General features: G+C 36.5%; 11 protein-coding genes across 20 annotated transcripts; 7 read left to right on the top strand and 4 right to left on the bottom strand.

The window, feature by feature from the left end:
- On the top strand, positions 1,599-6,963 carry LOC109709008 (telomere repeat-binding protein 2-like). 8 transcript variants are annotated; one of them, XM_020231026.1, is made up of 12 exons: positions 1,599-1,915; positions 2,094-2,252; positions 3,035-3,185; positions 3,293-4,034; positions 4,163-4,366; positions 4,465-4,527; positions 4,627-4,706; positions 4,811-4,948; positions 5,071-5,312; positions 5,497-5,805; positions 5,882-5,945; positions 6,379-6,963. In XM_020231026.1, the coding sequence occupies exons 3-12, from the start codon at positions 3,108-3,110 to the stop codon at positions 6,571-6,573; spliced, it is 2,115 nt and encodes a 704-aa protein (XP_020086615.1). In that variant the 5' UTR covers positions 1,599-1,915; positions 2,094-2,252; positions 3,035-3,107; the 3' UTR covers positions 6,574-6,963. The 8 variants fall into 8 exon arrangements, with proteins under 8 accessions (XP_020086615.1, XP_020086619.1, XP_020086618.1 ...); XM_020231030.1 differs by lacking the exon at positions 2,094-2,252 and having other exon boundaries at positions 4,922-4,927; XM_020231029.1 differs by lacking the exon at positions 2,094-2,252 and having other exon boundaries at positions 4,922-4,927; positions 5,068-5,312.
- On the bottom strand, positions 11,723-16,298 carry LOC109708408 (kinetochore protein spc25). Of its 2 annotated transcripts, none has more exons than XM_020230133.1 (8): positions 16,051-16,298; positions 15,385-15,450; positions 14,632-14,778; positions 13,843-13,956; positions 13,676-13,765; positions 13,455-13,577; positions 12,674-12,891; positions 11,723-12,325 (listed from the first exon to the last, which is right to left on the bottom strand). In XM_020230133.1, exons 1-8 carry the CDS (start codon positions 16,220-16,222, stop codon positions 12,308-12,310), a joined length of 948 nt encoding a protein of 315 aa, XP_020085722.1. In that variant the 5' UTR covers positions 16,223-16,298; the 3' UTR covers positions 11,723-12,307. The 2 variants fall into 2 exon arrangements, with proteins under 2 accessions (XP_020085722.1, XP_020085723.1); XM_020230134.1 differs by lacking the exon at positions 16,051-16,298 and adding an exon at positions 15,604-15,658 and having other exon boundaries at positions 15,385-15,460.
- Positions 18,154-22,653, top strand: LOC109709526 (RHOMBOID-like protein 2). Its single transcript, XM_020231802.1, has 6 exons — positions 18,154-18,581; positions 20,509-20,672; positions 20,853-21,016; positions 21,114-21,373; positions 21,714-21,840; positions 22,119-22,653. Exons 1-6 carry the CDS (start codon positions 18,268-18,270, stop codon positions 22,248-22,250), a joined length of 1,161 nt encoding a protein of 386 aa, XP_020087391.1. The 5' UTR covers positions 18,154-18,267; the 3' UTR covers positions 22,251-22,653.
- Positions 27,214-30,464, top strand: LOC109709527 (expansin-A4-like). Its single transcript, XM_020231803.1, has 3 exons — positions 27,214-27,495; positions 28,231-28,549; positions 29,372-30,464. Exons 1-3 carry the CDS (start codon positions 27,345-27,347, stop codon positions 29,679-29,681), a joined length of 780 nt encoding a protein of 259 aa, XP_020087392.1. The 5' UTR covers positions 27,214-27,344; the 3' UTR covers positions 29,682-30,464.
- LOC109708935 (factor of DNA methylation 1-like) lies at positions 34,934-43,536 on the bottom strand. The gene is made up of 7 exons (XM_020230888.1): positions 42,352-43,536; positions 41,196-41,380; positions 40,319-40,408; positions 39,961-40,239; positions 39,598-39,810; positions 39,334-39,374; positions 34,934-35,377 (listed from the first exon to the last, which is right to left on the bottom strand). The coding sequence occupies exons 1-7, from the start codon at positions 43,325-43,327 to the stop codon at positions 35,191-35,193; spliced, it is 1,971 nt and encodes a 656-aa protein (XP_020086477.1). The 5' UTR covers positions 43,328-43,536; the 3' UTR covers positions 34,934-35,190.
- Positions 44,306-53,213, top strand: LOC109709169 (AP3-complex subunit beta-A). The gene is made up of 11 exons (XM_020231256.1): positions 44,306-44,657; positions 44,751-44,827; positions 45,197-45,443; positions 45,863-46,465; positions 46,699-46,872; positions 47,278-47,404; positions 47,487-47,596; positions 50,369-50,569; positions 50,779-51,746; positions 52,153-52,419; positions 52,704-53,213. Exons 1-11 carry the CDS (start codon positions 44,442-44,444, stop codon positions 53,047-53,049), a joined length of 3,336 nt encoding a protein of 1,111 aa, XP_020086845.1. The 5' UTR covers positions 44,306-44,441; the 3' UTR covers positions 53,050-53,213.
- LOC109709671 (probable dual-specificity RNA methyltransferase RlmN) lies at positions 53,546-56,629 on the bottom strand. The gene is made up of 10 exons (XM_020231996.1): positions 56,351-56,629; positions 56,172-56,247; positions 55,949-56,046; positions 55,734-55,835; positions 55,574-55,660; positions 55,362-55,478; positions 55,108-55,211; positions 54,718-54,857; positions 54,477-54,613; positions 53,546-54,126 (listed from the first exon to the last, which is right to left on the bottom strand). Exons 1-10 carry the CDS (start codon positions 56,525-56,527, stop codon positions 53,959-53,961), a joined length of 1,206 nt encoding a protein of 401 aa, XP_020087585.1. The 5' UTR covers positions 56,528-56,629; the 3' UTR covers positions 53,546-53,958.
- On the bottom strand, positions 57,615-61,271 carry LOC109709243 (probable serine/threonine-protein kinase PBL10). Its single transcript, XM_020231370.1, has 6 exons — positions 60,789-61,271; positions 59,800-60,125; positions 59,538-59,673; positions 59,287-59,429; positions 59,055-59,178; positions 57,615-58,313 (listed from the first exon to the last, which is right to left on the bottom strand). The coding sequence occupies exons 1-6, from the start codon at positions 60,850-60,852 to the stop codon at positions 57,847-57,849; spliced, it is 1,260 nt and encodes a 419-aa protein (XP_020086959.1). The 5' UTR covers positions 60,853-61,271; the 3' UTR covers positions 57,615-57,846.
- On the top strand, positions 67,404-71,486 carry LOC109709489 (DNA replication complex GINS protein PSF2). The gene is made up of 8 exons (XM_020231747.1): positions 67,404-67,623; positions 67,743-67,817; positions 67,959-68,073; positions 68,919-69,018; positions 69,104-69,134; positions 69,214-69,306; positions 70,315-70,467; positions 71,229-71,486. Exons 1-8 carry the CDS (start codon positions 67,576-67,578, stop codon positions 71,247-71,249), a joined length of 636 nt encoding a protein of 211 aa, XP_020087336.1. The 5' UTR covers positions 67,404-67,575; the 3' UTR covers positions 71,250-71,486.
- LOC109709490 lies at positions 78,921-82,422 on the top strand. Its single transcript, XM_020231748.1, has 3 exons — positions 78,921-79,516; positions 80,786-81,002; positions 81,478-82,422. Exons 1-3 carry the CDS (start codon positions 79,193-79,195, stop codon positions 81,960-81,962), a joined length of 1,026 nt encoding a protein of 341 aa, XP_020087337.1. The 5' UTR covers positions 78,921-79,192; the 3' UTR covers positions 81,963-82,422.
- On the top strand, positions 87,195-100,089 carry LOC109709151 (E3 ubiquitin-protein ligase PRT6). Of its 2 annotated transcripts, XM_020231223.1 has the most exons (19): positions 87,195-87,356; positions 87,742-87,914; positions 88,255-89,361; positions 89,784-90,775; positions 90,869-91,009; positions 91,664-91,907; positions 92,376-93,146; positions 93,742-93,933; positions 94,240-94,934; positions 95,090-95,141; positions 95,239-95,887; positions 96,473-96,681; positions 96,784-97,307; positions 97,412-97,516; positions 97,768-97,834; positions 97,937-98,014; positions 98,470-98,538; positions 98,730-98,861; positions 99,707-100,089. In XM_020231223.1, the coding sequence occupies exons 2-18, from the start codon at positions 87,840-87,842 to the stop codon at positions 98,802-98,804; spliced, it is 6,045 nt and encodes a 2,014-aa protein (XP_020086812.1). In that variant the 5' UTR covers positions 87,195-87,356; positions 87,742-87,839; the 3' UTR covers positions 98,805-98,861; positions 99,707-100,089. The 2 variants fall into 2 exon arrangements, with proteins under 2 accessions (XP_020086812.1, XP_020086813.1); XM_020231224.1 differs by lacking the exons at positions 97,412-97,516; positions 97,768-97,834; positions 97,937-98,014; ... (1 more) ...; positions 98,730-98,861; positions 99,707-100,089 and having other exon boundaries at positions 96,473-96,587; positions 96,784-96,927.

The raw sequence follows: 101,571 nt of genomic DNA, 5'->3' as shown, positions 1-101,571 counted from the left end.
TTTTGTAAGTTCTTTCAAATTTGAGGCGAATTATTAGATCTTCATATAATAGATTGGATCTGAGAAACAAACTCATCCCCGTAACCTGCGAATTAAATTTTAAAAAAAAACAATCAAGAAAAAATTCCAAATTAAGAAATTTAAAACAGGAACTCGCGAGTTCAAATGATCGATACCACGGAATACGCAGCGTAGGTTCTGTAGTTTATATATATATATCTCTCTTTATATATATATATCTCTCTCTCTTTTTCTCTACCTACCAAAACCAACGTGCGTGCAATGGACGGTCCAGATCAACTTACCCTTGCAGTTCGGACACGCGTCGGTAGATGGTGACCATCGGACCAAAAACTGGGTGGGCCGCTTTTTCCGGGGCCCACCGCGCGCGTCGGGAGCGACAAAACCCTTTGACGGAGGAGATAACGGTCGCCGTTAATTCGACGCTCCGCAGTAAAACCCGCTTGGGTGGCGAAGGTGGGCCCCACACTCCCCCCGACCACACGGTTACAACCCCCGCCCCTTATCTCCGAGACTAACGCCGTTATGCTTCGCGGCCCTAAAACGCGCCACGTGGACGACCGTGACGGCTGAGGATGCGTCTCATCGCCATTCTCACGGGCTCTCACACCTCCAAAAAATAATAATAATAATAATAATGTTTTTTTTAAAAAAAAAATAGATAGTTTGGTTGAAAATTAATAGTACTTTTCGCAACCAATGGGATTGTGTTATTTTGCAACGTGACATCCTCTTTTATCCGAGGTGGCATTGGGCCTTAACGGGGAGGAATTCTACGCTGTCACACTTGCATCACATCATCAATAATAAAACAATTATATGAGACATATATTTCTAAAAGGAGTCATTTGATTCGTTTATTACACCACGTCACCAATATACCCATTGCATTCTAAAATTTTTTCTTAACGAGAAGCCAATAAACACGATGGGTTGCCTCCTTGGATAGCATGATCGATTGAGGAACGTGTATTACTCGTCACATGAACGTTGGGCTATTTATGTTAATAAAAATTAAGAAGTGTCTCTAAAATTTTATACTTTGCATTGGTTAGTAGATAATAAATTAAATTAACGAAAATTTCAATGTTTAATAGTGGCTTTTATAGGCACATAAATAAATAAATTCAATTTACAAAAATATATTGTGGTTTCATTTTTTTTTGTCTATTTACATCTTATTAACTGAATTCATTTTTTTTATGATATATATATATATATATACAATATTATTGTAGACAAAAAAAATGGCAACTAAAATTTTAGTTAATTAGGAAAAAAAGGGGAAATTTTCCTTTTAAAAAAGAGAAAGATTAAAAAACTCTCTTTTACAAGGGGCGAAAAAATGTAACGGCCGTACATTTTGCAAAGTGGACACGTGGCAAGACGCGAAGGGTGGCAGGGGACGAGTTACGGATCACGCGAGGGGAGGAAACGGTCCGGGGGTGGTTTGAAACAAGAGATAACGGCGTTAACCGGTAGCACGGGTAGGGGTTTACCGGATGAGCCGGTGGAGAGGGGAGGGGTCAAAGGTATAAGAGGTGGGGTTTAAGCGAAAGGGGTGGTTTTGAGGGGTTTTTGCGATCTCACAAGGAAGGGTAGAGAAATAGAGAGAGAAAAGAGGAAGAGGGGGAGAGAGGAGGAGGGTAAGGATTAAAATAATAAATACGTCTGAAAAATTCGATTAATTCGGGGGGAAATTTAGGAGCAAAATGGCTTGATTCCGATGCGAATTATATGCGTAGGATGGGGATTTGGATGTCGAAATTATCCGATCTGTTTTCTTTTGGGGCAATTTCTCGTGATTTTGTGATGATCTCGCCCAAATTCGCGATCTAATTGTGATTTTGGAGTCGCCGATGCTTTTTGCTCTTCGCGGATCGATCTGATCGAGGTGAGGGTTTCATTTCGTGGTCTGAGCATCTTTGGATGTTCTTTGGGCTCCGAATTTGGTTCTATTTTCCTCGAATTTTGTTAAATTAATTGAATTGTGGTTGGATTTGTTTGTTTGTTTTCCAGATATATATTTTTCAAATTCTGATTGTTTCTTCTGATCTCCGTTTCAATGTAAGGTGGAGATCTTTGGATCCGAGTCTATCTTGTTGTCTTTGAGATGGCGAATTGTTTTTTTTCTGGAATTTAATGGGATTATCGCGCTGAATCGGTTCAGATGTTTGCTCTTCTACGGTTCAGAGTAGTTCTATTGGATTGTCTTTGAGGTGATTTGGGAGGTAAAACCATTAATTCATAGGTCGCACGATCGCGTGCGTGGGATTATTGCTTCGATTCTAAAACAGGGGGGCTTCCGATTGTTTAGATGTTCTTTGCCTTAAAGACGCACGTAATGTTAATTCCATCATATATGCCCTAAGGAATATAAGGGAGGCACCTGCAGGATTCTTCAATTGATTATGAGCATCTGCAGAGATTAGGTTTAAGGTTTGATCATTGATGGGGATCCTTTCCTGTGTTTTTATCTTGTGATGGTTTACCAAAGGTTTTGTGTGCTTTAGGTTTAAGGATCCTACTTTGTTCGATCTGTGGGTGTTTGCATCTTAACAGTAGTGTCGGATGCTCCTTATCATGAGGAGTTATGGTTTCTCTTCCTTCTATTTATTGTCTTCCTTCATGAAATATATATAGGAGTAGAAAGAATTGAACAGAAATGGTATTGAGTAATTATCTCCTTTGATTTGTTACATTCAACATAAATGGAGTTTTTCTTAGATTTAAGCCTATAAATCTTAGTTTTGCTTGCTCGTCCTTTTTTGGGGTTAAGATATAGGGCACTTAGGTTCCATTGCCTGATTTGTGATCTTTGAGATTTTGCATCATGAACAGAAAAAAAAAAAAACCTTTTTTCTGTATGATTCATTGCTATCGACAAGAAAAACCCAGTTTTATTATATACCCAAGTTCTGTTGGTTTGATCCACTATTAGATCATTAGCACCCTGCATAGTTTTCACAACTACAATTAAGAACTTACTATCATATTTTTATTTTGAATACAGAAAATGGATAGAATGATCTTGATCCTCAATCATTGCTGAGCGCCTTGTAGTCATTACCAGTATTTGAGATATTATGTTGCAGAAGAGGTTGGATTATGGATCTTGTGGCCACCATATCCCTGCAATGCCACATTTTCCAAAAGCAGCTAAGGTATATATTGATGTGCTTTTTTTCATTTGCTGCTTGGTTTTTTTTTTTAATTTCTTTTTTTCATGGGTGTTACTGGAACCTCATGTGACCTGTAATTGATCTGCTAGGGTAAACGGTCAATTAGAAGGAAATTTGAGGACAATCAGATGTGTGCAATTGAATTGCTCGCCACAGTTGCAGGAAAGTTGTTAACGGAGGGAGAAAATTCCTCCAGCCTGGCTGACATAACTCGATCATCTAATCCTACTGTTGTAAAGGATTTCGTTAAACAGGAGCAAATTGATGAACCAACACCCATCAAATCCGAATTTTTGGATCAGGATAATTGTGATGAGAGTACATTGGGTCCAAAAGAAGCAGACCTACCTCCTGATTCTGGATTTAAAAAGCCCAATGTTTTTGATAAGGAATCAATAATCAATAGTACCAGAGGTGAATTTGGATGTTTACCTGTAAGTGAGTCAGTGGAATATAAAGAAGATCGGTCAAAATCACCTCTCCAATCCAGGCTAAAATCCCCTAAAGGTGAAATAATCGAGAATTGTCCAGATGTGTATAGTTTAGTGGACCAAATGGACTTGGATGTGAAACCTTCTGCATTAGTTAGCTCTGGCAGCATTGCTGAAGCGCCTTTGTACAGAAACCATTTTCCTTCTTGTAGTTCCTCTCCAAAGTGTAGGGATGGAACAAAACCTATTGTAGATAGAGATGATGACGAAAACTTTTCTGGGTGCGCTCGTCCTAGCACCATAACTAGTAAGGTCTATAGGCCACATTGTATAGGGGATCGTAGGGTAAGGAAGCTGTTGGCACCAAAGTTTCGCCACAAAGGAGAGCTTTCTAACACTGGTATGAATACTAGGATATCTATCCTGTAATTGACTCTCTTCCTCAAATTGTGAACTTTTGGTTGATTTTTAAGTAACAATGATTAGCTTTAATAAGATTTTTGAGTTGGTTTATGACACTGGATATAGAAACAAAGCCTGCCTTCCGAATCAAGAAAATGTGTTATACACGACAGAGGACGCAGAGGACTCTGTTTAAGAGGCGGAGATTGTTTGATCATTGTTCCATCTCGTCGTCTGGTGAAGAGATCTTTCGTGAAGGTATATCTAATTCACATTTGAAGGGAAATCCCAAAAAGGAAGCAAGTGCGTCACATGCAACCTCACATGGAGGTTTGTTTCACTTAACCTCTCTATGCTTTTTGAATTGCATTCTTTTTTTGTCCTCTTTGGAATTTTGTCTTGAAAGAAAATATACTTTCTTTTTGCAGCAAACAGGGCATCATCCTCCAGGACAGATCAAAAGCCATCATTCGAATCAGCAGACTACCATGGTATAATGAGCTAACTAATGATGATAACTAAATTAAGGACTTATATATCCTTTTCTTTTGATACTTAAATGATGAGGTTCGCAATGTCTCGCTTTCCAGTGAAGCTAAGAATCAAGTCTTTCAGAGTACCGGAGCTCTTCATTGAGATTCCTGAAACTGCAACCATTGGTTCATTAAAGGTACTGTGGTCTTACATGTTTGATTTTAATTTCTTGCATTGTTATTGTTGCATAATACTTTGGGTAATTAAGCTTCCTTGTTTTTTCTCCATGCATGGCTTTAGAGAAATTTAGTTATTACTCTAGGTGAATATACACATTTCTTATTGTCTTGGGTTCTCAATACCACTGGAACGTCAGCCATAGTCCCAACTGACAGGTCATGCAGCTTGCAGTTAAAGGTTCCCTATTTTATCTTATCAGTATTATTCTAAGCTCTTTCCTTGTTCAATCAATTGGGAGATCTTTTTTCTTCCTTGTATAGTTGTTATAATATCTGTCTCAAGAGAGCTACAGAATAACTTTATGTTTTGTTGTGCAGAAGACGGTAATGGAGGCCGTGACTGCTATACTCAGCGGTGGACTGCATGTCGGTGTTCTTCTTCAGGGAAAGAAAGTCAGAGATGATAACAAAACGCTAAGACAAGCTGGCTTATCTGACGATGATAAGCTAGAGAACTTGGGATTTACTTTAGAGCCAAATTCTGCACAAGCTCCACAGCAACTCACGGTAGCTGAAGATAGGCATTTACTGGATGCCTGTGATGTGACACAACCACTAGCTAGGTAATTTTTTTAACTTTAGTTTAATTATTAGTAAAATATAGTACTAGTTGATGTGGTCAATAATGACAATTAAATTAGTTGGTATGATAAAGCCAGATCATGATAAACCCATTATGGTATTGCTTTACTTAACAAATACAACTGTTTGCAGCCTCTTTATCTTTTCTCTTCTTTCTCTCAATAGGATTCCACCTCCAGATCATGGGGAGTCTGATAACACCCTGCGTCCCATACTAACCTCCATTACAAACAGCCCCGAGAGTGATCTCGACTCTGATCACTCTCCTACTAATAATATGTCAGCTCCAGATAAAATAACTGGTAGCTCTCGAGCTATCGTGGTTGTGCCGCCAATGAATGTTGAAGCACTTGCTGTTGTTCCACTGCGGAAACCAAAACGTTCGGAGCTCGCGCAGCGCCGCATTCGGAGGCCTTTCTCTGTTGCTGAAGTGGAAGCGCTTGTCCAGGCAGTCGAAAAGCTTGGGACTGGAAGGTTCGTTTCAACTGTTTCTGTTCCAATTGGCTTATGAGAATTGCTTTTTATATGGGTCTTGGATCTGTTTCTTTAGGTGGCGTGATGTGAAACTCAGGGCTTTCGATGATGCAAAGCACCGAACTTACGTTGACCTAAAGGTAATATTTTTCATTTTTAAAAAAAAAAAAAAAAAAAAAAAACCTAACTCATACATGCTTATATATGCCCAATGAGTTATATAATTAGGTTACCTCCCTTGCTTTTTCTGACAAGTGGATTAATCATCTTCTGAGATCATTCTAGTTTTGTTTGTTAGCATATGAGATCTCTCATTGTTTCCCTATTTAGAAAGCGCCGTCACGGCATCTCCACACAAGGTCAAGGGATTATATTCATACCATGTAGACCATAAATGCTACTTATTCTTATATGACGATGACGATGATGACTTTTAGGTTTGACTAGTTCTATATTTCCTTATCAGTATAAAACCTTATAGCGAAAATTAGAAACAATGAATCTCCGATGCGTCCTCTTGGCATGTGTTCTTTAGGATTCGGTAATCAACTCGGAATTGTTTGTGTGGTCCAGGACAAGTGGAAGACATTGGTGCACACGGCGAGGATCTCCCCTCAACAGAGGAGGGGTGAGCCGGTTCCGCAGGAGCTCCTAGACCGGGTCCTCTCGGCCCACGCCTACTGGACCCAGCAGCAGGCCAAGCTTCAGCCCAAACCACCTGTGCCGATGGCGGAGTCCGCTCATGTTGACTTCCCCTTCTTACTCTAAAAACCAGAGCTGGTGACACCTGAAGACAACTGTTGTTTGTAAAACAAGGAGGAAAAGAAAAAAGAAAAAAAAAAAAAAAAGAAAAGAAAAGAAGGAAAATGAAAAAAGACTGATCTGTGAAGTGTTTTCTTCTTACCATTATTTTCTTTTTTACTTTATTTTCTAAGCCAGGGTTCTCTCTCTTTTGTGAATTATTAAAAAGGGTAGGGCTCCTCTCTTTGGCTCCTGTGTACATGATGATGATGATGATGATGATGATTGTAGATGATCTGGGGTAACCTTGTTAATTTAGACTTCGGTCTCGCTAATAGGAGTCACCTAACTCTTTCACATTTATCAAATGTTGATTAAGAAAAAGGAAAAAATAAAAAATTTCTTGCGTCACTTTAATTCATGTTTTGTTGGCGGATTCTGTTACACTAGGAAGTGGATGGGGAATGCATATGAATAATGAATCGTACGCTCGGTTTCTACTCATTGATGATTATGTTCAGTTTTAATTAAGAATAATAATATGGTGATTTAGAGTTAAAAAAGGATGTGAAAATAGATTGTGTCTACGTACTTTTGCACAATCTGGCAAATGTTGATTAGCTGGGTATCGCTTTTTCTAAATTCTCCTCTATTATATTCCCGACAAGGGATTATCCCATTAGTTGATGATGCCCTTCCTCAGAAGCCCTCCTCTAAACATTTTTAGCCAAAGAAAGGGAAGGAAAAAAAAAAAAAAAGAAAGAGAAAATAATAATGATTGTTAAACCGACATGTGGATGTGGGGCCCGCATAGTAGGCGTACACTAATCTTTCAATAATAATGCTTTAAAAAAAGTGAACCCGTTGGGCAGGTGCCATATGGGCCGAATGAAGCAACGGGCCCAATACCGGCCCAACATCCCAGCGATACGCTCACCGCAGAGTACGCGTAATCCCGTCGTCTTGTGAGCAACAATGGACGAAAAAATATATTTTGAAACAAATGAGACGATTACTGCAGGAGGGTGACCTCACCGCAGGTGACCGGACTCCGAAAGCTGTAAGAAAAATACAGCCCGGCCCAATAAGCTCAATTGGCCGGTGAATTAATGTGGCCGAACATCGGACCACTTCTAGGTGCCATATGGGCCGAACTAATTTACAGGCCCAATAGATCGATGGGCCTTCTTAGGAGCCCAAACTTGCTCTTTTTGATAACACGTTTATACTTATAGAGGGGCTCAATGGCTATGCATGTTAATTATGCACAAAATCTTATATCATCATTATTATTCTTTTGTTGGAGTTGCATGCGAAGATATTTTACTTCCAAGTGCCTTCTGTCACGAACAAAATATTTTCCGCTGAATTCTCCTTGACAGTGGCCCAAATCTGCTTAGTGAATTCGGGTTGAATCGGGTTGTCACGGAAACCCAAACCCAACCCGTTGTGGAAAACTCAAGGATTATGAAACTCATAGGAGTTATGGATGACTCTTGAGCTTTTGGCAATTATGAGGGCTCATTATGAGGGCTCATTATGTAGGCAATAGTGGGTGAGTTATGTGGCTAGTGGGTGAGTTGAAAAGGCTCATTAGGCCTATAAGTAGTGGGGTTTGGTTAAGGTCAAAATACACAAGAGAGAGTGTGTGTATGTGTGGGTTGTAATCTCTTTTCTAAATAGTGTAGCACTTAGCTTTTTGAGAGAACTTCTGCCTCTTTCTCTTTGTCATTCCCTTTACATACTTAGTCGTAGGGCGCGAAGGTTCAGGCTAGCAATAAGAACGAAGGCTTACCCATCTTCGAGCAGGAAGGCTGGCACCGCACGGGCTTTGCGAACAGAAACGCTAAGGCTGTGACACTTCTCTTCGCTTTCTGTATGTGGCTTTAATTTGATTTGAAATATCAAATTCACTTGATTAGCAAAGTCGACAATCTCGATGGAATGGAATTTCTATTTTATCCGACGAAAGCAAGTCAATGCACTCAAAAAAAAAAAAAGAAAAAAAAAGAAAAAAAAAAGAAAAGTTCTGGTGCTTTGTAACTATCAACAGCCTATCCTATTTTATAATAGGATAGGCTGTTGATAGTTAAAGAAGTCAATTCTTTCATCATCTGGAAAAACATATAAAATAGTTGGGCCAACTCGATTTAGGCTTCGTAACTCGTTCGTATAAGACAGCGTTTTACTTTATTAAGGAGTGCAGATATTACACATGAAGTTTATTCAAAATAGAAAAAAAAAATTTAAAATTTAAAATTTAAAATCGTTTACTAGTAGAAATTTTTTTAGGAAAATTATAAGATAAACGGCTGATGTAAATTGGCATACTATTTTAATAGTGTTATTTTTTTTTTTTTTTCAAAATTCAAATGATTGTTTTGGATCACATGCATTTATCTTTCAGTTATTTGTATTCGCTTGAACCCAGCCACGGTGCGATACGCTCACCGCCCCTTATGCATAAGCGCGGCGTTTTGAGAGCAAAAATCCACGAAAAAAGTAATTTTGAGGCAAACAAGGCGATTGGTGTGGGAGGGTGAGCTCACAGGAGATGAGTGGACTCGCATAGCCGCATCAGTATATATAGCCCGGCCCGGCCCAATAAGAAAGTCATTTGTTGTCTAGCGCCAGAATCAATGCGGCCCAATTTCCCAGCGATACGCTCACCGCATTAGGCATACCCCCGACGCTCTGCAAGCACCAGTCCACCGAAAAAATATTTTGAAGCAATCGAGGCGATTACTGCGTGGGGGGTGAGCGCACTGGCCGGTGACCAGACTCGGAAAGCCCTATGGCCCCTATCTATCCGTATACAGGCCGGTCCAATAGGTCGATTGGCTGGTGGTGAATTAACTAACGTGGCCCAACATCAGACCAATTGTCGGTATCATATGGGCCGAATTAAATTGACAGGCCCAATAGATCGAATGGGCCTTAGATCGCTAAAGCGACAGCGCAAAGGGTCCAGGCCCAACAAAACGGGCCCTTCTTTAGAGCCCAAACTAGGTCATTTTGATAACACGTCTAAACCTATATAGGGCCTCGAAGGATTTGCATTAATTATGTACATAATTTTATTTATTTATTATTTATTTTTGTATTGGAGTTGCATAAGGAGATGTCAACCTGGTGCAGGATGTCTCGATTCCATGATTCTTGCAGTTCTCTAAATTAATACATTATTATTTTACTTCCAAGTGCTAAAATCCAATGTTCTCTCTCTCTCTCTCTCTNTAGGGCCTCGAAGGATTTGCATTAATTATGTACATAATTTTATTTATTATTATTTATTTTTGTATTGGAGTTGCATAAGGAGATGTCAACCTGGTGCAGGATGTCTCGATTCCATGATTCTTGCAGTTCTCTAAATTAATACATTATTATTTTACTTCCAAGTGCTAAAATCCAATGTTCTCTCTCTCTCTCTCTCTCTCTCTCTCTCTTTTCTGTATGTAGTTTTAATTTGATTTGAAATATATCAAATTCACTCGATAGCTAAGTTATGGTATTTTAAAATTCAGGGCTCTCTGAGAATAGACTGTCAATAATCAAAAAAGTCAATTGTTTCATCATTTCGAGAAACATACAAAACAGTCGAGCCAACTCGATTCAGACTTTGTAACTCGGTTGTATGAGGTAGCGTTTTACTTTAGCAAGAAGCGGAGATATTACACAGAAAGTTTATTCAAAATAAAAAAAAAAAAATTATCATATTTAAAATCATGTACCAGTATAAATTTTAAAAATTATTAGATAAAATGGCTGATTTAAATTACGATGCAATTTTAACATTGGTGATTAAAAAAAAAAAAAAAAATAGAACGACTAATTTGGATGACCCGCATCAATCTCTCAATTTATTTGTACTCACTGGAGCCGCAACGTGTCATTTTATTGCCTTCGGTCCCTGCGATACGCTCACCGCCGCTACGCATTACCGTGGCGTTTTGGAAGCAAGAATCCGCGAAAAAATTAATTTTGAAGCAAAACGAGACGATTAGTGTGGGAGGGTGAGTTCATGGGAGGTGACCGGACTCGGAAAGCCGCATCAGGATAAATAGCCCGGCCCAATAAGTCAATTGAGTCGCGACCCAATTGTGGCCCAAATCCCAGCGGTACGGTCACCGCCCCGTGCGCATAACCTCGACTTTTTGTAAGCAACGACCCACCAAAAAAATTAATTTGTACCAAACGAGACTATTGGTGCCGGGGGGGTGAGCACACCGGGGGTGACCGGACTCGGAAGGCCGCTTCAAAATATAGCCCGGCCCAATAACTCAATAATCTAGTGAATCAATGCGGCCCATATATATATATATATGTTATTTGGATTTTTTATTTTTATTTTTATTTTTTAGCAACCCAAGTGTAAAGAGATCTATGACAATGTAGGCTCGGCTTAACTCACAGTCCGACGGCGGAGATTGCTTCTGGTGTTGCGAAATATTTTGACGAGGCTAATATTACATTTAATTATTTTAATTTAAATTATATATTCTAATTACTTGAATTAACAATCTTGCTAAAATTAGAGGTGAAATCAACACTTTATTCAGCTAAAAATTTGATTAAACCACTAATTTTAATGAAAAATGAAGACCAAATTTAGTGAAATTTCCCAATTATCCAATGCAAATAAGTTAAATCAAACCGCAAGCTGTTTTAGAATGGCCTGTAGATTGGAGGGCCCCCGTGCAGTTAGTATCTTTTTTCAATTATATAAGTAGTACCAGGCCTGAATCTTAATAGCTTTCAGAAAAACAAAAACAGTGCAGTTCTTCAGATCTCAGATTAGATGATGAAACTCGTCGCACGTTGACACCTCGCAGTCGCTACCAACGAAAGGAATGAAGCTGTAATCGCAGTTTATTTGATTTGGAGAGCAAGTCATACGACAGCGTGCTAGAAGAAACACATGAAACAAACATTCAGGGAAAGCAAGGGACGTAAACATAATTGCAATTTGGAAAGCTATTTAAGAAGCTCTTCGGCGTATTTGCAGCGATTTATTGGATTATTGACTTTAACCCCCTAAAATCTATTGAAGAACACGTTTTCATTGACCAACTCTAGACGGTGTCTATCTCAACAAAACAAGCAGCTCCAAGACATGCATTCACACCGAGTTAAAGAAACCGAAAACATCAGAAAAGTTGAACCAAGTCAAGAAAAATCCACGATCGAGAAGAGTCCACATATTATAAAAACAATCAAGCCGCAGAGTCTACATGAAGCATAGACAGCAACGTTTAACTGTTCATAGCATTTCAAGTACACCTTTTTGAGTCCAAATGGCGAGAAATTGGAAAAGACTAAGAAGCCAAAGTCAGATCTAAGGGTGACATGCCAAATGTAAAATGCAACAAATATTTACCATTCATAAGACAAGAAAAGCTTTTGGTATTGATACAAAAGAGCTTGTGGTCGGAGTGAAATGCAGATTGAAAAGCTTTATGGCATTACGGCAAAAACTGAATCCAACGACTAGAAGAATTCCCGGATATAAAAGATACATGGCCAGTCATCTACTTCAGTAATCAAGGCAGAAGCAGAAAGGGTCAGCTACACCCAGTTCCTTTACAGATGCATTACCATCACTTACATTGAGCATGGGAGAGTGTCGCAGCTAGAGCAAACCCGCGATGCGTCGTCATTCGTCAAGACAGATGTTTTCTGGTTGATATTCACAGATGATAGGCCCACAAAGAGTTTGAATGAAGGGCGGAAATGTACATCAGAAAGTTTGTTTCATAAAAGCTCAAGGAAACCTTTTTGTCTGCAGAGCACCAATACGTATTATGATTTAAATGGTGAATAGCCGTTCCATGCTATTGTATTCAACAAATTATTAGCCAGCCTGAACTTTGAAAGCACAGAAGTATATCTTATTTATCAAGGAAGCTTGAAAGACAACAAAGGTTAGATCTGCCAATATAGGATAATGGAAAATATTTTAGCTGAAGTGTCTATTTTTGGCTTTGTTATTTATACTTTCAATTTAATACGGTAGCATCAGTCCAACCAACTAAGAGAAGCACGCAGTTTTAATACCATCTTTCAGTCACCAAGGCAATTATCAGCTAGAGGATAATGGAAAAACATGGTGGTGTAAATAAATAGTTACCATCAAACGCGGGGACCGACGTACTGGTGCTCCATGTGGAGATAATGCAGGGTGCTGAGATCTTAGTTTCTTAGGAAGATCACACTTATCTTTTGCTTGAATATCTAGGTATTGGTCAACAGATTTTTCGCTCCTAGTGTCCACCGAGGTAGGAGGTGGAGATGATATCGTGACTGAAGAAGAGACTGGACAAAACGCTGATGCTGTTGGATGAGTTCCTGTAAAACAAATTAGTGAATGATAACTCGCGTATACAACTGGTGGTAGAGTTAATCAGGTAAGTACACAAACTAGGAAAAATCATTTCTTGGCCAAGAAAAAAAGAATCACAAATGGCTAAACAGGAAACCATATATAGTTTTTAAAGCGTAACAAATGGCTAAACAGGGTTGAGGACTGCAACAACGGGAAGACAGTAACTTCAAACTTGAAGTCGAATAACTAATCTAAAGAGAGAAAAGGAAATACAAATTCCAGTAGGAAAAACTTATTTCTCAGTTTAATGTAACAGTATGAAAATAGTAACATGATCAAATTTCCAACAAATTCCAAAGTATATCCATATTGTGCTTTAGTTTGTACAGAAAGATAAGTGCTTCAACAAAAGGTATCAGCTTTCAGTGGATAAAACGAAAAGACAAAAAATTAAGAAATCTAAGCTTATGTGGAACCAAGACAAACACATAGACCATGCAATATTAGTCAACAATAAGGAAAAAAGAAAGTAAAATCTCACTAAAGGTATTGTGCAGCCACATAAGAAATTAAATGAAATTTTTACCATTTAGTGCCGTAGTCTGGAATTTTTCTCTCATTATTCTGACAAATTTGAACAAGTCATTAGTTCTATTCAAGTCGTTGACCAATTCATTGATCTCTTCCATGTATGGATCACAATGCAATACTGGAATCACAAGATAGTGTGCTTAAAATTATATGCTAGAAACAATGATAGTATACATAAAAATAAATAAAGATAAAAGAACATAAAAATCAACTTACAATAGTACTTATCATTGTCAAGCCTTATTGTAAACGAATATTCCTCATCCAGATTGCTCGCGTCAATTTTGTTGAAAATGAATTTGACTCCTTGAGAGAACAAACGGTCGTCAAAGAGATGAGGTTGATCACAGAGGATTTAGTTAATAATTGATTTTCAAACTTACCTTCTCCTCCTAAACTGCGGAAACCAAGAACCTTGTAGTACCACAAAATAGCTTCCTCTATATTTTCTTTTCCAACTACATCTTGACCACTAGTTGTTTCAAGAGCTTCAATAGCTACGAAGTCGCAAAAGGATCAATGACCGGAACAATTGAAAAGAATGCTTTGCAGCTAAGAACAGATTGAAAAATACTAACAAAATACAGCCTCCACAAGGTCCCAGAAACAAAAAAAATCTAAAACAAAGCATAGAAAATGAATATCAAATGAAGCACCTACAAATAGGTTAGTGTAGAAAAGGACAAAAAGGGAACCATAAAACCAGAACAAACTATCAGTGCTGATCCGTTAGGTTCATATTTATACAATAAGAGTAAACACGGTTAGGTTATTATTCAGCGTTCATTTTCTTGTTTTATTTGATTATTGTCAAATCTCATTTTACATGTAATCTTCAACAAGCTATACAACATATTTTAATGAATTTAATGTACAAAAGCTTAAAAAGTAACGGCAGCGAGTACAAAAACAATATAAGCTCCTACGCTGAATGGCAGTTGTATAAAGTTCATTTCTGTAGAAAAGAGATTTCCAGTCATAAGTATAAATCAATTAACATTACGAAGTTTCCCTCTAAATGCGCACTACATCACTAGCTTCAAATAGAATCACCAGTACAGAATAAATCTAAGTTATCCAGTAACAGTGCAAGACTACTAAAGAATGCTTCATAACTATGCCCAAACTCATCCAATATAGTGGTATGGCAAGCTTAAACAAGAAAATGTTACCTACTAACTCTTTTGAAAGTAATGCAGCATATCCATCCCTCTTAGCCCTTTGATCCGTAAGGATCTTCCTGAGTTGCTCTGTTCTTGCTATGGTGGTCGAAAGAGATTCACCAGTGGTTGTATATTTTGACTCTTTGCGGGTTTTCACTGGAATTTATAAGGAAGAACATAAAAACACATTACTAATAGTCTAGTTGCTATTGTAAGATCAGTGATGAGACGCAAAACCAAAATGGAAGTAGAAAGACAGTACTTGAAAAGCAGCAAACTTAAAGGAGTATATAACATGTGGTGAATCAGACTTTTCAAGTAGCCTATCAAAGCGAACAGATTGACACAGTAATGTCCTTATGTAATTATTATTATTGGTACTCTACCACAATAACACCACTCAGGCCTATGTCAAAAACCAAGGCTGTTAACGACATACCACTATGACGTAAACTTCAATCTTTAAAGTGCTCGTGCATGATACTTGGATAATGATAATAATGATGCTAGCGCCTGGTTGCAAATAGGTGAAAATACTAACCAAACCAGATAAGAATTCAGAAGTGTACCAATTGACTAGTCGGAGGTGATAACCAATGAATAGCGAGTGAAAGTTGCGACAAAGAAGCACAGACAAAAGTGCCATAAGGTGAAATAAGTAATGCTTTATTCTGATATAATTTAGCTATTCTACACATAATTGTTTGTTCTCATAGTAAAAGGAACACTGCCATAACAACTAAGACTTAAATACAAGCTTACCTGCTAGAGATTCTCCAAGATCAGCTTCTAATTCCTTCAGGTGATCTTTCAGTTCACTGAGTTTTTCTGCATGCAAATGAAGGAAAAAATATTTAAAAAAATATCCAAATACACACATTAATTGTGGAACCAAACAAAACCAACGCAGAAGATCAGGTACAATTAAATACAGCAAGTAATTTATAAAATGCCCTAGAACTTTACCAATTGGTAACCTACCATTAGAAAACTAAATTTTCATTCTTTTCTTAATAAAGGGCAATCAATATCTTTATGAATCTGATAACCTAAGCTGCAAAGGACTAACATTATCCGCAGACACTGTAACCCTGTAAGCCCTCGGATCAGACACACGAACAAATCCTTGCAATACAACAAAAAATTAAGTGCGAAAATCCCCAACTCTTTTCTCTGCAGAACAGAATCGAAGTTATACAGCGTAATAAATACAATCGTAACCAAAATAGCTTGATCAAGATCAATAATCTTCTGCAAAAGAGATTAAAAAAGAAAAAAAAAAAAACCGAAAAAAAGGAAATTGGGCGCCAATTCTCGATGCGAGATTAACACCTCCAACTCGCAGGTACCAACGCAAACCCTAGAAGACACAAAACAAACACCGACGAAATCAGAGGAAGAGGAAGAGGAGAGAGAGAGGGGAGCAACCTCGATCGGCTAGGGTTTCGTGGGCGAGGGAGCGGAGGGAGTGGAGGGAGCGGCCGAGGGAGGCTGCGGCGAGGGTCGCCCTGTCGCGCTGCGACCGGATCTCGCGCTCGCACGCGAGGCGCAGCTCCGCCATGCGCCGCCGCACCAGGGACTCCTCGGCGAACCCCTGCATCTATTTGTAGCGATCGAGTCGAGGAGAGTGAGAGCGCTCGCACTCTCACACTACGCTTCGAGGCGAATTTGGGGGGTTTCGCTCTCTCCCTCTCGAAACGTTTTTAGGCGTTTTGAATTGCTAGTGTGAGCGGAAACGGGTTCGGGTCGAGTTATTATCGGGTCGGTAAAATTATCCGAATCGAACCCGGTCCAAAATGAATGGCCCGGATTCAATAATAAGGGCCCATTTGAAGTTGAGGGCCGCGGAACACTATTGGACCGAATAGAATTGGGGGAAAGCATATAAATAATATAATATGCTTTTATTTTCGTTCATCTTAGTCAAATGGCCTTCTTGCATATTTGATTTTTAATTTTTGCAAATCTAGTTCACTTTTTAGAATTTTGCAGATCCAGTATTATTTTTTAAAAAGATGATCAAACTAACTTTTTTTCAAAATGCATAAAAAATATATATATTAAAGATCTTAAAAAACTACAACCGATCAATCACTATTATAGTTACCTTGTTCTTAAGAAACAATATTTTTATTTAATATATAAATAAAAAATTTTAAATAATAAGAAAAGAAGATAGAATGCAATATTCTTTCAAAATACATCAAAAGGTCGTCTAGTTGCACTTATATACATACACATTAAAATGTCAACACATCAAAAACTCCAAAAAGAAACGGTTAAAAGCATAACACAAAATAAAAGGGGGTCTAAGAACAGTTCTCTACAAAACTTTTCTCACGCCGGCTCAACGAAGCTATGTAACTTTTATGTCCCATTATATATATATATATATATATATATATATATAGAGTGAGGCTACTATGCTATCGGAAGCACGGAGCCTTCCAGCTCATTTTCGATGTTGCGATTTTCGAATCGTCGATCGGCTCCGTTAAACTTGATCTAGAGTATTTGGAGTACCTAGAAAATAAATTTTATTATTTTTCAATATTATTTGCCTAGTGATCGAATGAGCTCAAAATCAACAAATTTTAATGGCCGTAGTGAGCCGTTTGCAAGTTTAACGGTGTAGAAATATACAAATCACGTGAAATTTTGATAGAAAATTCTTTATACNTTCGAGCCCATTCGATCACTAGGCAAATGATATCGAAAAATAATAAAATTTATTTTCTAGGTACTCCAAATACTCTAGATCAACTTTAACGGAGCTGATCGGCGATTCGAAAGTCGCAACATCGAAAACGAGCTGGAAGCACGGAAGGCTCCGTGCTCCTAAGCCGTTTTCGATGATGAAATTTTCGAATCAATGATCGGCTCCGTTAGACTTGATTTAGGATATTTGAAGTTTCTAGAAAATAATTTTTGCGATTTTTTAATATCATTTACCTAGTGATCGAAAGAATTCAAAATCAATAATTTTTAATAGTTAATATCTGCCGTTTTCAAGTTTAACGGTGTAGAAGTATTCAAATCAGATGAAAAATTGATACAAAATTCTTTATACTATCTACAACAATATTAATATTTCTGATCGAAAATTTTAGTGCTATATCATCACTTTTTATAGAATTTTTATTTTCAGCCGTTAAAAATTATTGATTTTGAATCCTTTCGATGTTAGGTAAATAATATCGAAAAATCGCAAAAATTATTTTCTAGAAACTTCAATTACGCTAGATCAAGTCTAACGGAGCTGATCATCAATTCGAAAATTCTATCATCGAAAACGGTTCAGGAGCACGGAGGCCTCCGTGCTCCCGAGAGCACGGCAGTCTTGCTCTCTCTCTCTCTCTCTCTATATATAGTGTTATCGGGTTATTGGTTACCGGATCTATGATAACCGATTTGCGAAAACAAGTAGCCAAAAAGTAGACACGTTCCCAACGACTCTCTTAAAAATAATAAAAACAGCTCCAAGTTAAATAAATAAATAAAATAAATTCCCTCCCCCTTCTAAATTTGGTCTCCCCCTTCCTCTCCTCTCCCCCAATTAACCAAAAAAAAGTTTTCTCTTTTTTTTTTCTCCTCCTTGATAGTAGTAATAGTAATAATAATAATATTCTCCTCTGTTTCGGAGAGATGGGGAAGGAGACGAACCAGAGAGGGAGAGGGGACAGCAACTCCATCTACCCGTTGGAGATGAATCCAACGGCCAACAGGGCTCCTCCTCCTTCGGCGCCGAGTAAGGGCGACTACAAGCCATTTCGGCAATGGTTTCCGTGGCTGGTGCCGACTTTCATTGTGGCCAACGTCGCCCTCTTTATTATCACAATGTTCGTGAACGATTGCCCCGGTAATGTCGGCGCCGACTCCTGCGTCCTCCGCCGCCTCCTCGGCCGCTTCGCGTTCCAGCCCCTCAGGGAAAACCCCCTCCTCGGCCCCTCCTCCACCACGTCAGTTCCTCCTTTTTTTTTTCATTTTTTTATAATAATTATAATTATTTTCTCATGCATAACATGCTGAATAAACGTTTCTCTTTTTTATTTTTCCCTAAAAAGTTAAGATTATGTGGAACCTCGTTTTGTTGGAGGTGAATGTTTTGATAGATATGATCTGATAATGTTATATTCAACGTATTGGAAAGTTACTCCTTTTCTGTTAGATTGTGTTTATAATACGGGGAATTTGTGAGTTCTAGGTGCATCTGTGAATTGGGTTTTTTTCTTGTTTCAAACAATAGTTTTGGTTTTTTTTTCCAGAAAAAAAAAATTTAGTTATTAATCATGTTGTGGAAATGGAAAGAGAGATTCTATCAACTACAAGCCAATTTTTTTTTTTTTTTTCTTGATTGGAGTTGCTTCCGTCAGATGTGGTGTAGATTTTGTTTAATTTAAACAGCTTTCATTTAGCTGTCAGCCATTAAGTATTAACAGAATGGGCAATCTGACAGCTGAAAAGATGACAGAGTCATTAAATTTGACAAAAATTCTGTTACCTGTAATCAAATCGCCGATTTGACAAATTAAAAAAACTTCAATGAAAACAAACAAACAATCTGAAATTTCGCTAAGTGAATTAGAAATGGATTATTTAGAAAGCTTATTGAGTTAACATGCTTGTTGGTGTCGCATTAAGGCTCTATTTGGGATAGCGTTATGTGAGAAAGCATGATGGAAAAATGTCTTGTTTGTTTCAGTACATAATACGACATTCTACATGTCGCAATGAATCAGTTACGGCATATTTTTTGCTGTTCGATCAAAAAACGCAGAAGCATATTTTATCCATTAGCATTATTTGGACTTCAATACACGGTATCGATTTTTAATGCCAATTTTGGTGATGTCTATATTGGTTGCCTAAGTCAAAAATCAAATAAGTAGTTGGAGACCGCGGCCTTATCCGCCTGTCTTGCAGTGATCCTGATTATAATATATTGTTTCCTCACTAATGCATTAATTAGGTCTCTACCCTGGGTAGTTGACTTTTTTTTTTTTTTGGTTTCCAATCATGATGTGTTTGATATGCAATGCATTTGATGAAGTGCCAACGAAGTTTCAATTATTAATCAGCATGCCGGTTCGTGTATTACGTGTGAATTTTGCAGTAAAATGTGCTCTGACGTTTCGGCTTTGGGAGACTATAGGAATTAGTTATTTTAGTTCCTTAAAGTTTTACCAGTTATTTTCCTGTGCTTCTCAGTAGCACTTTGGAATATGCCATTCTTCTTTGGCCCCTGTTGACTCAAACTTATGTAAGAGATGAACGTTTATATGAATCCTGTGGACTTTCATAATTCTTTTACTCACTTGTAGATTTTTAGGATTTGGAGATTCAAAAATTATCGAAATCTACAAAGAGTCATCGCTAGTCGTCGATTGTTTACATAGAGTTTACTTAGATCTCCATGTATTTTAGTCAGTTATGTAAGGATCTTGCCTTAACTTCTTCTTCTTTTTTTTCCTAATAAAATGGGGGTCAGAGAGTGAAAAAAAATTATTAAAAAAAAAACAAAGTATGAAGAATTAACTGTTAACAGATTTGAGCTGTGACAGAGGATAGACTTCCCGAAGTGACACCGCAAGATCATTTTCTGACACTGTTTTTGTACCAAACTAATTGTTGCTGCTAAGAAGAAAATAGATTTTGTTACTTTACATGATTGTGCTTCAATTTCTTTCAACCTATGACAATGTATTCTATTGTACCTGGAAAATCTGGGAATTCTTGTTATGATATATTTTCATCCGCAGATAACATATGCTTGTTCATTATATTTCTTTGTTATAATTCAAGTGGAGAAACACTTAATCCTGTTCTGTGATGATAAGCACTAGTAATGGTAGAGAATAAACATGTCATTTTACATCTCTCTCTCAGGCTGCTGAAGATGGGGGCTCTGGAAGTGAATAGAGTAGTTCGTGACCACCAGCGTTGGCGCCTCATTACATGCATTTGGTTACACGCAGGCGTTGTTCATATACTCGCCAATATGTTGAGCCTTTTGTTAATTGGAATAAAACTCGAAAAAGAATTTGGATTTGGTAAGAAATGAAGCTTAGCTTGAAGTTATTAGTCACATCAGCTGCATTTTGTAATTTACTCCTTGTATTGTGTTATCATGTCACTTTGAATCAACAAGTTCTAAGGCCTTTTTTGAAGTTACGAATATATTGACTTGGAAATACTGTTATTCTCTTTTCTTTCCTTTTTTTTTAATATAGTGAGAATCGGCCTACTATATGTCATCTCTGGGATCGGTGGGAGCTTGTTATCTGCTCTTTTTATGCAATCAAGTATCTCTGTTGGTGCGTCGGGTGCTCTTTTTGGATTGCTAGGGTCCATGCTTTCAGAGCTTATTACAAATTGGACAATTTATGCGAACAAGGTAATCTATGAAATTTGGCATTAGTAGGAGGCTTTCGATGGATTTTTATTTTTATTTTTTTAAGAAACAATTATCTGATGTTTTCATTTGAATCTAGTTTGCAGCATTGTTGACCCTTGTCTTCATTATTGCTATAAACTTAGCTGTCGGGATCCTTCCGCACGTCGACAATTTTGCTCATATTGGAGGGTTTATTACGGGATTTTTCCTTGGATTTGTGATTTTGATTCGCCCCCAATTTAAATGGATTAGCCAAAAGAGTGCTCCTCTTGGATATCACAGCAGTCCGGTCAAACACAAGCACAAGATGTATCAATACGTATTATGGGTGATTGCAGCTATAGTACTAATTGTTGGGTAAGCTGAGAATTTTGAACACTTTTATCGTTAAGATTATAGAGAATTGATGGTTGTTTACTCTATTACTTTATGTGCTTTTTTAGTCAAAACTTCTACTTAATGCCCTTGTAGCTTTCATGGCAAATTCCTTTTATTATGGCTGATTTGGAAATACTCGCACCAATTTCTAAGGTTTGATGTCAAACTCAATGGCGGTTGTAAGGTTGAGTCGACGTTTTGTTTGGAAAAGGAAGAAGATAATGATGACTGAGCCTGAAAACTGCAATGTAGCTTCTAGCTATATTTTATTGCATTTGTAGGAGAATTGTTTATCCTAATCGAGAGTTCATTAATGCAGGTTCATTCTTGGCCTAGTGATGCTTTTCAGAGGCGTCAATATGAACGAACACTGTTCCTGGTGCCATTATTTGAGCTGTGTCCCTACTTCAAAATGGAGCTGCAAATCACAAACTCAGTCCTGCTTGGTGAGATCCCTATTTTATTATCAACTTTCTAATACTCACTACTAATCTGTTTGGCCTGGTTGCCATTTTTGCAAAAAATTACTACTTAAGTAGAGTTGTTTAAAGAAACAGTAATTGCTTTTTCATTAAAATGCCGTCATCATCTTTCTACTAAGTAGAATCAAAAGCTCCTCTCATGTGCTTGCCTAATAAGAAAGCTTGACTTATCATTCATTGATTGCCCGACTAGTTTTATACACGTTGTCATACGACTAATCATATTTTCGTGCCGTTTGCAGAGTTCACTCAGTGGGAACCAGTTGAATTTGACATGCCAAGGAAGCGGGAAGACCCAAACGTACTGGCTTGACGATTCAAAATCAAATTCGACAAATTTGATTTATCAGATGTGCGTCGAGTTTTGCAGTTGACAACGGGTGTACCATGTTTTTGTACCAATACTTGCATCATACTTAACATATATTGTATTCAAGAAAGTTAAGCTTACTTTGTTTGCAAAATCTCCTGGTATCGCCTTCTGCATTCACGCTTGGTGTTGAATTGCGTCGACTTCCTCTGATGACAGCTTTTCTACTCTGATAAAAAAGTTTGTAGCTTTTTGTTGCAGTAAGAAGCTTTCGGTAGGCATTATATAAAACCACTTGGAGCGGCGAAAGCTATACGAATATATGACCAATTTGAACAAATTCTTCTACTCAGCAGTACTGTTTGATGGGCGAGTGCACTTGTAATGTTTAATCCATGTGCATGTTGTTTGGATAAGAAAAGTTGTCTGCGTTTTCAGCTACTATGGTCCTCCAATTAACACTTTTAGACTTTTTGCACATTCTCTAGAAGATATGATGATGTCTCTTTCTATTATCATTTTGCTTTCTTTGAAACCGTTTAGCTGTCACACTGAAAAAAAAAAAGTTGTTCTCGAGTTATAACCAATTCATGCAATTCACAAGCAAAGCTTTAAATTTGAGTTTGATTTTACTATTGTAGAAAAGCCATCTCTTAGTGGCGAGTTTTAGCTCTAAGATGTAATTAAATTTGGAGTTACAGATCTATGATCTTTTGCTTTCTTAATGAAAAATATGTCTAAAATCAGTTTAAAAGATAAGGTTTAATCACTGCCTCATCTCACTGCATCAGACCCTGTCTCTCCAGGGCACAGCAATGGCCAACACCACCTTCTCAGAAGATAATTGACAGAGCCAGAGAAATGCTACTGCTTTCCACTGCTGTACACTCGAATGTTATTTGGATCTATTCAAATTTAAATTTAAATTTTGATATTTTAAAGAGAATTTAATTTATCAGACTTTTGAAGCGCACATTTTCCAGCAATATGCTTCAAATCGCTCAATTATTTGAAGGATCCCTTATTATTGGGATACCAGTAGTTTATCATGTGAGCATTTGGCTTGAGCAGATCAATCGCTAAAAGAATCATGCTAACATTTGAAGATATTGGATCCAAAGGCTTCTGCCGATTCAGCGAGTCGAATATAAAAAAAAAAATCAAAAAGAAGAAGAAAAAGAAAACACTTTTCTGAGCCAAAATGAGTATAACAGATATCTCTTTAGTATTTTGAAAAGAATATATTTTACATATATATATATATATTTTTTTAAAAAAACCTACAAATTAGTATTGCAAAAAGCTTGGAACCGGATCAATTTGAACAGGCTCTCTAGTACAGCAAACATTATATATAGGAGACGCTAATTGGTGCGCAAATTGCGGTGCGTGGGCCCCACAAGTAGGCTAGGGTCGTTCACATTGGGCTACAAAATCTGAGACATGGCTCGTGTCCGAACCTAACCCACGACGTCGCACCCCAGGATCCAATCACCGACACGCGACACGTGCAACCCCGCTATTGGATGCAAAGTTTTTTTTTTAAAAAAAAGTAAAATTGTATGGAACTCGTCACACTATATTTTATTATAAAATAGCCCCATGGATTATTATTATTATTATTATTATTTTGTTTAAGTGACATGAATCGATGAAATTAAAAGTTTTATTAAATTTATTGCTAACTTCACAAAACTTTATAGAAATTTGCTACAGTACATCTTTACCTAAAAGCCCCCAACCACTCAGATCTCCATGCCCTGTTCTGATCATCTCATTTGGTGGTGTTGGTTAATTGGTACCCTTTTTAATATTTTGATTTAATTTCTTATAATAAAGTAGAAACATTGGGCCCAAAAGAGAACTAAGGCTTAATTAGATACGGCTATTCATTAACCGTGAGGTGTGTGAATAATGCAAAGCAGAGGATAATAATGTTCCTTACTTGCTATTAAAGAAATGTGAAGGGGAGGCTACAATAAAATATTAATTAAAGGTTTGATACAGTGATGTGTGACAAAATAAAGCATGTTAAAAGCCAATCAGCACATGATCCAAAAGATTAGCTTATGTCGGATATAAACATGCAAAAGAATCTNAGGTGTGTGAATAATGCAAAGCAGAGGATAATAATGTTCCTTACTTGCTATTAAAGAAATGTGAAGGGGAGGCTACAATAAAATATTAATTAAAGGTTTGATACAGTGATGTGTGACAAAATAAAGCATGTTAAAAGCCAATCAGCACATGATCCAAAAGATTAGCTTATGTCGGATATAAACATGCAAAAGAATCTCTCTCTCTCTCTCTCTCTCTCTCTCTCTCTCGCAAGAACACAAAAGGGAGGAAAATTAATTGAGTTTTATATATATATCTATATATATAAAACTTGATGTGTGTTTAACTTTTCTACATTTGTGTTGGACCGTGCTGACCTGAAGCGCTACTAGATTTACTCCTCTTTCTCTAACCTTCCCCTCTCACCTCCTTTTCCCTTTTTGGCCTTTTGCCTGTTATTTTTGCATTCTCGGAGACCTAAGTTGCTTCCATCTCTGTATGCTCAGTTTATTTTACTTAATGAATGAAGTTGATAGTTTGCTATCTTATTTCTCAAAAAAAAACTTTTCTACACTTGTTTTTCACTATAGTACTTTCCTAAACACTGAATATATTAGTACAATTTTAGTTTAGTGTTACGCTTTTTATGAAGTTTTTTGTAATATTTTATGATGGCTCTTGATTGCCTAGGAAACAAAGTTATAAAGGATTTTGATATTTCGGCAATATTTTGCAGCAAAATGAAGGAGCGGATAAGACAAAGATTACTACTATTATCTTTCTCTTAATTTACCTTAATTACCTTTGCCGAAATATAGGTACATTATAAGTTCCTTGCTATTAGTGTGAAAAGAATGGTTGAGGATTAAGTATAAGAAGATGAGGGCTAACATGGGCTAGTAATTAATAGCTTTAGCATATTGTTCCACCTAATATATGGTGAGCTAATTAGCTAGATGAACCTGTAGCTATCACACTACTCTATCTTTAATTACCATTAATAAGGATCAATTATGACAAAAGAAGAATCTAATATTTTCTATAAGAAAATTAAACAAGATCTTATTAATGTAGCTTATTGCATTTTTTTTTTTATTGATCGATTATCTAGGAAATGACCTAGTAAGAGTCATGAGAATCATACCACTTGTAATTGAGAGGCTTTGATCATGAAAGTTTAACTCGTTAAATATTTTTAGTGAAAAAAATGAACTCCTTGCTAGGATCTCTTCTAACTTGTTATGTCATATATATATATATATGGCCTTGTAATACACTAATAAATTAATATTGAAAAAAGTTGTCACATTTGCAGAGAATTTGCAAGAGATGCATGTAGTGACAATGGCTAACATTAAGAATATTAATTTGTTGGTTTTTTTTCCCCTAGTACTTGGTGACTTTAAGTTAGTTGCAAAATATATATATATGTTTTAAAGTGAGCATGCATTCATGGAGCTGTAGCTATGGATAATAATATCTTTGGTTTAATTTCGTGCATGGGGGCCTAACTAATTAATTGAATTGGGATCAAATGCATTAATTATGCAATCTAAAGCATGCGTAATTTGCATGCAAACATAATGAACACCAAATAAACATAATTATTCAACAAAATTATTTAATTCATATCTGCAGCAAACACCAATTATTACTTACCTTGTTTGATAGCATGCCAAGTTGTAATTTTTTTTAAAAAGAGAGAAAATAGTACGAATGACTAAATAATTTAATTTTCTCCTTCATACATGTAACAGCTGTAGAAATTCACTTTTTTTTTCCCCCCTCCAATTTGTGTGATTAAGTACAGTGAATAATGTTATGTTATAATTAAAAAAAAGAAAAAGTAAAAGAAATTATTTACTTTTTCTTGGACATTAGTAGGGGAGTAGGAATGGGTAGGTAATAAGTGGAAGCACATGGAGAATGGTCTGATGAGGAGAGAGATGCAACAACAATTACATACATATATTATTTTTTTCTCTTACTATTGAACCAATTATTAATCCTGTGATCTATGGATAAATGGAAGATTTTTTTTTTTTAATTCTGATAGAGATAGATAGATTTGGAACTTGAAATCTCGAAGAATAAAAGAGAGATCGATGTTATAGGCTATATTGATCCTTAGTTAGATCGTTTCTCACATGACCATTTATATGATTTATTTCCAGCTGTCCACACACAAGCACATAAATAAATTTTTTTTTAAAATAATTTTATTTTTATTTATCTAAGCACTGAGATTGTAAAGTAACAGCCACCGACATCCAATCCACCATCTTATTGCATTCAATAGCGAAATAAGTATTATAATTTAAAATTATATTTGATGCTTCAAGAATAATCTTATCATCTTACTCTCATTGCCGATTAATTGCTTAGGGGCAAAATACACAAAAAGTTATTATTTTCGTTTGCTTCTTTTCTCTGTGTTCAGCTTAAGATCACCTAACTTACAGAATGATACGATCACTATCTTAAACAGTTAGTTGATATCTTATGTCCCCCGATTAAGAGCACAGATTTTGGAATGGAGCTCAGATGCTTGATAAAAAAAAAAATTTAAAAAAAAAAGGAAAAAGAAAAAGGAGAGAAAGTATTATCATGGCTTGATTTAGATTTTGTTTGAAATTACGGAAAGATTACGTTACGTGCGGAGAGAAAGTACGATAAAAAAATATTCTATTTATTTTCGTATGTAATATTACGTTTCCTATAACGCGATGAGTTAATTACTATATATTTTCTGCAGTCTCATTGGAGAACGTAGAAACATATTTTTATATATTTTTATCCTAACTTCATTTTATTTAATAGTGCCAGATTAGTCTCGGTACCAAACTAAACTTTAGGACTGTTTCTGTGTCAGGTCGAAGGGTTCAAATTCGACCCGATAACCCAAAAGCGAAATCCGCTTAACTCCTCCCAAGTCCCACCACCGTTCCATTATATTCCTCTTAACCCTTCCACACAGACACTCCCACTCCCACACTCATTCAATTCACTCTCTCCTTTACTGCATTGAGCACTAGACCACTCTCTCTCTCTCTCTCTCTCTCTCTCTCTCTCTCTCTCTCTCTAAAAGCATTTTCTCATCATGGGTTTCCCTGTTACACTAACCACCACACTCATTTTGGTCGCATTGTGCCTCCGTGCGGACGCCCGCATACCGGGAGTGTACTCCGGCGGGCCGTGGCAGAGCGCCCACGCCACCTTCTACGGCGGCAGCGACGCATCCGGCACCATGGGTACGCTCTTCTTCTCACTTTAACCCTTCCCTTTCCGCATAATTACTCTCTGGTCCTTCTTTTTTTTTTTTTTTTGTTTAATCAAAATGTGCCTAGACCTTCCCGCGTTTTAGAAATTGGCCCTTAATTCGTTTTTCCTATATCGCCTTTCTTTTCTTTTTCTTTTTTTTTGATACTCGAGCTATTTTAGTTAGTTTCATAAAAATAATATACAAAATTTTAAAAATAAAGAGATGCTTCAAAAGTACTTGTAGTTACATATTACTTATACAGTGGCATATGTGATGTAGGGAATTTTGATTAAACATATATATATATATATATATACAGGCCTATTTAGTTATAAATTTGTCCTCACACATCGAAAGAACAAAAAGAATCTTTTAGGGGACCCAAAATATGTTTCTAACTTTAACGGATCTATTAGATAAAAAATAATTAAAATTGTTAAATCAATTATATTATTAAAGAATTTAATAGAAATCACGAGTAATATTAAAATTACAAATTAACAAAAATAAGTTTAGCGAATCATGAATCATTTTCAAAATGATCGCTAGTTGTGCCGCTTTTTCTATAAAAAAATGCCGTTGCATTCACAGAATCCTAAAAAGAAAAATTATTTTTGAATGAATAGAATGTAAGATTTACCATATTTAGAAACGTACAGATAGTATTGTTCCTCTGTACGTACATTTTTATCTAATTTATGTTTCTCTCTCTATATATATATAGGAGGGGCGTGTGGGTACGGAAATTTATACAGCCAAGGATACGGTGTGGAGACGGCAGCGCTGAGCACGGCGCTGTTTAACGACGGGCTCAGCTGCGGGGCGTGCTTCGAGCTCAAGTGCGCCGACGACCCCAGGTGGTGCCATGCCGGCAGCCCCTCCATCCTCATCACGGCCACCAATTTCTGCCCCCCCAATTACGCCCTCCCGTCCGACAACGGCGGGTGGTGCAACCCCCCTCGCCCCCACTTCGACCTCGCCATGCCTATGTTCCTCAAAATCGCCGAGTACCGCGCCGGGATCGTACCCGTATCCTTTCGAAGGTAATCACAGTCGTAAAATTTTTTATTATTTTGTACGAATTTTCATTAGACAGTATCCTAGTATAAAAAGGACGGCGACAGATCGTATAACTAATATGAATTTCAAAATAAAGTAAATGAGATTCGATGGTTTATGTCCGTCCTTCTTGTTGAAAGGTTCTTTCGCTTTTCACGGACATTTATTATTGAGGGTACCAAGATTACCCCAATTTTGGACCTTGGTCGCGTAACCCTTACACGACCGTAACGATGTTCGGAGCCATTTATTAACTCCGACGAGAGCTACTCTCGATCCATTTCCATTATAAGTATTGCTATAGATTCTTTACAATAATATTTTTATATTTTACCAAATTTATTGATAATTAATAATATACAGATGAACTAAAAAGAAACCTTTTAATATTAAATATATAAAGGTAATTATTATGTAAAGTACTGGATTAGCTTCCTAATTATCAAAGCAAAAACAAATAAAAATAAAAAAAAATTAGAAACGAGGGCAATTTGGTCTTTATACCTTCACTCGTCTCAAAACCGCGTGAGCCCTCGGTGACCGCGCCGGTGACAACGGCACATGCACCCATGTCCCAACCTGGGCCCACCACCTCTTCTCGTTTCGTCCAATCAAAATCTTTTCCCAGAATTTAGCACATTAATCCCCAAAATTCCACACTTTATCAAATTACTCCAACTTTACTTAGTTTTGCTGATCAATTTCCATTAGAAAATATGATATAAGAACACTTAAACATGTGTTTGTGCATCTTCAGATTGTTACGAATACTGTATAACTAATAGCGAATGAATGCGAATTCTCAGAGTGCCCTGCCGTAAGTCGGGAGGGATCCGGTTCACGATCAACGGATTCAGTTACTTCAACCTGGTGCTGATCACGAACGTGGCGGGGGCGGGCGACATAGTGCGGGCGAGCGTGAAGGGCTCGCGCACCGGGTGGATGCCGATGTCGCGCAACTGGGGCCAGAATTGGCAGTCCAATGCCGTCCTCGTCGGACAATCCCTCTCCTTCCGCATCACCGGCAGTGACCGCCGCACTTCTACTTCCTGGAACGTCGTGCCTGCGAATTGGCAGTTCGGCCAGACCTTCTCTGGCAAGAACTTCAGGGTCTGATCTAACAAGAACTACTTTTATGGTGAAAGCGGGAGCCGTAATTGAACTATAGCACATTTTGAAATAAATATTTAAATTTTAAAAAATTTTAATCGTACTATCTAACGTTACAGTAACTTTGAAATGATAACATCAACTGAAAGGGTTTTACTTTAACTACCGATTGATACCGTGTTGTTTGCGAACATTTTTAACGTAATCTTTCGTCGAAAGAGTTACAGATACTGTGAGGTTAGACTATGAAGTTTAAATCTTTCGAACTTAAATACTTATTTTAAAATGTGCTATAGCTCAGGAATGGTCAATTCGCTTTTACCTTTTTCGAAACCACGATTTCCAAATGGGAGTAGTTGGGGGTTGGGTTTTTTTTTTTTTTTTTTTTTCCATTCAACTTCTTTCCCCCTCCGTTCTCACTATTGCTTTTTCGTTCTATTTAATTACTCGTAAAGCTGTTACTAGTGGATTTTAAGTGAGGAAGGGAAAAGAGTGATGGAGAAGTGAGTTTGGGCATTGTTAGCCCAATGTTTTAGTAGGGTATGTGGTGTTTTTTCTTCTATGGGAGGTGTATGGGTCTCGACTAAGATGGGGGAGTTTGTGGAGAAGCGATGCTGCAGCTGAAGCGGCTGCAGATACCAGAATGGAAGATCATGTAGCCCGCAGCTGCTTAGATATATATATTTAAGGATATTTAATATATGAACTATGAAATGTTGATTGTGATTACATTTTCTTATATTTAATGGTTATGTTATTAATAAAAAAATTATATATATTGTCTGAAAATTGGAACTCCTCTCTAATGAAGGCACATTTTGTAATTTACTGCAATGATAGTTGCCCCTGCACATCACATGGCAACCAAAAGTCACCACCACCCTTTCATTGTGCATCTACCACATAGCCCAGGTACAGGATCTATGGCCCGAGTCCCCTGTAGCCATGTAGGAAAAAGGCAAAGGTGAAAACACTCACCAAACTGTGGCATGTGATGTCCCTCTGGTCCATAGTGCACATGAGGTACCTCTACATCTGCCTCATCTACGTGACTTTTCTCACCAACCCCATGGGGCTTGTTGCTCCAAAATTGGTAGTGACCACTGCGATTACCCTAGACTAGGATCTCTTCAAACAACCTATTCTATCTTGTACCATGCAATCATTTGACCTCATTATCACGTAAGAAACCACTTTGTTTTCTCACTTTTAGAAGAGCAACACTATTTATTCTCCGATGTATCGTTTAGTTGGAATATAAATAAAAATTATTTATTTTAAAAATAAATATTTATTGAGACATAAGTAAAAATTAGACTAATTTTATATTTAAATAAAAATTAAATTATTTTTGAGAATAAAATAAATAACGTTTGAATAAATAAAATAAAATAATAAATAATAATAAATAATTATAAATAAAAAATAATATTATTATTCTTCTCGTTATATTTAAATTTAGGTTTTTATATTTCATATTTATATTTTTAAATTTTAACTTTTAAATTTCAAAATTCAAAAGTAAAATTTAAAATCTAAAATTTTAAATTTCAAATTTTAATTTTTAATTTAAGATGCATTTTAAATTTAAAAAATATAAAATATCAAATTTTAAATTTGAAAAATGTAAACTATCAAATTTAAAATTTAAAAATTTGAATTTAAAATTATAAACTTTAATTTTGAGATTACAAATTTTAAATTTTAAAAACAAAAATAGGTGTTCCCACCCTTAACAAATTATCCAAAAATAATAATTTAATATTAATTAAATTAATTAATTATTTAAATATATTAATTAGATTAATTATTAATTAGATTAATTAATGATTTAATACTATATATTTAAATTAACTAAATTTTAATTAATCTTGTTCACGGTTGTTTTGGGAATAAGGGTAGAACAACAAAATTCCAAGACTTATATTGAATTATACAAGCCTATTCCAAGTATCCGAAAACTATTGATCTTGAATACGAAAAATAACATTTGAATAAAACGAGAGAATAAAGGGTTATCCTGTCCCCTATCCCCGAACCAAACAGACTCTAAGGCTACGTTTGGTTGGAAAATTAAATTTTAAAGAACAATTTTTATTGTTCCCGATAACATGGGATATTCCGATACAAGATAGAACAATTGTAAATTTATATTTGGATGCATTCGGAGATATTCTAGAGGATATTTTTAGTAGCGTTTGAACAAAAAGTGTAGAACAATGTCTAAATATATTTTTAAAAATAAAATAATTAATTTATATTAGTATATTTTATATAAAATTATTTCTTATAGTAATTTATAATATAATATTTTATGTAACAATTTAATTTAAAATAGTATATTTATTTTACTATATATAATAATAATTTATTTTATATAATTTATTTATAATATATGTAAAAATATCCTTATAATTTTAATTAATAATAGTATTAATTTCAATACAAAATTTAAAAAAATATATAATGCATGAAAAAATAATTATATATATAATACTTAATATAAAAAAATAATTAAATATTAATATATAAATAATAAAACTTAATAAAATAAATAATATATCAAATTTAATTAATTTATATTATATAATAAAATTTAAGTATAAATATATTATCATAAAAATATTAATATATTTATTTATATATATTTATTTATCTAATAAAATAAAGAGAAGAACAAAGTTGTTCTCAGTTTCTCTAAGAACAATTTTAAGTAACGTAGCTCCTTGTTCTTCTGCCGTTTGGTTAGGGATATCCCGTGTTGTTTCAGGATGTCTTCGGTACCATCGAGATGTCCTCAGTACCAAACGCAGCCTAAAAGTCTATCACACACCTCTAATTTTTCAATAGCAAGGATGTGAATTTTACATCCATCCCTCCATCCATCCATCCATCCAAGAGTTTTAACCATATAAAAGTTACACTCACTTGTTAGGTGCAGACTGCAGAGTTCGCATTGCTCTTTTTTCCTTTTCTTTTGCTCTTTTTTCCTTTTCTTTTTTCTCGGACCTCTACAAACATTTTTCTTAAAACATGAGGCCAACTTAAGTCTTGAAGTTGATACTGCACTAAAAACACATTTTTTCTATAGTCGCAGGAGTCGAACGCAAGTCTCATATCCCAACCACCAAGATCTAAGGTTAACAAGTAAGAGCTACAAGTAAAAAATGATAAATGAATGAATGAATGAATAAATTGAGGTCCCTATGTGCACCCATTTACACTCTCTGGAGACATAGATGGTCCACTAGCTGAATCAGTGGATTGGTCATATAGTTGAGGTTTATTTAATGTCTCCATTTACATACAGCTATAAATATCCCTGCAGAACTCAGTGATATCCAGCTGTGAGAAGCAGATCCCATAACAAGAAGATGCGGATGCAGTAGTAACAGATAGGATAAGACCTCTTGATGCTGGTGCATCATCACCACCGACACAATAACACTAAAAGATTTTAAATGGGAAAAAAAAAAGAAGAAAAAAACTAAACCCACTTGAAAAGTTTTACAATAGCTTCGCAATAGTTTACTCATACAAACCAGGCTAGAAAATTTTTATTGATTTTTCTTATTATCATTGTTAGTGACTTGCACCTAAGTACCCATAACAATTTGCCCAGGCCCATGCAAATTTGGATGGGCCAAAACAAAAGGAAGCCCTAGGTTGGCCCAATTAGGCCCAATCAGGCCACGGCCCAAAAGCTTATGGGTGAAATTTTGGCGATCATAGGCATAGCGCCTAGGAATTTAATAATAAAATCATTATATTTGCAATTTAAATAGCGTGTTCTATATTAATCAGCGATATTAATTATTTTTATGACAATAATGTATTATTATTTAGCATTTCAAATTGTTTCTGGTCTAACAGATGAATTGAAAAAAAAAAAAACTTCACAAAATAGCCTAAAATTATTTTTTTGATAAAATAAAAAAAATCCTAAACCCTAACTCTAGCACTTAGTTGAGAAATTCACGACACAATTACTAACAAATAACACTAAAATTATGGAAAAAAAAAGTTTAACCGCTGTTGAACAATAGAATTTTAGACACAGTCACAAAAAATGTAACTTAATGAAATAAAATTGGTGGGCTCATATCAAGTGTATGAAGAAAAAAAACCGTCACAGTGGGTAGAAACCCAATCCATCAATGGTGAAAATGGAAGAGGGGGAGGGAGAAGTCACAAGGAAGGAGAAGAAGAAGATACCAAGCCCTAACAATGGCGGCACCTTCGACTCCAAACTCCCAACTCTCCCCCGCTCTATCTCCTTCCTCACTTAGATGGAAATATTATGTATATAGATGGGTTTCAGTATCACCACTCGAGCCTCTCTCTTTGTAATCATAGCCCCCATGATCTAAGAACGAAGAAGAAGAAGAAGAAGAAGAAGAAGAAGAGATCGAGGAGATAATTACTCGGGAAATTATTATTATTGTTACTCTTGTTGTTGTTGTTGTTGTTGTTGTTGGGTCGTATAAGGGCACACCTCGAGAAGACGAAGCCGACCTTGGAAACCCTAGAAGCTGCCCCAATTCGCCACCAAGGCTTTTATAGGTGTAGACGTAGAGAGAGAGAAAGAGAGAGAGAGATAGGCGAAATGAAGCGTCTAGAACCCCTCTTCGTTAGTGACAGCTTTAAAACCTGGACCGGGGCCAGATCGGGATGGGCCGGCCTAATAGGAAATTTCCAAAAATGGACCGGCCCGATCAAAAACAAAGTTTCGGACCCAATGAAATGTGTAAACTGCCCCTACTCTCCAGATTCAGAAGCCAAGTCCCTTCTCACCTTTACGGTTGTGAACTTGTGATGCAAAGTTTAGTATTATTTAATAACGAAGTTTTATTTAATAAAACATTATTTGCTTAGTGCTCGTAGGAGAAACATATAAATTTCTCAGAAAATACACAAGTTTTGAAATAGAGCATTCTCTAAAGAATAAACTAATAAAGAAAAGGGAAAGAAACCACCATTCGTCAAGGTAAACAAATGATGATCTTGAGTACTGAGTAGTAGTCTCTGAAAAAGTATCACTTTGATCCTCCAACATGTAGTTCACATCCTGGAAGTTAAATGGGAAGGTCGACGACAATCTAAACCATCACCTACTGTTAAATAGATATTTATCATCCTGCACACTGTGCATTTGTATGCTCCTGCACAATGTACACATCAATTCTCCATCTCATACTCTCAATCCATCCAATTTGCAAAGGTAGAAAAATAACTAAAAAAAAACACACACACACACAAAAACACAAAGTTGGGGCTGCTAGTGCAATTTACCCCCTGCAACTAATAACTGTAACTACATGACAAGAGACCATTTAGATGTTAAACAACTTCAGAAACAAGGGAAGAGCTGCTAAAGCAGCAATGGTTCTCTTACAACAGTGATACAAAAGCTTATAATACAGCATTAAATCCAGGTACAATATATAGTTGCTCCACATTAGATGAGAAACGTAGAGGCATTCGACGCCATGTCTGGCAATTCATAGCCGGTTCGTCATCTCTTCCTCTTATTGATCTTCCACTGCTCAAATATGTATCGGATTACTTCCTTCGTAGTTGCTTTCCGCCCTTCTTTGTAGTTCCAGAGTTCAGGCACTGTATACCTTCCGCTAGCGTTGTACTCATTCAGCTCAATCAAAGCTGTTTTGACCGCATTGTAGACATCATCCCCCCATTCGAACCACAGTTCCTTCAACTTCGGAACAACTTCCTGCACCATCAAGCCACAGGAATGAAGTAGTGAAAAAGGAAATAGACAAAACATTCCACAAGTTATCATATGCAAGAGAGAGAGAGAGAGAGAGACGGGAGATTCAAGGTGAAATCTTGTAAGTATTCTCGCTCTAAGAGACAGTTCATGTTGTTTGAACGAGACAAAGCGCGCGTACTGAAAATGTAATAGAATGATTATATCTGATACCTTAGTTTCTCTACGACACTCAACGATCTTGTATGGATGCCACCCGGGTTCCTTGAATTGCCCTTGCCAATTTGAGCACAACTCTGCAGCTTTAATGGCAGCTTCTTCGTCCTGATATTTTCTCTTGCATGCATTTTGAAAAGGCTTTTCATCAAGTTCCCCCATCCTTTTGATTCCAATATTAGTGCGGCCACTCAGCAAGTCATCGGAACCCTGTCCGAGATAAACAATCAGTCAAAAAAGAGAAAAACAACAAAGAATTAATCAAAAAAGAGAGAATTATACACATGAGGTTGTTCCATGCAATCTTGCTTGAAAGCAAGAGTAATTCTCAGAAGAAAATAAAGGAAAAGAAAAACTCCAACCATAATCAATTCCTTTCGAGCTTCTCCTAGCTCGTCATTGCTTTTGCGCTCCTTGCTTATGAGATCTATACAAAGTTTTGCCAGACGCAGCTTTTCGCTCTCCAGCTTGCCGCTCAAATTTTCCATCTTTTTGTGGATATCTTCATCATCTTCTCCTTCCAAACGCTTCATCACTCGAAGCGTCCCCTCTAACTGCTCTTTTTCGAGCTCCAATTGTTGTTTTTGATCCAATTGCCTCTCCAATTCTATTATTTTTGAGATGGCAGCTTCTTTTTCCCTCTGAAAATTTCAATTTTGAATACATAAGCATGAACAATCTCGGGAAAAGATATTGATGGTTTTGGAGAATATTACATACCTTCTGAGCCTGAATATGCTTCCGAACATCTTCATCGGCCTTCTTTTGGACCATAGATGGCAACTCCCGTGAAGTGTTCTCTATTGCAGTCTGAGAGAATAAATAGGGTAAGGCTGTTAAATATACTACCTAGTAAATAGAACTGCTACAGGTGAATGAAGGTAATAAATGTCTTAGAACCAAGTTTGGAAGTATCATTATTTTATAGCTGTGTTCTATGTATAGAAAAGTTGATTAAATTAACAAGAAATTGCGTAAATATCCATGCACATGTATATCAAACATAAAACAACGCACGCATGCCGTTGTTTATTACTCGCCACCACATAGTAAGCTACTTGAAATGCTAAAAACAAAGGCTAGCATAGAGTTGAAGCAATTGCTTCTTTAGAAACGAAAGGAAGTTAACGCACGAGATCTAAAACAATAGGGAAGTTGGTGCTTTTGCACCTCATAGGAAGCGTCTAACAGTAAAAGAAGTGACAAAGAAAATTAATACTGACATATGGATTAGTTTAAATCAAATTATTGAAGAATATCTACAAAATGGACGCAATCAACCAAACAAGAGCATTAACAGTTGATATTCCGGTTTCTTCAGCCAAGATCACAAAACCTCACTTACAGTCAACGAAGGTGTCAATGCAACCATCACAAGTAGTGGGACACAGTGGTCATCTTCGGTTAATTTGTTATAATTATCTATCTATTGTAAGTTAATTGCTCCAATTTTTTGTGTTTTCTCATGAACTCTCTAAGTTCATGCTAATCTTTTGTTAAATTAAAACATCCTCAAACACGATAGTTCCTACCATTCCACAAATAATAATAAAAAAGACATAGGTACCTAACAATGTACTCTTTAATTCAGAGTGCGTGCTTTATATGAACCCATTACCTTTTGCTTCTCGTCATCAAGCTGTTTCTTCTCACCGTCATTTTCAGCCTCTAACTTGTCTCGTTGCTTGCATCGCGAATTTAGTTCTTTTCTCTTTGCATCCAACTCTAGCATCAGCTTCTCATTCTCCTCAAAAATCCTTTGAACATTCTCCAACTCTAGCCTCAGCTTCTCATTCTCCTCAAAAATCCTTCGAGCATTCTCCAACTCTAATCTCAGCTTCTCCTTCTCCTCAAAAATCCTTCGAGCATTCTCCCGTGCCACGCGCCGAAGACTCGGCATTTCTGAACAGAAAAAAAAAAAAACATTTTTTTTAAACAAAAAGCTTCATGAGAAATGGGAAATTCATCACGGAACCAACATATGCAAGTCCAAGCAAGAAGGAAATCATTTCAGATTACTTTACGACTAAATATCAAGCTTCTCACATTCATTGCAATCCGGAAGATACTCGGGGAACTGGCCTTCTATCGCCAATACATGTTTTCTTTAAACAAAATTTCACATATAGGTGTGAGCAATCATCTTTCAATGAGAAAAAAAAAAAACCCTTTTCTATACACAAAGACAGATTAAACACTTCACAAAGAGCACATTCGGTGAGCCACATGAATTTTCACCTAAAAATTTTCACTGTTACTGTTACTGTTACTGTTGTTGTTGTTGTTGTTGTTGTTGTTGTTGTTGTTGTTGTTGTTGGGTCGTGTTAAGAGCACACCTGAGAAGACGAGGCCGACCTTCGAAACCTCAAAAGCTTCCCCAACTTCGCTCCCGAGATTTTTTATAGGGCGTAGCCGTAGAGAGAGAGAGAGAGAGAGAGAGAGAGAGAGAGAGAGAGAGAGTGAAGGGGAAATGAAGCGTCGACAACAACCTCTCTTGACTCTTTGGTCGAGACAGCTTTAAACACTGGAGCGGGGCCGGATCGGGATGAGCCGGGCCAAGTAGTAAATCTACAAAACGGGCCGGCCCGATCAAAAACAAAGCTTCGGACCCGAGCTAGAATTATGAGGTCGGATTCACGCTTGGCACACAGCACCTAATTCAGAAGCCAAGTCCCTTCATCGATGCGTCTATGATAACTGTAGGCGTATTTGGTTGCGATGGACGCAAAGTTTCGTATTATATAATAAAGTTTTATCTAATAAAATATCATTTGCTTAGTGCTAGTAGGGGAATATATATATAATTCCCCAAAAGCTTCACTCCTCAAAAAATACGTAAGTTTTGAAATAGAGAATTCTAAAGAATTTTAAACTAACAAAGAAAAGGGGACAAAAACCACCATTCATCAACGTAATTATGATCTTGAGCGGTAGTCTCTGAAAAAGTTTCACTTTGATCCTCGGACGAGTAGTTTCACATCCTGAAAGTTAAATGGAGGCACGACATTGTAAACCATTGCCTACTGTTAAACAGAAATTTACCAACCTGCACACGGTGCATTTGTATGCTCATGCACTATGTACCCATCAATTCTCCATCTCATACTCTCAATCCATCCAATTTGTAAAAGTAGATAAATGACTTTAAACACACACACACACACACACACACACACACGAAGTTGGGGCTGCTAGTGCAATTTACCGCCTGCAACTAATAACTGTAACTACATGACAAGAGACTATTAAGATGTTAAACTACTTCAGAAACAAGGGAAGAGCTGTTTATGCAGCAATGGTTCTCTTACAACAGTGATACAACAGCTTATAATACAGCATTAAATCCAGGTGCAATATGGATGCTCCACATTAGATGAGAAGCCTAAAGCATACGACGCCACGTCCGGCAATTCATAATCGGGAAACGATGGCATTGACTGGGCACGCATCTTACACGCCCTTGTTGATAGTTTGTTGAAGTTATATTAATCTAATAAATGGGATGTTACCTCGGGTTATTTGGTTGGTCATCTCTTCCTCTTATTGATCTTCCACTGCTTGAATATGTATTGGACTACTTCCTTCATAGTTGCTTTCCGCCCTTCTTTGTAGTTCCAGAGTTCAGGCACTGTATACCTTCCGCTAGCGTTGTACTCATTCAGCTCAATCAAAGCTGTTTTGACCGCATTGTAGACATCATCCCCCCATTCGAACCACAGTTCCTTCAACTTTGGATCTTGTTCATTAACAACTTCCTGCACCATTAAGCCCCAGGAATGAAGTCGAGAAAAAATAAAATAGGCTAAACATTCCACAAGTAATTATATGCAAGAGAGAGAGAGAGAGAAAGAAAGACGGGAGATTCAAGGTGAAATCTTGTAAGCATTCTCGCTCTAAGAGAGAGCGAGATGGTTCATGTTGTTTGAAGGAAACAAAGCACACATACTGAAAATGTAATAGGATGATTATATCTCATACCTTAGTTTCTCCATCACACTCGATGATCTTGTATGGATGCCACGCGGGTTTCTTGAGTTCCTCTTGCCAATTTGAGCACAACTCTGCAGCTTTAATGGCAGCCTCTTCATCTTGATATTTTCTCTTGCATGCATTTTGAAAAGGCTTTTCATCAAGTTCCCCCATCCTTCTGATTCCAATATTAGTGCGGCCACTCAGCATGTCATCCAAACCCTGTCCGAGATAAAAAATCAGTCAAAAAAGAGAAAAACAACAAAGAATTAATCAAAAAAGAGAGAATTATACACGAGGTTGTTCCATGCAATTTTGCTTGAAAGCAAGAGTAATTCTAAGAAGAAAATAAAGGAAAAGAAAAACTCCAACCATAATCAATTCCTTTCGAGCTTCTTGTAGCTCGTCATTGCTTTTGCGCTCCTTGTTTATGAGGTCTATACTAAGTTTTGCCAGACGCAGCTTTTCGCTCTCCAACTTGCCGTTCAAATTTTCCATCTTTTCATGGATATCTTCATCATCTTCTCCTTCCAAATGCTTCATCACTCGAAGCGTCCCATTTAGCTGCTCTATTTCCAGCTCCAATTGTTGTTTTTGATCCAATTGCCTCTCCAATTCTATTATTTTTGAGATGGCAGCTTCTTTTTCCCTCTGAAAATTTCAATTTTGTATACATAAGCATGAACAATCTCAGGAAAAGATATTGATGGCTTCAGAGAATATTACATACCTTCTGAGCTTCAATAAGCTTCAGAACATCTTCATCGGCCTTCTTTTGGACCATAGATGGCAACTCCCGTGAAGTGTTCTCTATTGCAGTCTGAGAGAATAAATAGGGTAAGACTGTTAAATATACTACATGGTAAATAGAACTGCTACAGGTGAATGAAGGTCATAAATGTCTTAGAACCAAGTATTGAAAGTATCACTATTTTATAGCTGCGTTTTATGTATAGAAAAGCTGATTAAATTAACAATAAATTGCGTAAATATCCATGAACATGTATATCAAACATAAAATAACGCAGGCATGGCGTTGTTTATTACTCACCATAACACAGTAAGCTACTTGAAATGCTAAAAACAAAGGCTAGCATAGAGTTGAAGCAATTGCTTCTTTAGAAACGAAAGGAAGTTAACACACAAGATCTAAAACAATAGGGAAGTTGGTGCTTTTGCACCTCATAAGAAGCGTCTAACAATGAAAGAAGTGATAAAGAAAATTAATACGACATATGGACTATTTTAAATCAAATTATTGAAGACTATCTGTAAAATGGATGCAATCAACCAAACAAGAGCATTAACAATTGATATTCTGGTTTCTTCAGCAAAGATCACAAAACCTCACTGACGGTTGATGAAGGTGTCAATGCGACCATCACAAGTAGTGGGACAGTAATCATCTTCGGTTAATTTGTTATAATTATCTATCTATTGTAAGTTAATTACTCCAATATTTTTCTCCAGGTTCCATGCTAATCTTTTGTTTAATTAAAACATCTTCAAACATAATAGTTCGTACCATTCCACAAATAATAATCAAAAAGATGTAACTTACAATGTACTCTTTAATTCAGATTGGGCGCTTTATATAAACCCATTACCTTTTGCTTCTCATCATCAAGCTGTTGTTTCTTCTCACCGTCATTTTCAGCCTCTAACTTGTCTAGTTGCTTGCATCGCGAATTTAGTTCTTTTCTCTTTGCATCCAACTCTAGCCTCAGTTTCTCATTCTCCTCAAAAATCCTTCGAGCATTCTCCCGCGCCATGCGCTGAAGATTGCGCATTTCTGAAAAGAAAAAAAAAAGTTTTTTAACAAAAAGCTTGATAAGAACTGAGAAATTCATCACGGAACCAACACATTAAAATCCAAGCAAGAAGGAAATCATCTCAAAATTCAAATGACTTTGCACCTAAAAATCAAGCTTCTTACATTCATGCATCTCTGCATCTCAATTCATACAAAGGAAAACTTATTGCAATCAGGAAGATACTCGGAGAACTGGCCTTCTATCACCAATACATGTTTTCTTAAACAAAATTTCATATATATGTGTGAGCAATCATCTTTCCATGAGAAAAACCCTTTTCTATACACAAAGACAGATATACACATCACATAGAGCACATTTGGTGAGCCACATGAATTTTCACCTAAAAATGTTAGACATGTCCATAAATTAAGACCCTGCTATAAGAATAAGAGTAAAATTGATGAGCTTATGCCCACCGTCCGACCAAATACTGTTTTTCCCAATTAGGATTGCCAGAAGAAGAAATTTGAACAAATGGTACGAAAAGTCCCAACTGAGGGCAAAAATAGGATATGACCATGTAAAGTAACAAGAAGCAAAAAAAGAGCTGAAGTTCACATGTTTACAGGCAATTAGATACCCACATGGAGACCAAGATAGAATTGAAAGGCGAAAAAAGATTCAAATAACAATACTTTGTAGCTTCAGCATGAGAATGAATTCTTTCAAATTTTTCGCGACAATTGCACTTTAAAGCAAGGAAACTTCCACATAATAAAGACAGTAGAGCACCACATAACAAACCACATTTAGTACTTGAGAAAAACTTCATCTAATATACGAGTAGATATCTTAAACACACAACATTGTAATTCATAAAGCAACCAAATAACCAAAAACAGTAGAGCTACAGCATTACGCTTAGCATTCTTACCGTCTACTGAACTTTTAATATGTAATCCACTATAAACCAAATAGTACTTAGTGAGAAGCATTCACAATATACCTTCATTATAAGCATCATGGAGCTTCTTCTTATCCGCCTCAAGCCGGCTCATCGACAGAGCAGTTACATTGTACCTCGTCTCCAACTCTTGCAGGCACTTATTCTTGATCTCGATCTGGCTCGCGAGAATGGCGACGATCTTCCCGGTCTCCTTCGACTCGGCTTTCGCCACGTCCGACACCGTTTTCAGATCCCCATTCTGCTTCAGATACTGGGCAATAATGTCCTCGCCGTTGTAATCATCATCCCTAGAGATCCACCCGTAAAACCCTACTTTATCCCCATCCCTCTGTTCCCACTCCTTCTTCCCGAAGCGACTCGCCCTGTAATGGTTCTCGAACGCCATGGCATCCCTAAACCCTCCCCAATCCTTGTTAAATCTTACGATCGCCGTACCTTCTCCTAAAGCGATTGCGTCGCTAGGGTTGAAGTTGGAGAGCTGATCCTTCAGATTTGCGCCTCCGTCGCCGCCGACGTTGACGAGGACGCCCATCCACGGCCACACGAAGAGCTCGACGTCCTCGGGGCGCGCGCGGGGCAGCTGCTCCAGCTCCGGGGGCGGCGGAGGTGGCCGGGAGGGGCCGGCTCCGGCCTCGCCGCCGGCTTCGCCGTCGACTCCGGCGGCGGCGGCGGCGGCGGCGGCGTCGGCGGGGGGAGCGTTGGGGGCGAGATCGGTCTTGAGGAAGCGGGCGAAGGCGCGGTGGAAGGCTTTCTCCTTGCCACGGCGCTTGTGCGTGTTGGAGGCGCCGACACCAGTGGCGTGTTGGAGCAGGTCCTTGTACGTATACTGCTGCTTCTTCTTCCCCGTGCAAAATGGGCATCGGAAGGAGCCATCTGGGTTGCGCACGCGGTGGTTCCCCGTCTTGAGCATGAAGTAGATCTTCTCCTCGTGGTCGTCGAGCTCGGAGTCGCTGATCTCGGAGTCCTCCTCGTCCTCCTCCTCCTCCGAGTAGTTGCTCTCCATGTCCGCGTCCATGGCGAGAGGAGGAGGAGGAGGATGCGGAGGAGAGAGAGAAAGGGTTTAGTGTAGAGAGTAGAGCGTGGAGGAGGAGGAAGGAGCCGAGGTTCAAGTGGCTCTAGGGAGGTAAGTTTACCGCGTGCGTGAGGATATCGCAGCTTTTGCTACTCAAATTTGGTGCGTTGGGTGTAGTGCGGCTTGGGTTGGGTTGCGGGGCGTAAGGCTCTGGTTGGAATCTGTGCACGCTATAACAAATAGCGGAGATTTCTAAGAACGGACAGAGAAAATGAACAGTGTTCAAAACTTGCTAGAGTTATCATTTCTTACTTTAAAATAAAAAATAAAAAAATAGTACCTTCTCAGCGCTCAATTTGAATAATAATTTTTCTTCTTTTTTTTTTTTTTTTGCAACTTACCAAGAATTTCGTACTTATTACATCCCACAATGTCCTATAGCTGTATGAAATGTAACATCATTATCACAGGCAACATTCCGCGCACTGCTATTGCCGTAATTTGATGAAAAGTCTTATTAAGCTTTATTACTTCAACATGGACTAAAATAAGTGCAAATCTCAATCGAGCAAATTTAATCTAGATAACGATGGTTGTGATAGTAGCAATTTTAATTTAAAACCGAGTAAACAGATTCATTATATTATATCAATTTTAATTGCCAATTACTTCCACCTGAAATGATATTTTTATTTGGTTATTAATACGTTATGATTTTATATTTTATTGATATAATTAATCTTCTTAAATTGTCGGACTATTATATAATTTGGATTGTTTGCAGTCCGAGCCAGAGCCCGTAATGTTTTAGTTATGGCCGGGCCCATTAATCTGTAGTTTAGAGTGGGCTAGTTGGGTCTCTCGGCCCATGAACCGGTCTACGTTGAGGAGCGAATCTGTACACCGGGCGTATCGAATGGTGCACCGCGCGCGTCCGCAATCCGCATGCGACACAGTTCGTCGTAGAACCCACATTCCCGTCCTGCTGCTGCCACTCGAGATCCCCAATTAAATACCGACCACCTCTCCTCCGCCTTCACCCTCCGCTCCTTCGTCGTCGACCTCTCCATCGCCTGATCGATTCCTCTCCCACAAAAACCCTAACCCTAATTACGGGATGTTTCCCCAGTTCGGGGCCACGGCGGAGAGCCTCACCAAGGCATCGTCCCTCGTGCTCCGCATCGGCACCGACGCCCACCTCTACGATGACCCCGACGACGTGAGCATCGCCCCGCTCCTCGAGAGCCGCTACGACTCCGAGAAGTGCGAGGGGCTCAAGCGCCTCCTCGCCCTCATCGCCCAGGGCGCCGACGTCTCCCACCTCTTCCCCCAGGTCCCCTCTCTCTCCCTTACTCTCTCTCTCTCGATCTATGTAGGCATGATGTAGATGATCCAGTAAGGAACTGGGGAAATGTTGTTGTTGTAGGTTGTGAAGAACTTGGCATCGCAATCACTGGAGGTGAAGAAGCTTGTGTACCTGTATCTGCTTCACTATGCCGAAAAGTATGGGTTCAGAATCCCTTCTCCTGCTTATTCGGTTTATATTTGCATGAGATTGTTAGAATCATAGCTTCGCTGTACAGTATTTGCCCTGCTTTTAGAATTTACTTACAGTTTTTCAGTGGTGTCGAAGTCACAGATAATTTTTAAATCCTTTTTTGAAGTTTAATCAAGTCCAAGCGGGATAAGTAAGGAAAAGTATTCAATATGTACTTGTATAGTTCAATTAGCCATGGTCCTTTTATTCCCCTTTTCTGTTGTACTTGCTTGACGATTATCATCCCTCCATTCTCTTATATCTCTGTTGTTCGTGCTGTTTGGTATTCCTGGTAATGTAACATTTTAGCCACTTGTTTTGCTTTTTGTATTCAGGCGTCCAAATGAAGCTCTCCTGTCTATTAACTGTTTCCAGAAGGATTTATCAGATACAAATCCTCTAGTGCGAGCTTGGGCTCTACGTGCGATGGCAGGGATTCGTCTACATGTTGTCGCTCCTCTTGTATTAGCGGCTGTAACTAAGTGCGCAAGAGATCCATCTCCATATGTCAGAAAATGTGCTGCGTATGCACTTCCTAAGTTATACGACTTGCAACAGGAGGACAATACTTCTCTGGAGGAGGTTACTTCCCTGCTAAAACCATCTGCTTTAATAACTAAAGATATGTCAAGATCCCCTCAACTGCAGGACATTTTGAAAGAGGCGCCCATCTTTGTTTTTTTCACTTTGATGTACTCCCCCTCAATGTTTTCACTTTGGTGGCTCAGTTAACTATTAGTCATTAACACTTAATCAAACCGCTAGTTGTCGGCTAAAAGAGTAGGTCGAGCTGTTAAATAGAGGAGTAACTGTTAAAGGTAATGAATGCTCAATTCAATTGATGGAAATAACTTAAAAGTTTCAGGGGGTGTTAATAAACAGAAAAGTCTGAGGGTCTATTTTAAACAACCTGTAGTTGAGGGGGTCATTGTACTTTTTTTTTTTATACAAACGCCGGGTATCCTTTTAAGCTTAATTAGACCATTCATATCATGCTGCAGCTTGTGTGTATCTTGTTGAGTGATAATTCTCCTGGTGTAATTGGAGCTGCTGCCACCGCCTTTAATTCCATTTGCCCGTATAATTTATTGCTGATAAAGAGAAATTTCCGAAGGCTATGTGAGACACTCCCAGATGTTGAAGAGTGGGCCCAGATTATTCTGATTGAGATCCTTTTACGTTATGTAGTAGCTAGGCACGGACTTGTGAAGGATTCCATTATGTTTGCTTCCACTTCTACCTTGAATTCACAATCCGATCAGGAAAATGCTGCTTTTGGTACTGTAGGTGGCGAGCCAAATGATTTTAAGTTGAATAGGTTGATGCTCCGATGTTATGTAGAGGGACAAGAGGAATATTTATCTCCGTTTCAGCATATAAAGGAAGATGGGAATGATCCTGATGACTTATATTTGACTACTAGTATGAATGATGATGTGAGGATTCTCTTGCGGTGTACATCACCTCTTCTGTGGAGTCAAAATAGTGCAGTTGTACTTGCTGCTGCCGGTGTGCACTGGATTATGGCTCCGAAAAATGAAGTTGAAAGGATTGTTAGGCCAATATTATTCATTCTGCGGTCATCTTGTGCTGCAAAACATGTGGTAATCTCGTGAGACTTTTCATTATTTCCAATTGTTAAGTATGATTAGGTTTGCTTTTGGCAGATTTTCTTTTTCCAACCTAACAGTTACAGCTTAAAGAATTTTTAGAATTTTAATCTTAACTGAACTTATGAGAGAATTCATTCTCTCAAATGAATTTTTGAGGGATTTTTCTTTGTGGGTAGCTTTGCTTGTTAATTGATTACTGCTGACATGTTCCTGTTCTTGTACAGATGCTATGCAACATAATAGTTTTTGCCAAGACAGCCCCTTCGCTTTTTGCACCTTACTATGAAGATTTCTTTATATCCAGTTCAGATCCATATCAGATCAAAACTTTGAAGCTTGAAATATTATCCACTATTGCCACGGAGTCATCCCTACCTGTAATACTTGAAGAATTCCAGGTACATAAGCCGCATGATTGTATGTCTCGTGCAGACCAATAAACTTGGTCTGGTCTTTGAACATCACCTGCAGTATTTTTAGGAACTAGTCGCCAGGGCCATCATAGTTTAGGGTATATTGTATGGATAGTTCTTATACTATCTTGATAATGTGAGATAGTCCATAAGTTTCTACCTAAACAACTTAGTTGAACTTCCTCATACATTGAAAGATGAAATTGCAACATGTCGGGAACCAAATTGTTTAAGATGAAAGTTCAGGGACTAAGTCACAATATCAGATAGTATAGGGAATATCCATAAATTCTACCCTCTAGTTTATTAGCTGGCTGCTGTATAGGAAATATCGCACACTTATGCATATAGTAAGTTGACTGATACTTATCTTTCTAGTTGTGCTACTAGGACTACATTAAAGATCCGGATAGGAGATTTGTTGCAGATACAGTTGCTGCAATTGGGTTATGCGCTCAACGGCTGCCTACTGTTGCCTCTACTTGCCTAGAAGGGCTTTTGGCACTTGTACTTTATGGTAAATTAGTGTACATGCTTTTATATTCATCATATTGCACTTATGAAAGCAGAATTTTGCTCTTAAATTCAGTATATTGCAGAATCATCTGTAAGCAATTCTCACCAGCTTGATGGGGAAGCTGATGTTTTGGTTCAAGCAATCATGTCAATTAAAGCAATAATAAAGCAAGATCCCTCTGCTTATGAGAAGGTATTTCTTCTATTTATAAACATTTTCTTGTACATAATACTACTTTAGCGTGTGTTCGGTATGATGTAAAAATAGGCTAAAAATAATTTTTCGGTCCGAAAATGGTTTGCGGATCATTTGGTTCAATGTAAAAAAAAAAAATTCGACGGAAAACGCATTTACATACTCTGAGGAAATCTCCATTTTCGTTTTCCGTTCGGGAGCTGCGGAAAACGAAATTGGAGGCCGCAAAATGTCGCAGCTCATCGTGATGCTATTACGCAATCCACGAGCTGAAGTGGCTTTGTGGACCGTGTGAGAAAGAGGTCCACAGTGGACCTCTTTCTTTCTCAATATATATATATATAGAGAGAGAGAGAGAGAGAAAGAGAGCTAGGCTCCTATACTATCTATAGTACCGGGGCTCCGGTACTATAGTCCCGGTTTCGATCTTCAGGTGTTTAAATCAACGATCCACACCGTTAAAACTGATCTAGGGTATTTAAAGTTTTTAGAAATAAAATTTTATATTTTTTCGACATAGTTTACTTTATGATCAAACAATTTTAAAATTGTCAATTTTCAATGGCTATTATGACGAGTTTGGAGTTTAACGATATAGAAAAATCTAAATTTCTTCAAATTTTGATAGAAAATACTTTAAACTATATAGATTAAGGTTAACATTCTTGATCTTAAATTTAAAAGTCCTATGCTCAAATTTTAAAGAGTATTCAATTTCCACTGTCCATTTTGACATAATTTATTTACTAAGTAAACGATATCGAAAAAAACTAAAATTTTATTTCTAAGAATTTCATATACCCTAGATCATATTTAATGGTGTGGATCGTTGATTTGAACGCCCTAAAATCGAAAACAACACTATAGTACCGAAGCTCCGGTACTATAGATAGTATAGTAGCCTAATTCTATATATATATATATATATATATATATATATAGAGCAGGGCTGCTGTGCTCTCAGGAGCACGGAGGCCTTTGTGCTCTTGAGCCGTTTTTGATGATGAAAATTTCAAATCGACGATCGGCTCCGTTAGACTTGATCTAGGATATTTGAAGTTTCTAGAAAATAATTTTTGCTATTTTTTTATATCATTTACCTAGTGATCGAAATGATTCAAAATCAATAATTTTTAATGGTTGATATCTGCCGTTTTCAAGTTTAACGGTGTAGAAGTATTCAAATCAGATGAAATTTTGATACAAAATTCTTTATATTATCTACAACAAGATCAACATTTCTGATCGAAAATTTTAGTGCTATATCACCACTTTTTATAGGATTTTTATTTTCAGCTGTTAAAAATTATTGATTTTGAATCCTTTCGATTGCTAGGTATATGATATTGAAAAATCGCAAAAATTATTTTCTAGAAATTTCAAATACGCTAGATCAAGTCTAACGGAGCCGATCGTCGATTCGGAAATTTCATCATCGAAAAAGGCTCAGGAGCACGGAGGCCTTCGTGCTCCTGAGAGCACAGCAGTCCTGCTCTCTCTCTCTCTCTCTATATATATATATATATATATAGTTTTATTTATAAATATATATTTATTATTATATATTATTTTATTTGTAAATAATTATTTATTTATTATATACTATAAAATATATAACNTCTAGAAAATAAATTTTGCGATTTTTCGATATCATTTGCCGAGTGATCGAAGTGGCTCAAAATCAACGGCTGAAAATAAAAATCTCACAAAATATGATGATATGACATTAAAATTTTAGATCAAAGTTATTGATCTTGTTTTATATGGTATAAAGAATTTTCTATCAAAATTTCACGTGATTTGGATATTTCTACACCGTTAAACTTGCAACCGGCTCACCACGGCCGTTAAAATTATTGATTTTGAGCCCCTTCGATCACTAGGCAAATGATATCGAAAAATCGCAAAATTTAATTTCTTGGTACTTTAAATACTCTAGATCAACTCTAACGGAGCCAATCGTCGATTCGAAAGTTCGAACATTGAAAACAAAGTGGAAGCACGGAGGCCTCCGTGCTTACGAAAGCATACCAGCCCACTCTATATATATATATATATATATATATATATATATAATAATTTTTCATCCATGTTTTTCTTTTCCTAAAACCAAGCAAGTATAGCTTGGAAACTGTTTTTCTTTTCCAACAAACCAAACACTAAAGAGCGTAAAACTCTTTTCCTCCGAATTTTTTGTTTTTCATTGATAAATATTTTCCACAGTCTTACGTAGAACCAAACAACCCCTTAATGGTTAAAGCATTACGAATCAAATTAATTTTATTTAAATGACCTCAATTTCTAGGACATTATTTGAATCAGATAAGGGACAAGACCAGCTAACTTAATAGGAGTTGTTTTATCTTGCTCTTTTGCTCAGTATTTTAGAAGTGATGGATGGGGATGGATGGTTAATCATATCTGTTATATTTTGCATGTTTCGATTCATAGTGAGTTGTTAGATATATCCTTTTTCATTTTACGTTCACTATTCTTCTGTTGAGCACTAGAAAAGTAGAAATAGTGCTCATTTTAGCTGCTTTTGCTGCTTAAAATAATTCACATCGTTTTGAGTTCACATCAAGCAGATTATTCTCTTTGAAGCCATAACACAGTCTGAATTCTCTTTGTTGTTCTCTAGTTCCCTTTTTTTCGCTAACCTAGTCTAATTAGTAGAGCATTTGTATGTATGCGCGTGTTATTATATGCCACAAATCTACTTGTTTCGTCTTTTTTGTATCTGATGCTTTTAGGTTAAATTTCTTGAAGGTGATTGTACGATTAATTCGAAGTTTGGAGATAATTAAGGAGCCTGCAGCACGTGCATTGGTTATATGGATTTTCGGAGAGTATAACTCTGTGGGAAAGATCATTCCTAATGTAGTACCCAGTGTGCTAAAATATCTAGCTTGGTCCTTTACTTCTGAAGAGATTGATACAAAGCTTCAAATCCTAAATGCTTCTGCCAAGGTAAGATTTCTGTTTATGTCATATTGTTCTTTGTGTTTTCTAGGTACTTGCTTTGTGAGTTAAAGAATTGACAATTTTGATATTCTCCTATGCTGGGCCCTGTAATGTGATGTAACTACATTCCCTAAATACTTGATTATTACACATTGTATGTGCTTCAAGCTATCATTTTTGGAACTAATAAATACCTGCTTGATTTCGTTCTCCAGGTTGTGTTATCCACCCAAGGAGAAAACCTGCTTACATTCAAAGAGATATTTCAGTATATTGTGGAGTTAGCAACACATGACTTGAACTATGATGTTCGTGATCGAGCTCGTCTTGTTGCAAAGCTTTTGCCATACGACAACATTTTTCGAAGTCAAGAGCTTGCTGAGCATATCCTAAGTGTAAAATTGCCTCCAGGATCTTATTTAGCTAATAATCTCCGGATTTATCTTCCTGGAAGTCTCTCACAGATAGTTCTTCATGCTGCTCCCGGATATTCACCTCTTCCAAAGCCTTGCAGTATACTGAGTAATGCTGAGGCCGGTGAAATTACCAAAAATATGGGAATAGGCATTTCTTTGGAAATGAACTATCCTGACAGTTCTTCTGTGTCTTCGATTGATGAGAGCGGCTCTGTTTATGATTCTCGAAATTCAGATACTGGCTCAATTGATAGTGATGAGGCTGGTTTCGCAAGCGATCCAAACGAAAATGGTCGTACAATTGGCACTGTAGATGGTCAAGATGCCCTTCTAGTTTATCTTTCTGACAGTAATAATTATCATGGTCAAACAACCCAAAGTAATAATGAAAATATATCCGAACTTATTTCTACAGATTTAACAGAGATGATGTCCAAGTCGGCACTGGAATCGTGGCTGGATGAGCAACCCAAACCATCATCTGCGCAAAAATCTGAACATTCTTCTTCTGCCAGAATTTCTTTAACTGATCAGAGCATTGAAATCAAACCTAAACCCCGCATATTGTTAGATCCTGTAAACAGCAGTGGATTAGATGTGAAATATGCCTTCTCATCTGAAGTTTCGAGCAACTCTCCTTTGCTAGTGTGTGTTGAACTGATTTTTGAGAATGTTTCTGCCGAGTCATTGGCAAATATAGCTATTGAAGATGAAGAATCTTCCCGAACTGTTGAACCTCAGGACCAAGTATCGGAAGAGACTGCAAGGTGGTTTTACACAATGTTCTGCCTTCAATACCTACTTATGTTTTGAAAAAACAATCTACCTTTTCTCAATGTAATTTTGGCCTCTTTTTATTCTTTTTGCATTTTTTAGCTGAATTATCTTTGCCATGGACCGAAAGGTCCTTGATTGAGATATTAACTGCATAAATTCATCACAATGGCAGTCAGGGACATTTCAGTCCATGGCTGAAAATTTTGGACCAATGTTGCAAATATGCTTATTATGAAGTGAATTTCTGAAACTGACTTGCTCCTTTTTTCTTTTTCTTTTTTTGTTAAAGTCCCAACTTATATTCAGGCATTCATTTTCAGCAAAGTGAAGGTTGTGAATTTTAGCTTTGTTCCTTTTTTTATTCTTGCTGATTCCATGTCTCATTTGGATATGCAGACTCCTCTCAGCCAATGAAACGCCAGCCATACATCCTACAGAAGTGATTGCAACTCTAGATCCACATCAGATTGTGAAGAAAGTTATTCAAGTCCATTTCCATCATCACCTTTTGCCTCTCAAGATGGCTGTATTATGCAATGGGAAAAGGCATTCAGTGAAACTCTGGCCTGATATTGCTTATTTTCTACATCCGCTATCTATGGATATGAAATCCTTCATAGAGAAGGAACGGCACTTGCCTGGGATGTTCGAATATTCTAGAAGGTCAGTTAATTGCTTTGACTTGGTATATTTTTCTGCACAGCACTAATAATTTAACATTTGACACTTGCAATATCTTTTATTTCCATCTGAAAGCCATTGTAACTTTGCTTTTTAGCCGTCATCAACTGTGGAAAAATTGGAAAAACCATTATGAATATGTTTAGCAGTAATTTACTACACGTACTGATTTAACTAGGATAGAATCTGGAAATTATGGCTCGTAAGTTAATCTTCACATTTTGGAAAACAAAAGTTACCCAATCTTTTGTTATAATTTGCAACAGATGCACCTTTACGGACCACCTTCAAGAGCTTGGACACAAGGAGAATAGCTCATTTCAAACCGATAAGATTCTTCTAGTCTCTAAAAGCTTTGCATCAAAAATGCTGAGCAACTCGAACCTTCACTTAGTCTCAATTGATATGCCGGTTTCTTCTAACATTGATGATGCATCCGGCCTTTGTTTGCGGTTTAGCGGCGAAATATTAAGCAGCTCAAAACCTTGCCTGATTACTGTTGTAGCCGAAGGTAAAGTTTCTGGACCATTAGATGTCACAGTAAAGGTCAATTGTGAAGATACCATGTTTGGTCTTAACTTGTTAAATAGAGTGGTGGCTTTTCTGCACTGAAGCTCCTCTGTACTTTTTCCATTGAGTTCGATGATGTGAAGAATTTTTCTTTTGATTTTGTCACAGATGTACACATTAGATATTTTATGTATGAATTCTCAATATTTTGTTGGTTGTACAAATACAAGAATGAGTGCTAATAATTTATTTTTTTAATTATGTTATTTGCTGATGAAATTTCGTTATTAGAATGAGTGAAAACTCACTAATTTTGCTCTGCTTGTATTATAAAGATAACGCACTTTGGAGATATGGTGTTTTCATTTGTTTATCTAAAAGTTAATGCCTCCTGCAAATAAGATAATGTGCGCCAAATTTTACAGGTACAAAAGAAGATAGTCCTTTTTTTTGGGTCAGAATCCAAAATTCCAAATCTTATAAATTAGCTAATGTTTCTACGTTCGATCTGATCTGGTTGATCTTTCATTTATGCTGATGTCGCCTGTGAGTCATATATAACAGCATGAAGGCTCCCAGAAACATACGTACAAAAAAGTGTTCAAAAATAGAGGGTTCACTCGGACAATACTAGTACCAGCATGCAGAGGAGCTTAACTTCTAGGGTACGCTCAAAACAGTACGCAACTGCATAATTACAGAAAAATACACTAAAAACATACAATAAGTTAATAGCTGCCCAATAGATAAACTGGAGTAGCATAAATAAGCAGCCATGGTGTAGAAAACTAGAAACTCGATTGGTCAAGCTTAGGCGAGATATTTCCACAATGCGTCAACATTTCTTTGCAAGCAGAATTTCAGCTGCACCTATGTAGATTTGCCTACAGCAAGACCAATTGAAACAAAGCAACCACTTCCCCCCTCTCTGGTCACAGGGAATGATATCAGCTCATAAACTTAAGCTGAGGTTTAAGAAATAGATATCATGCATTTTGGAGACGATAGCGATCAGACCGGCAAGGCTTGAGGCTCGGCTGATGATGATGGCTCGAGGAGTGGTTTTTTCTGGAACTCATTCCTCAGCTGCCCACATGCCGCATTAGCATCAAGTCCCCGTGTCTGTCGAACGCTTACGGTGATTTTTCGAGATTCTAGGGCTTCAACAAAAGCTAGCACCTGCCAACACATACAAGTCTGTATTATTATGGACGTTTAACCTATGTTCTGAAACAACTTCTTGACCAAAATGCAAGAGCTTTCAAACACCACATGTTTGATGAACATATAACTCGAGAAGCTAAAAATGAGCCTAAGGGTTCCGAAACTGCAATCTCCAAATCGAGCTTATACTTCTGTTGTAGTAAGAAGCTATAGGTGATATTTTAATGAAAAAAAAGGTAATAATGCTTGACCAAACATCTCTAATCATTAAGCATTTCCACAGGACGATCCAACTAGACGAAACATGTCGTCGTACTAATCTGTGCTGATTGATAGTACATATATTGAAGTGAAGTTGAACATACCACTTTTTTGTAGGGCCTCCTGTACTCGGAACCTTCTATTGGGTTAAAAGGTATCAAGTTGACGTGATAGCTGCGACCATATTGATGGAGCATCCCCGCAAGTTCTACCGCATGCTCTTTTTTATCATTGATCCCAGCTGCCTCATTCCAGATATAAAGAAGACGTAGGGGTTAGAACAACCAAAACAAATCCACGTTTGATCGAAGAAGATATAATGATAGCCTAAAAGAAAACAAGTACCTAAAAGAGTATACTCAAAGGAGACTCGGCGTCCAGTTTCGAGGAAATATTCTTTACAGTCATGCATAAGTGCATCCAAGGGATAAGCCTTTGCACTCGGAACTATTGTTTCTCGCAGTTTCTGGTTAGGAGCATGTAAGCTGAAAAGCCCCGTTTACGATAATGATTAAGTAAGCCACAAGAAACTATACAAATGAGGAGGGACGCAAAATCGACGCAATCAAAGTAGATTTCAAAACCTAGTGGGGACTCACTACACTAAACATACATACATATCTCTAATTCATGTAGGTTCGAATGAAAAGGTCCCGCAAAATAAGGATGCGAGAGAGGGAGAAAGAATTTTGCATATAGGCTAATCTCTATAAGCAGAAGCAGCTGTTTACATACCTCACGGCCAAGGTTGACTGAAGCTTGTGCGACGCTAACATTTTGATCGTGTTGGGAACACCTACCGTCGATATCGTTATCATCCTCTGCCCAATTTGCACATCCTTGAGACGAAATAGAACTCAATTAATTAGTTGACAGAGACCAAATCAGAAAACCCCGAAAACATCAGATTAGTGTAAAACACATCTATTAGATATCATATTTTCTCAGTATGTGTTATCCGAATCCGCAGAAAAGCACAAACCACGGACCTTGTTCAAGCATCTGTGGGCTTCCAACACTGACTTCAAGTTCAGCATCGGCTCGCCCATCCCCATGAAAACGACATTCGTCACCCTGTGTTTGAATATATCCTCTATAGCTAGAACCTATATCCGCAACATTATACGCTGATGTGAGTAACCGATCCTCGTAAAACGGAACTTGTCATAGCAGAAGAGGAGCAGGGGATTATGCAGAGAACCTGCTCGACGATCTCATGCGGCCGGAGGTTCCTCGAGAACCCTCCTTTTCCCGTGGCACAAAACGAACAGCGCAAGGGACATCCAACCTACTCATTTTCGACATTATTTCAGGGACAAAAAAAAAACACTCAAAAAGAAAAGAAAGAGAGAGAAACATACCTGCGACGACACACAAGCGGTGAGTCGAAATGAACCATCATCGTTCTCGACGGGAATTCCCACTGTTTCAACCAACCTGTTATCCTCCAGCTTCAAAAGTATCTGCGAGAAGCGTCGGTATCAATTCGAAATTGCTTATGCATGTTCGACGTAACGTAATTACGTAAACGTAGTTGCCGCGGCACTACAGAGAATGCAAAGTAAGAGGAGATTACTTTAACAGTGCCGTCCGCGGCGGTCACGGCGCGGTGAACCGGCGACCTCCCCACTCTCCAACCGGCGCCGCAAAGCGCGTCCCGAAACGCCTGAGGCACTGCAACGCCGAGATGTTTTACGCATTACAACGTAAAATAAAAGCAATAGCAATACAACAAACAGTTGATGGGCACCAATTTTATTTGGAGAAAAAGGGGAGAAGGGAAAATGGGGCTGGCTCACGGTGACTAAAATCTTGGATTTCTCTAGCCTTGGTCTTGTAGATGAGGTCGTGGAGTTGCTTCCCCCTATAGCTTTGCTGAAGCCCAAAATTCAAATTGAAATGAAAAAAATATATATCCAAATTAAGTTTAATATAAGATATGAGATTGAGAGTGTAGTGTGGTGTAGCTATGGATTACGTGTCCGAATTGGAGGGCGAGGTTACGGAGGTCGGGCTCGGACAAGCCGAGGAGGAAGCGCGGGGGGTCGGCTTGCGACGAGCGAAGCGGCGCGGCGGCGGCGGCGGCGGCGGCGGCGCGGGTCGAGCGGAGCGCACGTGCGAGCGGCGCCGAGCTCACGTGCTGCAGCGCCGCCATGGCTTTAGACGCTGCACCCCCACTCCCTCCACGCTCCGCTCCCGTCGAAGAAGGAAAAGGAAAAGGAGAGGATAGTGGGATACTAGTAGTAGTAGTGGACTAATAAGTAGTAGATGGGGGGAACTCAGAACTGGTGCAATTTGTTTGGGTGTTTTTTTAAAAAAAAAAAATAAAAAAAAAAAAAATTGGAGGAAGATATTTGGGCGTGGATATTTTGGGCCCAAGAAATATGATCCGTAGCAAGGCCCAAAGCCCAAGAGTGTCCTCTGTGATGGGCTACATTTGTATGTTGGAATAGGTTATTCAAGGCAATTAATAATATTCTCGGCGTAGAAAGTCGCTTTTTTTTTTTTTTCGAAAGGAGAAAAATTGCCTTACGGGTTGTCCTATCATAAAAATCGAATCTTTATCTTTCAAATATATATATATATATATAGAATTAAGCTATAATACTTTTAGAAGCACCAATCCCTTGATGCTTCTAAGTTTCTATCTCTTGGGTTTATTCTTTGATTACTAATAGCTTTTGGATCAAACATTATTTCACCTACCACCACCTACCACCACCATCTCAACCTCACATCTCTCTATCCAATGGCTAAAAACTTAAAAACACCACCAATTTATAGTGCTTTTGAGAGCATTCTAGCTCAACTCTCTCTCTCTCTCTATATATATATATCCAAGAAGTTATTATAATAGAATAACTTATTTTGGTATCCAAATAAAATTTTAATAGGTATGCCTCTTGTCATTGGTATTTTTTATTTAAGACAAATTCTATATAATTTGAGATAATTTGTTCTTGATTAAATGTAGCGCAGATAGTAAAAAGAAATGAATAAATTTTTAAAAAATTTCAGTTGCAAAAAGTCTATATGTATACATAAGGCAAAGTTGCAGACATTCTCTGGCAGAAGGGCTTCATGGTCTTCCTCTTAAGCGTGGCGTCAGAGATTTTCTACAGTTAAAGATGCCACCCAAAGTGCGACCAAAAAACATATCTAAAATTAGAGACTAACTTGTTTAAGTGAAAATTTGATAAATTATAAATCATCCAAACAGTTTTTTCGTGAGAACTCCGAGAAGCAACGAAAAGCTCAAAAATATTTACTCTAAAATTCACCCGACCATAGCACTAAACAAGGCCACCTTACGAAATACAACATAAAAAAGATACGAAAGAACAAAAGAAAAAGCTGTACAACAACAGCAAAAATCCGAAGCCGACATAGAAATCTAGCAACATACAATTCTTTGAATCTTTAGCCTCTAAGAACATCTCCCACTACAAGCTATATTAATTACGTCACCCAAGCTTATTTTGCACTACTACCAAGAGGGGACGCCGAGGGTCTCGGATAAGCCGCTTTTCCATTAACGGCTTCGCCCGAGCTTCTCCTCCGGTATCTCTGCTTACTGCTTCCGAAACCTGTGCTGCTCATCTTAACCTCTGCGCGAGCATCCCTGGCCGTGTCTTTACAGTCTTGAATCTTTTCTAAAGCCACGACTACCTGATCCATGTTGGGCCTGTAACGGGCATCAACCGATAAGCACTCAAGAGCTAGAGCCGCAGCTTTTTGCGCCCCAGCTAGGGAGAATTGAGCCCCCAGTCGAGGGTCCAATACACGGAATATCTTTCTTTTGCTCGTCAAGTATGGCCTGGCCCACTCCACCAGATTGTGCTCGCCATTTGGGCGGTTCTTGTCCACGGCTCGGCGTCCCGATAGCATTTCTAGAAGAACTACTCCGAAACTGTATACATCGCTTTTTGTAGTCAAATGACCTTCAAATAGAAAAAAAATATATAGCATTAGATTATAAGGATTGATACATATCATTACTTTATAGGATTGATACATATCATTATTTTATCTTTTGTAAAGTATGCAGATGCAAGCTTGTCCAGCTGGTACACACACTGAGTATAATAAGAATAGAACTTTACTCTCCCATTCACTTCCTTGTTTAAAAATAAGATGGAATGATACCAAGAATCTAATTGTCCTGTAGGACATGTGCATGAACCCAGATATGAACAATACCGAATAGCATATATAAAATGATTAAAAGCGCACATTCTGCATCTCTGTGACGTTAGTTATGACATCACAGAGATGTATACATTTCCAATACCAGAATGTTCAACATGATAACAAACCTACTAGAATAATAAAGCACATGTGTTCACTAATGCGCACAAGTTGGGGCTAAAAGTCCAAATGTGCCTCTTATGATATAAGCTGTAGAAAGTTTCAACAGGAATGTGGAAGAGTATTGAGGGGAAATTCCAAAAGAAGACAAATCAAAGCGAAAAACGTATTTGTTTAAACATGAAAGAAAATAAAAAAGGTGGAAGATCGATTACTCTCGTCTTGATTTTATTTCCCAATGGGTTGCTAATACTCCTAAATTAAAAAGTCTGTGAACTATAAACTGGAACCTGCTAATAATTTCATGAATTATGCGGCCGTAATTAAGAAGCAATTGGAAAATACTAGACAGCTGGGGTGCGGAAGAAGATCACCTGTTGCAAGGTATTCTGGAGCGGCATATCCATACGTTCCCATGACCCTCGTAGAGACGTGGCTCTTATCACCAGTTGGGCCGTCCTTCGCTAGCCCAAAATCAGAAAGCTTCGCATTATAGTGCTGTAAATAGTCACAGACAATTGATAGTAAAAGTTAAACTTCTTTTTACTCGAAAGATAATCAGAAAGGAAGAAAAATAAAATAAAATAAAATAAAATAACTACGTACAGAATCTAGAAGGACGTTAGAGGCCTTGAAATCACGATAAATAACTTTTGCCTTATCACTGTGTAGAAAGGCGAGCCCCTTCGCAGCTCCAAGAGCTACCTTCATACGGAGGTTCCAAGAGAGTGGTTGGAAGTGTGAACCCCCTAAGCCATCATTTAAATTTAATGAGTGAATTGTGCAAATACAAAATGCTGATATATATAGTGCATTAATCTTGTATCAATAAAAGACATAACCAATTAAGAACTTACTCCTGAAGAGGTGATTCTCTAAGCTCCCACGGGGCATAAATTCGTAGACAAGAAGTCGTTGTTCATCCTCTAGGCAATACCCGATAAGTTTCACGAGATTAGGATGAGATAATTGGCCGAGATAATTAACCTCCGCCTACAGTATTTTAAGAAACTAACGGTCAGAATTATCAAGAGAATGAAATTCAATACTGGGTCAATTTTTAGGGAGAAAAATGGTAATTGACCCTTACTATTATCAGGAATAACTAACTGTACTCACCAACCATTCCCTGTGACCCTGAAAACCTTCCTGGTTTAGTTTCTTGACGGCAATAACAATTCCGGTCCCTGGCTTGGCGGCCGCAAATGTGTGCTCATCGATCCATCCCTTGAAAACCGACCCGAAGCCTCCCTCTCCCAACACACTGTCGGGACGGAAGTTTCTAGTGGCGGTCCTCAGTTCATTAAAGGTGAAGCTCTTAACATTGGATGACTGTAATATCTCACCCTCACTTCGAGGGGTCGGAGGAACCGAAGATGCAGAAACCCTACTGCTCGAACTGCTCAACCCGTTCGCATTACGGCTTGTGAACTTGGAGTTTGCCCCTAAAGCATTTGAAGGAAAGTAAGCTTTTACAGAAACACGGTCATAGTGAAAAATAATTATCTCATTTGGTTGGAAATTTTCACCCAAAAAATAAAAAGGAAAAGAAATCAGTATGAATTAATCATACCAAATTACCAATCAGTTCTCATGATTACTCTACAATTTCACAGGACTTGTAAATTCTACAATTGTAAGCGATTGGAACTCTATTTTTCTCAAATCCGTGGTCCGAAACCGTTGGTTAATGGGTTTTCCAATTGATTTAGATGGATTGATCATTCATAATATAACCAAATCATATCTTTGAAGGCCGGATTTGGTGACAATTCATTTGCTCTTAGTTATAATGTATTTGTGGTCCAAAAGAATCCCTTCTTAGCATAGTCATATTAGCTTTCTTACTACTTTCCAAGGATATGTTACGAATCTTCTGAACTGAGAACAATTGAATTATACTTGGATTTGATTCCATACAGAGTGTAAAGTAAAACCATAATGATGCAACAATAAGAAATATTCATACACACACACATGACATAAAACTTCCTGAAATAGCAACAGTAATGATCATAAAAAAAACAAACAAACAAACAAACATAAAAACTCTAAAAAAATCTGAAGAAAATGGAAAATTATAATAATAATGAATCACAAACAAGTACCTGATGTGTAAACACTACGGGACGGGCTCTCCGAGCTAATCTTCGCACCCCAACAATTCCCCATCTAGATCGCGTACGCAAATCGAAGCCAACAAAAGCCAAAACTCTTCGATCCTCGCCCAAATCGATCGCTTCCACCAAATCCTCGCCCAGACCCACGAGAACGAAGCCGAATCGATCGCCGAAACGAGAGCGTAGCACCTCGAGGGCTCGGACTCGGAGTTTCGGAGGGTTATCGCTAGGGTTTGAAAGGGTGTTGGATCGGATCGATCGCGCCCCCCTTTCGATCTCTTCCTCCTTCGATTTCGCGCCCCTTCTGAGGATTCGTCCTCGCCCTCGAGACCTTCGAGAAGGTCTCTGAGCTTTCTCTCTCTAGAACTCTTCTTCTACGGTTGGAATAGAGAGAGAGAGAGAGAGAGTTCGGTGCAGTGGCATTAATGGCGGGCGCTGGTCCCCCAGTGCTATACTGTGAGAGGGAGGATGCTCATCCCAGTTTTATAACCAAGTACTTTTTATCTTTTTTTATATAGTTTTAGCTATTTAAATATTTAATTTGAGGGGTGAAATTTTAGAATAGTCCCTATACTATCCAAATATTACAACTTAGTCTACAAATATTTTCCCTAATTGACTACTTTTAGGTTCTTTTATTTATAAATTGAACCATATTCCTAGAAACTTTAAACATTATTTTTTTATAAAAATTAATTTTTGATCAATTTTATATATTTTATTTTTTTATATCAAACTAAATTAAATATATACTCCGACAATTTTTACAAATATTTTGTAACTGCTTTTATAAAAATTATAGAGTTATTGCTTATAGTGCAGGAATTTTTTTTTTAAAAAAAAGAATATTTGAGTGACAACTTTGAAAAAAAAATGATACATAGTAAAAAATTTAAAAAAAAACTTGTAAATTATAGTGTGCACTATAGGATAATTAAACTTTTTTTAAATATTAGGAACTAGATGGAAATAACAGTGTAGTAGAGGGACTATGGGCACATTGTTACTTTTTTTAAATAATTTTTATTGTAATTCGGTGTACCGTGTGAATCTAGCCTTTTGTCCCGGTGTAGGTGGAACTTCGCGGAAGGAAATGGCATTGTTTCCTCGCCGTTGGATTGAGATCTGACGGTAGATGATCAGTTACGTGGGGGCTGGTGGGGCCCGCTCGGCGGGTGCCGTCCAATTCGGACCGTATTCTACGCCCGAAACGTGGCTCTTTTATTTGGTCTTTTTCCCTTTTTTTTTTCCTCTTTTTTTTTTTTTTGTGGACGTTACTGGGGACTTTTAAAAAGTGAAAAATGTACAACTCACACGTGCATATCATTTTATAGTAATTTTTTCCTCCCGCATTTAAATAAATAAATATATATATATATATTTATATATATATTTCTCGAACAATTTGAGAATTTTGTTGAATGTTAATGGTTCTTTGGTTAAATCAATGGTTTTTTCATTAGATTTAATTTTTTTTGACCACTTTTTGTAGTAATATAATTGTAGTTTTATTACCTGTTAATAGGTGATATGAAAAACAGATGCTGAATTTAATAAATTAATTTTCTATTTAATTCAAGTTAACTAAAATTAGAAAGGGTTAAAGAATTAATTTCTCATCGATCTATAGGTGAATAAAATTTTATTTTATTTGACTACAACACTTAGAATAAGCATCGTCAGCCTTTTATTTGTAATAATATAATTAAAACTCTTGGATTAAACACTTTAAATTTTGAGTTTTAATAACTAAAGTTGATAAAGACAGAGGGTGGATATACATTAATTAATTCAGAAATGTGTTTCAACTAACTATGTGGAATCTAATTGTGCAAAATAAATAGATTTATCTCTTTTTTTTTAATTGACACATTTACACATCAACCCAAGCACATGAATTGTTTTATAGTGGCTAGGACCATAGGGGGCCAAGTTGACCCACTAGTCCACCAATCTCTTCTCAGTACCAATCCTGATCAATTATAAATAAAATTTAGATATATATATATATATATATATAGAGTCCGGCTACTATGCTATTAATAGCACAAAGCACTTGGTGCTACCAAGTTTTCCGTCGTTAGATCTACCCTTGTGATCATTTTCACCCGTTAGATCATACTATTCAATCAACCACCCACTCAACCCTAGGGGGCCCACATCATCCTAACCGCACANATATAAAATATGGCCTAAAATTAAAAAATAATTTAAAAAAATTATAACTTTTCTAATAATTATTACGTGCATTTGAATGTATATTTTACTAGTGTATATATATATATATATGTAATATTTTTATATCATTAAAATAAAAATAAATCTAATAAGACACTGTCGACACCGACCATCCCTAGAGTAAGTGGCAAATAACTTGATGGTTGGTACCTGAGGTCTCAAATTCGAATTATAGTTGATTTACATTTTCAGCTAAGTTTATTTTTAAATGAAATAAACGAATCAGGTAGCGTACTATCTATTTCTCAAAAAAAAAAAAAAAAAAGNCTTAATCCAATGGCCAAAAACTTGGTAGCACCAATGACTTGGTGCTATTAATAGTATAGTAGCCTAGTTCTATATATATATATATATATATATATATGTAATATTTTTATATCATTAAAATAAAAATAAATCTAATAAGACACTGTCAACACCGACCATCCCTAGAGTAAGTGGCAAAGAACTTAATGGTTGGTACCTGAGGTCTCAAATTCGAATTATAATTGATTTATATTTTCAGCTAAGTTTATTTCTAAATGAAATAAACGAATCAAATAGCGTGCTACTTATTTCTCAAAAAAAAAAAAAAAAAGAAGACACTGTCGATCTCTTGTCATATATTTTATTTTAAATTACTATTTGATGTAAGCTAAANGTTGATAAAGACAGAGGGTGGATATACATTAATTAATTCAGAAATGTGTTTCAACTAACTATGTGGAATCTAATTGTGCAAAATAAATAGATTTATCTTTTTTTTTAATTGACACATTTACACATCAACACAAGCACATGAATTGTTTTATAGTGGCTAGCACCATAGGGGGGCAAGTTGACCCACTAGTCCACCAATCTCTTCTGAGTACCAATCCTGATCAATTATAAATAAAATATATAATATATATATATATATATATATATAAAAGCACGTATATTCAAATTTGGATCTGTCGACAGACCCATTTTTCTGCGAAAAAATTAACGCCCATTTTTCTCTTTCCGTACGAAAAATTTTAAATATAAGAATAAAAATAGAAATAGAAACAGCAATGAATACGTAAGTTCTCTATTACAGATTACTGATGTGANATCTAATAATTATCAACTAATAATTAATTGCTTCTAATAAATGAGATGGAGTTTTATCTATACACGTAATGTTGAGAAAATTAAAGGGTCAAAAGAAGGGTGCCACTTGCAGGTAAAGCACGGGATCGGCGGCAACAAGCCTAATAACTTTTCCAGATGAGACCAAATCCGAGCTTTTTTTTTCCGTGCACCCCAAATTGGGAGCACAATTAATCACGAAAGCTACTTGAAATTTTCTCCTTTCTTTTTCCTGATTTTTAAAATCTAATTTTGTGGAAATAAGTTGGAAGTAAAAATGCGAATTGCTACTTCTCTTTGAAGTTTGAATGACTCGTGCTCTACTTTTATTTAAAATAGTGCGAAAATTTTTGCATTGTAGCGTAAAAAAAAACATGTCCCGCGAACTAAATTAAGTAAAAGATGAAGTCCGTTCTAGCCACGTAATCCATGAGATAATCATCTTTACTTAAGTCAACAATTAAAGTACGGAGCACGTTTTTTTTGGATCTAAATTGAGGTGATTTAATATTGGGGGAAGTAACTCAATATGGAGTACTTTTAGGGGATGTTTGTTTGCAAGGAAGTGAGGTGGAAGTGCGAGTAAAAAAGTGATTTTTAGTAAAAACTGATAACTTCTGTTATTTGGTTGGCCGTCGAAACTTCAGTTAACCTAAAAAGGCGTAATTCACTTCGGTCCATCAGAAATGTGAAGAAAAAATAATAAAATAATATACTAGGTAAATATAGTTATATTTAAATATATTTAATTATGGTACTAATTATTCTTTTAATCATTTGACATATTTAAAATACGATAAAAATTGATTAGTTAAGTTTTAATATATTTTTTTTATTTAGTTTGTACAATTAAAATATAATAAAAATTAATTAATTAATTATTAATATTTTTTAACTTTAAAATTTTATTATTATATTACTATAATTTATATATAAAAAATAATTTAGTTACTTTAAATTAAATTTTAATTATATAAAAATATAATTATATTATTTATTATTTATATATAAATTATAGTTTTACATCATATATTTTTTACCAAACAAACAGCTGAACTAATGAAACTTCACTTTCATGACTACAAAACAAACGACGAAGAAAAAATAATTTTCACCGAACTTCATTTCAACCCAAAATCCAGTTTCGATGAAACAAACATGCCCATTGGAAATAGTGACAGCTACTACGGCTCCAATTATTCGATACTTAAAACTTTTATTTATAAAATATCTGATGATCAAACAAGTCACTGATGTGAGACTGCGTAATACTTCATCTATTGCATCTTCTTCTACTCAGATCAACCACATGAGTAAATATATACACCTATTTGGCATTAATTTTTTTTTTAGTACTACTCTTGAGCGTTTGAACTTTATTCAACGCGCATGTTAATGCAGTAATGTGACATTTAATTATGGCTAGGAGATGAGGTCGGTGGGGAAAGGTTGAATAAAAAAAGGTGGGGGCTAAGGATAAAGTTGTGGAGTGTGCACTCTCAATTAATACTTATTTATATCTCAAGGAAAAAAGATAAAAAAATGTAGTTGGACTTAGTTAAAGCTGTAGTTGTGATTCCATTGTGAGACTAATTTACTAGATAACTTGACTTTTTAGGCCTTCAAATTTAATTCTAATATATATTAGATATAATTTGTAATTTGAAAATTTAGCAACCGTAAAAATTTACAGCATTATAGATCAATAATATTATACGAAAATATCATTAAAGACAATAGTGTTGTTAATTGCAGTGCATGTAATATTTTCTCCTATTTTTCTTTTCTTCTGCTCATGGTTAGGCATGAGTAGGTAACATCACATTGACTCTCTCTTTTATCTTTTTGTGTATCTTTCCTCTATTATTAGTGTAAAGGAAAAGTACAAGTAACTAGAAGGGGGTATGCCTAAGTTTTCTACCATTTATTACATGGAATAAAAGACACAGAGAGAGAGAGAGAGAGAGAGAGAGAGTTTAAAATGATTTATTAATCAAAATATGCCACTTTTTTTTTCATGTGCTATGGTTGTTAGGTGGGAGCAAACCATCTAGATGTTTTTTATGTCAAAAGATGAAGGATCATGGAGCATAAATATAATTATTAGTAATAATAATTAGAATATTTGCGAAAACAAGCCGGTTAGTGAGAATAGTTAGGTTGATTAGCATGAACTATATTCGTTGCATGTGATGATGATGATGCATGAATTATAGCATGCGCAAAAGTTATTAAGCATTTTTGTTGTGCGCTTTCAAGCATTATACATGCAAAAAATAAAAAAAAAAACATTTTTATTACTATAGTATTAATTTTTTCTTTATGGGAGAATCTTAAAAAAGAAGAAAAGGAAAGGAAAAAAAAAATGGTGCAATATCCGAAAATTAGAGACTAATTCAGGGATTAGAGGGCAATAATTAATGGCTCTCATTACATCAGAATGATGCAAATACTACATAATCATAAAATTTCGCTAAAGGACGTGATACATGTGACCAAATTGCGATAACTCTTTAATTTTACGGCACTAATCTCAACTCGATCACATGCATTATATCGTCGAGTGAAATTTTTAATTATTTATTCATGCATCTTTCGGTGCTTAAAGACAATTATATTATATATATAATTAATCAGGATGGGGATCATCAATCATTTGTTGGATAATGCATTTACCTTATAAAGGAAGCTTTTTGCTTTAAGAATCGTGCTATTTTCCTAAGTAGTGCGCTTTAGAGATTAAAAAAATCAGACATTAAAAAATCGACAATTTTGTGACTGTAACAGGATCTTAATTATTATTAATTATCATTAAGGTTTGGTAAAAATGTATGGAGATACCCTCAATTATAGACCATTTTGAGCACTCCCTTTACCTAGCATTTTTTAACTTAAAATTTCCTCGACTTTTGTTTTTGATTAAATTGAGTGGTTTTTGTGCAAAAAAATTGTGAATTTTATCAAATTTATCGGTGATTGATTTATAAATTTTAAGCAAATAAGGCTAAAAAGAGTTATAAAATTGAATAAGTTTTTAATTTAACTAATTACAATGTAACTAAAATAAGAGAAGAGGGACTTGATAACGGGGCCTAGGCCTTAGGTTATTGGGCTTATTTTAGTCCGTGATGGGTCGAGGCCCATCACAACCCAATCAAATAGTGGGCCCCACATGTCATTCTCATACTCGTTGAATATATCACGGTTACACGAAAGACATTGACTATGTCGCCCATTTTTCTCTTGGCGCCATTATGATCGACCGCGAAAAAAAAAAAAAAAGAGAAAATTCCCGCCTCCGCACAAAACGCATTATTAGGGATTCAAATTTCAAAAGCCCCGACCCCCAACTCCAAACCCTAAACTCCTCTTCGGAAACCCTATTTCTACAAAATCCTCGATCGTCTCCTCCGAAACGCTAATCGTGCTCTCTCGTTCGTCGCTAATGGCGGGCCAATCCGATCCCCACATCTCCATCTTCTCCGCTCCAGAGGTATTAAACGCATCTCCTTGTCCATTTCCATTCTCTTCCCATCGATTTGTTCACTACATCATTTCTCCGATCTCTTAAGCTGATCAAAATGATTAGCTTTCACTATTTCCAATCATCAGGTGGAGTTTCTTGCTGAGGATGAAGTGGTGGAGATCGTTCCCAACATCAGGATGGAATCTCTCAACATGATTTGCGTAATCACAACTCTTCTCACTCCTTTTTATTTTATTCTCTTTTGTGAATTTTATAATAGGATTCGCGGTGAGTTGATTATCTCGTTAGGGTTTTGTAATAGGTTGTATTTGATATGTGAGGCATTGATTGTGTGCTAACAGGGTGATTTCGGCCCGTTCTTTCCTCAAATTCCTAGTAAAGTGCCGCTTTGGCTTGCTGCAGCTCTGAAGAAGCGTGGCAAGTGCACTATCCGCACGCCAGAATGGATGACGGTTGGTGAGAATTTTGCGCTATCTGCCTTGTGCATTTGATTTTCTATAATGTGTGAATAAAATAATTGTGGCGTGTTTGGAACTAACAGTAGAGACGATTAGTTGCTCAGAAGAACCAATCTATTTATCCGTCCAGCAACAGAAAAGTATAATTTAAATTTTACCTGCAAGGAAAGATAAATTGGGCTAGTAGGATCGGTTGGATCAAGTGTTTAGGATTGAAATGTAGAATATTATTGAAAGGAGGTTACGGAGTTTGTGCTTTTGAGCAAGATGATAATCAAAGTCAACAAAGGAGTATAGCCATGCTAACAGTATTCTATGTGAGCACTTTAAAAAGATCTGAATGTGAGTACCCCTGTTAGAAAATAGAAACCAAAAAAAGGAGGTCAAATGTATATTGGGATCGCATATACAAATATGAAAAAAAAAACACCTATCAGGAAGTGCTGGAGATGACTGCGGTAGCATACTAGCATTTCTTTTGTATTCACGGAATTGCTTGAATTGATAAATCATGATGTTCGAAACTCTATTTTGTATTCTCAAAGGGCAGAGGATCTGATTTGGACTTCTTGATGTTTGGAGCTATCTAACTAGTATTCAACAAATATTGTAGGTCTGAATCTGTCTGGATGTAGAGTTACATTCTTACATTTTCCAAATGAGAAGGCCTGCTTTTCTGGTTGCTCTTATGAATAGTTATCATGCTTCTTTCCAGTTGTCCTTTATCGATAGTTGTCTGTACCATTTGCCTCTATCTCTTCTCTTGATGGCTTATCTGATAACTGTTCAAAAATATTTACTGTGATCATGCTGATGCTGTTTCTTAATTGGTGCTTTTTCTAGAGAGGTTGACACAGGTGTTGGAAGCAGAAAGAGAGTCACCTCGAGAATTTCAACCACTGCCATTCCATTATGTTGAAATTTCAAGGCTTTTATTTGACCAGTATGTGACCAATGACATGTTATCTTACTGTCAATTCTGTCTCTTTTATTACTTTTGTGCAAAACTTAATGGTTGTTGTCTCCAGTGCTCGTGATGACATCCCAGATATATACATGGTGAGTTTCGAACAAGCTCATAACCTTCATGATTTTATCATTTTCGTCAAGTACTTAGTTACAATTTATTAGAGTACAGGTGAGATCCCTGATTGAGGACATCAGAGATGTAAGGTTTCATAAGGTTGAAACCGGCTTGGAGACGATATCTGGTCGTACACATGCAGTAAAGGTACATATGCTATCTCTCAAGTTTCTTTGTTATGTTTTTCCGTTTAGTTGTTTTGTTGCAAGGGAATGCAATATACCTCAAATATTTAGTTGTGAAGTACTTTGGAAATGGCGATTATGAAATGATAATATGTCCCAAACAGAAGTTCAGTGTTACCTGTTTGGTTCTATTGCTGCTTTTCTAAATATAATTAGATAATCAATTGAGCTTGCATAACTGAAATGGCGTGCGAAAACTTATCCCTTTGCACCAAGCTCTTGAACATCTATGGTAGGACCCAATTCGTGCATCAACTTAGAATTCAAAACCTCTATGTATGAACTCTTTGGAAGTTATTTTTAAACAACTTGTATCTTAAAGCTTTTTTAGTTAATTACAAATTTTATCAATCGCACTTTTGTTTAGCACTTAAAAAACTGATAATATCTACATTATAGAAAGGGGCATCCTACTACCATGCGGCAACCATTAGTTGCAGGGCCTTTGCTTGGTTGTTCTGGCACTCGGTTGTTCTAGCAAAAATTAACCTTGTTTGATGGCACACCAAGGATAAAGCCTTTTGCTTGCTTCCTTCGTTGGGTCTTTATAAATGATATATAGAGGAAAGAGTGCTAGAATATGGCTATGGTTTTGATTTTTAGAGTCATTGTCAAAGAGTTATGCAGATCTCTAAATTAAGGACATGTGGGAGTCTATGTTAGTTATGATATTTGTCTTTCAGCTTTACACATACGCATGAAGTTTCTTTGTTTTGTTGGTTATAGTTCATGAATAGCTTCTTGTTATTTATCCTGTTCTGATTTCTCTGGGAATACAAGTCAATCTCTGGGTTATTCTTATCCTGTACTAGTGTGATGGTTGTTAACTTGTTATCATGCTAAAGAGACTGTACATACATCCATATCCATTCTTTTTATCAACCCTCTTTATTATTCACTATCTAATATTGATAAATTTTTGCCCAGTGACGTTGTTATAGTTTGGCTTATGATAATTTGCTTCTTGCAGCTCAAAAATCTTTCTGCAATGGAAGTAAACATAGTGCGCCCTTTCATGGTAAGAGCTTTGCAGGCTTTCTATAAGCATGACAGCCCACAAATGATACAACAAGCAGATACTATGGGAAGCAAACGGTCACAAGGGGCTGATCGCGGCCCACGAGTAAGTTGGTTTAATTCTCCTTACGTTGGTAGCTGTCTTTTATGTTTGCTCTGTGATGAGACTCTTGGTACATAACCATAAATCTTCAAAGAAAATGCAAGGAATGTTGTTTCTTTTTGTTGTAGAAGTAGAAATCAATGAAGCTACTTTCTTGCATTTTTAAGACCTGAATGCGTAGTGCTTGACATGTATATAAATAAGCCGTGTGGAGGCCCCGTATACCCAGTTTTAGACTCTTTTTTTTTTTTTTTTTTACGTTTTAGTGTTTACTTTTGAAAAAGTTTGCACCGTATTTTGAGTATATCGTAGCTACAGCATAGTTTGTCTATTGCTAGTTTGCAATGTATGATATGTTAACGGCCTTTTTTTTAAAGAAATAATTGATCCTCTCTCAGAAGAATTTGACGTGGCTTGCTTTCATCTATTTGCCATTCCGTGCGAAAAAAATGCAACCATGTCACTAGGGTATCATGTACGATTAAATCCTTTGACATAATATATGTAGACTACCAAGATCATAAGCTCGTATTGAGGTTTGCATTAATATGCTTCGTAAATTTTGACATGTCAATAAAGTTTAGTATGTTATGCTCTTATTTTCACGTCCTGTTGCCTCTTGCTTATAATGTGCTTTTTTTCACGTACCATGTGCCTTTTGTTTATTTAATATTTCTGTGATGTCACATTTTCCATACTAGAAAGGTACATGAATTTAGACCATCATTGTTTTTCGTATGATTCCAACTTTCTCTTTTTTTCAGCGAGATTTAAGGCCCAGATAATGTGCAAAATTTGTACAGCTTCCTGCAATCACCGATGATCTTAGATTCCAGACAGTGAAAAAAGATATACCAGTGGAGGTAACTGTTGTCTGCTTTGCTCCCATTAAACTATTTCTGTCCTTTTTGTAACCATAAGGTTTTTAGTGGGAAGTTTAGTTGTTTTTAAGCTGGCTGCTGCAAAGGATCATTATAGACATTTATCTCGTAAAATAAAGTGGGCAAATCTTTTAGCTTCAATTCGATTTAAATTTTTCGTCTTGCTGAAATTTTTGCTTCTTTGCTTTAATTATAGTAAAGTTCGCCGGAATCGATAAATTGAACCTAGTTTATTTCAAGAAATATCTTTAAACAAAAGCAAACTTGAAAATTCAGTTTTGGCAACTTCTCGGTATGCATCAATTGGTATCAGAGCCAGGTTCTTTTCGTAGGAGCGTTTGTTTTGATCTAAACAACTTTTTCTTGGTATTCAACTTTGGGCCAAAATATTTTTTTAAAAAAAAAGAGCATCACTTTTTGATCAACTTGTAAGCATTTGGTAATGGTAGACAATCGTGAAAATCTTCGTGATTGGAGAGAAGCATATGAGAAACAACAAGATTCCATGAAAAGCATGCATATCTTCTACAGATGTCATAAAATAAACATTTAATATGTTATGATATCTAATGTTTGGCAGAAGTTAAGAGATAATAGACATTGACATAAATTTCGTGTAGCATTAAGATTCCATGCTTTCTTTTTCAGCTTCCAAAATTTACCAATTTTTCTGAAATTTTCAAACATTTCCTTCTTGTCTTTTGTTTTCCACCCTTCCTCATTCTTTCCTTGCAATAATAGTTATTTCTCTAAATAAATCTCTGAAGTAGAAAGCACGCTTCTCGACACAAGAATGAGGAACACAAAAGCATGCAGCATGCTTCATGTTCTCCATTATTTTGTCAGCTTATAGCCTTAGATTCCCAGATTGATTGAGCTGTGTATTACTTTGTCAAATTTCTTTTTTAGGAACTAAAGAATCCCACATTGATTGAAGTTCTTGTATTGCTTCAATCATAAGATCAATGTGCCCATTTGTTATGCTGTATATTATAATTCACGCTTGCTGGTACGCCTGGTTTGGCTTTATACAATGTTTGACTTACAACTATTTTCTCTTTACCCTTTGATGGGTTTCTATAGGAAATTACCTGCGACTTTAGAAAAATAGGCCTTTGCCCTAGCTGGAATATTTTTGCTTGTTTCAATATATGAAACTGTACGGTTTAAGTTAATAAATATTTGAATTGTGCTGGAGTACTTGTAAAATTATCACTGTGTACTTGCTTCCAGCCTTTGTAGTCCTTGAATGCTTGGGTTTTTAGTTGGGGTAGGTGGAATAGCTATAGATCCAACGACTGAAAAATTAGTAGTATGTGATTAGTAGTACTTCTAAGAGTATTCTAGCTCAACTCTGAATATTTCAACTATAACCTCTAACCGGAAGTTCACATTCCTATAAAAGTAGCTGCTTAACTTGGTGAGTTTACGAAGGTTTGTACTATAAAATGCTTTCTTATCTTGATGTAAGGAATCTTTTTTTTGTTTTTGTTTTTGTTTTTTTTTTTTAAGAGATAGGTAGCATGCTACACACTTTGTTTATTTCATTTAGAAATAAACTTAGCTGTAAATGTGAATCAACTAAGATTCGAACTTGGGATCTTGGATACCAACCACTAAGTCCTTTGCCACTTGCTCTAGGACGGTCGGTTGATGTAAGGAATCTTAATAGCACTCTGTAGAGTCATCATCTGTCCAGATGTTGCTGCAGTCCAGGTAGAAGATTACTCACACAAAGCACTATCTTATGAAGAAAGATTCTTGTTGACTCATAAGGACATGATTTAATTATTGGATTTCTAGTTGGTCAACAATTAACACATGGGTTGGGTAAACTCGAGTTGCGATGATAGACTTTCTATTATTTTTTCACCCCCCAGGAAAGGCGATTGATTAGACCATTTCATACCTAGACATAGAGAAGAATCTAATACCGGCTTTTCTTAATCATTGTATCTAAGGATGTTCCATGTCTCAGCAATACAATTACATAGAATGTAAGTTAATTGCCAAGGCTTTAGGTGTTTTACTCTAGTAAAGTATTAGTGGGCAATTTCAGTCCCAAGCTGAGGGTGGTTGTTGATTTAAATACCAGTGACCCATGAGTTAATTCCTGTGAAAGCAATTTGATCCATTCTGCTATCTTTTTTAAGTGTACGGAGATGTTAAGAGCAGGCTTTAGGGAAAGCGACGCCTATATCTATATCGGGTAAAGTTGCTTGATCATGGTTGTTTTATATATTTGTTGAATATGAAATATAAAACTATTTTATCTACTATCTTAAGCTTTAGAATATGAAATATAATATCATAACAGGAGGTTCTAACTTCCAATTTCATCTAGCTTCTTATTCAGTTGATCTTCTTCCAATTTTATTATAGTTCTTGTCTTGGGCCTACTAAGAAGTCTCCATCTTTTTCCAGCTTGCTTTCAGAGTAATAGATTGGTTAACAATATTGAATTACAATATCAATCCAATTAATTTCCTTAAATCTATAGAATTCTTGAACATGGTGGTGCACCAGGTGGCTGTAGGATTACTCTATTCTCTTTCCATGTACTGTGTTGTCGAGTTTGCAGTATGATTAACTTTACTCCGAGACACCTTTTTTTAAGATTTCATTTCCTAGCAATATAAGTTGTGCTGCCAAAAGGCAAGACAATCGAGCTTGTCGCCGTGGCGAGAAGACTAGAACCGGCCTCATGGTGCCGGCTGCGCATTCTGTGGCAGCCATTGGCTCGACGGTTGTCATGCGACAAGGTGATAAAGCTTTCTCTTTTATGTCCCTTGTTTACATTCTTTTATTAGCATGTGCTTAAAAATACTAGTCTTTTTGTGTTATTATAACGATAAATCCAGGAATCAAAAATGTCGAGGTCATAATTTTGACTATCCTCTCTATAGATTCAATGATTTATTTGCTGATGTGGTTGTTTTTTTTCCCCCAACCTGTCTCTTTCTAAGTGTTTTCTATTTGTGTTCCAATACCAGATTGATATATTTTGTTTTTCTCATGACGAAACTAGCGAATTAGTGTATGTAATGCTATTTTTTTTTTTCTTTTTTTGGGTCCGTTATTTTATTTAACCATGGTTCTTGCAACTGGATAGTATTAATTTTTTTTTTTTTTTTTAAAAGATGACTCTGTCGTTTTACGGCCGAAGACTTGTACATGGTCATGTGATAGTTTGATCGACCGAATTTGGGCACGTCCAGCGACTTGCAATTGTTTGAGCTTAGTCTAATTGACCTAGCATATTTAGGTAACAATTATCTAGGGATATACAAGCCCATGCATTCCCACCTATGTGAATGTTAGGCACTATCCCGTATGCAAAAAGTTTTGCACGTGTGATAAATCGACTATTTGTGATGATGATTTTATCGTTTACCACATGTGATGATTCTACCACGTTGATTATTTTATTATTTTTTTGTGACAGGATATGTCGGAGTCCTTCATATTTGTACATGACTAGGTATTTTGATAGTTTCGCACAAACTGTTTAGATGGTCGTAAACGTGTCTCTATTAATGCATGCGTCTAAACGTGCTTAGTTCAATTAGTCGCTGTATTTTATTCCCTTTTAAGTGTTTAAAATCTTGCGGTGTATTCGGTAGCTATAGGATGAGTTACGTGGTCCACAAACCTTTTGCGGTCCAATCATTTGACTCCACTTGTCTGCAGACCATTATTAAGAATATCAGAATAATGGTAAAAGAAAATAATAAAAAAAATGGTGGAATAAATTTATTAACAGTAGAAATTTTTTTTGTCTTTAGAAGATAAAAATATAGTAAAAACAGGTAATAATAATAATAATAATTTAAATAGAAGATTCGTGGTAATTCAGCTGTGGCTTCGACGAAATGTATCCTAGGCCACCGTCCTAGGTTAACGGTGTCAAGTAGTTGTATAATTATTATTATTATTATTATTGTTATCTTCGGAGGTACCACCGCCCTAGGTTAACGGTGCCAAGTAGTTGTATAATTATTATTATTATTGTTATCTTTGGAGGTAGAAGCGTTTAATAAAAAAAAAATTAAAGAAAAATCAAAGGTTGAAGCATTCGTTGACAAACGTACGGCCGTAGACACCGCGGCAAGGTATCCGCAGCCGCTAGATTGCACTATCCTCGTAGGACACGTGTCACGCGCCGGCGCCGCGTGGGCTGCGTTGGGACCCTTTCCTCGCGGCGCATTGTAACGACTCGCCGCTACCGTGCGCCCCATCCCCCTCCCAGAGGAAAAAAAAAAAAAAATTTTAGAATGCATCCAATATATGGTTGATGCAGCGTCTTTTAATTAACAGATTTATTTTAAAAAAATTAATATATATTTTATAATAATTAATAAAAAAATATTTTTATTATATTTTTTTGAAATAGAAAAATATGATTGACTTATTATTTGATTATGTGGTTTTTTAGTAGCAAAGAGCTCAAACTTGGCCGCCAAGGTATTCTCTTGTTTCCTGCTGCTTTCCTTCCCCACACCCACCCACTGAATTTACCAAAATGTCCTCACACATTTATAGTTTTGTCGACGGTGTCCTCTTCTTTCTTGATCCACAAGTTCCCGTCTCTTTTGTTCTGTTCCCTTTAATTAATTAATTAATTAATTAATTAGTTAATTGAATCTCGTCGTTAGTTGTTCCAGATGATAAAGGTTGGCCGATCTTTTCCAGCTCACTATTTCCTTTTAATTAGGCACGTTGCACAGGAGTATGCTAGGAATAATAATAATCAAGCATGTTGAGGCACAACATCCACCTTCCATTTTGAGTCTTATGACATCTAAATCATAGTTGGTTTAGATTCAACACGTCCTGTGCGTTGTGTGGGATGGAAGAGGAAACAGTGGACCACCTATTCGCTCGGTGCGTGTTTTTCAGATTTCTTATGGTCATGGCATTGGAGAATGTACAGATAAGGGAATTGGGTGATGAAGTGACTATCGTTTGGGATAGATGGATAAGTAGAAGGGACTCGCCATACCCACTTTCGGGACCAATCGGTTTAATAGCTTGTTTGTGGATATCTAGGAAGCTAGGAACGGTACGATCTTCAGATCGGTCAATCCAGACTCATTGCTGTGTATGCATAAGATTAAACTGTTGACGGACCAATTGAAGTATTATCTGTCATTAAATTTGCACCACTGTAATCGCTAGGATTCTTTCTTTTTTTATTTTTTTTTATTTTTTTATTTTTTTTATTTTTAACTCTTTCGAGGTCCGTGTTGCCTCACCTCTATAGCTTAATTCACTTTTTCAATGAATGAAGCAGGTAGCGTGTTACCTATTCCTCAAAAAAAAAAAAAAAACAAATCCAAATTATGTGAAACGAAGAGGGCTTTGTTAGTGTTGAAGTTGTTAATACCATCATTATTAATAGATTAATAATGTATTAATAGACCGATACCAACTTTTATAAACTCCCTAAAGAGTTTCTAGAGTTAGTGACGTTTCCATTGATAGAAACTGTGGGGTCTTGCCATAAATTTCATCTCAATTTTGAATTATACGGATCCTTAAGTTGCTCCGTCCATTTATTAATATCCCTTTAGAAGCATAGAATTAATTATCAACAATTTGCACTGTAAAAATCCGTGCACACTTTGAGTTATATCATTAATAAAAGAACTTGCTCAGCATACGTAGAGCTCTCTATTATTATTTTAGAGGAGCTATTATTGAAGCTTTTGTTTTTAAAGCTCACATTCATGTTCAATTTTTATTTTCTATGAATCTTTAACATTTTTATTTACCAAAAAAGTTACTGGTGGAGCAATATTAAATAGATATAAGGTTCTTATTAGAGGCTTAGACTACTTTCCAAGCAACAATCATTTTCCGAAGAAACTCATCATGTATATGTTTCCACATTCTCTTTGTCTGAGCAAACACTATTTAGTTAGTTAAAATTGCACCTAATTCTCATTTAATTAAAGTAAAGAAGCAGTTGTGTGACAGCGATGATTAACTACTCTTATGATTTGTCCTAAAATTAGCAAATGAAGTCACACAGTGTCTCCCCAAGCTAAGTAATTAGAGCCCTTTAAGCTAAATTAAATCAAAATTTTGGCCCAATTAAGGCATAAATTTTCCAGCTAATCCAACCGCTATTAACAGTTCTTACCAACCGCAGATTGTCCAAACGTACGGCTGTGAGATTGTTTAATTTTTAACGTCCACGGTTACCTCTCTCCGTCATCAAATTAGAAAATACATGATATTTTTTACTTCTCAAATATTTCTGCTATAATTTTTATTAAAATTTTATAATAATAATAATTTAATTTGCTTAATTAAATATTAACATATTGTTGATATATAATATTATCACATTATTAATTAGAATGATACTATATTATTTTCACATTATTCGTACTTTAATATTTAGTCAACTAAATTAATTATTAAAATTTTTTAAAAATTAAGTTATGAAATATAATAAATTAAAATTTTTAGGCAAGTGTTTCGGCCTCCCCGGTGGACCAAAAGTATTATTTAGCCAGTTATTTCTCGGTTTCCCGCCCAATAAACAGTATCTTCTTCGCACGTACATCATGAACCCGGTCTATAGAGGCGGCATAGACCGAAAAAATTAAATATAAAAGACTTAAAATTAAAAGTAACTTGTTATGTGATTTATAACATTTAAAAATAGTTAGATTCAGAAAAATGGAGCTAATAATTGCAAAATCAGCTTACAAATACGTGTGCTAAATTAAGAGGATCATGGGATCCAAAGGTCCTACACTATTTAAAAAAATTATACTTATTTTATAATAAAGAGTTATTTTTAGCTCTATTAATTTTTCACAATTACATATTGAAGTAATAGGTTTTTAAAAATTAGTATCTTTTACATGTAACTATATTTAATATATTTTAGGGAAAACTTCAAAAACCCCCCTTGTGGTTTCAATTTTTTTCACTTTAATACCTTGTGGTTTAAAATGTATCAAGTTAGTACCCCGTGGTTTCTCACTTTATCACTTAAGTACCATGTGGTTTAAAGTGTATCAAGTTAGTACCCTGTGGTTTTGCACTTTATCACTTTAGTATCCTGTGGTTTTAATTTTGTATCAAGTTAGTACCCTATAGTTTTTTAAATCACAAGGTACTAAAGTGATAAAGTGTGAAACCACAGGGTACTAAAGTGATAAAGTGCAAAACCACAGGATACTAGCTTGATACATTTTAAACCACAGGGTACTAAAGTGATAAAGTGAGAAACCACAGGGTACTAACTTGATACACTTCAAACCACAGGGTACTAAAATGAAAAAGTGTGAAACTACAGGGGGGGTTTTTGAAGTTTTCCCTATATTTTATATACACACACCTTTATTAGATTTTAGTGCCTCCAATTTTGATACGGAAAACTTAGGTCTATACACCGGGTCCACGAAATTTATTTCATTGTCACCTCCGAGGACCACGTTACACGTATTAGTGGGATTTCGGAAAATGAGAGGGGTATTATCGTCATTTAATTGTCATAACAATGGTTTTTATTTTAATTTATTTATTTATTTATTTTTTATATATAGAGATGCCGCTCCTTCCCGTTGCTTTCGCCTCTCTCTCCACCATTTCTTTGGGGCCATCGCTTCCTCTTCCTTCGCCTCTCCGCTTCGGATCTCGGAATCTTTCACCAAATCCCGGCCCGGTTCGTAGCCAAAATTTGGGTTAGGGTTCCCGAAACCCTAATCACCCCAATGCAATTTCCCCATACAAATTGCGTATAGGGCGTTCAATTGTGGTTTCTGTAGGCAAATTTGCCTTCAATTTGGATCAAAAGAGGCGAAATTAGGGTTTAGGGATCGGGTCTCATGCTCCTGAGCAAGGGACTCGGGGTGCGGCTCGGGGAAGCGCTTTCGCCCCCCGCGATCCTGCTGCGGCCGCCGGTGAAGATGGCATCGTGGGGATTGGATTCGCGGGGCGGCGCGGCGGCCGCGGCGGGGATCGCGGTGGCGCGGGGCGGAGGGGAGGGGCGGGGGGAGCTCGTGGGGGGGTTCAGCCACGAGAGCGAGCACGACCTCGCGATGATGGTGAGGGACTTCGTAGAGAACGGGAGCAGCGGCGCTGATTCGCGCTACAGCAGCGACAGCGATTCTGGGTTCTCCGATCTCGGGCACCTCGCCGAGAAGATTCTGGTATGGTTTCGCTCACTTTTGATCAGTTTCTTGTTGTCCTTAGCTTTACCAACTCATGGTTTCTTGTGTTGATTCTCTCTTCTTCTTCTTCTTTTTTTTAACCTTGTTTTAAGGGCCTTTTGTTGTGATTAGCAGTTTGTATTATGAATTGTGATTGGTTTTCTTGTCATTAATGATATGGAGTTGCATAATCTATTAAGCACTAGGCCAATTCAGGAGTTTTTTTTTTAAAAAAAAACCAAGAAAAAGGAGAAAATGGGCTTTAACTTGAAGATTGAAGCTTGCCATGAAAGATTATTTGTATGCAGCTTGTATCTTTTGGTATATGATAGTAAGAGGAATAGGTTGCATTTTTAAACTTGTTAGGTCAGAGGAACATGATTGTTATACCCACTAACCCACCCCCGTTTTAATTTGATTTTTTTTTTTTTTTTTGGACTTCTTTGTGGGCCTGTTTATAAGCGTTGTTTTTCTAATGAGTCTATTGCATGTTAAAGAGATGGGTTACCTAAAAACTGGAGATTTAAACTGTCTCTGTTAATTCTTTTTAAATGTAGAAAAGCAGGAAATCGTATTGAGATTCCTTATTTTGTCTAATTCTTTAATTCTTTAATTTTTCTAATACTTTGATTAGGAGAATTTTGGTGTACTCCATTGCCGAGTGTGATACAAGCCCTTTTTTTTTATTTCTATAATAGAAAGCTGACCTTTTTTTGGGTAAGTTCAGGATTTACTGTTAAGTGAGTGCAAAATTGCATATATTATACCCTCCTTAATTTGAAGCCAAAATTCTCCTATTCATATCTCTTGGCTTGCGGTTAATGCCTTTGGGAAAGGTGTTTATTGGGCAGAGAAAAGTTAAATTGTTCATGATGGATAATTATGCACCCTGAGACATCTCAGGTGTTACTAAATTTCTGTCGGATATTGAGGAGCGTTTTCCTTCATAATTTGCCATATCTCTCCATTCATTGTACAAGGGAGAGTGTTCGAAGATGTTTGATTGCCCTTAACAATTGATTGTTGATTTACAATGATTTTGAGGTTCTAAGTCTCTAATGTCTAAAAAATCACCAATGAGCTTAGGTTTTGTTATTAGCACGAAAGACTTACAGATTATTCACTTCACTGGCTTTTCGAGTATGTTAAAAGTCCTCCTTTTGATCTAGGAGTAGATCATATTTGATGTTTCAGCTGATTGCATTTGCAAGATTTCTCCCTTTGAATCAACTTTGTTTTATGAATTTAGTTGCTTTTGCTGTGTTACAGTTCTATAAACGAGCCGTGGATCAACATGAGAGCGATATGCTTTTTGTTGTGCATTCACTCTTGCTCTCTATCAAGGAGTCGGATCTTTGTACAGTTAAAAACGGGCAATGCAATGCCAGCTGTATTCGACACTCACTAGTAAAGCTCCTGAGACATTCTGGTTATGACGCAGCCGTGTGCTCATCCAGATGGCAGGGATTGGACAAAGTCCCTGGAGGTAATTTCTGACTTGCACTTGCTTATTGATGATACATTCAGCTGATTAGACTTGCTAAATATGTACGTTCCTTATATGAACAAAGCTCATTTGGAAATGGGTAACTGCACTTCAGGAAATTTTGATTTTTCTGTAAAACGTGATCTCAAATTTGATTTAACTACCTTGCCATCAGAACTTAGCGATTTCTTTTTAAACTCTTTTTAACTGAATATTCTGTAACTAATGGAATATTCCATTACTTGATGGACTTCTCTATAACTTGTTATATCGAAACCGTGAAGACATGAAGTTCTAATAGAACTCGGCAGAATTTTTTGAAATTGAAAGTAACTAAATGTTAGAATCAAAACTTTCAAAGGTTAGATACCCTTTCCAAATTATGCCAAATTTTGGATACGGATAGTGAGCTTTAAATTAGATTTTGATGTTAAATTCGTTCCTCTCTTCTGAAAGTTCTCAAATCTATCTTTAGGTGATCATGAATATATTGATCTTCTTATGACGGGCAACACTGGGATGTATGAGCGTCTGATCATTGAGATTGATTTTAGAAGCCACTTTGAAATAGCAAGGGCAGTTGAATCGTATGATGCTATCTTGAATTCTCTCCCGGCTGTATTTGTTGGCACTTTACCTAGACTGAAACAATTCTTGCAAATCATGGTTGAAGCTGCAAAATGGTCTCTCAAGCAGAATTCGATGCCTCTCCCTCCATGGAGATCCTTGTCTTATTTACAAGCAAAGTGGCACTCAAAGTACGAAAGGAAGGTCGCTTCCACCGATCTAGAGTTTCCCAGAAGCTTCTCCGACCACAAGCAGTGCAGTGGGCATCTGACGTGGCTGCAATCCTGTTTGAGGTCGGAAATTGAAACTGAGCGGCTGCTAAATCCCATTATCACAGAAAAGAAACGCAGGGCAAAGTTTGAGAGGGGGCGGATCTCCCCCCTCAGTAGCTAATAGAGGTGTAAAAATAATTGCAGAGAGGTGAATTCTTTTTGTTCTTTCCAATAAGACGAAACCTCAATTGGTGATAAAGCTGATGGGGGGTTTTCACGGCCAACGATAGAGAGAATAAAATGCCAATTTTTTTTCGAAGGCTACGGATATTTAAAGTTTCGGTTTTCTCCAATTAACTTTTTCTCTCGGCCAGCAGGAAGGGAACACCGAATAAAGGGTGCTTGCGGTGAACCTGCTGCATAGTATGTTGTGCAGAACACTTTGTTCCATTCGTTTTCTGGAGTGTTTTTTTTTTTTTTCTTTTCTTTTCTTCGTTTTATTCATACAGAAATTCTTTGGATTTCTTTATAAAAGAGTTGCTTGTTGTTTTGTCCCACAAGTATTCACATTTTGTTGTCGAAGACACGTTTGGATACTATAATCGTTTCTTATAAAAGATGAGAGCTAAAGTTTGCTGTAAGAGTTTTCATATTTGCTTTGCCCTGCAGATTCATCTGTCTATTCTGTTTAATAACCATGAAATTGTTCTTTGCCCTGCAAATTCATCTTAAGAGGCGTTTGGTTCGCGTTATGTGTGACTCCTAAGTAATGAAGGATTAAGGAGAATCATCATATATATAATAATTAGATTAATCAAGGAAAATTTTATAATTCCAGTGTTATGGATTCTTAGTCATGTACTCATGTTTCTTATGATTTTTGGGTAAGATATCTTGTTTTCCATTTGTCACATTTCTTATGATGTTTTGTTACGGTTAAAATATTCAATTTGAGAATGTTGACTCTCTCATCTTGTTTTGTGCAATAATTTCTAGTGAGATAATTAAAGTGATTTATTTTTTACGTGTTCTTTTTAATCTTAACTTTTGATTTTTTTTTCCCCTTCTATCAGGTAGTAACTTATTTGCTTCATTCTAGAAATATGTAAAATAATTCGGCTTTGAATTTAAAATTTTGAATACTAATTATTAAGTTAATTAGTCAATTATGTTAGGCAGGATCAGTTATTTCCTACTATTGTGGACAAGAAAATGATCAACTTCATACATACAAATAGATTATCGACACTTCCTAGGGGGAGAGGAAAGACATGGAAGAGTCCAACTTTTTTACTATTTTTAACTTTTGACCCAGCTCGTTGTAGCATGACTAATCATTGTACACACACGGCCATTAATATTGTTTTGTTTTTTAAGATTGTAGGGATAAATCTCTGGATGGTATTGATATGTGACAGCGAAAATATTGTTTTATGACAGCTACTAGATTCAAGAAAAGTAGGCATTTCATTGGAAAATATCTCCGCTCTAAAATTAGATGCAAATCGCTTTCCAATCTCTTTTTTATTTTTTGGTTTTTTTTTTCTCGGATTTTTTTTGTTGTGTTCTCTATTTCATTTTTTTTTAGAAAAAGGTAATACTCTATCCGCTTCATTCATTCATAGAATGAATTAAACTACATGGGTGAGGCAGCAAGGCTTCAAGGATTGTGAAAAAAAAGAAAAAAGAAAAAAAAAGAGAGTATTGGTTAGAGGTTCTTCCACTGAGATATCAGCTGCTTAACTTTGTGTAAACCACCTAAAAGATCCACCTGTACCTTTTTAAAAATCACTCCGTTCCTGCTCTTCCATATAACCCACTTGTGCCTTAACTTTTGTGTTCTCTATTCTTATGTTGGTCATTTCCATCTTTTCTATTTTTTTTTATTTTTTTATTTTTAAAAAACTAGATTTTGACCCATCGACAGCGCATTTTTGTTTTAAGTGAAACATGAGAAAAAAAAAATCTTTTATTAAAAATTTCTCAACAATTTTTCACTAGAGAAGAAATAAAAAACCATCGGCTTAGGAAGTTAGGCTACGCATTTTGCTGTTTTAAATGAGAAATTTGTTTCTTTTCCTAAGAAAGAAATGAACCCTATTTTATTTCAATTTATAAAATTATTTATACTCTATTTGAATGTAGGAATATTTTATAGCGTGTATTTTTTGAATTACTTGAAAAAATTATACATTTCATAAATAGGAAGTGCAATTAAAAGTTTATAATGAAATATCATATTCCGACTTTGAATTATTTTTTCAAAATAAAAATTAAATTCTTTATTTATAATTATGTTAAAAAAATCTTACACAATTGATAACTGATTCCCACATATAAACGAAGCATCTAGCACGAGGAATATACAAAGTCGTTTTGCGTGTAGAAGCCTCTTAAGTGAAGGGCTGCTCACTAATAAATCGACAACTGCATAAGCTAAAAAAAAATGACGAATAAGAGAGAGAGAAAATAATTCTAGAAGCCGAAAAGTGACACGGAATCCTATACTAGTGCTAGAAGATTCCAAAGAGCAAAAAACTATTAAATACAAAAGACTAAATTATAAAAGGTTTTTTTTTTTATCAAAACTCGATTTTTCACTTTTTTTTTTATTATTTAAAAAATTACACTTTATTCTCATAAAAAAAAATATTCACTTTGAACCCCGTCGTCAGTGTTTTGTTAGGGTTCCGTCTATATCCCATTATTATATATTTTTTTATACCGAAAATATCTTTCTGCAAATAAAGAAGGGTTGGGGGAGGAGAGGAAGAGGGTGAGGGCATTGTGGTCAATTTATCAATACTATTAATACCGTACTCCTGTGAACATTTTTTATTTTTTTAGGGAGGCAAAGTGTAGGTTTTTAAATGACGAGAAGGGAAAGTGAAAAATTAGGTTTTAATAGAAAATTTTTTGTAATTTAGCCAATATAAAAATATATAAATGTTATTTTTTATTTGAAGCAATCGTTGTACGCTAAAAATTTAAACCGTTAGAGGACGATACTTATATATTTTTATATTAAAAACTCTTCCTCATTTCCGGACTGGAAACTTTTTGTTAGACTCATAAGATGAATTTAAGTTTAATAGAAATAAATTAATAATACTAGATGCCTGACATGACTCAAATTTATAATCTCCTTGTTAGATACCATGTGAAACAACGATTGTTTTGCGAAAACAATCATTCATAAATAACGACAATAATAATAATAATAATAATAATAATAATAATGTGGATCTAAAATAGGTGCATCCACATGCTAATTAGCTGCTACACTTTTGTTGCTTGTGAACTGTCTTGGTGCTTCTACTTCCCAACCAGCAGTGAGAAAAAGCGCTTTTCAAATCCATGGTTAGGTTGAAGCATGATCTCTTTCTCCTTTTTCTTTAATTTCTTGCTACTTTCTCAAAAACTATTGCTTTTATTCTGAGCCCTTTTCCACTTCCTACATAACAACTGTAGATCTCTTTCCCACTGTGGTCCTTGGTGGTTTTGACTATGACAAGCACAATTTGGGAAGCCCCATCATATATACATACACAAGGCTTTTTTTCTCTTGATCTTGAGTAGAAGCATCATCAAAATGATTAATTAGAATATTTGTATCTCACTTGTGCAATGATCATTCTTACTATTACTAGGGCCTTTATTTTTTTTTTTTTACTATTATGGAATAAAATTTCATTAAGATTATTTTTTCAAAAGAACTTTACTACTATAATTTTCGAATGGTTTTATCAATTTAAACTTTATTGTGCGATTATTGAAGCTTACTTTAAAGAAGTGTTGTGTGCTATATATATATATATATATATGCTTTTATAGAAGAGGAAATGTACAAACTCTAGTGGGGCCCTTTATTTATTTTTGTCACTGTTGATGCTGTCCAATTTGGAGGTATTTATCTATAGGACAGCGTTGTCCATGTCAAATGTTTTAGAAGCTCATTGACATTTATAACCTTTTTAACTCTTATGTAAAATGTGTAATCACTCCGACTAATACTTCAACAAAGTTTAACAATTTTCTCTTGTTAGGGGAATGAAAAGCCGTTAAAGGATCAATATCCATAAGCTCATTGACATTCATAACCTTTTTAACTCTTAATGTAAAATGTGTAATCACTCCGGCTAATACTTCAACGAAGTTTTAACAATATTTTCTTATTAGGGGAATGAAAAGCCGTTAAAGGATCAATATCGGTTGTAGTCAGAGAAATAAAAACTCTGACTATTTTTTGGTGTATTCGAAGTACGACAAAATATAAGTAGTGATCATTTATTAGCCGAATATTTTTTATTTTGATCTAACAATTTCAAGCAGGTGCTAAATATAAGTTTTTCTTTACCTTTAAAATACAGCAGTAATAACAAACGCTTTTCAATATTTTAAAATATGTAAATTAATATTTAAATGTCTTCTTTAAAAAAAAGGAAAAGTTTTATTTTTTTCTTGAATGTAATATTATCCTAATTTTTATCATAATAATAAGTTGAATATAAATGCTGTTAAATCGATGGGCCAAAAGTTCTTCTCTACACGGCATTATTTTAACAATCTTGTGTCATCAAATTAACCACAACATTAGTTTGTATTAAATTAACTCGATCTTTAATCCACGTGTTATAGCCAATGAAAACCAACCACGTGTTTAACCACAAAAACCAATTCTTAATTAGTGCACCAAAAAAGAAAAAAATTAAAACCTGGTATACAAAGAAACAAGAGTATAGCTACATTAAAATGAGGATCATATAATTTATTATTTAATTGTTAGCCTTTAATATTGCATGTAAAATTAAATATCGCTCACATTAATGGTATTTTACTACAAAGAGGTAATTGAGCAAATAATAACAATCATTAAATTTTCAACCAACTCTGATAGATATAATCAATGCTTTATTTATATGCCAAATACTATTTGAATTGTACTTAATTTTATCCAGTAAAATATTACTAACTCAATAATAATTTAGGTGGAGTTTAAAAGATGACATTAAATCATTTTATGGGTATGATTTTATGATTAAAAAGAATCATCCCCGTTGAAGATTTAATGAAAGGGAACAAAGCAAAAGGCCTCAAAAAAATTTTTTTAATTTTTTTCACAGGCGTGCACTTGTAAAAAATTCGGAGTGCGCATATCATTTGGGCCCCTGTGGACGATTCGGATCACATCATCGCGAAAAGTGGACGGTTCGCGATGGCCGAACCGAACAAATCCAAGCACTCTCCGGATTTTTTGCAATTAGGCCCCTCCTCCTTAAACAAATTACAGAGGAGTCCAAGCTATCTCCTCACTCAGCATTTCCTTACATTTGTTTTTTCTTTTTTTTTTTATTTTTTATTTTTCCCCTTCTGGAATGTTAATAAAATGTCACGAGATATATATGTATATAAATATACTCTCGAGGCGGCGAGGGATAGAAGAGAAGCGGGTGGAGATCTCCGAGACTCATCTCCTCCTCCTCTACCTTTTTTAGATCCTCGAAACCCTAAATTGCGTGTGGAGAAGGAAAGCGGAGAAGAAGAAGAAGAAGAAGATTCTCCGGGTTTTGATGAGGTGTAGTTCTCAATCGATTCCCCTTTTCGAGCTCTTCTTTTTGATCTCTTGTTGATGCTCTGGTGCTTTGTTAAAGAAAGTGAGGAAGGGGAAAGGGCGAATCTGGGGTTTCGAATAGTTCTTGATCGATTCCTCCTTTTTTGATGTTCATTTTGATTCCTTGTTGATAAGGCTTTGCTTTGGAAGCGAAGGTTAGGAAGGGGATAAGACAATTTTCTAGGGTTTGAGTAGTCCTTGATCGATTCCCCCTTTCTTTTGATCTATTGTTGGTAGGGTGGTGCTCTGCTGACGAAGGTAAGGAAAGGGAGAAGAGGATTCTAGGGTCTTGAGTTTTTCTAGATCCATTCTCCCGTTCAAGCTCTTATTTTGATCTCTTTGTTGATAGGGCGGTGTTTTGTTAGTGCCTGATATCCGTTGTTTGCGAGGCTGGGGCGTGGGAGCTCCCGATCGGGCCACTGGAGCTGCACGGATTGGCTTCGAGTCATGGCCGGGATGGAGATCGATTCGCCTCCCAAGGAGGAGATCGCTTCCGTTTCCGCCAATGATCGGATTGTGCAGGCACGATTCTACTGCTTATTGGCACTTTTTATTTGTTTTTGATTCGGCATTATTGTTCAATCCTTCATGTTTTGTTTGGATATGGATGAGTTGTTAGTAAATTGGCATTTAGTTAATTCAATCTTGTTAGCAGCCCCATTGAAAATTTCCATTTTTCTACCTTAGTTTCCAAATATTTTAGCTACCTGTTTTCCTTAGTAAAAATATGAATTAAAATTTTCGGACTTGAAAATATCATATGTTTGAGTGCGGAATCAGTTGTGCTCCACACTGCTAAGGTAATGTTTCAATCCAACTAGGACATTCCTTGGTCTCTAATATTCCTTTCTTGTTACTTCAGAGACTTATACAGCATGGGGTTCCTCAAGAGAAACTGTTGCAGTTCCAGTTGGGATTAGTTCTCTTTGCAAAGGAGAATAAATCAAGGATTCCTGAGATGGTCTCCTGCATTTTAACAGCTGCTGCTGACATATTGGAATCCCGCGGATCACAAAAAACTCATTCTGGAGGAGCCCTTAACAATGAAAGTATCAAAGATGTATATGCTGTGAGCTTATTGTGGTTGCAGTGGCTAATGTTTGAGGGAGAGCCCAAACTAGCTCTTGAGGATTTGGCCCGAAAGTCAGTGGGCCAACGGGCTGTGTGCGGTGCTGTTTGGGGCCACAATGATTTGGCTTACCGTTGCCGAACGTGTGAACATGACTCAACTTGTGCCATATGTGTTCCTTGCTTTCAGAATGGCAATCATAAAGATCATGATTATTCAATCATTTACACGGGTGGTGGTTGCTGTGATTGTGGAGATATCACTGCATGGAAGCGTGAGGGTTTCTGTTCAAGGCATAAAGGAACTGAACAAATCCAACCTCTATGTGAAGAGTTAGCGAATTCTGTGGGACCCGTGTTGGATTCTCTTCTTAGGTATTGGAAGGACAAGGTTTGCATGGCAGAATTTCCTCCCCGAGCTAGAGGCCACCGTAGTGATGTACAGGGTAATGTTGCGAATGAATTGACTAGCGAAATTGTTGGGATGTTGCTCGACTTCTGCAAATGTAGTGAGAGCTTGCTTAGTTTCATATCTAAAAGGATGTATGCGTGTAGTGATTTGTTGGATGTTCTTGTCAGAGCAGAGAGGTTCTTGGATGATAGCAAGGTTGTAAAGAGGCTACATGAATTGCTTTTGAAACTGCTCGGGGAACCGCTATTCAAGTATGAGTTTGCCAAAGTTTTCACAGGATATTATCCGTTTGCTGTGAATGAAATTATTAAAGACGGCATCAACTCGATGCTTGAGAGTTACCCGCTCGTGTCAATCTTCTCTGTTCAAATATTTACTGTACCTTCCTTGACTCTGAGACTTGTTCATGAGGTTGATCTGTTGGCTGTACTTATGGGATGCCTGAGAAATTTACTCCTTTCATGTGTTAGTGAAGATGGTCATTTACAGGTAACATATTTTCTCTTTCAATTCTTACTGAAATTAATTATAAAAAAGTTTAAAACACAAGTTTTGGAACTTTAAATCTAAGGAAGAATCGCCACTTAGTGCTGCTCGGTCTAGTTTTCCTTCTGCCTTTAGCTCCGGCCTCTCCCAGGGATTTTTTGACAAGCACAGAAAATTATCGAGCTTCTACTGGCATGGGGAGTGCAATGAGAATTTGATCCCCAAAACCTAAAGCTTGTGTTTGGAGCTTCTGCTTTTGCTGCAGAGAGAATCTGTCGGGACGTACTTACATTGAAAATATTTCTTGTCCTAACAGTGCTATCAAAAAGACCTTCTTTGAAGTGCTTTACACCCTTGGGCAGTTTTTTTTTTAATTTTTTCCAAATTGATTTCTTATGTTTTTTTTTTTTTTCACTTTTTGTCAGGCAAGCAAGTGGGCAAACATATATGAAACCACAGTCCGTTTAGTGGAGGATACACGCTATGTTTTGAGCCATGAGGAGGTTTCCAAGTATGTTGTTCATGAGAGGCCTGATATATTGAGAACATGGATGAGCCTCTTAAGTACTGTACAAGGTATGGATCCTCTGAAAAGAGTAATGGGTCTTCATGCAGAGGACGAGAATGAAAATCTTCCAGCTCCCTTTATATTAGGGCAGTATATTGGCAATGTCCATAACCTTTTGGTAGAAGGAGCATTTTCCAATTTTGAATTCAAAGAATTGATGGATGTTACTCTATGCTCCTCATGTAATCGAGGCTTGGATGATAAAGATAGTCAGTGTGATTCAAAGGTAGTAAGGCTTTCCCAAGAATTTAGTGATGTAGATTGTAGCAAAAGAGATGGCCCAAGAGTTCCCTCTCCTGCCGTGTGGATGATTCATGAATCCCTGAAGGCTATTGAGAGTTGGTTGGCACCTAATATGGTAGTAGAGAGTGATACATCCTCCCTTATTGATGCTGGCAGCAGTTGTTGTAATTTCTTGAGTTTGAGAAAGAAACTTCTTAAGACCAAAGAGGGCGCAGGTTTTTCTGACCCATCGGATAACTGTCTCATGGATTTCGATTCTGGGGAAGAAGTGGATGAACTGGGTATACTGAACATGGTTGATTGGCCTCATATTGTTTATGATGTTAGCTCACAAGAAATATCTGTTCATATTCCTTTACATCGATTACTTTCCTTACTACTGAGAAAGGCTATGAAGGCGTGCTACAGTGAAGCTGACAAGCTGGATAAGTCTAGTGGCTTTTTTGGGCAGGTTTTAGGGGGCTTCAAAACTAATGGTTTTGCTGCCTCTGTGATGGAGAATCCGTTACGGCTCAGGGTATTTTGTGCTCAGGTGTCTGCTGGAATGTGGCGTAAGAATGGCGATGCGGCGATATCAACTGCTGAATGGTATCGTTCTGTGCAATGGTAAGAAACTGGTTTGAACATGCAATCACTTGCCTTAATTTTAGATTTGGTTGTCTTGATCTGACGGCCCTGAATGCCTCTTTTCTTTTGTAGGTTTGAACAAGGTCTGGAATCTGATCTCTTTTTGTTGCAATGCTGTGCTGCTTTAGCACCTCCAGAATGTTTTGTCAAGACAATTCAAGAGAGATTTGGTTTATCGAATTATACCTCCCTTAATTTTGCGGAACATAATGAGTAAGCTCCTTATATCGTTTTCTTGGCTTGTCCAGTTGTTCTTCTCTAATCTTTTGCTTGGTTTCACTTTTGCATAGGTAAACAAATTTGAATCTAATTAGGTAGCAATACTGAAACTATGGGGCTATCATGGCAACCATTTATTCATTCTAGATCCTCTTTCCAAATTTCAGATTCTAGATCTTTTATCTTTCAATCGATGAAAGGTCCAAGTAGTACAGAGGTACAGATGTGTAAGCTTTTCTTGTTGTATTTGACCCTGTTTGAGATACCCTGTTACATATGATGAATTGGGCCATTTTGGTCTAAATCAGATGTTGAGATATGTTTGGTTTTCTGAGATCTCATTTTGCGTAAACCTTATGTAATCTGTTAGTTGGCTTCTACTTAAGTTGCTCAGATTTTTTAATCTCTAGTTTTGATTGTTGTTCTCCAACTATATGCATTCTTATATTTGTCTAGAAGCATGCTTAGATTCCATTATGAAGGGCTTATTTGAGGCTGATGAAGATTGTGATCCCTAGCTGGCGTTTCTTATAGGTTTACTATTTTATAATCTTCAGTTTTGTTAATTTCAACTTTAGCTTTCGAGAAAACATTTATCCATTTAAACTACTACATTTACTGAAATTGTGGTAAACTTATTGTTTTCAGGTATGAACCAGTTCTGGTGCAAGAAATGCTTACTCTTATCATACAAATAGTAAAAGAAAGACGATTTTGTGGACTTTCTACAGCTGACAACATAAAAAGAGAGTTGGTTTATAGACTAGCTATTGGTGATGCCACTCATAGCCAGCTTCTAAAATCTCTTCCTCGTCACCTTGCAAAGAGTAATCAGCTTCAAGAAGTTTTGGATATGCTTGCAGTGTACTCAAATCCATCTGGCATGAAGCAGGTTCTGGTTTTTAAATTATAGGGTGATGTACATTCTTTGTGTTATCCTGATACTGTTAGTCCTTAAAATGTTCGCTTTAGCTCTTTAGTTCTTTTAACTTTTTCATATGTTGCAATTCCATTCCCGACCATAAGAAGAATTTTGATTTTAGCTATAAATGATCATTTCATTCCTTCAAAATGGCTTCCTTGTTTCAGTTAACTTGAAACAGGGGTAACAAAGGGCGTTTTAAGCAGTAGTCATATTCTTTCATATTCGGTCATATTCTTTTAGCAGTCTCTGTCGGAATTGCAATATATCAGAAAGTTTAAGGACTAAAGTGTTTAAGTGAAAAATTCATGGAGTATGTCACAACGTCGGGATTGTACAGGGAGTAAACATGCATCATTATGCCTTTGATTACATTGTTGCATTATTCCTTACTCTCCTGAGTTGTTCTTGTGTCACTAATAAACATATATGTTATAGGGCAAATATTCTCTTCGGAAATCTTACTGGAAAGAGTTGGATTTGTATCATCCTCGTTGGAATTCTAGGGATTTACAAATCGCAGAGGAGAGATATTTTCGCTTCTGTAAAGTTTCTGCCCCTAATTGTCAGCTACCTCGATGGACTGATGTCTTTGATCCCTTGAACAATCTTTCGAAAATTGCTACTTCCAAAGCCGTCCTTCAAATAATTCGTTCTGTTCTGTTTTATGCTGTTTACGGTGATATTTCTTCAGCATCCCTCGCACCTGATGGGGTTCTTATTACGGCATTGCATTTAATCTCATTGGGATTGGATATTTGCGACTCAAAAAGTCAAAGTCTGATGGATATTGACCAATTTGGTACTGGTGTGCTGCAACATGATGATGAATCGTGGGTGGTTGTTTCACATAATGCCCAAGATTCCTTTCCTCTTTTAACATACGCTACAGAAGAATTTGTTCCAGAGTCTGATTTCGGAAAGAAACAAAGCATGCTGTCGCTGCTTGTTTTACTAATGCAAAAGTACAAGGAGGACAATGAGAGTAGCTATTGTGGGACAAAATATTGTAATATTTCCTCTTTGATTGAGGGTTTGTTGAAGAAGTTTGCTAATCTGAGCAGTGATTGCAAGTCAGTACTTAAACGAATGGTGCCAGCATTGGTTTCTTGCATCTGGGTGCCCAACAGTGATATACGAAATTCAGCCACGGCATCTGATTCTGCTGAGAGGAAAGCAAAAGCACGTGAGCATCAGGCAGCAATAATGGTAATTGTATTGTAATATATGCTTGGTAAAAACATGCACGCATGACCTGAGCTACAGCTCATTTGAAATCGGTACCTGAAGCGTTTAAATTTTGAAGCTTTCAAAATTTGATTTTACCACCTAAGCTTTGATTATGCTTGGTTGAAGTACCTCTTGACAAGAAACTTAAATTGTATTGCAATGTTTTGGCATACTTCAAAATAGTATGCCTATTGACATATTATGTTATTTGAAGGAATATTCTGAAACATTTTTAATGGAAATCATTGAGTAGCTAAGTTTTATGTCTTTTGATGCCATTTTCTGTCTTTTGATGCACTTTGATGGAATTTTATGAAATCGAATGTAATGAAGGTTGGATAGTAAAATCAATGTTTTAAATTTTAAGTACCTATTTTAAGTGCGATAGTTCAGGTAAGATTCTGTGCGTTTTTATATATAATAGTCAAGTCGAACCAGTGCAAAGGTGTTTAAACTATTCCAATCTTGTTAATTTCTTCATTGCCTGCCGAGGAAACTTTAAGAAAAGATGCTTGTTCAAGGTCAAACAAGTTTTACTTATTTTTCTCTTCTTTTTTTATTTGTCATATCTCAGGAGAAAATGAGAGCTGAACAGTCGAAATTCATTGCCAGCCTTAGCTCCTCAGGTTATGCTGCAAATGATAATTCAATATCTGCACCAGAAAAGTCCAACGCAGAAATCATCACTGAACAACCAGTGCCGCTTTGCTCCCTTTGTCGCGATTCAGATTCTAAAAGTCCTTTGTGCTATCTGATTCTTCTCCAGGTGAGTGATTAATCCTATACAAGCATCGATTAATCCAAACATTTCTATAATTCGCCTCAGCTTTTTCCAGGCAAAGTAGTCTTTCACAAAATACTCTAGGTAAAATGCGTGTAGCCATTTCTGTTGTTGAAGGGATCTTCTTACTCTTTGCACCAATTGTTTTAGAATACTGCCAAAGAAAGACTTATAGTTGAATCTTCTGCCTACTAATAGCTTTCAACACTGTCTTAACTCTTAAACATCAATTGTGAATCTCTTAGCTCTTGCTACTTCTCTTTAACTATGTCTTTTTTTCACATAAAACAGAAATCTCGACTTGCAACTTTTGTTGAGAGAGGACCGCCATCATGGGAAAGTGGTAACCAATCAGATAAGAGAATTAGTTCGGGCGGGAAAGAAGGGTTAATTAATCTGTCCAGTGGTGGCTCAAGCAATTCAATGCAGTCTGGGCAGAACTCAAGCTTGGAATCCTCTTTAGATATTGATCAGGGTCGAGTTGAGGCATTTCTTGACTTTGGCGGACAACTTGCCAATCTTAGAAATTTCCAACTACCAGATACACGTAATAATAATGAAGAACTACTTGCCAATATTAGAAACTTCCAACAACCAGGTGCACATAGTGATAATGCAAACCCTCAGCTCTCTCTTGAGATGTTGGAGGATGCTGTTTATGTGTCTGTTTTGGGAGATTTAAGTTGTTCTGAGTCTAGTACAGATGTTTTGGATATGTCTCGTACCACAGCTGGTTCAAAGAAAAGTAGAAGCGCAATTTCTTCTGTTCTTGGAGCATACATTCAATGTCTTCCAAGAGAGACTTCAAAATGGCATCACTCTGTTCCTAGTCTTACACATGTTGCAAGTGTATTGAAACCTTCTTCTTCAGTGGCTAAGTCTAATGGTTTTAGTCCGAGCGACTGTGATGGAATTCACATTTCATCTTGTGGGCATGCTGTACATCAGGAGTGTCATGATCGTTACTTGTCATCCTTGAAGCAGAGGTATGCAATTATGATGCTTACTTTCGCCTTTTCCTACTCAGATAAAAATGATAAGGAAAAAAGAAAGAGATGAAATATGAGCTGCCATTTTTATTGCCAGTCGTTGGAAGTTTCAGGTACATTAATTTTGTTTTTCTTGTGCTCTGCAATTTCAGATACATTAGGAGACTTGGTTTTGAAGGAGGCCATATTATAGATCCAGATCAGGTAAAATGTCATCTCCACATTATGTCACGTTTTGCTTGATGTTTCATGATTGGTTTTTGATTGGTATAAATAATTTGTCTTTTCTCTCTTTTTCTAGGGAGAACTTCTATGTCCAGTATGTCGCAGATTTGCAAATTCCATCCTTCCTGCATCCTCATACTTTTCAAAGAAAGGTCCGACTAAAACAGTTCCATCAGATGATAGTTCAACATCACTTAAAGTTACTTCAACCCCATCGAGTATAAATAATAGCGCCTTACGTCTACCTCTTGCCTTGTCTCTTCTTGTAAGCACTGCAAAGATGGTGGGGCAAGGAAAGTTGTTGAAGGTCTTCTCTGAAGAGATGAACGAAACTATAGAGCCATCTCTTGAACCTTCCCTTAGAAAACTGTGTTCGCTGTATTATCCTCTTAGTGATGGCACCTTTTTAGCATCTGAACGGCTCAGCCAGTCCCTGTTTCTCTGGGACACACTTAGGTATTCTCTTATCTCTACAGAGATCGCCGCTCGTGGGAGGATGAACCCAAGTTCAGCTAGTTCAAAGACTTGTCTAGATTCGTTGTACAGCGAGCTCAATTCTTCAAGTGGGTTCATACTGTCGCTGCTGCTTTGTGTAGCTCAATCCGCTCGCAGTTTGAGCCGTCTTGAGGTTCTTCTGAGGTTCAAAGGCATTCAACTGTTTATGAGTTCTGTTTGTAGTGGTGTCTCTGCGGATGACGATCTCTTGAACCCAACTAAGAGAAGAGGTATAATAAAAGTGAATAATTTGACCCTTTACTATTTAGGGGTGTTAATTGGTAGGTTTGGTTTGATTTTGTATCTTTTCTGTTAACCGAACTATACCAAATTGTGTGCATGAGCTGAACTGCACTGTGTAGTGAAATAATTCATTTTGGTTCGGTTAGTTTTATTCTTCCTGGTGGTGCTTGAAAATTTTGAAATTAACCTACCTTTTATATGATATATGCATTAATGGATCCTGTCTGTCGAAGCTTTTGATCTGTCTTCTATAATGGCCAAGTCTTGCAGCCATCCAATCATCACTTTAGAGCTAACATGGATCAAGAGATTTAATATTCGTCTGATTTGGTTAACTCAATTCTTTATGCACTTATGGGAACTGAACCAGAATGATCAAACCAAATTGGATCAACCTAAATGACTACTGTGGTTTAGCTTGAAAGTGCACACCATTATTAATATTCAAATTTTTTTCGGAAGTACAATAATGGTACATATTATGCGGGAAACATTTACTTGATTCATCATTACTTCAGTCAGCACACTTGTAGACGATAGACATTCTCACTTGTTCTTTTTATTTTTTGCAGGTGCATTCTCACCTCTGCTAAAACATTTATATGAGGGACAAACTCATCCTGATATACAATTTTGGAAACAATCTGCTGATCCTATTCTTGCTCATGATCCTTTCTCATCATTGATGTGGGTTCTTTTCTGCATCCCTCATCCGTTTGTTTCGTCCAGTGATTTTTTCTTTCCTCTTGTGCATCTCTTCTATGTGGTTTGTGTAGTTCAGGTACATAACCACTACTTTGATGTCCTACAAAGTTCTTGTTTGTGTTGTTGGAGCTGTTACTTTAGTTTTCTTTTGTGTAAAATTAAGTTTTTTACTTTGCAGGCATTGTTAACATGTTATAACCAAGAGAATTTCGACACATCAGGCTTTAGCGATTACGTTCTTCATGATATCTGTAGTACTATGTCTGAATCTGGCTTTGTTCGGCAGTATTTCACCTCTAAGTATATTGATCCCTCTTGCGATCCGAAAGACATGGTCCGTAGATTCACATTTCCTTATCTTAGGAGGTGTGCAGTGTTGTGGAAGTTACTGCAATCACCGTCTGCAAGTCCACAATATGACAGCCCTAATATGTGGGGAGGAGCAAATTGTTTGAGCAAGGATGTGCCAGATCGACTCACGATGGAGCTCAATGGAATAAGGGAATTAGAAAATATGTTTCAGATTCAGTCATTAGAACTTGTTCTCAGGGATGAAGTTGTCCGTGATTTGGCCTTAAAATGGTGCCAACACTTCTGCGAAGAATTTAAAGCTCGTAGATATAGAGGAGCTTTGTTTTCCTCTCCTGCTGTGCCTTTTAAATTGATGCAATTACCCCTAGTTTACCAGGATCTTTTGCAAAGGTTTTTACTGATTTTGAAGTGGAAGTGATTTGAATTTAGAATTTTCTTTGGGACCTTTTTTCAGCTTATGGAATTTAAACTGATAATATCCTCTTTATTTTCAGATATGTGAAAATGCACTGCTCTGAATGTGGGTCTGTCCCAGAAGAACCTGCACTCTGCTTGCTTTGTGGTAAATTGTGCTCACCGAACTGGAAGTCATGCTGTAGGTATGACAAACAACATTTCCCTGTTAAATTATCGATGTACATTTATATCCCTAACTCTTGTAAAATCTAAATTTTCTTTATGCCCTTGGAAAGTGTATTTTCTTGGAAAAATAACCTTTATTCAGAAATTTTTAAGGCTTGTATTTATGTTTGTTCACAGGGTATATACACAAATATCTCTTAATTTTATATTCTCTTTATACATCTGTTTTGTCGTATACTATGTTCCGCTCACTTTATGCTTTTTGTAGGGCTAGTAAATGCCTGAATCATGCCGTAGTCTGTGGTGCTGGAGTTGGCGTATTTCTGTTGGTTAGAGTATGTCTCTCGATCATTCATTGCTTCATATTTAACAAGTTTTGCTTCGTTAACTTTGCTTTATGCTAATGATGACTTTGTTTTCCTTATTCAAAACTGCAGAAAACAACAATTCTGCTGCAGAGAGCAGCACGGCAGGCCTTTTGGCCGTCTCCATACTTGGATGCCTTTGGTGAAGAGGTAAGACATTTGTCTTAATTCTTGCAACAATTGAAAAGCTAATATAGCTGAAACATTATGTTGTCTACTCCTGTCATATTTAGTTTTGGTTGTATTTATTTTCTAATCGTCAAGCTATTATAGTGAAACAGTTTTTTTGTTTTTTGTTTTTTGGGTGACAAGCGGCACTAGGAAATAGGAAGAACGGAAAGAGAGAAAAGAAACACAAAATGCTTTGTGCTCTATTACAGACTTCTCTTTCTGCACTTGACTGTTGTAGTAATTATACCTTTTATATTAGCAATTAACATAAATTCATTTGTGTTTTATTTATGCCTCAATTGTTATGTTGTAGAGCTATTTAAACTGGTAAACACAAGAGTGCTTTTCTAGAGTTGAAATATTCACCTTTTCTTCTTCTTTTGTATTAATTACGATGGAATAATCTATTCACTTTGCTATTTCTTTGGGCGCAGGATCATGACATGTGTAGAGGAAAGCTTTTGTATCTGAGTGAGGAACGATACGCAGCTCTTACATATTTGGTGAGAAGATCTTGCATCTTTTCCTTTTCACACTTGTTATTTATATGAATATCATCATCAGTAGCGAACTCCTTTTTTGCGTATTTTGTTCTGCTATCTTTTGTATTTGTTGTATTTCCCGCAATATCGGCATCTGTGTTTGATTGTCCTCTGTTACTATTTCATCGTCTAATATTTTATTCATATGATAGGTGGCATCGCATAGTCTTGATCGGACTTCTGAAGTGTTACGCCAAACAACGATAAGCCTTTATGGTTCTGATTGAACTTTTCTTTGCAAGGAGATGCCTGTCAAGGTCATATTTCAAACTACAGTTTCACCTGTAAGTTGCCTCTTTGAATTTGTTTGGTGTGGAAGTTTAGTTACTTGTTTCACCCTGTGGGTCCGTATTCTCTATTTCCAAATGTGGGAGATATGATTTTGTTTGTCTTAAATTTTACAGAAAATGAGTCAGTTTTGCGTCCCGGTAATTAGCTCTAAGATTACTATCATTTACCACTATTGGGAGAATAATGCTGCATAAATTAAAATTGCATTTGCTGTTTTTTAAATGATAGTGTTTTATCTATAGGCTTTTCTGAGGTTTATTTACTGTCTAATTCGATTTTATATAAATGCTGTTAAATTAGAATGATTTTTTGGATTACCCCCTTTTCTTTTTCACATTTTTGTGAAATTTGAATCCAGTTTTTCCTTGAAGATCAACCTGGTCCTTCCTGGGACCAAACACAACCATGGGCCAGAGAGCCAAACTGAAATTATAATTTTCCATGTTCTTTATCTGGAGTGCGGGATGTGAAAGAAGAGTGGATAAGATAGTGCTGTCTACCGAATTTTTCTTATGCACAAAGTGGACTTGTTTATGTGGGAATCAATTTGGTAATTAAAAAAAGGGGAAAATCTGATTTGCAATACTTCTTTTACTCATTATTTCATCTGAAAGGCCGATGTTTGTGCCCTAGATTGCTGCTTATTGGACGTTTTCCTTTAGCCCACAGATAAATAGAGAGTTATTCTTGCAGCTATTACATATTTGTAATTTTCTTTTCCTCTTTCCTTGTAATGCAGTCTTGCATTACCTATGGGAAAGAGCTTATCCAGAATTTCTGTATATATTGCCATAGCCTCTTAATCTTAATTTATTAATACTGCACTTTTCTTTTTCAGGAACTCAATTTAGTTCTGCAGATTGTACAGATTTCCCGAGTTCTGGTGAACTTTCTGATCTTAACGCTGCTGCTTCTTTCAGTGTATAGATAGCTCCTTGCCATTATATTTTTTTTCTTCTCCTTTACTAATAATAATAATATATAATATATATATGCAATGGAAAGTGGAAGCTGTGCCGATAGCATGTATCAAACTGTTAACAATGTTGGTTGTATTTTGGTTTTTGTTTTTTTTTTTCGTAGTTGTAAATTGAGCTTAGTTTGTTTTATCTCTGCCTGTACAGTTCGAAAACCTATGTGCGACAAAAGCCACCTTATTTATGAAGGTGAAAAAAATGCGTCTTTGCATAGGTTTATTTATTTCGGATGATGTTTTCTCCACCTTTGATAGGCGGCCGTAGTGGATTTGAGGTTTCATTTCATTTGCTTTGATTCTTTTTTAGAAAAAAAAGAAAAAGATATATACTTTTAAACCCTTTGGTAATTTATGTATTTAACTGTGTTTTTTCAAGCTTTTCTGTTTGCTGTGCAAACCCATGATCTCTGGCTCATTCCCGTTTTGTTAGCATTTTGAAAACTTGCTCTTGGTGTGCAAAAGCTATTCTTTGTTCCAAGTTTGAGCGACATTATTGAAAGCGAAAATTTTATTCAGAAAGATGATTTTCGGCACCTTGAAGGCACCTTTATGGCCATGTTTAGCAACGTGTGATAGCTACAATATTTATTTTAGAGTTTGGAAAATTGTGCAGCTGTCAATTTTTTCTTTCTATTTTCTGTGGGCTATGAAATTGTGGCCTCAACAGCCCCACGCATGTGCAGTTGTTGCTGTAATTTTATACATAGAAAAAGAAAAGATTGGAAGCACTGATATATTTGGACGTTTTGGTTTACAAATGGATTCTTTCACCACAACATTTCCAAACTATAGCAAAATTATTACTGCGATAGCCATTTCCAAAAAATTGTTTTGGCGGAAAGAAGTGGAAGGATACGTTGTGAATTGTTGCGAACATGCCATCTACTTTGAATCACTCTCGTAGAAAACTATTGTATTTCTATCTTGTATCTATACAATTGAATGTTTAAAAGAGGTGGTGAGATGGCGAGCTCAATGGAATTAAGTAGTTAATTTTGTTTGCAGAAAGGAAGTTTGGATTGCTCATTATCAGTCAGGGCATGCTTAGCCCAAGAAACTTAAATTTTACATTAAAATTACTTATTTTACTGATTAATGTTAATTCTTTATTAGTTTATTCGTGAACTATTTGTGAATTTTTAAATAACTTATAAAACAGCCCATATATGTATTTTTTAAAAAAGAAATTAAAATAATTTACGTTTTGTGGGGTTTTAGGTTATCATTCGCGTCAGACTTGTTCGCCCAAAAGAACAGAGGCTCTCTTTCGATGAATGAAGCGTAGTTTATTATTTCAATAAATGTAGCAGATATGATTTCAATAAATGTAACAGTAGGAAAGCCAGAAATGATTTCATCTTTAGAAAAACCCTGCCGAATCCGGAAACAGCGATCCGCTATCTAAATCAGCCGGTGAAGGAGTGGGATTCAATGCTCTCAGCTGCCATTACGTGATCTATACTTGTCCTACTGTTTTACTACTGTTTTTTTTTTTTTTTTTTAGGGGCCCAAGTTGCCCCACTCTTGTAGTCTAGTTCACCCTTCCATTGAATGAAGCGGATAGCGTGCTATCTTTATCTCAAAAAAAAAAATAAATATAGCAGATAGCATGCTATCTTTAATAATAATAATAATAAATAAATAAATAAAAAGGGGCTCATCTAGAGTGTCCGTACTCTTCCTGCGCACACGCACGCAGCGCGCTCGCTCGAAATGGAAAAAGAAAA

The sequence above is a fragment of the Ananas comosus genome, linkage group 4 (assembly GCF_001540865.1).
Source record: "Ananas comosus cultivar F153 linkage group 4, ASM154086v1, whole genome shotgun sequence".
In the NCBI taxonomy this organism is placed as follows: domain Eukaryota; kingdom Viridiplantae; phylum Streptophyta; class Magnoliopsida; order Poales; family Bromeliaceae; genus Ananas; species Ananas comosus.
Note: the sequence above shows the minus strand (reverse complement) of the source record. Positions and strands in the feature narration are given on the sequence as shown.

Bases quoted from the DNA above. Each gene is read 5' to 3' on its own strand.
- LOC109708408 (XM_020230133.1), bottom strand. From the start codon at position 16,222: ATGCAGGGGTTCGCCGAGGAGTCCCTGGTGCGGCGGCGCATGGCGGAG. The intron at 15,451-16,050 runs GTTGCTCCCCTC...ATTTGCATGCAG, and splicing joins CGAAACCCTAGCCGATCGAG to AAAAACTCAGTGAACTGAAA. The intron at 14,779-15,384 runs GTAAGCTTGTAT...TATAAATTCCAG, and splicing joins TCTTGGAGAATCTCTAGCAG to TGAAAACCCGCAAAGAGTCA.
- LOC109709527 (XM_020231803.1), top strand. From the start codon at position 27,345: ATGGGTTTCCCTGTTACACTAACCACCACACTCATTTTGGTCGCATTG. The intron at 27,496-28,230 runs GTACGCTCTTCT...ATATATATATAG, and splicing joins CGACGCATCCGGCACCATGG to GAGGGGCGTGTGGGTACGGA. The intron at 28,550-29,371 runs GTAATCACAGTC...GCGAATTCTCAG, and splicing joins GTACCCGTATCCTTTCGAAG to AGTGCCCTGCCGTAAGTCGG.
- LOC109709671 (XM_020231996.1), bottom strand. From the start codon at position 56,527: ATGGCGGCGCTGCAGCACGTGAGCTCGGCGCCGCTCGCACGTGCGCTC. The intron at 55,479-55,573 runs GTTCTCTGCATA...TTGCGGATATAG, and splicing joins CGCATGAGATCGTCGAGCAG to GTTCTAGCTATAGAGGATAT. The intron at 54,614-54,717 runs GTACTTGTTTTC...GGAATGAGGCAG, and splicing joins CTTTGAGTATACTCTTTTAG to CTGGGATCAATGATAAAAAA.
- LOC109709490 (XM_020231748.1), top strand. From the start codon at position 79,193: ATGCTCCTGAGCAAGGGACTCGGGGTGCGGCTCGGGGAAGCGCTTTCG. The intron at 79,517-80,785 runs GTATGGTTTCGC...GCTGTGTTACAG, and splicing joins ACCTCGCCGAGAAGATTCTG to TTCTATAAACGAGCCGTGGA. The intron at 81,003-81,477 runs GTAATTTCTGAC...ATCTATCTTTAG, and splicing joins ATTGGACAAAGTCCCTGGAG to GTGATCATGAATATATTGAT.
- LOC109709169 (XM_020231256.1), top strand. From the start codon at position 44,442: ATGTTTCCCCAGTTCGGGGCCACGGCGGAGAGCCTCACCAAGGCATCG. The intron at 44,828-45,196 runs GTATGGGTTCAG...TTTTGTATTCAG, and splicing joins CTGCTTCACTATGCCGAAAA to GCGTCCAAATGAAGCTCTCC. The intron at 46,466-46,698 runs GTAATCTCGTGA...GTTCTTGTACAG, and splicing joins CTTGTGCTGCAAAACATGTG to ATGCTATGCAACATAATAGT.
- LOC109709151 (XM_020231223.1), top strand. From the start codon at position 87,840: ATGGCCGGGATGGAGATCGATTCGCCTCCCAAGGAGGAGATCGCTTCC. The intron at 95,888-96,472 runs GTATAATAAAAG...TATTTTTTGCAG, and splicing joins GAACCCAACTAAGAGAAGAG to GTGCATTCTCACCTCTGCTA. The intron at 98,539-98,729 runs GTGAGAAGATCT...TTCATATGATAG, and splicing joins ACGCAGCTCTTACATATTTG to GTGGCATCGCATAGTCTTGA.
- LOC109708935 (XM_020230888.1), bottom strand. From the start codon at position 43,327: ATGGACGCGGACATGGAGAGCAACTACTCGGAGGAGGAGGAGGACGAG. The intron at 40,409-41,195 runs GTAATGGGTTTA...TTATTCTCTCAG, and splicing joins TTGATGATGAGAAGCAAAAG to ACTGCAATAGAGAACACTTC. The intron at 40,240-40,318 runs GTATGTAATATT...TGAAATTTTCAG, and splicing joins AGCTTATTGAAGCTCAGAAG to AGGGAAAAAGAAGCTGCCAT.
- LOC109709008 (XM_020231025.1), top strand. From the start codon at position 3,108: ATGTTGCAGAAGAGGTTGGATTATGGATCTTGTGGCCACCATATCCCT. The intron at 3,186-3,292 runs GTATATATTGAT...TTGATCTGCTAG, and splicing joins ATTTTCCAAAAGCAGCTAAG to GGTAAACGGTCAATTAGAAG. The intron at 4,707-4,810 runs GTACTGTGGTCT...GCATGGCTTTAG, and splicing joins CAACCATTGGTTCATTAAAG to AGAAATTTAGTTATTACTCT.
- LOC109709243 (XM_020231370.1), bottom strand. From the start codon at position 60,852: ATGGGGAATTGTTGGGGTGCGAAGATTAGCTCGGAGAGCCCGTCCCGT. The intron at 59,674-59,799 runs GTGAGTACAGTT...AAAATACTGTAG, and splicing joins AGGGTCACAGGGAATGGTTG to GCGGAGGTTAATTATCTCGG. The intron at 59,430-59,537 runs GTAAGTTCTTAA...ATGATGGCTTAG, and splicing joins AGAGAATCACCTCTTCAGGA to GGGGTTCACACTTCCAACCA.
- LOC109709526 (XM_020231802.1), top strand. From the start codon at position 18,268: ATGGGGAAGGAGACGAACCAGAGAGGGAGAGGGGACAGCAACTCCATC. The intron at 20,673-20,852 runs GTAAGAAATGAA...TTTTTAATATAG, and splicing joins CGAAAAAGAATTTGGATTTG to TGAGAATCGGCCTACTATAT. The intron at 21,841-22,118 runs GTGAGATCCCTA...TGCCGTTTGCAG, and splicing joins CACAAACTCAGTCCTGCTTG to AGTTCACTCAGTGGGAACCA.
- LOC109709489 (XM_020231747.1), top strand. From the start codon at position 67,576: ATGGCGGGCCAATCCGATCCCCACATCTCCATCTTCTCCGCTCCAGAG. The intron at 69,135-69,213 runs GTGAGTTTCGAA...ATTAGAGTACAG, and splicing joins ACATCCCAGATATATACATG to GTGAGATCCCTGATTGAGGA. The intron at 69,307-70,314 runs GTACATATGCTA...TGCTTCTTGCAG, and splicing joins GTCGTACACATGCAGTAAAG to CTCAAAAATCTTTCTGCAAT.